This window comes from Rhinatrema bivittatum, chromosome 8 (assembly GCF_901001135.1).
Source record: "Rhinatrema bivittatum chromosome 8, aRhiBiv1.1, whole genome shotgun sequence".
Lineage (NCBI taxonomy): Eukaryota > Metazoa > Chordata > Amphibia > Gymnophiona > Rhinatrematidae > Rhinatrema > Rhinatrema bivittatum.
Window position 1 is genome coordinate 187,244,701 of NC_042622.1, and position 128,643 is coordinate 187,373,343.

The following is a 128,643-nucleotide window of genomic DNA, read 5'->3' on the forward strand; positions in this document are numbered from 1 at the left end:
TCCCTGCATGTACCTCATACATCCTTGAGCAAGCAGATAAATTATGATCAGAGAATACAGCACAGCCTGTTCATTTTCTTATGGTATCAGAACACACCAAAAGTATGTACTGCACAAGGAGCAGTAGCAGACTAGGATAGTTTATAATGTTTATGAAATAAAATTTTAGAAATTCCAACACAAAATCTCAATGGCATCCACCAGGAACTAGCAGCATAATACACTAACCTCCTAGGCAGCTGTGATCACTGACCTCATGCACCCATACTATAGCCTGTACCCGTTCAGACCACTTTGATCCCCAGTATACTGCCATGCCTGTGCCAATACAACTCACTACAAATGTACCAATCTATTGCCCCAGGGCTGGAAACATCCCAGATCACCAAGCACTTAGTATTTGGCACCTGGTGCCTGCGAAAAGAGCTGTTCCAGAGAGGAGTAAATGCAGTTCATAGGTTGGAGATTATATACTATGCTAATACATGTTGTAACTTTCCCCTATGTCCCCGCTCCCTGTACTATTGCATTTTAGAATATGTCCTACACTAATCCTTCTAATAACATGCTCCCCACAGCCCCATATTAATGCACCTGCTCCAGAAGCCTGGGCAAGGTTGCCAGTTCATTAATTTTTATTTTACTGTGACAGTGTGCCAACATTTTTTTTTAAACAACCTATTTTATGAACATACATTTCACATGTTGTGCCTTTTTGTGCACAACTGGATTTACTATAGTCACCCCTTTGTGACATAGTCCCTGGCTCCTGAATACCGCAGCCTTGCAAAGCCTGGAAACGGGCACCATCTCGCATGACATTTTTACTCACATTTTTTTTTTTACTGACAGTTGACAACCCTACCCCTGTATTAATGCACTTTGTAATTTACGCCATGCCTCTGCTCTAATGCACCGCATAATCTGCCCCATGTCTCTGCTCGAATGCACCTTATGATTACCCTACCCCCGGTATTACTGATCCCAGCCTTCCCCAAACTTACTGTCCCTTGCAGGTCTCCCTCGTCTGTTATTACTGCCCCCTTCCAGTTGCCCCTCTCTATTAATGCACCCTGCATGTGACTGCGCTCTAGCCCCAGTCCTCCGTGCTCCTCACCAGGGCAGCTCGTAGCTCCCCGTTGAGCCCTTACTCCCCGAGGTCGCAGCACCGCGCACCTCCCCGGTGTCCTCCGAGGTAGAAGCCCCACTAGAACCTTCTCCCGCCTCCATATCCGTTCCGGGCCCGGCCGCTTTCCTGCCTTTCCCGCCAGTAGAACCTCAACCGCCCCGCCCCCGGCGACGCGGGACGCACTCTCACGACGTCACCGCGACGCCTTCCTCTCCTAAGGGCGACCGGAAACGTGTCACAAGAAATTCTCTCACCTCTGCCGAACTGTCAAGAGCGGATCCACCTTAAAAGACCTTCCGCAACGCTATACTAGTTTGCTACTGAGTGTGAGAGCGGATGTGGAACTCCAGATGTTTTTGCTGGACACCCAGATGTTACTGCAGCAATAGCTGGGTAAAGGTGCTTGGAAAGCATGGGGAAAACAACTGAAAAATAAGATGCAAGAATAAAGAAAGAAATACATCCGATCAGTAACCAAGTTGAGTTCTATATTTCGATGATTTCGTCCATTTTTATTTAGGGTCTTTTTCTTTGCTTGGCAGTCTCTCTCCGTCATAATACAACGTACTTGAGACAATCCAATTTCTGGATATTTACGTGTTAATGTTATAATTTCCCTCCTCGTCGCTCCACGTGCAAATATTACTCATCCCAAAGTAAAACAATGGGTTACTTGTTTATCCTGTTTTAACTGCAGACGAGGAAGAGAGAACAAAGGAATCAATGTTACCTGGGAAATTATTATTATACCCTGAGGCCTTTCTGATTTTTAAATATTAATTGCACACTTGAGCTTCTACCCCCTCGAAAAATAAAGTAGAAATTCGCTGTCTGTGGGCTTTTGGTATTTTGAATTTCAAGAAAGGCAAGAATACGTTTTCAGTTTGGGATCCATGGAATTTCTTGGTTGCCAAAAATGAAACAGTTTCCAAAAAAAAAAAGAAAATCAGATCCTAATTAATGATATTGAAGAAAATATTAGTCTTGTGCCTTTTAAAACAGAATTCTCAGTCGACGGGTACAAAGCACTCTCTTTAAACGTACACTTTGGTGTGAGACAAGGATGATAAATAATGCACGTTATTCTTGAGCAATGTTGTACGTTTATTTTGTGTTTAATTAGCTGAACAGGGGTAATGATTCAGATGCCATAGTATCCAGCGGAGAAATCGATCGCTAAAGATGACAGTTTAATGAATGCCCTTCACTTTGATAGGTTCGTACCCCTGAAAGGACGTTCAAAGGTCATATGTCTATCGCTGGGAAAGGCAAATGGAGTAGAAGCCACTAGAGGGAGTTTGCGTTACATAGAAAACTGTGTGCGTAAATATTGGACATAGGCAAACAGACACAAAAGAGTTTGAACTAGCAGAGAAAGATAAAACCAAGCCTGCGTGTCTTGTCCTTCACCTGATGTATTATTCATGCAATTTATTGTACCTATTGCAGTATAAACGAAATGGCATTAATAATTTGATATCACTGCGCCCCCCCCCCCCCTTTAAGAACTTTTGTGATGTTTTAATGCTTTGTACAGCCGGAACAGCATTAGCAGGAAAATTGCACAGAAATCGATGTGTCCTGAGATGCAGATGTTTACTTCAAAACAATGGATTGAAGAGTCATTCCTGATTTCAAAGGCTGCCTGTGCCAGGGGTTCTCTGTTGGAATTTTTGTATTTCTAAACCCACCCACCTCTGCAAGGAACAATTAGCAAGCAGGAATAGATGGGTGCATCCGCTGTCTCTCATCTGGTCCTGTCCTAAACATGCCCCAAGGGGTGCAAGGAATTTGGAAGAGGGCAGGTTAAAGACATGCAGAAGTATATTGTACTGACTTCCGCCTTGTGCAGATTGCTCTTCTCCATGTGCTCTTTACAAATGGGGCACAATACAGAAGGGTGTGGTTTTCTTTCAAAGGTGACAAAAAGTTACATTATTTGCTTTGCTTCTCCCTTGCTTTTCAAGCTTCTAAGACAAAGGCAAAACTGAGAGGAGGGAAGTGCTGATAAGTGCATCAGTTGCTAATGGAACCAAGAATTCTGAACTGTGAAGGAAGTGCAGACGAAATACTGTCATTGGGATTTAGGAAGGATACCCCCCCCCCCCCTTTTCCACCCCCCACCCCCCAAGTCCTAATGTATTCCTTTGTCTCATCACATGCATTTATTATTTATTTCACAGCAGGATTGACGTGTCAGTAAATATATATGACAAGGGGCATTAGAAAAAGCTTTTAACAAGAAAAGTCCATAAACCATTATTAAGGTGGACTTGGGGAAATATTTTTTTGTATTTATTATTTAGGGGATTTATTTATTTTATTTATTTATTTAAAATATTTGTTACCTGCCATTTCAATGTTCAGGGCGGGGTACAACAGACATTCATAATAATCAGTCAAAAAAAGGAATTGCAAGAATTAAAATACATAAACATAACTAAGCACTGAAGGCCTGCAGGCATCAGATCAGGTCAGATAGTCCATATGTCTTTTGAAAAAGAAACGTCTTCAGCACCTTCCTGAACATTCTTGGGTCTCCCAATGTCCTAATTTCAGCTGGTAGGGAGTTCCAGAGGATTGGGCCTGCTGAAGAAAAAGTGTGCCCTCTGGTCTCATCTAGATGGGCAAATCTTGGTGACGGAACATCTAAGAATCCTTGGGTTGATGATCTCAAAGCTCAAGAAGGCATATAGAGCTTTCATGTGGATGTTATCCAGGGTGAAGAGCAGTTATTGAACAGATTGTGAATAGTGACGGCCAACTTGTGTTATGTTCAAAATGCCATGAAAAGACATTGCAGAGACTGTAACACTGGAGTGATTACAGTATGTTCATGAACAGAGTTTCTGGTTAGAAGCTGAGCCACAGAATTTTGTATAATTTGTAGTGGACGGGTAACATAAGCAGGTAAACCAATGAAAAGAGAATTGCAGTAGTCTAAGCTTGAGTAAAGAAGAGATAGGAAGAACAGTCTTGAAGTCCTTTGGTTCTAACAGGTTTCAAGTGATGCAACAGATGGAGTTTGCAAAATGAAGATTGGACTAAAGTTTTTATGTGATTATGCATTGACAGGAAAGAATCAACAAAACCCCCAAGATTACAGACTGTCATGCCGATACAGTACAGTGCGCTCCACCGGAGCGCACTGTTAACCCGCGTTTGGACACGCGTTTTCGACGCGCTAGCTTTATCCCTTATTCAGTAAGGGGTAATAGCGTGTCGAAAACGCGCGTCCAATCCCCCCGAAACTAATAGCGCCTGCAACATGCAAATGCAAGTTGATGGCCCTATTAGGTATTCCCGCGCGATTCAGAAAGGAAAATGTGCAGCCAAGCCGCACATTTTACTTTTAGAAATTAGCGCCTCCCCAAAGGTAGGCGTTAATTTCTGCCGGCACCGGGAAAGTGTACAGAAAAGCAGTAAAAACTGCTTTTCTGTACACCTTCCAACTTAATATGGCGATATTAAGTCGGAGGTCCCAGAGTAAAAAATAATTTAAAATAATAATAAAAAAAATTTAAAATCGGCCCGCAGCTCGCGGGTTGAAAACCGGATGTTCAATTTTGCCGGCGTCCGGTTTCTGAACCCGTGGCTGTCAGCGGGGTTGAGAACCGACGCCAGCAAAATTGTGCGTTGGCTATCAAATTCGCTGACAGCCGCTGCTCCTGTCAAAAAAGAGGCGCTAGGGATGCGCTAGTGTCCCTAGCGCCTCTTTTTACCGCGGGCCCTCATTTAAATACTGAATTGCGTGCACAGGAGAGTGGCCTGTGCGCGGGTCAGGAGAGTGGGCGCTCGCCTGCTCTCCCGCGACTTTTACTGAATCGGCCTGTGTTAGAAATAGGAATGGGCTGACCTTTAAAAGAAATTTGGTCAGGAAACTTTGTGGAATTACAATGAGAAAGAATCATGATTTTGGTTTTATTGACATTCAAGGCAAGTTTATTATGTTGTAACTAATCCTGAATAGTGAAAAGACAGAAATAAATAGCTTGGTGGGTGCACATGATGATTTCACAGGAAAGAAAAACTGTATGTCATAAGCATACAGTTTATAGTGTACTGCAAGGCTCGCCAGCAGACGTCGAAGAGGAGTGAGGTAGATGTTGAATAGGGCCACAGATTATCCTGAGCCTTGGGTACGCCTGAGGAAAAAGAGAACCAAAAATAAGCACTAGTACCGAATGTGATCTTTTGGGAATGATTGGTGAGATAATTTGTGATCCAAGAGAGGACAACAGACAGACTCAGAGAAGCAAGCCAAGAGAGTCTGTGAACCTTTTGGGATCCTGCCATGTGACCTGGATTAGCCGCTATTGGAAACAGGATACTGTGCTCGATGGACCTTTGGTCTGACCCAGTATGGCAAATCTTATGCTCTTATGTAAGCATTTTAGTAATTCTGTTTCTAGTTAAACATAGACTATGAGGGCAGATAAGGCCTGTCTGCCTCATTTCAAGGGTGGAACGTACTAAGGGTTTTCTTGTGTTTTTGTGTCCCTGGGGAAAACACTAGGTATATACATATATATATATATATATATATATATATATATATATATATATATATATATATATATATATATATATGCTCTGGAGTCTGCTCAAATTACTTCCTCTTGCAGTGCCGTGGACCCTAATTGAACTTAGGTTAAACCAAATAAAATCAGGAACCAGTCTGGTGACCTGGCGGCTGTGCTGCTCCACTGTATGGAATTCCCCAGACCCCGTTCCAGTATTGATTTCCTGCCAGGTCACGTCAGGTCGCCAGCCTGGGACCTTTTCCGCATAGGCAGCAGGAGTGGAAGGTGGAGGTTGCCGCTGCCCCGGCTCGGCACCATTTTATTTATTTATTTATTTTTTTAGAAAATCTCCAGTGCCCAGCTCCTGCTCCTAGATGGGATGGGGATGCTTGGAAAAAGCCCCAGGCAGCTGGAAAGGAAATGTCCCGGCACCTTAGCCCATGTGGGTGGGGGCTGCTACTGTGATTGAACTGGAACCCAAAAAGAGCCAAAGGAAGCTGGCAGACAAAAAGAACACAAGGATTGCAAACAAAATCCTCAAATCACAAAGATTCCCCCTTTTCCATTTTATTTCTGAAGAAGAAAACCCGCCTTCTCTTTAGCCACTACCATCTAGGGAGAGATTCACATGTCGGGCGACCCTCTCGGTGCAGGATCCTCAGTGCCTTCTCTCTCTCTCCCCTTGCCCTGCCTTGCTCTCCTCCTGCTGGCGCGGGCGGGCGGGAAGAGGATTGCGCTGAGGTGGGGAATGGATGAGGATCATGTCGTTGTGTTGCTGAAGTGCAGAGTCCCTTCAAATTTACCACAGATTCATTATCATAATTTATGTATATAAGGCTTTTCCAGACACAGCGTTCAAAGCGTGACACAGTGGAAAAAGATTTTATGTTGCATATAGGGTAGAGAGGTCAAAGGAGTTTAGAGGTATGGCTAGCAGTCTACAGGATTACACAACTAGATACGAGAATACAACAGTAATTGTTGACATGTGAATTAATAAAGGTATGATTGCCATAATATAGTAGCAAATAATAGAACAGATATAGAGGGTACAATGGTGGGGTTGCAGTAGTATAATGGTAGTGCTACACCAGATATAGGCTATGCAGTCAGTGTAGGTCAGGTCAGTTGGCCAGACAGTGAAGTTTGATCGGGTTAAGACAGGTTAGTTGGCAGGGGAGTGAGTCAGAGTTCCTATTTATTATCACCATTTTTTTAAATAACTTAAAAAAGTAAGCTTATCTACCCACTTTTAACTTGTGGCGTAGTCGTCCCTACCCACAAGCCTGCTGCTGAATTTGGTTCAACTCATTTTTTGTAGAAACAACCAAGTTATAGATGAGATCTTTTTATTGGTCTCACTTAATACATTTGTGACTGGCTTTTGGGAGCTACCTATCTGAGGGGGTCATTTATCAAAATGCGCTAAGGTGTTTTCGCATGCTAGCTTGATGTTACCCAGGTAGAGAGTCCATCAAGCTAGGTTGAGAGAACATTGTCCAAATCTCATCTTGGAGTGAGTTTCCTCTCTCCGTCGGTCCTCAGATCTTCACAAGAGACCACTGTTCTGTTCGTACGTCTCACATTGAATGTCAAAGTGGCCCTTAACCCCCTACACCAATACCTAACCCTCACCTCGAGTTACTAGGTGGGCCTACTATAGGCATACAAATACCTCTCTAGGGAGAGGCTACTATGGCTAGGTGCTCTCTCTCTCTCCTTCCGCCCCCCAGTGGTCCAGCACTTATTGCAAAGCCTGAAAAGGTTAGTGCAATGTGCACTAACTTAGCTAAATAGCACAAATTGTGATAAGTTAGCATAAACCATGCCCCTTTTGCTTTCACATGCAATACTTATCACATTTTGATAAATTCAGGCCTGAGTGCATTAAGAAAGCAACCACACTAAAGTTTTATGATGACACAATGTTCTTTCCTACTATAAGTCATTTCTGAAAACATCCCTCAGGAAAGTTTGAAGGTTGACCATCCAAGTTCTAAAAGATTGAGACTAAATGGAATTAGATGTTCCTTGTTTCCCCAGCAAGGGTTAGCAGTGTTTAGAAGGTGAACTTTTAAACAGTGAAAGCTGAAGAGGTTTCAGAATGGGATGTAGTGGGCCTTCAGGGCAGGTAAGCAGGGCAGTTGCCTGAGGCCTCAGTGCAACAAGGGACGTCTTTGGCAAATCCAAATGATGTAACTAAAGCAGAGCTTCAGAGTGCCTGGCACTGAATGGGTCCATCCCTTACTTTTTGTCATGGGCTCCCCAGGTGTGTATAATGATGCCAAGGATGGGATTGATGCAAAGCCCAGCTCTAAAATTAGAACTGACTTACAGCACACTGCTCTCTCTTTGAATCTGGTCTTTGCATCACTCTCCCCAGCACTGTGATGAGATTCTTAAGATCTCATTCCGAAACATCCTGAGTATTCTCACTCCAAGGGCCTTGACAGAGAGGGAGCCAATGCTCCAGGGGCATATTTACTTCCTGTATTTTGTTGGGTTGGAAGGTGGTGGGCGGCTCTCCTTTTCCTCTGGAGGCCTAGCTTTCATGAATAAAGCATGAGTTTTTCTATGGGAGCCCTGGAGTGATGAAAACCACTGCCAGCTGGCTGACCACTGCATTTTTACTGCTCTGGTTGCTGCTCCCGCCTCTGTCATATTTGAGAAAAGCTGCAGCAACCAGGAAAAGCGTTGTCCCAAGTGTAAACAAAACATATCTCCTCCGTACTGTGCTGAGGAGCGGAGGAAGTGATGGAAAGCGGACAGAGCAGCCTGAAAGCAAACCAAGACCTAAACCAGCATTTCTTCCACATGAAATCTTTTGCTTTACCACCCTGAATCATAAAGTGCTGGCAATCTTACTTGGGTCAGCCCCCTCGGGAAAATATGGAACGTTTTCATTACAGTTTTTGGAAAATACAGAGGATTTATTTATTTAGGCTTGTTTCTTGCAGAATGTTTCATGATTTGTATCATTTTGCTTTGCTTAAGGATTGGATTTGCACTGTCTGGCCACTGAAAGCTGGGGTCTTGGTCAGGGAGCCTGCAGCTCCATCCTGCACTGTAACACACGGGAACAAAGCACTTATGTTTTTTTGAAGCTTTATGTCTCTCAGAAACATTCTTAGTGCATCCAACCCATAGTGGGAACTTGCAAAAAAAAAAAAAAAAATGTAAATGAACAAGTAATTCTAGGTGTAGAATACGAAACGAAAATGCAGACAGGTCAGAAGAGTATGGGAGGTCCTTAAAAACTGCAGAATTTACTGCTTAATGATGTCCAAGAGATTTTTGTGGGAAATCCCATAATTTTTTATTCAGTATCATCACTCTGGGGATGTTTAAGTGTCATTACAATGCTCTGTTATTAAAGTTATGGATGAGAAGTGAGGCTGCCAAGAGAAGAAGAGGCCTTGTGGTTAGAGCAATAGCCTGAAAGCCAGGGTTCAAATCCCACTGATCTGCCTTTTGGGCAAGCCGGTTGCCTCAGTACTCAATCAGGTTGTAAACTCTTTGCGGAAGGAGATTATTGTGGCTCAGTTTCTAATCCTACTGGCAAACATTATTATTAGGTGCAGCACCCGGCCATGGAGGGACTGGCTGTAATGTGCACTTCACCCTGCTCCGATGCTGACTGAGCGGTACTGGAACTGGATGGAATCCGGGCACACTCTGGAGCCTTGTTTTGATCAGGGAATTTCTTCCTTCTCTTTTAACAAAATGAAGAGCTAGACATCATAAATTATTTGGGAAAGGAGTTCAAAATGGAGGACAGACTTAGAGAATAAGTCTGAGTTCCAGGAGGCAAGGCTGAAGCACAGGTTGCTCATTTAATTCATAAAGACAATTTAGTGCCAAGGCAAAATTAATTTAGTTGGTTTTTCTTCCTCTCAGCACAACCCAGCTTACTGGTATTAACTTTATCATTTGGTCTTATTCAAAAGTCTCTTTTTGTTTTGTTTCTCCCTTTTTTTTTTCTTGGACAGAAAGGTGTGTGTCTTTTTTATGGTCTCATCCCAGTGTTTTTAAGTTTAAAAAAACCCTCATCCCACAGGTTGTTGTATCAGAATGATAGGGGCCTCAGGTACTGCTGGACATTACCAGATCACCACTTCCATCACCAACTTACTTACATAAAGGTAGTAACAGTTCAGGTGAATTTAAATACTGATATCCCTACAAGGGTGAAATGAAACTGGAATTTCACAAAGTGAGATTTTTAAGAATCCCCCAGTAAGTCTTACTGTGTGTTTTGCATGCGATTTGGAGAATCCCATTAGCCCCTTGTTCCTATCCTCAGTAAAAAGTCAATTGCATCCCCTCAAGAAACGACTATGGCCTCTGGACATACAGATAAGGGAGGCTTATTTTCACCAAGGCTTTAAACCTCAGGAAGATAAAGACAGGCTCTCTTCTACAAAAGAGACCCCAGGGGTTTCAGTGACCGGCGAGAGCTCCATTTGAACTTGATTCCAATTCTGTATTTACAGGACCTCCCTCCTCCCCATTGACCTCTGCCACATTCTCACGGAATAGATCATCATCAAGCCCCTATCACTGGCAGGCGCCGCCCTTCCCCCCCTTCTCCAGGGACCCTCATCCTGGCTGCTGATCATGACACACAGCAGTCAACACTGCTGCACATAAGCTTCCCACCCGATTTCCTGCCAAGACCAAAGCCCACTCCCTATCAGCTGAACTAACCCACGCCAAACTGGGCCTGATTTAAGATTATGGCTCCCATAGGCAGAGGTTTGGGCTGGGGCAGGGGGGTTCGCCCCTGGAAATCAGAGAGCCGCGTAGGGAGTTCTGGTTTATGGGCGCCCTCAGAATGTAGGCACAGGGCCTATGCTGCCTATTTCCTAAATCCAGCCCTGGTGTCAAATATTGTTTCCCCAAAACACAAAATGGCAGAAGTCCTTCCATATATGGACTCCCACATTTTTTATTTAGAAGCTCCCTCCCTCCTTAGAAGATTTAATAAAATGACAAGATCTACTATGAAATAAAATGAATTGAATGAACTGTGGTGATTTCCACAGCTTTTGTGGGATGGTCCAACTCAGTGGTCCCAAACCTGTTTTTTTGACAGGATATTCACAGTGAAAATGCCTGAGACATATTTGCATACGGTGAAGGCAGTGCATACAAATATATCTGCTACCACTACTGCTATTTATCATTTATAAAGGCTACTAAACATGGGCAGCTCTGTACAGATTCATATAAGAGACGGTTCCTGCTTCATAGAGCTTGCAGTATAGTCAAGACAGATATACATAGAGAAAATAAACAAGAGTCAATTGGAACTGTGTTTATCTCATGCTTACTCACTGTGGGTTTCTGAAGACTGGGGTAACGGGGGTCCTAAGAATAGGTTGCCAGGCTCTTCTTTGCTTTCCAATTTACATTGGAGTTTTATTCTTTCACCCACCTGCCTGTCATCCAGGACCCAGTGGGGAGGTCAAAACCTCTGCTATACAATATCTGGCAGTAGTGTCTGCAGAAAACTTTGCAAAAGGGTGCGAGATGGGAGTGGGAGGTGAAACACAACAAAAATAGGGATGTACAGAAACATGATCCTATAAATAATTCCAAAAACAATTAGTCATTAAAATCCGGTGGGGTAGGGAATGACCCACTTTGGTCCCCACCCCCATGTTTAAATATCCCACACTATATTAACATCATAAGCTAAACCTCATTGCGATAATAATTAAAAGAGTATTGGAGGAAAGGTTTTATCCTATTCCCTTCTTTCCCTAGCAGCTTTCCCTCGATTCCTGCCCTGCCGCTTGCCATAGCACTGAATTCCGCGTATTGCAACCACAGGGTTTATTTTTGAGTGAGGCCTCCTGACACAAACAGCTGGAACGCCCCTCCTTCTCCTCCGCCCCCCCACCAGCCCTTGGCTGTGCTGCTCAGCTTCCTCTTTTGTCTCATCTACTCAGTGAATCAGAGCCGGGCAGGGTTATTGGTGGAGCTCAGTCCCACTGGCGCAGGGCCAGGGAGCTCGTCAGTGGCTGGCAAAAGAAGCCCCCGAGCCCCGTAGCCACCCCATCGGGAGAGGCTTCGCAGGATTTCGGGCTTTTCTTTTTTTTTTTGCTGTTTTTCCTCCCCTCCTCGGTGGGCTCATCCCTGTAACCTGTCGGTCCTGCAGTGAAATCCCCCCCCCCCCCTCCCTCCTCTCTTCCCCTCCCCTTTCATCAGCATCTCAGCATCCTCGGACTCGCTGCACACCTTGGCTGTGGCCAGCAGCTTTCTGCCATTGCACTAGATCCCCCCTCCCCTCCACCCCTCCACCACCACCACCACCACTTTCGCTGTCTGCCTGAAGGGAGTGGCTGTTTGGAAAGAGGAAGACTGCAGCTCAACCAAGGCTTGGGATTTTTGGTGGCTCGAGGGGAAGGTGGGGGACATCGGATTCTCTTTTTAATTTCGGCCTCTGCCATCTGGATGCTGAAGAGCAGAAAGGTAAGGGGGGCCTTGGGGGCCGGCATCTACTGAATAACGGGGAGGGGGCGGGGGAGGAAGGGGCTTTACAGCCATGGAGCCGCAACAAAGGAGGAGGCGGAGGATGGAGCGGGCCGGAGCCTTTCCTCCCGCAGCTGCCGGGCGTTTCCCAGTGCTGCTGAGACCTGGCTGCTCCCTCAGGCCGGCTCGGCGGGGATGCGCAGGTGCTCAGCAAGCCGAGGCGCAAAGGCTCTGCTGAATCCGTGCAGGCAGGCTTTCTATACAAAAAAGAAAAAAAAAAAGAAGCAGGCGTGAGTCTCGATTTCTGGGGTTTGAAAATGAGATCGGATCTGGTCAACGCTGGTACAGGAAGACCATGTTTTTTTGCCAGGATTAGCCACAGTCATCCTGATTCTAGAAACCGATTAGCAGTGCCGGGATAAAGCAGGCATAGTATTGACTAAGGTCTGACTGCGTGCGGTGCATGCATGGATGGCTCATTCTGACAGCATCCTGGGGATCAGAAAACAGAAAGGACCAGTCACATCTGCAAAGACTCATACTGAGAACTGTCTCTTATGGGGATGATACAGATGTGCTCAATGTCAACTCGGCAGCTGCTCAGATTTTGCTGCCGGTAAGGTGCATGTTTATATATATATATATATATATTTATTTTTTTTTTTCCAGCATGCCTATTCATTTAATGAAGGCAAGAACTGGGATCATTTAGAATTTTGGTATGATTAGAACTGCACAAGACATAGGATGATTTATTTCTGTTCGAATTTTGCTGTTGTTGTCCTGTGTGAGATTGGTTTAAGCAGCAAGGGATGCTCCTTCTGAGAGCGAAGGGGGCAGCTAGTGGGGGTTAGAAATAATAATGCTTGTTGGGATAAAATATCCATTGTTCCCCCAACCTTTGAAGAAGATGGAAGGAGGGCTACAGTAGCCAGAGTGAGGAGAATGAGTTTGGGTTTTATTTATTTGGGTTTTTCCTGTTCTTTCCAAGAAACCATGCACTGTGCAAACAGGGTTATTTTCTCACACTTGCCCTTGTCTGCTTCCTGGTGTCTGCGCTGTATCCAGCTAAACTGATCGGTTCTCTCCACCTCTCTCTTGTCATGGATTAGTGACAGTAGCTTGGAAAGCAGAGCAGTGACAGTGCCTGGGCCCCATACGATTGGAGCTGGCAAGATGCCATGTCTAAGAAATAACCTGCATTCCGTGAAATAATCTGAATTTATGTGCTTTTTTTTTTTTATTGGCCATGCCAAAAAGAAATAAAAGCTAAGTATGCAGCCAAGCAGCTGTGCCTTCACCAGCAGATGTCACAGGACCAGCTGGAAGTGGAAAATTCTCTTGCTGAAAGAGTTACAGACACAGAAATCAGACAACTGCATATTAAAATGTTGATATGTACCAATTAGGCAATTACAACATGGCTGAACGCTCTTAAGTGCCTTGCTTTCAGTGGTGAAAACAATGGTGAATTAAAATAAGAATTCTTTTTTTCTGACAAAAATATGGATAGCCAGGAACAAGAGAATCTAAAAACTCTCCATCAGATTGGGAAGCAAGATCATGACGGCACCTATAATTGTTCTAAATTTTACTTACCACATTTACAAATTCCCTTACTGAAAATCGTAAATATGAGGGGAGGGGCGCTAAATATTGTGTAGAAAAAGAATGTGAAACTCGGAACAGCAGGACTTTCTCCCAGCTTCCTGTGAAGTGCACACATCTTTTCAGGAGGCTGAGTCAGACTGGCGGGTTTATTGATGATGTCATTAGTACTGAATGCACTGCCTCAGAAGAAAAACAGCAGGACCCATTCAAGTTCCTGGCAACACCGTACGGCAGCAGTCACGCATGCACGTGTCTCGGAGACACTCCCAGGAAAAGAGCTCCAGCAGAGTCCCGACCCCTATGGAAAGTCAAGCTTTTCACGTGCATCCGCACCACAATCTTAACCAGCGTGGCTCTGATTCATGAAGGCTTTTTTTTTTCTCTTTCTGGGTGGGGGGAGAAGGGCGGGACAGACCTTGTGCTAGCATCTGCAGTGACCTGCTATGAATCAGGCAGGGGATTCTGTGAACCCTGATTGGCTACAATGGCAGAAGTCATGTTATTATTGCATGTTAAATGGATTCAGCAAGTTTAAAACAGAGCTACAGAGTGACTCAGTCTTTGGAGAAAGACTTCAAAGCGGTGCTGATATCCTCTCCTGAAGCACTGCAGTATCTGCAAGTTGTCATGTCTAAGAAATAACCCGCATTCTGTGAAATAATCTGCAGTGCTGATTGCAAATGCAGGCCACAGGACCACAGATACCCCAATGAATTGGAGTGCAGATTAAAATCCAGGACTGGTAGCAGGTCTTCCTCCAGAACCTGGGTCACATGGTGTTTCTGTATAATTGTTATTGGGAATGTAATCAGCGATGAAGAGAATTCAATAAAGCACTGACTACTGGTCCTCCCCACACTAGCTTCTCTAGTTACTGTATTTCAATTCTTTTATTAATAGCAGTAAGGCCCAGTCCATGGCCACACTGTGTTGTGGATACACCCACACTTCCAATCTGTTCAGGGCTGTGTAAGCAGGACATATTGAGAATATGCCTTTCATGCATGACGGCTTCACTGAAATAGCTAAAATAATGTTTATGTCAGGAGAGATTTATCTTGAATGTTCATTTTACAGATCCCAATTAAAAAAAGGCAGATGGCTGACCTCATCCCCCCCCCCCCCCCCCCCAGTGCAAAACCAGATCAGAAAACATGCAGGAAGCAATATGAAAATATGGCAAAATCAGCAATTAAATGAACTGAAAGCTAATCAACAGGAGCGCCATTCTAGCTGGCCTCGCTTTAACTCCTATGCATTCCCTATGGCAATTTGCCCTCTTCCTGTGCCCTTGCAAATCACTCAGCAACTTTCAAAACTGCAAAAGTCTGATGCCTTCTCTCCCTACCTCCCACCCCAACCCAGGCACCTAAGGCCACACACAATTTGGTGAAGCTGGGTCAAGCCATTCCGAAGTCACAAGGAGGGGAACGCGCACTCACACACGTTCAGTGCCATCTCATAAGCCGCTTTGTGCTGTGTGTTGAACAAAGAGAAAAGCCGAGGCAAAGATCAGGAAGATAACTGAACAACGAAGCCGCTGAATGGATTTTCCCCATAGCTGCAGATTGGGTATCCTGCGGTGAGACCACAGAGACCATGTGCCAAACCGGTTTCAGAATGGTAGATTTTCAGGAAGCCTTCAGTAAGTGCATTTCCATCATGAGAATGTGAACTAATCAAAGTTCATGAAGGACCCCCCCCCCCCCCCCCCCCCCCAGCTCCGGGACCTGATCTGCTGGAGACCATGTGCAGCAGAAAGCCCATCCTCCAAAACTTAAGAAACCTTTATTTTTCCTACAATGGATGCAAATTTAAGCCCATTACTGGTGGGGCTTCAGTCAAACCTGAAGTGCTGGAAGTCGAGACACATTTGTAAGTCAAAATAATAGCATCGTTATATTTTAAGAGTAAGAAGAACAGTTTTAGAAGCCAAATACTTTCAGAGTTTTGTGGGGTTTTTTTTTTTTTACATAAATTATTTATTTATTTTTTTTGGAAGGGAAAGAATTCTCAGGGAAGGTTAAGTTCACACTAATGCAAGTAAGCCAAAACAGGTCCAAGGACATCTTTCCATGTATCGCCCTTGTGTCAGACCCAGAAGATGAGTCAGATGATGAGTTTACTCCAAGGCTTAGCCACACTCCCCAAACTGACACTGCAGTATTTAAACACGGAAATGGAGAATATGGAAAGCGATTGGGATGGTGACTATCTCCACTGGGGACAAGACAATAAGTAACAGACTTAAATTGCAGCTGGTGAGATCTGAGTTAGACATTAGGGTGACATTTCTAACTGTAAAGGTTACTACTAACTGCTCAGGACTAACCAGGAAGGTGGTGGAATCTCCATTACTGGCAGGGCCGGTGCAACACGCTGTTCAAGCAGCGCACTTGCATAGGGTGGCAGCTCAGAGGGGGCAGTGGGGTGGGATCCACTGGCAGACCCCATCCCATTGGCAGCCAAGGTCAGGAAGAAGCCTTGGGGCCTGCAGGTGGTCCCGTGGTCTTTGGCCGCCAGCAGGTTGGGGTACGCTGTGGGGCTGCCAGTGCATCCCATTCCACAAGAGGCCAAAAACTAAAGGAGGCCCTAGGGCCACTGGTGTACCCCAACCTGCTGGCGGCCAAAGACTATCCTACTGGGTTTTAATTGTTGGCTATTATTTAATGTGTCTGATATATTGAAATATTTTATTGGTGTTGGGAAATTTAAAAATAATTGATGAGTTTTTAATTATTGGATGTTCTATATTTCTGCTCTTTTGAAATATTCTTTTTAATAGTATGGTTTTACTATTATTGATATTTTAAATTTCTTGATTTTATTGTTTGATGTTTTATGAGGAATGGTAATGTTTCTGTTTATCCCTTGTTGCACTGCATAGAGTTTGGCTTGTTGTGATTTCCAGTTCAGTTTTTGACTGCATGTTTCTATTTATACTTTTTGGTCTCTTTATTTTGTATTTATTTATTTAAAAATATTTATGAAGCACTGTCCAGAATATACATAAATCACCCATAGCAATGTACAAATTTAGAACCATAAAATACAATACATAAAATATATATAAATAAAACAATTACAATAAAATCACAAATTAAAGCAGAACATCACGTGTATTTGAAGGTCTGTCCGTGTTCTGCATGAGTTACTGAGGTGAGGTATTGGGCTAGCGTGGAGTTTCTGTGTCAGAATCTATAGCAGCCTGGCTTGTTCTGTTTTCCTAATAGGAAGTGGATTGATGTTTTAGGGCCTGGTGTAATATTTGCAATGCTGCCTTTTCATAGGTAGGGTTGTTACTGTTTGAGTGCTGGCAATTAATGCTGTTTTGGCATGGGAGGTTTGCTATATTGTAAAGGTAATTCATTTTATTGATGGCTTTCTGCTGGCCAAGCCTGTTCCCAACACGCAGTACATTAAACAGAATACAATATGGATTCCAAGTGTCTTTTTTGCTTTATTGCAGGGTTTTCCAATTGGCATCAAACAGTGCATATAGATTTATACGTTGTTTTAACTGATATTTTTACCTCATAAGACTGTACTTTGAAGGTCCTTTATCATGCAAAATCTGCTATTATAAATGTATACATTGTAATTGTGTGGAGGGAGGGCAGAGGTGCAAGGCTATAAGTTTCACCTAGGACAGTGCATTGGCCCTGGTGTGTAATATCCTGGGGCCCAGTTCAGTCTCTGAACAGGACTTGGCTGTCACACAGAACTGATATTATTTGTTTGTTGGTCACTTGTTCTTTGTTGATTTGCTTTAGAATTTACATGTTGATAACGGCTGGATTTTGTTGGCTGATTTGAATTTTTCTGGTGTATCATTAATTTCCTTCGTAGGACATATCTGTCAACCTATTGAGGTTGAAATGCTTGTTGGTTTCAAAATTCAAAGATTTTGCTTCTTAGGTATGGTCTGAGAGTAGAAACATAGAAACATAGAAATGACGGCAGAAGAAGACCAAACGGCCCATCCAGTCTGCCCAGCAAACTACGCACTTTATCCATTTTTTTTCCCCTTTTTTTCTCTCCCACCTGTTACTATTGGCTTCCAGTACCCTCCAGCCCTAATTCCCCTCCACCCCACCACCAATTTAGAGAGCAGCGCCGTATCTGCATCCAAGTGAACGTCCAGCTCAATTAGGGGTAGCAACCGCTGTAACAAGCAGGCACTCTTACCCACCCCTGTTTTTATTTATTTATTTATTTATTTATTTATTTATTTTTAGATAGCAGCCCTCCATCCTTCCGCTCCGTGAAGGTGGAACACCAACTACTGGCCACTGGCATCCCGCTCCGTGAATGCCTCTGTGGCTAGATTACTATGATTTTCCATGGGGACAGCCCACTAAGTAACCACTCCTCCCTGCAAATGAACTATTTGCCCACTATTGGCATTACCGAGAAGGAGAGTCTTGCATTTGCACACCTGAAATCTGGTAGCTTTCCTCTAACCTCACCACATCTGTAAACAATGTTCAGACATAAAGTTATTGTTAGAAAAAAAAGAGAGAAGTCCATGAATGGTTCCATTAGAATTCATGGTGGGGGGTGGGGAGGGACTGGAGGTGGTTGGGTGGGAGGGGCAGCAAAACAGGTAGTACCAACTCTGAGATTGTTAAGAGCAGACTGTATGCATTTTTAGCTAGGATAATTTAAGTACAGCACTTCTGCAAGAAGAGGAGCTAGTATGAGGGAACCTCTCAAGGTCTGTTGTTCTGTCCTTTCTTTAACACTAACAGGCTGATGCAATATCGTGCGCACAGGTTAACCCGCGGTTGGACGCGCATTTTGGACGTGCGCCCATAACCCCTGATGCAATAAGGGGATCAGCGCATGCAAAATGCACGTCCAAATCAGCGCATAGCTAACAGCGCTCCTCACATGTAACTGCCATGTTGATGAGCCCTGATGTAAAAAAAGAAAAAAATGTGCGCTTGACACGTACATTTTAACCTTCAAAAATTAACACCAGCCCCAGGGCAGGCGGGCTTGAGGATCCCCCAAAAGTTGAACAGAAAAGCAGGAAATACTGCTTTTCTGTGGTTCCTCAGACTTAATATCATGGCAATATTAAGTCGGAGGAACCACAGAAAGCAGCAATGTGAAAAAAAAAAATCTTGACGGCAATGAGGTTAGGATATCGGACGCTCAATTTACGAGCATCCACTTTTCTTACCTGTGGCTGTGCACGGTTTTCCTAACCCGTGCCCAGCCACCTCTCCCAGGCACCTGATACCGAGGAAGTGCTAGGGATGCACAATTTCCTCTAGCGCCTCCTTTTTAACGCAGCGGCTCAGCCTACTGCATTGCATGCCTGGGAGAGGTGGATGGGCGCACATTAGGAAAGCGGGCGCTCAATCATGAGCGCCTGTTTTTCCCGCACGGATAATGCGTCAGCCTGTAAAATAGCACTATTTGATGACTTTTAGTTGAAGACAGCGGCAGCCATTCATGGGGATGGAGTGGCTTCTGTGCAGTAACTGAATGTATAATGTGAAAGAAGTTGAATTGTAACCATCAGGCTCAGGCGATAAATCTTTATACATGAAAGACCAGGGACGCAGGCACCACAAATCCCATTTTCTCAAACTGACTTTTATCATGCAAAACTTCCATTCCAAACATGTGTAAATTATACAACGAGAATTTGTCAGGCGATTAACATTGAAAGGGGGGGGGGGGGGAAATAACTTGACCCACACAGCACAGTCTTCATGTCACTTTCCGCACATTGCATTCTAAATCCCACTGCGAAACGGTTTGAGATGCAGCCTGTACTGGGCAGACACAGTTAGTTTGTAGCTTTGGACCAGGCCACAACCGTTTTCAGGGTGCATTGAATAAGAAGAAAGTTAAAATAAAGATGATATTGTGCACCGAGCAGAACTGCCTTTTTCTCGCTAAACTACTTATTTTCCTCCAATTATGCTGAAGGCAAATGCCTGTGGCTCAGACGTTCAAACTGAAGGGGACTGTATTGCGTGCGTTTCCTGCCTTGCTGCCTCCTTGCAGTGATTAGGGACATGTGTGGCTACATGCTGAGGAAATTCGTCTGGGGGGAGCTGTCCTGAGGCTGGAATTGGGAGGCTCCCTAACCCGGGCTGCCTTTTCCACAGTGGACAGTGAATGAATGGGGTGGGCCAGAGCCAGCCCGGAAGAGTGGCGCTGGGTGACTGCCGCAGACGATGCAGGAGCAGGGATAGTGGTGCATTGTATGGGCACAATCGTCCCCGGGCTCCATGTAATTTAAGAGGTCTAAGGCAGTTAAAAAAAAAAAAAAAAAAAAAAAAAGCAAAACATAATAATAGATCCGGTGTTTCATGCACTACATCAGAGACTCATTTAAAAAGGCAGATTGTTTTCCTGAAATCCAAACAAAGCAATAACATTAAGTAATCAGAGAAGCTTTTATTTAAGGGTGCACATGTGCAAAGAGCAGCCTGTGTGTTTAAAAGCAGGATGCTCCTGGCAAACGCTAGGTTTTGACGTGCCGGGTCTCTCGTTTAGTTCCTGGAAATGAACATCATCGATAAGGAATCTAGCAATTTCCCCTGTGACTCCTCCTAGGGAGGCAGGTTCAGCTCATTGACCCCCCCCCCACCCATTCATGTCTTTCTTTTTCAGTTTAAACCTGTTCCACCCCCCTAAATGTCCCAGGTTTTATTCCTGTTTAATCTCTATTTTGCCCTAATGTTGCAGAATGTTGTTTTGGTACAGCAGAATTCATGACTGGCCTGGGCTTCCTATCGTTCTGCACATCCTAGAACGATCCCAGCACCTCATTCCCTGCCCTTTCACCAGCACCCCACACCCCACGCACGCTGACACAGCCAGCACAGAAGGAACGGCCGAGTGGCAAACCAAGTCCAGATCTTTACCCAGAAAAAAAATGAGTCATGCTCTGCACTGCTTCCCCCTCATTTGTGTTGCCGTTGTAATAAACACAAATAAATTCCCAGGGGAAAACAAACAAACAATGAAGAGCCTCCCTATATATATAGGAATTCCCTGACTTGGAAAAAGCTTAACCCCCTACATCTGAGGAAGGATGAAAGCACATCTTGTTCCAAACCACTGCAAACTCTGCGGTGCAGCAGCAAAATGCTGGCACAAGCGAGACTGCACAAGCAGAGCCAGGCCGGGGAGGGGGGAGGGGGCGGGCGTCAATCTGCGCAACGTGGCAGGGCTGGGACATTTCCATCCAATTCCCGCGCGCATGTGGCCTGCCCTGGATCCTGTCCCCGTGCTTCCAGGGCCAGCTTTCCTTCTGGCCCTGCGCTAAATCCCACTGGAGCCTGAACCCCTTCTCGGCCTCGTGAGGCCTCGGCTGGAGGGGCCGGATGAGGACCTCTGCAAAAAAATCTCGGGCCTTACTTCCCCCAGCTTGCCAACCAAAGCCAGCAAACTTCACCCCCAAAAGCTCTGGCGAGTCTGCAGACAAAAAAAAAAGAATTCATTTCAAATCGAATTTGGAAAATAGCGTAGGCCTATGGCATAAGATAAGAACATAAGAACATAAGAAAATGCCATACTGGGTCAGACCAAGGGTCCATCAAGCCCAGCATCCTGTTTCCAAAAGTGGCCAATCCAGGCCATAAGAACCTGGCAAGTACCCAAAAACTAAGTCTATTCCATGTAACCATTGCTAATGGCAGTGGCTATTCTCTAAGTGAACTTAATAGCAGGTAATGGACTTCTCCTCCAAGAACTTATCCAATCCTTTTTTAAACACAGCTATACTAACTGCACGAACCACATTCTCTGGCAACAAATTCCAGAGTTTAATTGTGCGTTGAGTAAAAAAGAACTTTCTCCGATTAGTTTTAAATGTGCCCCATGCTAACTTCATGGAGTGTCCCCTAGTCTTTCTACTATCCGAAAGAGTAAATAACCGATTCACATCTACCCGTTCTAGACCTCTCATGATTTTAAACACCTCTATCATATCCCCCCTCAGCCGTCTCTTTTCCAAGCTGAAAAGTCCTAACCTCTTTAGTCTTTCCTCATAGGGGAGTTGTTCCATTCCCCTTATCATTTTGGTAGCCCTTCTCTGTACCTTCTCCATCGCAATTATATCTTTTTTGAGATGCGGCGACCAGAATTGTACACAGTATTCAAGGTGCGGTCTCACCATGGAGCGATACAGAGGCATTATGACATTTTCCGTTTTATTCATCATTCCTTTTCTAATAATTCCCAACATTCTGTTTGCTTTTTTGACTGCCGCAGCACACTGAACCGACGATTTCAATGTGTTATCCACTATGACACCTAGATCTCTTTCTTGGGTTGTAGCACCTAATATGGATACAAGGAAATTCAAAGGAAACCGTTAGCTTTGTAGAAAAAGTACACCCCTAACTCTCTTAAGTCATCGCAAAGTATCAGCAAAGCTTTCTCTAGGATAGAATTATCAGAAAATTATTGCTGTTCCCAGGGCTGGTGAACGAAAGGAACTGATGACAAAGCCCAAAGCCAGGAATTTCCATTAAAGAGCGCCTAGGAGATAAGACTCTCTCTTCAATAAACAGAATCCCTCATTAAACCTATTCCTCTTCTTTCGAAGGGCTGCTACTGTCTCTGACTGTCAGTCTCTCCCCAGCCGAGACAGATGGTCCTGTTCGGTCTGAATTCTGCAGCCCAATACTGCAGTTTAAGCTGATGGGAGGGATGCTGTTAAAAGAGGAAAGGCATGGGAAGAGGTCACATCAACGTTTCTTCTTGGATCTGTAAGAACGGCTGTAAAAATGAGAGCAGAGGCGAGATTTAAAAAAACAAAACAAAACAAAAAAAACCTAGTTCAATAATACTGTTGGGTTGTCTTTTTTTTTTTTTAACTCTGTGCCGAGCATGCTGGAACGCGATGATTGATTGCTAGTCCGTGGCCCGGGGATTTTGGACTGCTTCCATTTCCCATGGATTGTGTTCTGCTAATAACATCTCATGAATGTGCTTCCTAGCGTCACTCATGTCAGGTCAACGCATAGCATCACATTTAAGAATAATATTAGGCTTTAGGTCATACAGTACCTTTTGATCCAAGCAGAAATGCAGAGTGCTTTACAGCCATAGTACCAGTAGCAATATTGGTACCCAGTTCTGCTTGGATGAGCAGTTACATTGAGTTGTCCTTGTCTTGATCGCTAGAAGCAGCATCAACAGGCCCCTCCCAAACCTTGCAAGGCACTTTGAGTTAGTCAATCAGTCATTAATATTAAAGCATTGTTGCCTAATTAATCTCTGTGCATCTATATTTAGTTTCTGGAGGACAGGTCCATTAGCAACCATTAGTTAGGTCGGTTGGGGGAACCCGAGCTCTTACTGCTGGGAGTGAAGGCATCTCCCCATTAGGTTCTGCTGGGTAACTTCTTTCAATCGACCCAGATTAGCCATTGTCGCAGCAGGAGGCTGGGCTCGACGGACCTTTAGTCTGCCCGAGGGTGGCATTTCTCATGGGATTAATAACAGAAGCAACTGAAAGGACCCCCTACAGCTTTAGTTTTAACTGTACCTCATCTGAGCGCCTCGCGTCTTCAGAGACACACCTGGACCAGATGTCAGAGCAAGGACCCATTCTCGCTCCTGAAGTGAATTAAAGCGAGAAGCGCAGCCCTTACTGTAGAGAAGGAACCGGCAGTGCCTAGGGCTGGAGGCTGGAGCAGGTTCTGCCGGGAAGCCGAGCTGGCTAAGGACAATGGGGACCTTCTTCAGCCGGTAAGAAGTCTTCTTTGGGGTTGAAGCCGTCGTATTGTTTCCCATCATGTCTTCTTGATCTTATATATTCCCCTTTTCGTTCTAGTAGGAATTTTAGCTGCACCAGTGCTTTGCTATTTCCAGAGCAGCTGGGGGCACCTTGCTGTTGCATTGCTTCACAAGATCCTCTGGATAATGTCCATGAATAAAGTAGTCCAGTTACCGTGTTAATCCACTTTGGATGCGTAGAATTCATTAATTCTGGATAGTGTCCATGAAATCCTTACGGTGTGAAGAATTGTGTAAACTGTTCCATAGCTAAGTGAACAAACCTGGCACTTACACGCTTATTTGTGCCTTGGAGACAAGACAGCTCAGTCCAGAGTTTTGTTCTGCAAAATCGAAATGGACATTGGTGGTGTGCATGGAAAAAAAATCCTTTCATGTCCTTTTTTTCGTTTCGTTTTGCGAGTGTGTTTTATTTTCATGTTTTGTCCTTTGGACGTGTAGCGCACATTAAATCATTTTTGTGAATGCTAAATTTTAAACGCGCATTGAGTGTTGTTTTTTTAGCGGGTGCTAACATAAAAAAAACCAAAACACAAAGCTAACATTTTCTGATTTATTTGTTTGAAAACAGCACGAAACAACACAACATATGTTGTTGGTGTTTTCATGTGGCTTTCAAACGACTGCACATCTATTAGACACAGGTTCTCTGGCTGCAGTATTACTTCAGGTAGTAACATAGTAATGATGGCAGATAACGTCCAAATGGTTCATCCAGTCTGCCTAGCACGATTCTTAGGGTAGTATCTGCCAATTCTTGCAGTTATCCCCATGCCTACTGTTAAGTGATAGTACCTGGTGCTCCCTGCAGGTTACTCCCATGCTTTCTGTTAAGGGTAGTAACTGGTGCTCCGTGCAGGTTACCCCCATGCTTTCTGTTAAGGGTAGTAACTGGTGCTCCGTGCAGGTTACCCCCATGCTTTCTGTTAAGGGTAGTAACTGGTGCTCCGTGCAGGTTACCCCCATGCTTTCTGTTAAGGGTAGTAACTGGTACTCCGTGCAGGTTACCAGTGGTGTAGCTAGACAGTTTGGCGCCCGGGGCAAGAGACTTCTTCGGCGCCCCCTCCCTCCATCAAGATTCCAGTCTTAGTCATTTAAAAATATACATTTTCTAAAGGCTTAAAAAAAATAGCAAAACCATTTCAGATTGGAACTATTCTAGTCTTCATGCTTAAATTATGCTAAAAAAAACCCAAAACCTGGCATCAGTATCTTAAATTTGTGATTTTGCTGAGATGAACATTTTAAATAGTTTAATTTTTTTTGCTTTAGTATTTGTCTCTACCCACTTTGCTAAATTTTATTTTCTAGAAGAGGGATGCTTAACATTCAGTAATTTAATCTTTCATCCAACTTTTCAAAAGTTGCACTACCAGCACAAATTTTTTTTTTTAAACTGGCAGATTCCTCTCTCACATACATACCGTATATACACATACAGAAGCACCATTCCTTTCTCATACACACACACCGCTCCTTTCTCACATACACACAGAAGCACCCTTCCGATCCAAGCTTGAACAGCTGGTCTCCGGCGGCGGTTAGCAGACCGGTGTTCACTTCTTCGGCCCCTGCCGGCCTCGATTTTAATGTCTTCGGTCCTCTTGGTCTCCGGCGGGGGCCGAAGACATTAAAATCGAGGCCGGCGGGGGCCGAAGAAAAGAAGATGGGCGCCGCCCAGTCGGCCCCCGCTTGAGGCTGGCTGGGAGGCGCCCATCTTCTTTGCTTCGGCCTCCGCCGCCGGCCTCGATTTTAATTTATTCGGCCCCCGCCAGCCTTCGGGGGCCGGCTGTCTCCGGTGGAGGCCGAAGAAATTAAAATCAAAGCCGGCGGAGGCCGAAGAAAAGAAGATGGGCGCCTCCCAGCCAGCCCCCGCTTGAGGCTGGCTGGGAGGCGCCCATCTTCTTTTCTTCGGCCGCCACCAGCCTCGATTTTAATTTCTCCAGCGGGGGCTGGCTGGGAGGTTCCCATCTTCATTTCTTCGGCCCGCGCGCCGCTGGCTCACCTGGCTGATCTTCTTTTCTTTGGCCCCCGCCGGCCTCGATTTGTATTTCTTCAGCCCCTGCCGGCTTGGCGAAGGCGTTGAGGCTGGGCTGAAGAAGAGCCAGGCGGTCGAGACCACGTGACCAGGTAGACCGGCCCACCGGGGGATGCCCGATCCCCCGATAGGTCAATCCGCCCCTGATCATTACTATAAATCTCTCATAACAAAACAAAAAAAAAAAGACGATCGGCCAGTATTCAACAACACTTACATCTGGGCTTAAAATACTAATTTCTTTTTTTACTTAAATAGCTTTTTGGCGCCCCCTTAGACCCGGTGCCCGGGGCGGCCGCCCACCCCTCGCTACGCCACTGCAGGTTACCCCCATGCTTTCTGTTAAGGATAGTAACTGGTACTCTGTGCAGGTTACTCCCATGCCATCTGTTAAGGGTAGTAACTGATGCTCCAAACAGGTTACCCCCATGCTTTCTGTTAAGGGTAGTAACTGGTACTCTGTGCAGGTTACCCCCATGCTTTCTGTTAAGGGTAGTAACTGGTGCTCCGTGCAGGTTACCCCCATGCTTTCTGTTAAGGGTAGTAACTGGTGCTCCGTGCAGGTTACCCCCATGCTTTCTGTTAAGGATAGTAACTGGTACTCTGTGCAGGTTACTCCCATGCCATCTGTTAAGGGTAGTAACTGGTGCTCCGTGCAGGTTACCCCCATGCTTTCTGTTAAGGGTAGTAACTGGTGCTCCGTGCAGGTTACCCCCATGCTTTCTGTTAAGGGTAGTAACTGGTGCTCCGTGCAGGTTACCCCCATGCTTTCTGTTAAGGATAGTAACTGGTACTCTGTGCAGGTTACTCCCATGCCATCTGTTAAGGGTAGTAACTGGTGCTCCGTGCAGGTTACCCCCATGCTTTCTGTTAAGGGTAGTAACTGGTGCTCCGTGCAGGTTACCCCCATGCTTTCTGTTAAGGGTAGTAACTGGTGCTCCGTGCAGGTTACCCCCATGCTTTCTGTTAAGGGTAGTAACTGGTGCTCCGTGCAGGTTACCCCCATGCTTTCTGTTAAGGATAGTAACTGGTACTCCGTGCAGGTTACCCCCATGCTTTCTGTTAAGGGTAGTAACTGGTACTCTGTGCAGGTTACCCCCATGCTTTCTGTTAAGGGTAGTAACTGGTGCTCCGTGCAGGTTACCCCCATGCTTTCTGTTAAGGGTAGTAACTGGTGCTCCGTGCAGGTTACCCCCATGCTTTCTGTTAAGGGTAGTAACTGGTGCTCCCTGAAGGTTACCCCCATGCTTTCTGTTAAGGGTAGTAACTGGTGCTCCCTGCAGGTTACCCCCATGCTTTCTGTTAAGGATAGTAACTGGTACTCTGTGCAGGTTACCCCCATGCTTTCTGTTAAGGGTAGTAACTGGTGCTCCATGGAGGTTACCCCCATGCTTTCTGTTAAGGGTAGTAACTGGTACTCCATGGAGGTTACCCCCATGCTTTCTGTTAAGGGTAGTAACTAGTACTCCTTGCAGGTTACCCCCATGCTTTCTGTTAAGGGTAGTAACTGGTGCTCCATGCAGGTTACCCCCATGCTTTCTGTTAAGGGTAGTAACTGGTACTCCATGGAGGTTACCCCCATGCTTTCTGTTAAGGGTAGTAACTGGTGCTCCGTGCAGGTTACCCCCATGCTTTCTGTTAAGGGTAGTAACTGGTACTCCATGGAGGTTACCCCCATGCTTTCTGTTAAGGGTAGTAACTGGTGCTCCGTGCAGGTTACCCCCAGGCCTTCTGTTAAGGGTAGTAACTGGTGCTCCGTGCAGGTTACCCCCATGCTTTCTGTTAAGGGTAGTAACTGGTACTCCATGGAGGTTACCCCCATGCTTTCTGTTAAGGATAGTAACTGGTACTCCATGGAGGTTACCCCCATGCTTTCTGTTAAGGGTAGTAACTGGTGCTCCATGGAGGTTACCCCCATGCCTTCTGTTAAGGGTAGTAACTGGTGCTCAGTGCAGGTTACCCCCATGCTTTCTGTTAAGGATAGTAACTGGTGCTCCATGGAGGTTACCCCCATGCTTTCTGTTAAGGGTAGTAACTGGTGCTCCATGGAGGTTACCCCCATGCCTTCTGTTAAGGGTAGTAACTGGTGCTCAGTGCAGGTTACCCCCATGCTTTCTGTTAAGGATAGTAACTGGTGCTCAGTGCAGGTTACCCCCATGCTTTCTGTTAAGGGTAGTAACTGGTACTCCATGGAGGTTACCCCCATGCTTTCTGTTAAGGGTAGTAACTGGTGCTCCATGGAGGTTACCCCCATGCCTTCTGTTAAGGGTAGTAACTGGTGCTCAGTGCAGGTTACCCCCATGCTTTCTGTTAAGGATAGTAACTGGTGCTCCCTGCAGGTTACCCCCATGCTTTCTGTTAAGGGTAGTAACTGGTGCTCCCTGCAGGTTACCCCCATGCTTTCTGTTAAGGATAGTAACTGGTACTCTCTGCAGGTTACCCCCATGCTTTCTGTTAAGGGTAGTAACTGGTGCTCCATGGAGGTTACCCCCATGCTTTCTGTTAAGGGTAGTAACTGGTACTCCATGGAGGTTACCCCCATGCTTTCTGTTAAGGGTAGTAACTGGTACTCCATGGAGGTTACCCCCATGCTTTCTGTTAAGGGTAGTAACTAGTACTCCTTGCAGGTTACCCCCATGCTTTCTGTTAAGGGTAGTAACTGGTGCTCCGTGCAGGTTACCCCCATGCTTTCTGTTAAGGGTAGTAACTGGTACTCCATGGAGGTTACCCCCATGCTTTCTGTTAAGGGTAGTAACTGGTGCTCCGTGCAGGTTACCCCCATGCTTTCTGTTAAGGGTAGTAACTGGTACTCCATGGAGGTTACCCCCATGCTTTCTGTTAAGGGTAGTAACTGGTGCTCCGTGCAGGTTACCCCCAGGCCTTCTGTTAAGGGTAGTAACTGGTGCTCCGTGCAGGTTACCCCCATGCTTTCTGTTAAGGGTAGTAACTGGTACTCCATGGAGGTTACCCCCATGCTTTCTGTTAAGGGTAGTAACTGGTACTCCATGGAGGTTACCCCCATGCTTTCTGTTAAGGGTAGTAACTGGTGCTCCATGGAGGTTACCCCCATGCCTTCTGTTAAGGGTAGTAACTGGTGCTCAGTGCAGGTTACCCCCATGCTTTCTGTTAAGGATAGTAACTGGTGCTCCATGGAGGTTACCCCATGCTTTCTGTTAAGGGTAGTAACTGGTGCTCCATGGAGGTTACCCCCATGCATTCTGTTAAGGGTAGTAACTGGTGCTCAGTGCAGGTTACCCCCATGCTTTCTGTTAAGGATAGTAACTGGTGCTCAGTGCAGGTTACCCCCATGCTTTCTGTTAAGGGTAGTAACTGGTACTCCATGGAGGTTACCCCCATGCTTTCTGTTAAGGGTAGTAACTGGTGCTCCATGGAGGTTACCCCCATGCCTTCTGTTAAGGGTAGTAACTGGTGCTCAGTGCAGGTTACCCCCATGCTTTCTGTTAAGGATAGTAACTGGTGCTCCATGGAGGTTACCCCCATGCTTTCTGTTAAGGGTAGTAACTGGTGCTCCATGGAGGTTACCCCCATGCCTTCTGTTAAGGGTAGTAACTGTGTTTCATGCAGGTTACTTCCATGCTTTCTGTTAAGGGTAGTAACTGGTGCTCAGTGCAGGTTACCCCCATGCTTTCTGTTAAGGGTAGTAACTGTGTTTCATGCAGGTTACTTCCATGCTTTCTGTTAAGGGTAGTAACTGGTGCTCAGTGCAGGTTATCCCCATGCTTTCTGTTAAGGGTAGTAACTGGTGCTCCGTGCAGGTTACCCCCATGCTTTCTGTTAAGGGTAGTAACTGGTACTCCATGGAGGTTACCCCCATGCTTTCTGTTAAGGGTAGTAACTGGTGCTCCGTGCTGGTTACTTCCATGCTTTCTGTTAAGGGTAGTAACTGGTGCTCCGTGCAGGTTACTTCCATGCTTTCTGTTAAGGGTAGTAACTGGTGCTCCGTGCTGGTTACCCCCAGGCCTTCTGTTAAGGGTAGTAACTGTGTTTCATGCAGGTTACTCCCATGCCTTCTGTTAAGAGTAGTAGGTGGCACTTTGTGCAGGTTACCCTCATGTAGAAGTGTTACTCCTAAAGTTAACATAGCTCACCCCTTTTTTTCATGTTAATTTATCATGGGGATCTGGTGATTCACAAATGAAGCCCACTTGGTGCCTTCTTTTTTTCTAGAGAGGAGGATGACATTTCCAGTCCTGGTAAGAATCTCCTTGGATTTGATGTATGATGCATTTGTCCGGTAGACACAATTGGGACAGATTTTCTAAAGCTTTTCTCCCATTCTGTGTTATAGGAAGAAAGCTTGTGTAAATTGGAGAAGGCAGAGCTCTGTGGTACATCTGGTCCCTTGTTTACCAATCAAATGTGCTCAGTTTATAGGTTAAAAATATCACCCTTGTTCCATTTTCTCTGCTTCATGGTGATTCTTTCTGACGTGAATGCCGCTGCACAAAACCTTCCCCTCTGCAAGAAATCAGTCAGAGCTGCTTTAGAGAAGCTGAAATCTTGCCCTTCTGAATTCATCTTAACACAGTGTTTGTTCTCACCTAGAAATCAAATTCTGCTGTAAGCTTAAGAAAGATTCTGCCAGTTCTCAGCCCATGGGTTCTAATGAGGCAGCACAGAGCTGTAATTGAGAGTGGCTTTCCTCTAACTGCACACTATGCTGTATGTTACTCTAAGGTCATAGCGCAATATAGTGCAACAGCAGCATTTCCTTAGAGTAACTCCCTATCCTGATGCTCTTCCACAGCCCATGCAGCAAGGGGGGAGCTGTCATATCAACCTCACTTCCAAAAAACAAGCTGGATTTAACGTCCGGTTTTAACGTTTGAAGCTTGACTGAGGTAGCACGTAACTGGTGAGCAAACTCAAGCTATTTGTGCCATGTCCCACTGTTTGCAGCCACTAACGTGACTTCTAGGAAGCACATGTTGGGATATGGACACAGAAGAGATTAACCAGTGGTACTGTAATGTCTATTACATCCACCGCCATCTGAGATCCTATAAAAGAATGTGCTTGACCTTCCATTCATAAGAGCAGGCAGCAAAGCCTTTTGCATGCAGCGTCCTATGCTGTTTGCATCGCTCAGCTCCAAGGAAGGAAAAGAGAGAGCAGACAATCATTCTCAGATGGCCTAAGGAGTGTTGCATGGACACTAAAAGGGCTGTCACATCCTTGGCTATGTTCCGAGCATTGCTGCGGTATGGCAGCTCTTTCCATAGCGCTGCAATCCTTGCTTATCCGGAAGTTGGCGGCCTTTGCTGGTATGCCTCAGTGGGAGAAAGCACCATGAGTTGCCCATCCCTTGTCCCCGCTGGTCAGAAATGTCTTTCCTTACCCACTTTCCCGTATCGTTGTGGCAGCTGCTCCAGGAAAGGAGAGAAGGGGAAAGCTCTCAGTTAACTTTGCAGAACCTTTTTGACGTTTCTGCAAACGGCAATATCATAAGATGCTGCTGCCCGTAGGCCTGGCCTGTCTAGGATGGATGCTAGGTTGCTTTATGTGGGATTTTTTTTTCCAAGTGATCGCTATTCTTTTTCACATCAGACTCCACTGGGCAAAAAAGTGCAACCGGTCCAGTCCTAGCCTGTCACTTAAGCTGCAGGTTGCTACCCCACCTCAGGTCAACCGAAACAGGTTGATCCGGTCCTGGGTTTTGCTCCCTAGCATGCAGAGACTTGTAGATCTGATTTGAAAAGCATAGGCTGGAATGAGGAGAAAAAAATCAGAACTACAAATCCCTGCGTGCATTGAGACAAAAACAGGACTGGATCAGCCTTCTCAGCTGAGCTGGCGGCTTTATCTGTGGATAGAGCTGGGGCTGGTGGCACGCTGCTCTGGACTTGTTCTAGCAACCGCCAGGTCTGCACTGCTTTTCCTATTCCAGCCTACGTAGGAGTCTGGCTGCGACCCAGAGAGGTCATCCAGAAATGCAGTGTTAAATTCTCCTCTGTAACTGGAGAACTAAGCTTCCCAACCTCCGTCTCCGTGGCTAGTCTTAAGCCACAGTATTTTTAGATTGTGGTTGTTCAGCCTTCTCAGTGGGCTCTTAACCTTCTCATGCCTATTTATTCTCTGCCTTTTCCAGAAATGTTTGCATTTGTACATGCAGGGGAGGACGGGAAGGCTGTTTTCCTGCATTATCCCTTTCAGACTAAAAAGGAGTTCTTCTTTTTTTGGGGGGGGGGAGGGTAATTTTCGAACAGCTCGCAGACTTCAGCCTTAAATTTTCAAAGCAAACCTCTGCACATAAGTTAGCTGAAAATTCACGGGTTGTCCCGGTATGTACATTACAGCATGCCGGCAGCTGTAACTTCCCGCGTGTTCATTAACGCGCGTACATTCGAAAATCAGAAGTATGCGTATAAAATGCTTGCCCCGCTCTGGCTCCACCTCCTGGAATGCCTAGTGTGAGAGCGGGGAGAAGCAGGCGGGTATTCGAGTTACATGTAAACATTCCCCTGGGTTACCTCTAAAGCCGACTTGCACGCATAAATCCTGTTGAAGAAAAACCCCTCAATGTAAACCTGGGGCTGCTGGCTCTTGTCTGGTTTCCAGGGTAACCAGTCACCCGGTTTCTAGACTAGAGAGTCCCAAATCTGTCCTGGAGGCAGTGCATGCATATTTATCTCATGCATATTCATTGTGGATATCTTGGAAACCCGACGGGCTGGGAGTCCTCCGGGACAGATTTGGGAAGCCCTGCTCTAGACCAGTGTAAATAGGGTTGTCACATCACTCAAGTCAACCCAAAGGTGTTGATGGAGGCCTCACGGCCTATTGGGATAGGCATTCTTAGGGAAATCAGAATTACAAGCCCATGCATGCCATGAGACAAAACCACGAGGAGAGCAGCATCTTTGGGATGACCTGGGTTAGGCGACAGCTCAGAGTGCAAGTGTTATCTCCTATGTTACCACTGTAGTTATCCTGAAACCCAGACCATTTTGGGAACCTCAAGGGTTGTATTCAGAACCACTGGCGCAGGAATTTCTTGAGGAAGACTCACGTTCTACAGTAACATAGGAAGAGCCTCCTGTCACCTCATGGGGCCGATGCAATACAGTGCGCTCAGCCGAGCGTACTGTGTAACCCGCAGTCGGACGCGGGATAAATAGGCACTAATCCACCCCCTAATGCAATAGGGGGATTAGCGCCAATTTAATGCGCGTCCGACGCGGAGTGAATGAGATAGCGCTCATCACATACAAATGCTTGTGAATGAGCCTATTACTCATTCACTCTGAATGCAAAAAGATAAATGTGCGTCTCAGACGCACATTTAGGTCTCAGGTATTAACGCCTGCCTGGAGCAGGCGTTAATAGCTGAGTGCATTGAAAAGAAGTACAGAAAAGCATAAAAAAACTGCTTTTCTGCACTTCTTTTTTAAAGTAAAAAAATAAAATAACTCTGAAGACCGCCGAGATATGAAGACCAACGCCGGAAAACTCGGCATCGGTTTCCTACCTTTCTTCCTGCTTCCTGATGCATGGATTACTGGCAGACAGGCGGGTTATGAGAAAAACCAAGGCCGAGTTTACCGGCGTCGGTCTTCATAACCGGCAGCCGCGGCGGGTCGCGTTAGCAAGCGGGTGTTACGGTTGTGCAAGCGACTCTAGCGCCTCCTTCCTAGCGTGACCCTCTAATTTACATATTGCATGGCACCCCCCCCCTTGCGGGCGCCATGCATGCATTAAGAAAGCGGACGCTGAAAAGCCAGCGCCCGCTTTCCACGAAGATTATTGCATCGGCCCCCATGTGATGTAAACTATTAGTCAACAAGAAGACTCTCTTAAAGGGACCCATTCCTTATAACCAGTCCCCTTTCTCTGGAAGTGAAGCCGGTATAACCAGTGGCACTGTCCAGTGAGCCCTTCTTCCTTATCATGATAGAGAACTATCAACAAGGAAGGGATCTGGGAAGACTTCTAGCTGCAGACGTTCACCAGCCTTACCATGGGATCATCTCTACCCAGGCAACCTTGCCAGCCTTTCTTTCAGTGGTTTTGGTGAGAGCCCTGCCCACTGGAGATCTGTCAATCCTTGCTACCCATGGCAGGCCAGCTGGCGCCCTCTAATGGAATTAACAATCTGATTTGAGTCCTCAGGCTAGCAGTCACAGTGAGAAACCAGGCTCCTGCCTTTCTTCCTGCCTCCTGATGCACGGATTTCCATGCGCTTTCCAAGACCGAACCCTGGTAAATGGAGGGAATGTGCTCCCAGCAGTGAGACAGGTGGCACGGAGCAGCAGTAACCTCCTCCGTGTAATATGAATGATCGACGCGGGAGTGGAACTGACTTCTAAGTAGATGGCAGTACAGTTTGTATATTTGTTCTGCTGTATTGGACAGTCTACAGTAAGAGGATACACTAGAGGCATTTCCACTGGTAAAAAAAATGGTCTTTTACGTGCAGAAACGGGGGTTTTGATTATTGCTGTAGAATAATGTGAGTAATCTTGCCCGCATTGTTCTGAGGCATTCCTAGGGCCACAACAATGAGGGAAGGTTTGTATCATCAGAACTACCCACGTTTTCTGACAGAAAAATTACCCACGGAGAGAGCAGGTGAAAATCTCTGTGGGTAATTTTTCCGGCAAGCAATAATCAAAGCAAAAATATCCTTGTAGATTTATTATTATTGGTGCAAACCCCACAGTTAAAAAGTATCCATGATTGTTGTCCCCAATGTGGGCAGTTTTGATTATTGCCTCCTCTACGACGAGGCTGGCAGGTTCCTACAGGAACAGGCTGGATGGAGTGTGTAATTCGGAATAACCCAGAGGCATCGGTTTGTTTCTTCTGGTCAGGGACAGCCTGGCTGGGAGCCACACACCAGAGCTCCCTCAGGAAACCCGCAATCCTGGGCACTTAAGTCCTGCCACGAGGTGTCGCTGGGATGCGATGACCGGAAGCCCCATCCCTTCTCCTCTCCCAGGGGCGGTGAATGCAGGCCTCTGCCTGCAGCATCCTCAGCCCCGTCCAGTCTGGGGAAGAGAAGACCCAACCCATAAATCTGAACCTAAGTCCTCCATGTGGCATTGCTACTGGGCCAGACGTCATTCCGCAGTTTGTTTTTTTGGGTAATCATAAATACAGCTCCGGGCATGCAAGGTGCCAAAACCAGGACTGGATCTGCCTTTTCACAGTGACCTGGACAAGTTGGCAACCCTAGATACGCTCATCAAGATCTCTGGTGTTCCAAGAGCTTCTCAACCTGCTCTTGGCAATAGGTTCGGGCGCAAGTAGGAAATTTAGAATTAGCCCCGAAACATTAAACAGAAACCAAAAACGTTCCCCACAGGGCCCAGGGTGTTCGATCTTCCCGTGTCTAAAGTAGCTTGATGCATTTATTCTAATTTCCCCACCTCTGTCTGCTTAGAGGAGCCAGGAGAGGGATCATACTGATGTGACATTGACAGTTTTGGTACGCCGGTGATTCAAAGCCACAGAACTGATTTCTGGGCCTGTGCAAACATTACCAGCGCTTGATCGGCCTTCCCGTAATGTGTGGCCTGCAGGAAATGAGAACGGAGGTAGGCATTAGTGGATGTGACAGGCAGAGAAATGTGCAAGCCTCCGCCTAAACAGCTGTCCAGCGTGACTGGGACTGAGGGGCTCCCGAGCAAGGAACAGAAGTGGAATGGGAACTGGAGAATCTGGCAGCTGGACTTCAGTCTCTTGATGACATGGACTTGACAATAGCCTTTCACCAGCTCCAACCCCGAAAGAAACATGAGGGACCCCAAAGAGGTATTCAGCCTGGTTTTCAGGATATCCACAGTGAATGTACAAGAGATAGATTTGCATGTCCTGCCTCCATTGTATGCAGATTTATCTCTTATGTATCCACTGTGGATATTCTGAGGAATGGGTTGAGTTGCAGTGGGAAATAAATAATTCTATCGCCGCTTGACTGAATCCCCCCCAAGTTTGTTGTCCTGTAGGCTTGGAGCCCACCTCTCCTGACTCCTCCTATTCTCCTTCTTTACAGGTCTGTGAGAATGGAAGAAAGGGGCCCCCGCCCAGAGGCCTGACAGGCTGACCCTCCCAAGACCAGGGCAGAAAGTAACCTGCGGGGCAAAGAGAGGCGAGCATGCTGAAACCAAGTGGGCTAAAGATCCCCGGACGGGGGGCTAAGCACTCCAGCCCTGTGGGCCGAACCTCTGCAGGAGCAGCGGCATCAGGCAGCGGTGGCTCCAAGGAAGGTAAGAAGGGGCGCTGGGTTACTAAGCACCGAGACCCCTTTTCTTTGCCAAATAATGCCACCATTTGTCCGCTGTCTAACCCCCCTTGGCTTGCCACCTCCCCCAGGTCATCCTGAAAACGCTGATCCAGCGCTGGTTTTCTTCCCCCACTGCCTGCAGGGAACTGACATTCCGACTTCCCTAAGCAGTGCAAACGGATAAAACCAGGCCTGGATCAGCCTGTGCAGGCCGACCTGGGTGAGTGAAGTGGCAGTTTCATGTATTGATGTTAATATCCCACTTGTTAAGCCTGTTATCCAAGTGGTGGTACAATTCAAAAATACATGCATGAAATCCAATGTAAAATGAATTGTAATAAGAACATAAGGAATTGCCATGCTGAGTCAGACCAAGGGTCCATCAAGCCCAGCATCCTGTTTCCAACAGAGGCCAAAACCAGGCCACAAGAACCTGGCAATTACCCAAACACTAATAATAAAACAAGTAAAAATTAAGTTCAAATAATATTGGGCGGCCTAATCAGACCTAAAATTCTAAAACAATTGAAACATATAAGAAATAGTGACCATGGATTATACAAAATTAACAGTACCTCACAAAATTATAATAATCTAATAAATTGTTTTTAACTAACTGAATAACAGTGCTGCACCAACTGCTTAAGTATTCTCAAGTGCTTTGCCTAAAAAAAAACATAGGTCTTCACTGCCTTTCTAAAGTTTAGATAATTTGAAAGAAAACAGATGTCAAATGGAAGAGAATTCCAAAGTGAGGGTGCCCGATATGTAAATGTGGACTCTCTGGTAGAGTGCAGCCGGATTACTGATGAGGGTGGAACCTGAAATGAGGCAGCGTGGGGAACAAGAAGGAATGTAAGGTACTGACGGTTTAAATAGATAAAAGAGGAAAAGAGTAGGGAAAACCAATAGTTAGGATTTTGAACCTGATTCTGTAACTGCTTCAGAACTGGAGAAAAATGATCCTATTCTTGAGGGCCGAATATCCGGCTCGCAGCTGCGTTTTGCAGTAGCTGCAAACGCTTCAGCTGAGTATTTGGCATACCTGGTAATCCACTTTTGAAATGACAAAGGCGTGCGCTAAACCTTTTAAGGTCTTTTTTTCTCTAATAGTGAACACATTTTCCTTATATACCTCGGTGAGCAGAATGATTTCTGGATTGCAGCTGAGATAAAGCGAGACGTGGCCAGGGCAGAATCTGATGGGACACCTGATGAGGTCACGGCTGGCTTTAAAGAAATGGGAGCTCCCTATATCTATCTTTGAACAATCCCCAATCCCAATGAATTCCAGTGGAAGAGAAAAGTCTCCTTTAAAGCAGCAGCATAAGCAAGATTCTTTCAAAATAGCAGCATACTTATCTCGTGGATCGATTACGTCTCTTTTGATCTTATTTCTTATTCTGCTTTCTTCTTTGTCATAAAATGTTATTTCTGACATCTTTTAGATTTTTTTTTTTTAAGGTATGAGTGTGTTATAATGGTCATAGCCTCTATATTATAAAAAAAAAAAACATTGTCTCCACATCTGCACTGTCAGACTAAAGCATAAACAGCTGTAAATTGCATGCACCCAAAAGGGTAACTACATGGCTTTCTTCTTATAGATAGGCAAGCCATAAACTTTGATCGGTGAGCTGAGTCAGAGTCAAGCCTGAATCAAAGACAAGCCAACCTGTATTAATTAGCACAGCTAAAATGTAGCAGAGAATTTCAAATCAGTTGTTTGACAGGTGTGGTGTATCTGCTTCCTCTGCTTGTTCCTTCTTTTTGGGGTCCTTTCTGCCTCTGTTCCATGTCGGTCTCTTCATGTCTCTGTTTTCCGACTTTAATTGTTTTCTTTTCTCATCCGCAGATTCATTTTTGTCTCGTTCTATCTTTGCCCCACCTCTGTGGGCCTCTCCCTGCCTCCGCCTTTTCTCAGCTGGCACTAAATTTCCCCTCTGCCCCGCCCACCTGGTCTCTCCCCCCTCTAGCTTCGGTCTCCCTAGGAGGCCCAGTCTGACCCTCCACTCTGTACCTCGGCTGTTCTCTCCCCCTCCCCGATCCTTGTCTCACTGTTAGGGTGGCAGGTCAGGGGGTCTAATGGGGAATCAGATTTGCATGCCTTCTGCCTGGAGAAAGAGCAAAGTGCGCGCCAGAGGGAAGGGTAACCTAACAAGTGAGCCTCTGTAAAAGAGCAGGATTTTCATCCGAGCATTCCACGTCCGTGCTCCATACACAATGAATGTGGTCCATGTTTTACCGAGCACAGAAGATCCTTCATGAAAAGCCCGTCAGCCACGAGCCAGCTCTGCAACTGACAGGGCAAATGTGCATTCTTGAAAAGGTTGCCCAGAGCAGGCACTGACAAAGGAAGACAGAAACCTATTGGTAGAGCTTTTAGAACCAGGCTCCAGTACGTACAAGGCCCGCTTTGTCATAAGAAGCATGGCTTTCAGGCAGGTCTTTTTGGCTTCATTGTTTGGCAAGGCTGGAGAGTAACAAGACTGATGCTGTAAAACTCATCCGCCTTTATGGAAGCGGAGGACAAAGCAGACATGTGGTCGAGTCACCCTGTGTGCCCACGGAGGACGTGCCCCGTCACCTGTCCTCGGAAGTCCTTCCGGTATATGCATGCCATGTCACCCTCCTGCAGAGCCTTAAGGGGCTTCTACTGCAGCCTCACCCTGGCATGCCAGGGCATTCCAGCACCGTTTTTCTATTATTAATACCCTTTCAATGATTTGGAAATCAACATCTCTTTAGAATATCTGTCAGGAGATTGGCATAAATATATTTGGCCCGGACTTGAAATTAACTGAGCATTGCTTCACCTGTCCAGTAGAAATTCATCTCTTTGCCTTCTACTGTAAAACACTCTTTTCTTCTTCTAAGATGGCAGTTAATGCCACCATTGAGTATTATTTTCAGGTCCTTGTGGACAGGGAGTCTTCTGTTGCATGGATCTGTCTTTAGGCCTATGCACTCTCCAATAGTAATGCCTTTTACTGACAGGCGGCCTTAATTACAAGTTTACCTTCCATAAAAGGCTGTGACACCTTCTATAGAACCAACCAAAAGATGATGTAGTGCAAACGTTGTGTAGGCCTGGAAGAAGGGTCGCAACCAAAGATTCCTTCTTTCTCCAGGACCACTATCGTTACTGGAAGGAGAGCTGGTACAGTCTTACCTTTTGCTCCTGCCTAAAGATAGCCTTGAATATAAATGACCGATTTATCTTTTTTTTGTAGAGTTGCAGGGCCAGGGTTCTCTCCTGTTCTGTATAGTTTGAGGTTAATGCTAAACTTCACTCCCATATAACAGGATAGGTTATAATAATTTTAATAGTAGTTTTACTTGAGGATTGAAACTGTCCAAAAATCTTTACTTACCTCTTTTTTTTTTTTTTTAGTAGCATCTTTATAACCAGTTTAAAACTCTCAGATGCACTTAGGTCAAGTTTATTTCTCCTTCTCGCACTCTTGCTCTCGCTCTCCTTGCCATGATCTTTCTGTTGGGACTTTCTAGCTCTAGAGCAGAGTCTGTACAGAGAATGTCGGTGATTAAATATATAAACTTTTGGTTGTGACGATGTTGGTGCAAACTTTGTCATAGGAATCATGGATAGCATTCATGAAAACTGCGAGCTGTCTGTGCTGCTGCTGAGAAGAAATGATTTTTACAGTGCCAGGCGTAATTTATCTTTAATATGTGACAGAGGCCTTAGCCATAAACCACTATCCTCCTGATGCCAGAGATTAGCCTCACTGCACCCGAAGAGCTCCCTCAGCTTGTCGCAGTGTTACTGTGCAACTGGGACCCAAGCTGTAAATCTTACTGTCATCTTGGTTGCCTCGCTCCGTGGCCTGGAACAAAAGAGACCGCCCAGTAACAGCCCTGGCCTGCTTTAGCTGCCATTCGCTAACAGCTTTGCAAGCATCAAGCTTAGAACAGAATTAGGTCTACTCTTGTTTAGTGCCCTGGAAACCGCTTTGATGTACAGAAATGAAGGTAAACAAAATGCAAGCGACAATTATAAATAAGGTGAGACCTTTTTGGTTGAACTAACTTGATACATTTCTGGACTAGCTTTCGGGGGAGCTGATGCTCCCTTCCTCAGGTCCAGACAGAATGAGTAAAAAAAGATGTTTGCCAGAAAGTTTGAGTGGGGGAGGGTTGCTGGGTGATCACTGCGGGGCTTTGCTGACTGTTGAGTCCTTTTTTGGCAGTTGCAAAGCGTCTGATCATTTTAACTTCAAAATTTAATTATCCTAATCGTAAGGTCAGTGAAGCAGTGGTCAGGTTCTGAAGTGTTCCCCCATCGGGGGTGTTGCCTTGGACACACACACTCACATACACGCTCACCTACACTCTTACTTCTATCATTCTTACACACACACACACACTCACATACACACTCACTCTCACAATGCTCACCTACACTCTTACTTCTATCATTCTTACACACACACACACACACACACACACATACACACTCACTCTCACAATGCTCATCTACACTCTTACGTCTATCATTCTTACACACACACACACACACACACACACACACACACACTTCTCTCACTTTTCTACAAACACAATCATTTTTCCCAAATCCATGGATAGCAGCCTCCTCCTTCCTTTCATCTTTCCACAACTCACCAATGACAGCAGCCTCCTCCTTCCCATTCCCCTCTGTTCTGGGTTCAGACTGGCACACTAGCAATCTGCCCAGGGGCTCTGACCTGGGGGGTGGCCTAATCTCACTGAGGTCTACATTGGGTCTAGCTGAGGGGCTTATCACCTGCGTGCACACAGGATTACCTTGGGGGCTTACCCAATATAAACAACAATTACTGGGATTATACCTGGGGGCTTGAACCCAGGAGCTTATTCCCCACACAAAGGGTCTCACACAAACTTTTTGATTCAGTACATCTCGGTTCCAGGTTCTTAGGAAAGTAAGTTTATTTGAGCAATAGGAGGACAGAACAAATAAAATCAGATCATACAGAAGTAATGGTAGATAATTGCTACATATATATATAATCCATAATATATCTGGCTTGGTAGTGTGCCCGTCAGTGCTTGTGCCTGTTCCCCAGCCCGCTGATAGATGGCGCTATAATATATCGGGCTTGGTAGTGTGTCCATCAGTGCTCGCGCAAGTCACCCAGCCCACCAATAGATGGCGCAGGCAGCTCCCTGGCCACCTTGGAGGCTCAAACACGCCGTACAGCAGCCATGTCACAACAGCAGCTACAAGAGGTACTCCTGGGGGAATTCAGCACTACTGTGGAATGCAGAATTTGTGCAGAATTCATCCTTCTCGCAGATTTCCTCCTGCACCGCGTTGATTTCCTCCTTCGTCGGAAGACTACTCAAAACCAGAAGGACAGCGGCCATCGCGGGACAGGCAGAAAATAGCAGAGGAGACCCTGGCATGCCGTGAACGGAGCACGTCATGCGTCACATGCTCTGTTCACAGCGAAGATGAAGGCCCAGTGTGCTGTTCGCGGTAAAAAGGGAAGGCCCCCGTGTGCCGCGATCGGCACGCCCGGGCCTTCATCTTTGCCGCGAATGGAGCGTGTGCCGCGGGACGCGCTCTGTTCGCGGCATGCCGGGGTCTCTGCTGCTATTTTCTGCTCAAGGCGAAAATGGAAGGCCCCCATGTGCAGCGAACGGCGCACCGGCCCTTCATCTTTGCCGCGAATGGCATGGGTCCCGCGGCATGCCGGTGAGAGAGAATGTGTGTCGGGGAGGGTGAGAGAGAGCAGGAAGGTGTGAGAGAGAGCATGGGGGGAGGGTATGAGAGAGAGCATGGGGTGGATGCTGTGAGAGAGAATGTGTGTGTGAGAGAGGGGGGGGGGTGACAGAGAGCATGGTTGGTAAGAGAGGGGGTGGGGAGGGTGTGAAAGAGAGCATGGGAGGTAAGAAAGGGTGGGTGGGGGGATGCTTGAGTGTGGGTTTCAGAGAGAGGGAGCCTATATGAGGGGAGGTGGATGCCGGTGAGAGAGAATGTGTGTGTGAGAGAGGAGAGGGGGTGTGGGGGGGTGCGAGAGACAGCTTGGTAAATAAACTTTGCCAGCCCTGGCTTTAGCAAATGTGCCTCCACGTCCCTTGCCCTGGGTGAAAACAATTTAGTTTTTCCTTTTCAGCTAACGCTTCCGTGCAAGAGCATATGTGTCAATAAAAAGGCTCGCCGCCCGGGCGTAGAACGGGTACGGTTGCTAGTATATATGTAAAGTTTACATGTTTCCAAAGGATCAGCCGTGCTATCATGTCCAGAAGCGCACTCTCCCTCCCTCTCTCTCTCGCTGTTATTACTCCTTATACACTAAAATGCTTGGGAAAAGCAGCGATGTTCCCACCCTCTAAGTTCTTAGCAATCTCAGGCGCAGCTCTTGGCCTGTTCATAAGCATTTCACAGTGCAAAACAGTAAATATGAGTGCACTCAGAGGTTGGCCTGTGTCTGGGTGAGAGCTCTGAATCCGTACAGCCTAACCTCTAAATGCATCCTCAGCAAAAGTAAGAAAAATGACTCCAACACCCTCCCAAACTTCCCAATAGCAGCTTCCTCCTTCCGTTCCTCCCCCCAATGACAGCAGCCTCCCCTACCACCACCATCCCTCAGGGGGCACTAGCCTTCTCCATAGGACCCACTGATTTTCTCCTATTTCCTCTTCTGCCTGGCAGGGCTAGCGACCTTGCTGATTTCTCATTCTGGGGCCTGCTGCTGGTTTCGGCAGCAGGGTGCGGAGTTTTTGTGGTGTTGGCCCAGAGACCTAACAATTTAGAATTCTAGGGTCTCCGGGCCAGATCCGGAGAGTTTGTCATGTTTTCTGCCTACTACATTGGAGGTGGAGCAGGAGTAGGCTCCTCATATGCTGAATGCCTTTCCCAGCCTGGAGTTTCGGAAGGGGAGAAGTCTCTGGAGAACCCAGGCTGGCACAGACAATTGATTTATCTACTGTACTTCTTGTGAAAACAGATGGTCTAGCTCCTCGCTGCCAGACTGGTAATAATCTCAATCATTTTCGTTAAATTTCAAAAACATCTTGTCCCCACTTCCTAGGGAAACTTTGCATCCTATTTTATCAATTAACGCTCGCTGTCTGTTGCTATAGTAACAGGGCAACGTCTGGATTTCTCTTTTCCGTGGCAGCTCCCCTTCCAGACGTGTCCTTCTACTAACAATGGGTTCCATTCACCACCACCAAACCCCCCCCCCCCCCCCAAATCCATTTTGACCTCAGCAGCGCATACTGAGGAACAATATTTGGGCTTTGCTGAGTAGCCGCTGCCATAACAGTATTCAGCATAAAAAAAAAGCACGAAATTCATCGTGGCCTGGAAAAAAAGGCACTTGGGAGCAGGAAGGAGAAGACGTCGCCATAGATACCTCACTTAACGCCTGCCACACGATTAGGATTGCAACCTGGGCTCCGTGTCACAAGCAGCAGGCAGATCCAGACCTGGGTTTGCCCCATTGAATCCGTACATTTGTAGCTCTGATTGTCCCCATTGAGTTCTCCTAAGACAATCCAAACCTCCAATCCCTGCACGCCCGGTGGCAATCCTTCTTGACTGCACCCACAAAGTCTAATTTGCCAAAACAAATCTGAGTTTGTTATTCTTTTATTTATTTTATTTACAATTATGTATATACCACCATTACACTATTTTACGGGCCGATACAGAAAACCTCGCCGGAGAGCGGGCAAGCGCCCGCTCTCCTGGGTGCGTGATCCAGTAAATAAATTTATGTAAATGAGGGCCCGCTGTAAAAGTGTCCCTAGCGCTTCCTTTTTGACAGAAGCGGCGGCTGTCAGCAAGTTTGACAGCTGACCCTCAATTTTTCTGGCGTCAGTTCTCAAGCCCGCTGACAGCCACGGGTTCGGAAAATGGACGCCAGCAAAACTGGGCAGATTTTAAATTTTTTTTTTTTTTTTTTACTTTTGGGGCCTCCGACTTAATATTGCTATGATAGTAAGTCGGAGGGTGTACAGAAAAGCATTTTTTTCTGTTTTTCTGTGCACTTCCCCGGTGCTGGCCGAAATTAAAATGTGCGGCTTGGCTGCACATTTTGCTTTCTGTATCGCTCGGGAATGACTAATAGGGCCATCAACATGCATTTGCATGTTGTGGGTGCTTTTAGTTTCAGGGGGGGTTGGTCGTGCGTTTTCCACGCTCTATTACCCCTTACTGTATAAGAGGTAAAGCTAGCGCCTCGAAAACACGCGTCCAAACCCGGGCTAACAGTGCGCTCCACCGGAGCACACTTTACTGTATCGGCCCATTAGTGATCAAAGTGGTTTACAAGGTTTATAAACATACATAATTAAAATAAAACAGGGTAATAACAATCAGTTAAATACATTCGTTTAGCTCTTGACACACAAAATATTCACTTCTGACCGCCCTCCTTATGGAAATAAGAAACTTAAAACAAACTTTCTTCATTTACTTTATCACATAAAATGGCAACACCCTTTCTCTGTTATTAAGCCTTTCCATAAAACAAGTACTCTTAAAGGGACAGTGCTGCTCCTCCCTGTTGGGGATCTCACTGCTCATCTTGTAGCGCACCCCAGTAGCTGGAATCTCATCTGCAATGCGCACGCCATCTCTCTTCTTCTGATCTCAACTGGCTTTCCCATACATCTCTGTTCTTGGGCTCTCTTGCACCCCCTCATTCAAGTTAATAGGCCAGTATTACACAGCGCAGTTCTCTAGCGAGTTGGAACTTCAGAAATCTACTGCAATGCTAAGGCTTGTTTCTCATGAGAAGGGATTTGGTTGATACTGGTGTCAATCTGCAACCAGACTTCACTCGCGGCAGGAAGGTTTTCGAGCGCAGAAAACCAGAGTCAGTGAAAGAACAAATGCACACCAACATGAGACAAATGGCGCTAGCTTTGGCATTTTTATCCATATCCCATTTGGCAACACAAATGCTAGCAAGGCATCAATCTGATTACTCTACCAGGTATACCTAGGATTAAGTTTCCCTTTGAAACTTTGAAACTTAGAAAGGGAATGGTGAATAAAACGGAAAACGTCATATTGCCTCTGTATCGCTCCATGGTGAGACCACACCTTGAATACTGTGTACAATTCTGGTCGCCGCATCTAAAAAAAAATATAATTGCGATGGAGAAGGTACAGAGAAGGACTACCAAAATGATAAGGGGAATGGAACAACTCCCCTATGAGGAAAGACTAAAGAGGTTAGGACTTTTCAGCTTGGAGAAGAGATGGCTGAGGGGGGATATGATAGAGGTGTTTAAAATCATGAGAGGTCTAGAACGGGGTTAATGTGAATCAGTTAATTACTCTTTCGGATAATAGAAAGACTAGGGGGCACTCCATGAAGTTAGCATGTGGCACATTTAAAACTAATCGGAGAAAGTTCTTTTTCACTCAACGCACAATTAAACTCTGGAATTTGTTGCCAGAGGATGTAGTTAGTGCAGTTAGTATAGCTGTGTTTAAAAAGTTCTTGGAGGAGAAGTCCATTACCTGCTATTAATTAAGTTGACTTAGAAAATAGCCACTGCTATTACTAGCAACAGTAACATGGGATAGACTTAGTTTTTGGGTAATTGTCAGGTTCTTATGGCCTGGATTGGCCACTGTTGGAAACAGGATGCTGGGCTTGATGGACCCTTGGTCTGACCCAGTATGGCAGGTTCTTATGTTCCCTATGGGCAGTATCAAATTGCCTTCTGGGAGGCCAATCTGCAGACTCCCCACAGTCCTTTTCAGATTTTTGCCCCTGTCTGTTGGGTCAGAGCACGTGGCCTGGCTGTGTATAATGGACCTCTTTGCATGTGAAGCCTTGGAAGCAGAACCCACGAAAGTAGCTGCATCCGTCAGTTGGTTTTCTGCATACAGATGCTTGCGCATGGCCATTGTTGATTGAGTCCGTGGTATCCAGAAAGTTAACTCTTTCGGCGGAATAGTCCCCCTAAAAGTTTAAAACAGACCTGAGCGGAGTCAAGTGTTTGCCAAGTTTCTCTTCTGCCAAGAATCTTGCAGCTCATCGTGTTTTTGACTTTGACTGGACAGAAAATTCTTGTGAGTTGTCACCATGCCACGTATCTTCCTCAAAAACAGAAGAAGTACAAATGATAATTAGCATTTCCAGAATTCTTCCATCTGCCCGTAAACCCCCACCATCTTCTCTGAGAGGCATGCAAAAGACTCCGGCCAGGAAGAGAGATCCAGAGTTCAATAGGCTCCCCCAACCTGAACTAAGAATCGTTTTTGCAACAGGAGGAAAAATGCCATGAGCAGAGTATCCCGAGATGTCAGGTCCTTTATGGAAATGGAACTGAGGGATGTTTGCCACCCAGAGGCCAAAGTGCTTTATGCACTGCAGCATTCCTTCACCATTTATGTGGAGTCAGTGCTTGGATCCAATGCGATGGGGCAGCAACAAACCGGTCCTAGCTGATAGCAGGGGAAGGACGGGAGTGACACATGCAGTCGGGATATCAAAGTCAGCCCTTCCAATCCTTTCAGCGTGACTTAAGTGTTAGGGGCGTGCAGACATTTGAAAATGACATGAAAGCACCAACCACACATGTTGTTGTGTCCTCCCTGTATCATTTTCAAACGAATAAAACAAAAAAAAATATTTGATGCAGTTTTGGGGTTTTAGCATGTGTTTAAAACCCAAAAACGGCATGAATGAAAACAAAACAAAAAAAAAAACTAAAAACAAATCCTGAAACAAAATGGAAAAAAACAAATTGTGCTGTGCAAAAGTACACAATGCCTTTCTTTAACCTTTCATCCGAGAGACGTCTTTTGTATCAGTTGGTCTATATTCCCGTTTCTGCCACCTAAAGTCACTGTGAACTGATGGATAGATGTAGCTGTATGTTTGTGGTCCAGTCAGTTGCTTGTAATGTCTACTTTTCTTCCTCTATGCATCATTGGGATCAAGCCTTCTACGAATGTACATGTGTTCATGCACTAAAGGCCCAGAGTTTGAAACTTGAGCAAGATGGTACTTCATTAATTTTCCCTTCTTTAAATCAATTCTGTTCAACCCACAAAAACAGCTGTTTAGGAATCCTTTTTTAGCATTTTGACCCTGGTTTTGAGGACAAGCCTTGGTTGACAAAGGCTCATTGCAAGCCTGAATGGTAGTAAAGCCACAGATTACCCACTCAGGGAGGGGGTGGGCAGCTGCGGTTGGCTGGGCCCTGAGCTGTCAGTTTTTAATTCTTTTTGATGTAGCTGCAAGATATATTTCATGCACTGGTCGAGCGCACACCATCTTCTCCCCCGACTCCCTCTCTCTCTGGCACTCATGCTCCCATGTGATGGTGCTGGTGGGTTAACTGCTGTGCACTTTGCACTTATAGCTGTGTCTACTGCCGTCTCAGCACATAGTCTGAGAGACTCAAGTGTCAAGCTGAGGGATCTTGGCAGCCCCAGACACTGCCGGTTTTCCACTCGTTCCCAATGATAAAATATAGAAAGAGCACTCCCACTCTAAAGCAGATGTGTAGGAGTGGCGTTCCCGCACAGTGTGCATAACCACCAGCGAGTGCGCGCGTTAAGGCAACCTGAAAACCAAACTTCAACACAATGTAAGGCAATCACGTTTCCAACCCTTTTTTGAGTCATTCTATTCCAAGTCTTCTCCCAAGGGGTCAGCTGGGAAACCTCAGCTCATTCTGTTTCTGAACAGCCCTGGGATTGCTCCAGCCCCCTAAAGAAAAAGAAGCACATGGTAAGAAAGTTCCCAGGAAGGATAGGACGATCAGAGGGGAGGCCCAGGGGGAGGTTAAGAAACAAAGGAAATTGTATTTGTGCTTCTTTTGTTTTGTTTTAAAAATGAATTGAAATGAAACAGGAAATTTTGTTACAATTTCCTGTTTCGTTTCAAAAGAATTCACGTCCCTGGCGTAACTGCTGGTCAGGTGCACGTTTTGAAACACTGCACTATAAACACAGGGTACAGCAGCTTTATTTAAGAGCCTGTGTAAAGCACTGTCATTGTGTGAATGCCTCACACATTATGGATGGCCACGATCCCTCCTTTAATCTGGTTTCTCTTTTTTTAGCTTTGCCATTCTAATTATTACATTGCTTTCCTTCTCTCTCTTTTTTTGGCTTCAGGATCACCTTTGCACAAGCAGAATGCCGCTCCCCCCGTCAGTGCGGAGAAATCGAGCTCAAAGGTCACGGAGGTGGGCGATGAGTTTCTGGGGGATTTTGTGGTTGGCGAGCGGGTCTGGGTGAATGGCGTGAAGCCCGGCGTAATCCAGTACCTGGGAGAGACGCAGTTTGCCCCAGGCCAGTGGGCAGGGGTGGTCCTTGATGACCTGGTTGGCAAGAATGATGGCTCGGTGGGCGGAGTGCGCTATTTCGAATGCCAGCCCATGCAAGGGATTTTCACGCGGCCCTCCAAACTTACACGCCAACCTGCGGCAGAGGGCTCGGGGAGCGATGCCCATTCTGTGGAGTCCCTGACGACCCAGAACCTGTCGCTGCACTCGGGGGCTGCCACCCCGCCGCTCACCACCCGGATTCTGCCCTTGAGGGAGAACGTCTTGAACAGCACCATGAAGACTGGAAACGAATCCGGATCAAACCTCTCGGACAGCGGGTCTGTGAAGAAAGCAGACAAAGACTTGCGCCTCGGGGATCGTGTCCTGGTGAGTCTGACGGCAACAGAAACAAAACAAGTTGTTCTGATGTAAATAAATCAGTGGTTCTCAACTGTGGACCCTGTGGCTGCCCCTCCCCTCAAAACAGGGCCGATTTTCTGATATCCACCCTGAATATTCATGAGATACCTATGCAGCAAGTCCTTTTCCAAACAACATTAATTTACACAATTTGGGGATCCTGAACTGATTAGGATGCTGAGAACCAAAGTTGAGAACCTTTGCCATAAATCAATATTTTGGCTCTTTCCATTCATGGGTCCTAAATATTGTGGAATCTGTGCTCCAAACAGGCCTGGATTTAGACATAAGCAACTGACTCTGGTGCCAAATTTTCATAGGCATCAGAGTGCAGCTCCTGCTGCCAAGTCTTCTTCTGGGCCTGCTGCCTCCACATTGCCACTTGCTCTATAGAGCAGCACTGAACCTACAGCATCCACCTCCATCGCAAACCATCAGCGCGGGGCCTGCGAGCCCTTACGCACCGACGGGCCCTGTGGTGCTCTGCCCCCTTGCACAGGTTTCCATGGTAACAGGAAGCCCTTGCGTGAGGAGAGGGTGGGATGCTGCAGGACCTGTTAGTGCATGGAGGCCTGGGCGTTGAAGTTGGTTGATGGAGTTGCTATTTCTGTGGGCTCAGAGCGGAGGCCCAGGACCAGTGGCAGAGGTGAGGGAGCTGAGCAAGGGCAATTGTGGGAGGAGTTCTCCTCGTACCTCCGGGGCTTCTGGGGAGGGGGCACTAACTGACTGAGGGAATCTGGGGACCCTCCCCCCATTGTCTATGGGTGCTCTGGTTTTAAATCCAGCCCAGGATCCAAAGATGCTTTAGGCTGAATTGCAGATACTGTATCGGAGAAGTCTGTGGTTGGTTTTGCTCCCATCTCTGCAAGGAACAAGTGCTAACTTGTTTCCTGGAGAGAAGCTGCCCAGGCACCAATGCTAGCAGCAAGGAATCTTTCTGTGATATATTGCCACATAACTTTTAATGCAGCTGTGACTGACAGAGAAAGGGAAATGAGCAAACATAACTGGGCAGACATTTGCTTTATCTGCTAGCTCCTGTACCTTCACAGGTTCAGGTCTATTTTTTGGGGCATTTTCTGGTTTTTTTGACACAGAAGTTTCTTCCTGCTCCTTTGGGCTTTCAACTCAGATAGAACCAGGGCTGGGATCCTGGTACCCAGATCCTTCATTCGCAGCTGCCCGAGGATTTTCCATTATGCACGTTCGCTCCCACCCTCCCAAATATAAATGTATCTAATCTGGTCATTGCAGTTATAGTCCTGGGTTTGGAGCCATGCACCAGGGATCCCTCCAACGCCCAACAATCATGAGCCCTGAATCTGGCCACTAGGTGTCACCCTTGAGCTATGACCATGACTTCCTCCACCCTAATGGCGCTCTTACCATTGACCTAATTGCACTCCTACTATGGATCTTCTGGCATCTTTGTTGGGATTTACTATCCCGGGAGAACATAAATTGCAGGCCTATAGTCCTGGCACCCCAACCAGTCTCAGAATGCCATGTGCTGAGCTTCATCTACAGTGACAATCTGGAAAACGGGGACTGCAATTAAAGTTTCTATTTTTGCTCAGTAACATTGAATATCTTACGTATCATCTGAAAAGCTTTTTTTTTTTTTTTCCCCCCAAGACATTTTGGAAACATTAATTAAGGGGAAGGATTCAAGCTGCCAGAAACTTCCTTTTTAAATGGACTTGAGCTTGTGAAAAGCAAATACAGACAAAATTAACAACAGACTAAGATGCAAAGATCTCCGTTTCCCACTTCTGGTAGCAAAATAGAAGTTTAAAAGGGGTTCAGCCATGCATAATTCACACCAAGTGATATATATGAGAACTGCTGGTCTTCAGTTATTGTGGCTTGCACTGGGGATGCAGCCTTGGTGACAGCTGTCAAGCTATGGAAGTCACCCAGTGCCTGCTATATTTCTGGTGAAAAAGAAATTACAAATGGCCCTTTTATATTGCCCAAAAGTATTTTTTGGGGGGTTAATTTTCAAAGCATATAGAGCATTTTGCAAAAAGCAGAAGTACACGTGTATTTTATTTTTATTTATTTAACATTTTTCTATACCGGCATTCGTAGGACACATCACGTCGGTTTACAAGTAACTGAGAAAGGAAATTACAAAAAACAGGGAAGGGGGCTAACTGGATAATATATAAAAGTACAGATGAAGAGAGTCAAAGAGCAGAGTTACAACTTTTGCATTCATGCTAGGGTTAGATATGCAAGTGAACTATAAACAATGCTAAGGAGGCATGTGCACTTAAGAACTTAGCATATAGAACTTATTTACAGTATGAAAGGAGGCAAGTGCACGTATATACAGATAAATGCTGGTGCGGGGGGGGGAGGAAAAAGAAGGAGGGAGCGGGAAGGGAGAGGGGAGAGGGAAAAAGGAGCAGGGGGGTGTGGAGGGAAACAGGGGTACAACTGAGCAAGGGTATTTTTAGGGAGAGCTTGCTAAAGGGTGAAGAGGGCGGGGTAGTGTCACACAAAAATGATAATGGGGGGGGGGGGGAAGGGATGGTTTACAGGGCATTCTGGGGTGCGCACAAGTTGGTATTTTATAAGTGGAATATGTGCTTACATTACCAACTTGTACCTGCTAATTGAGCTGTGAAACTGAAATCACACTTGTCTTTTGTCTGCAGTTTTTGGGTGTAAGGTCTGGGTTAAATGATCAGGGTTCAGGGTAAAGTGCTGGAGGGTCTAGGTGAACTGGTGGAAATATTGGCAAACTGGTGATTAAAAGTTTGCACACAAATAAGTATTTTCATAAGGGGAGCATGTGCATTCTTTATAGGGATGTGCATTCATCTGAAATAATGTGCAAAATGGGAAGAATGAGGCTATTTTCGGTTCATTTAGAATGCAACAAATCAAAAACAGCCTTGCATTAAATTCCTGAAAATTTGGGGGGATTTTTGTTTTTGTTTGAAAAACAAACCGGGCCTCCCTGAGGTCCTCCAAGACATCCACAGGGCTTGGCTGAGCCAAACCCAGCCAAGGCCTCCCTGGGCCCCTCTGACTGCTGGCTGCACCTGAGACAGGCCCTGAAGTGCCAATATCCAGGCTGCTGGTACCATTTCTAAATGTATGGAAGGCAGGTTATGAGTGAGTGGGCATTGCTCCTGCCCTTGTCACATCCTGGATCCCACAGAAAGGGGTAGGTGAGGGGCCAGGACAGTCTCTATCTCCAGCCAAAGTTGCTAGGAGAAGGGAGGGGCCTGGGGAGAGCACGGCTCAGCCCAGCTGGGTAAGCTTAGGCCCCGTGGATATCTTTGGTGGGTGGGAAGGGGATTGGAGGAGTATGGTTCGTTTTTTGGGTATTTTTGAGTTTTCTTTTTTTTTTTTTTTTTGATTAGGGAAATGAACTGAACAAAAAATAATTTAAACAAACCTTGCCTCCCCCCCCCCCCCCCAAAAAAAAAAACCCAAACTGAATGAAACATTTTTGGTCTGTACATCCCTAATACTTTATAAAATACCTGCCTCTGTGCATCAACTGTGGTAATTAAATGCACGTTACAATTTTTTTTGTGCTAAAATATAGGCATGTACTTTATTTTAAACAGATGTAGAATTGTATGTTTCCCTGCATTAAAAAAACCAAGCGCATATTTTTGGAGTGGACATAGGTAGTACTTTATAGACTATGCAGCTCTTGCACATTCACTTGTGTGCTTATGTGCCAACTTCTGCACTCAATTGGCAATGACCTTCTATTGGTAATCAGGGACAATGGAAAGCATTAAAAAAAAAAACTGAATTGAAATCTGTATGACAATAAACAAGGTTTGGAGGCGAGGGGTCCACAGAAAGTGTATGTCAGTCCAATGAATCACTGGAATTCCATCTCTCATGAGGAATTGCTAGCAGTCTCCTCGGGAGATCACTGAGGCAGCGTTCTCAGCCCAGTGGGGAGGTGTTTCTCAGTCACCACTCAATGGTGACACCTAGTGGCTAGATTTAGGGTCCACGTTAGAGCCTTGATTGTGGTTAAGGACTGTCGCTGAGGTGGAAGGGAGCGGGGGGGCAGATACAAAATTGTGAGGAAAAAAACCAGGGTAGATGCAAATGAAGGCTCTCACAAAACAAGCAATGATTTACCATCAGTGCAACCTTCATAAAACATATTATAGTCGTGACTTAGGGCTTTTGGTTCCACTGACCCTCATCCTGAGTATAAATTCCCTCTATACAGGTGAGGTATATTAGAGCAAAAATTTTTGACTTGAGCTCTAGGTCTCTTACTACTGATAGCCCAGGAAAATAAAATCTGATTCTCTGCTTGGACAACAGTGGTTGAGGTGATTCCTGCTGTATAATAGGACTTCAATCTGCCACATGCCATGTGTCCCAGAAATTTGGGGGTGTGGATTTAAGGGAGCGCTTTATCTCTCTTCTGGTTCTCCATTTCTTCAAAAGTGAGGCGTTGCCCATGCTTCATGCCAGTTTCACTGTGATGACATACATTTGTCTTAATGATGTACTGCAGACATTCAAGTGCTATAATCCTCGGCCTTGCAGCCCTGTAATTGCACTTAAATTATGCAACAAAAACATTCCCTTTGTCTTTTCTTAATGGAGAAGCCTGCAGGTTTCCTGAAGTAATTTATGGTTGAATCCGGCACTTGGCTTGGTGCGCGCGCACACACACACACACACACACACGTTTGGTTTACTTATTGAAGTTGTGAGAGTCAATCTATGTAGTTACTGATAATTTGACGCATGGTGGAAATTTCCAAAGCCATTTACCTGGGTTGTTTCCTCTTTGAAAATTAGCTACAATGCACGGGCAGCTTTGAAACTGCAAAGGCAAGTTGAATGTTGCTTCCTTTATGGCTCCTTCTGTCTCGCGAGTTCATGGATCTGCACCAGGCCCAGCACTTCCGGGTATGCAAACCGTGCAATTGCACAGGGCGGCAGACCCGGTGGGGCAGCGTCGAGAGCTGGGAGAGACCCCTGCTGCCATCCGTGAACTCGATCCCACTGGCAGTGGAAGACCAGGAGACCCGTGCTGTCACCAGTGGACCCAATCCCACTGGCAGTGGAAGAAGGAGGTCCTTGGGGCTGCTGGTGGACCCAATCCCACCGACAGCAAAAGCAGGAGGCCACAGCAGAGGAAACCCATCTTGCAGCTCCTCCTCCAGTGCTAGCCCCACAATATTCAACACTCATGGTGCTAGAACTTCCTGTATTCTCGCGAGATGAGAATACAGAAAGTGCTAGCACTGCAAGTGTTGAATTACCTTGGGCCAGCACATGAAGAGGAGCTGCAGAACAGCTTTTCTCCACAAAGCAACAGGCTGGCAGCAGCAGCAGAGGTGGAATGACCCATGGACCCTGACTGCCTGGTCTGCATGTGTGTGTGTGAATGAATGGGAGGCTGCCTGTGGTGTGTGTGTGTGTGTGTGTGTGTGTGAATGAATGGGAGTCTGCCTGGGATGGGTATGTGTGTGTGTGTGTGTGTGTGTGTGTGTGTATGTGAATGAATGGGAGTCTGCCTGGGATGGATGTGTGTGTGAATGGGAGGCTGCCTGGGGGGTGTGTGTGTGTGTGTGTGTACAGCATGCATGGGAGCCTTGCTGGGATGAACAGGGTATGTGTGTTTGAGACTGGGAGCCTGCCTAGGATTTGGGTGGATATGAATGGGATCCGGCCTGGGGTATGTGGGTGCAAATGGGAGCTTGTCTGGTGTGTGTGAGTGTGGTGTGTGAGAGAGAGAGACAGAGAGAGAGAATGGGAGCCTGCCTGGGTTGTGTATGTGTGAGAGAGAAGGAGAAAATGTGGGCTGCAGATGGATTCAACCTGCCAGCAACTGAAATGAAGATGAGGGCCTGGGGCTGCTGGCAGATCCCAACCAAAGAAGATCTGGAGAGCCTGCAGTTTTGTCTGAGAGGGAGCATAAGTGTGTATGAGCTTGTGTGTGTGTATATAAGAAAAAGAGGAGAAAGTTTGTGCATCTCTCTCCCTTTACTCCACAACAATTCCAGGGTGACTGGAAATCAAAAGTTCCCAGGTATGAAGAGTGTGAATTTTTAAAATCCTTTTTAGTTTTAGTTTTCAAGTGCTATTTGCTGTATCTGCTGTTTTGAAATATTTTATTGGTGTTTGGGACATTTTAAAAAACTTGTATATGAGTTTTTAATTATTTCATCTTTTATTCATCAGCTTCTTTTTTTAAATATTAGTATGTATTTAGTATTATGATTATGTATTTATTTTATTTCTTGATTTTATTGTTTGATGTTTGAGGAATGGTGATGGCTCTATTTTTTCATTGTTGCACTGCATAGAGTGTCTGGCTTCTTGCAGTTTCAGTTCAGTTTTTGTCTGTGCATTTGTATTTCTGCTTTATGGATGCTCTATTCTGTATTTGGTGAGGGTCTGTTTATGTTCTGCATGTGTGACTGAGGTGAGGCATTTTCCTAATAGGAAGAGTATTAGTGTTTTAAGGCTTTCAGAGGGTCAAGCCCCACCCAACACACATCACAATAGGCCTAATACTGTATGGGTTCCAAATGTCTTTTTTGCAGGGATTTCTAGTTGGCATCACAGCAGTGCATGCAAATATAATGGAAGTGATATTTTTACCTCAGAATAATGTACTTGGATATTTTTCATTTATAATATAAATGCATAACTCTAACTGTGTGTGTGGAATGGGGGTCGTTGTACAAGGCTATAAGGTTCACCTAGGGCACCTAATACCCTTGTACCAGCCATGGGTCCGGTGGGTGGGGGTGTGGGGGGTGTCAGTTTTTAAAGTTTGTATCACAGAAGTGAGCTGGGGTTTGTTTTTTTTTGGTGGGCCCGAGACACAGAATGAATGAATGAGGATGGGGGCAGCACAGTCATTGTTTGCACAGGGCAGCAAAAAAGCTAGCACCGGCCCTGATTTGCACCCTTTGTGGTCCTCTCATTCTTCAGGTAGGGTGCACATGAGTCGCATTCTCTGTTGCAAAGACTTCAGCTGAAAAGGCACACACAGCTTTGGCTGAGTGTTTGTTTTTTTCTTCATGGATCCATGTCAGTCTTTTCTCTCTTTCTTTCTTTCTTTCTTTCTTTCTTTCTTTCTTTCTTTATTTTACCTTGGAAATTCCTCTTTCTCCATCTGGGGCTTCAACTCAGAACTAGAGGTAGAATCTGGTGCCATGAGCTTTCATTCGCAATTACCCAGGGGTTTTCCCCCTGTTTTATATGCCTCTCCCCCCCCCCCCCCCAATGGTCCTAGCTTGATGATTGCAAGGGCATCCTTGGCTGAGATCCAGGCACCAGGGCGCCTTTCGGAAGCCTGCAATCATGGGCCCTAAATCCAGCCACTAGGTGTCACCCTTGAGCTCTGACCACAACTCCCTCCTCACCAAGAACTGAGAACGCTGCCTCCGCAGCCTTCTCAACTCCTGCCAAACCAGAGAGCGGCAGACCCAGCTGGGACCCTCCTCATGGCAGTGCACATGAGTGCCACCTAAGCCACCAGGCCAGCCACTTTTCTCATGTTTAAGGCCTTTGTGGTGTTCGTGTTTCCAGTGACTGCAGTACTGAGTATATGTTGTTTCCCACATGTTGATGTTAGTCAGGAGCCTTGGGGGTCACCTTTGTGCATTTGCTTGAACTGTAGGTGCAGATGGGTGATTGGCTTTTTGCCAGGGGTTAGCTCTCCGCATAGGATGTCTCTGATAATTCTGCTCGAGGCATCAGAGAGGTCTCTGTTCGATCAAGGTGAAGATAGTGAACATTTGAGCATGCTGCAGGGCAGAGGTTCCCAAACCTGTGCTGGAGGACCCCCAGCCAGTCAGGTTTTCAGGATATTCACAATGAATATGCATGAGGTAAAATTTGCATGCCATGGAGTTGGGGAACCACTGCTTCCAGGACTTTGGGATTTGGGAGGTGTCACAGATGTTGCATGTGGGAATTGTCCAGGCCCTCTTCTTGATGTGAGTATAATGTCCAATGTCTCGCTGCCATAGAGGAAAGAACAGAAAACACAAGCTTTATAGACACTGCTTTCAGGGTGATCCATACATTTTCTTTAAGTACAATTTAGAATAGTGAATGTCCTGTTTTGTATGAATGATGGAAAGCACAGAAAGCATGACCTAGCAACACATATTTAAGGGTTCACAGTGTCCTGATTAAACAGTGAGTGTTGGGGTTACCAGAATGGCTGACAAAATGGTCCATGTGAAACGTTAAAAGTCTTAGCAGAGACACAGGCACCCACAGCCGGGTCTGTGAGGCTGGGGTGCGATGGTAGGAATCGCTTAGCAGCTAGGTCTGTCTGGCAGGCTGCAAGTTCCCTAACTAGAAGTCCTAGTGGAAATGCAGGTGCTCACGTAGCCGAATCTGTCTAGCCAGCTAGGCAGGGGACCTGGGAGACCAGATGGTTTGGGCAGCGGCCGCACTGGTACTGCTGGCTATTTAGATTATTATGGGGCTTTGTGGTTCGGCAGGAGAAAGGTTCCCTTCAGCACGTTGCCACTTGCAGATCTGGTATGCTCCCCTGCCCAGGATGGTGCTGTACGACGAAGGAAGACTAGAAAAGACCGACCAAGATGAGGAGAAATCTTGCAGGTGATCACACTCTGTGGCTGACTGGGGGGATGCACAATACCCTCAGCAGTGAGGACATGAATAACTTGATGGGCCAGATGGTCTTTCTCTGCCGTCGCTTGCTATGTTGCTATGTTACAGGATGGACACACGCAGGAGAGAAATATAGCGCTATAACTGAAAAGTCTTCCTTCAGTCTTATTTTAAAGGTGGTTAGAGCAGGGACTTATTTGCAGGAAACTACTTGTCCCTAAGAATTAATTGCAGGAGGAGATGTAAAGGGGAAATAGACTCTGATCATGGTCTCTCCACAGGCCATGCCATTCCCACCGTTTCTTTCATTTCATTTCAAACTGAACTCATTACACGTAATGAAAAGCACTGGCTTTATTTTAATGCAAAGTATTTTAGCATTCAGCAAAGCCCTGTCTTGGCATTTTGACATTCAAATAGCAGACTTTAAGAGATTTTGGAATATAGTAATTAGTGCTGTTCTTTCGGGCACTTGTTGCTTGAACTATAAAAAGCTGTTTTTCTTTACAGATGGGTTATCCACAATGAAAGAGTCTGTAAGAGATTATTTAGCAACTGTTGGGCGAAGCATTACTGAACAGCCACTCATTAAGTCGATTTAGGATGGATGTTAAGTGTGCTCAGGTAGCAAGGATGCATCTGACAGTCCTAATCTGGGAGAAGGGAGGGTGGGCATGGCCATGATAAGGGGGTGAGCATGATGGGGATGCCTGCCTGGGGCATCGCCACTGCCGCCACTGGCTGCGTCAGTCTAGCAGCGAAGGTGAGCTTCCAGCACGCACCTCGAACCATTTGCATCATTAGAGAGGAGACCCTCTTCCCCCCCCCCCCCCCACACACACACACATGCTCTCTGAGCCAGCCACATCATCAGAGGGGATCTTCGGTTCCCAGTATGAGACACCAAATTGAATGGATGAAATGCCCGGCCCATTTGGTCTGGTTGGCTTGGCTGTACCGGCAATGACAGCAATTTTCACAGCCATGTACACGTGTAAAAAGTGTTTTACACGCACTAAGCGTCCATCTGAAAAAGACCCTCCTGTAATGTGGTAAAAATCCGGGCACTGTTCCGGAACAGGTGCACTTTGACTGCGGGCGTTTGGTCAGCTCTACGCACGATGAGGCTGATATTCAGCACTGTTCGTCCAGCTAAATTTGGACTTCACTGGACAGACAGTGGGATTTGAAAATTCCGCCACGCTGGCTGGCCCCAAGATAGCCGGATAACCGTTTATCCGGCTAGAAGGTTGTCCAGCTAGTTCAGAGTTTGGGCAGGGGCATTCTGGGATGAAGTCGTCCATCCAACTAAGGGGCTTATTTTCTAAAGGGTTGTCGCACGCGATGCGGCCGTATCGCGTGCGATAAGCCTCTATCGCACGCGAAAAGGTCCTTTTCGCGTGCGATAGCATGCAAATTCAATTCGGGACGGAGTCAGCGGTGTCTTCGCTGCCGGCGATAATGTTACTAACATCGTCGTCGGCAGTAGCGCATCGATTAACTACACTTTTTATGGTGTGGCTATTCGATGCGAAAGCCGGCAGCTGGCGGACCGCAGTGGTGCGAAGGCTGCGGGCTTTCGCAGGCCCGCCCCCCCGTTAACCAGATAAATGCCAATATTCAGCATCATCCTGCTAGCAGAGCCTGGTAGCTTTGGGACAGCAGTCCTACAGTTAGCCGGAGAAGCTTATCTGACTAACGTTGACATGGCAGGGTGTATTCAGCGACACGCTCGCACCTCTGAATATCCCTGAAAAGTTAGCCGGATGTATTTATTTGGCTAATTTTGATAGCTGGCCAGAAACCATTCACAGAAAAAAATCTGGTAAAAATGCCCTCAGGTGCTCTATAGCTGTGACAGGTTTCAAAGTAAAAAAAATAAGCCAACGTGTTCACGTTGAAAGCTAGTGCAAAGTCCTCAGGTTTAAAATACCTGCAGACTTTGTCACAGTTCAGACACTTTGAAGACTGCCCCCCTCCCTCGTCCCATCCCACCCCCCTCCATTTATTTGAACTTTGTATTGGTAACAGAATCTCGGATCGGATACGAAGTAGGTGCCAGACAGTAAAATGAAAACGTGGCCACGCAAACCATGTGCCATGGTGCCGTCCTTACGATGTTTTTTTTAACTTGCTGCCCAGAAAACTATGCGTGGCTCCTTCCCTCCAGTTTTCCTTCTTGGGGAGGGGGTGGTGTTTCCCTCTGGATGCTGCGTTTTTGGGCTGCCATTCTCTGCCAGTCCCTTTTTCACCAGACAAATTTCCGCCGAGTTCATATTGTTCTGTGGTAGGCAGAGAGCGCGGGAGACTGACTGGTGCGAAGACCGATGAATAGGCACACTGGGGGCTTTCTGGAGTTTGAGGGATCTTGTGTGACAGAGTGGAGAAAACCCCTGAAGGATCAAGGCGCTTTCAGGACAAATGGCCGGGACAGTGGAGTGTAAAACTGAAGGCGGGGAAGAGGAACTGCTACCCCCTCCCACACCCCCTCCTCCACAAATTTCTGCAGTGCGCCACGGCACTCCGGCAGGGCAGCTATAATAAATCAGAGGCCTTTACGTGTAGTGCACTTTTCTTGATTTCTATTTGCCTCTTACGAGAAAGGCTCACATTGCATCCGTCAGCTGGAAGAGCCACTGAGTAGCTCTAGCAAAAACCTACTAAATATTTTAACAATTTGTTTGAAAGTGACTCTCGGAGAGAAAAACCGGCTCTACTCTTTAGCAGTGGGGAAGCAAAGTGTAGCTGGTCACCCCCCTCCCCCGCCTCTCCTCCCACGTAAGAAGTTAGCCTCAGCGAGAGATGCCAGGGGTCCGGGTCCGGGTCCAAGCCCGGATAGGGAGAAGGAATGATCTTTCGGGGTTTCTGTGTGATCGCGTTCTCGATCTCACACTCCAGCTCAAAAATCTCCAAACGGAGCCAAACTGTCCAGAACAGGAGCAAGGAAGCCAAAAGTAACACAATGGGTGGAAACCACAAACTCAACCCAGTGTCCATCCATTCAACCCAGGAATTGGGTATCCAAGGTAAAAACCAAACAAAGTGATACTCAGAATATAATCTTTAGTGCAACTTAAAGAAAAGGATCCAAGCCAACATCACAAAAATCAAATCAGCATACAACAGATCACCAATGCAAAACATATAGAAACATAGAAATGATGGCAGAAGAAGACCAAATGGTCCGTCCAGTCTGCCCAGCAAGCTTTCACACTTTTTTATTTTTTTTTTCATACTTTTCTGTTACTCTTGTCCCTTTAAATAATTTTTTTGGTTCTATTTCCCTTCCAGCCCCGCAATTGTAGATAGCAGTGCTGGAGCTGCATCTAAGTGAAGTATCCAGCTAATTGGTTTGGGGTAGTAACTGCCGTAATAAGCAAGCTACTCCCACGCTTGCTTACCCAGTCTGTGCAATTCAGTTCTTGTTGGTTGTTTGAATATAAATCCTCTTTTCTTCATTCTCCCTGCTATTGAAGCAGTGAGCTGTGCTGGATATGTATTCTAAGTGAAATATCAGACTTCACTTAGAATATATATGCCTTCCTTGTCCATTTTAGAGCTTCTCACTTCTCTCCTATCTCTTGCACCTTCATCCATGGAAAATATAGCCTCACCAGTGAAGGTGGGATAACTAGAGTGCAGTTCCACCGTGAGCTGGCCAAGATGGAAAAATATCCCTAAGTCCAAAAAGTTTAGAAAAAAATCCCAACTGGATCAAAACTTTTTAAACTTGTAATCCAACTTCAAAAGTACCCCAAAAGGTCTCAGCTATCTGAAGTACAAAAGTCCAACCCTTCTCCTCAGATGTCTCTTGCAGCATAGTCAAAAATATACTACTTCTCACCCTTGCTTCTTTTTGTGCTCCGGCAAAAAGATCTCTCTGAATTCAGTCCTTCAGCATGCCAGGGGAGGGGGCTTCCGTCCAGGCCGAACCAGTCTACATAAAAAATCCAAAAGCCCCAACTGTGGATCCAAACCTCCAGGGATGAGGAAAAAGGAACCTACAGCCAAGCTCCAAACTCCTCCTTCCATGAACTCCACGATGACTATCCCCTAACGCTTTTATATCTCCAAGCCGACAGTGCACTAGTAGGGTAGGGGAAAAGGCCCACTGAACAAGTCTGATAGATGTTAATATTCAAAAGTTTTACCTGGCTATGACTGGGTTTTAGCTGGATAAATCTTAGCCATTCAAAGTACCCACTCCCACACACTTAACCGGCTAAATTTGGGCAAGTTAAATCTCTGGGTGGGAAAGAAGCTGGATCCCAGCTTTTACAATATAACTAAGTAAAGAACTACTTAGTGCTACCTGGATAAATTTGTGTGGACAACTCTGCAGAAATAACTCCCTTAAATCTACCTGAGCAAAACTTGCATGGGTAGACTTAGCCTGATACTTTTAGAAGGACAAATGCCTCTGAATATTTGGATAAATTTACCCAGTCCACGGGTTTGGTTTTTTAATATCAACCCATAATTTTTCTCTCTTAGCACAATCTGTGGGGTTTTTGCTACTGTCTACCTCCAGTTCTTCCTCTTAAGAGCTTGTAAGCATTGACCCAATAGGGCAATCATATCCCCATTACTCTGCATAATTAACACTATAGAACAGACATTTCCCAGATCATTACCTTCCTTCATGGACTTTAGCTGAGCCAGAATCCTTTACGGACAGACGCCGGACACGACCAGATAGAACGGATTCTGCCTGCTGGCTTTCGTTTCCTTGTCGTCTCTGCCTTGTGAGCTCCAGATACTCTCCTGTAAGGTATTCTTCTCTGATGCTGCGTTGTCCATGTTAGCCTTGACCCTAACTCACATCATCCATCCTAGTTTGGGAGGGAGGCGACAGCTTATGGGAGCTTTGAGACCACCTTGGGTTCAAACTTTGGAAAAGTTCAAATGACTGCGATGGGAGAAGCAGCCGGGTGGAAAGCCCCATGTTTGCCTGTTTCACAAAGGCCTCTGAGCCTGTGCCTAAAACCCGGGCACTCTGGTTCAGCCCCCGGAAATGCACGAGACACAGGGAGGGGGCCGGGGTGGGCTGGATAAGAGCTGCCACGCTCTGCAGACAGAACCTTCTCGTCAAGGGGAGTGTGCACCAGAGAGTCTGTGCTGTGGCCAACAGTGCGGCCTAGAGGTTAGAGTACAGGGCAGGGAAAACTGGAGCCCCCAACTGCCAGAGTTTAGGATTATAAAGCTGAATGGGTGATGTGGGGCAGACGAGATAGGCCCTAGGCTCTTTCTCTGCCATCATGTTTCTAGGAGCTTTGTATCGTATTTTGCAGTGGCCGTATTTTGCAGTAACTAAGAGTGCATTTACAAAAAGGCATTCTAGCCAGTAATTAAAGCCAGTATCAATTACATAGTTACATAGAAGATGACTGCAGAAAAAAAAAAACTGGCACATCCAATCTGTCCATTTACTGCTGTTCACACTGCCAAGGATACATTTATTTATTTATTTATTTATTTATAATTTTTTATATACCGCCGCTCATCAAAGATATCACGTCGGTGTACAGTGAACAGGAACTTACGCCAGAGCGTTATACATTTAACAGGGTTATATAAGCGTTATACATTTAACAAAGGTAAGTATATAAATATTTGAACATAAAACAAGTAGAATCTTTTAAAAACAGAACTATCATTTAGTTGTAACTTAACTGAGCTGAATTAAACAGAACTGGAAAGTAAAGGGATTCTAGGAAATTAGGTATGAGGTTAGGGACAGGGTTAGGACATAGAGTTTGATCGCCTGTGGATACTGACTTCTTATCCAAAACAGTGTTTGCATCTTCTTCCGTTGTACCACATCCTTCTGGGTAGCTGAGCATGAAAGATCCTCTGTTTATTTCATGCCCAGCATCCCTCCACGCCCATGTCCAACCACAAGGCCCCTCAAACACCAGAGAGCCACCAACCCCAGTGTGGCTGTGGCCTTTCCAGATGCTGACCACTGCTAACCTGACCTATTGATCTGGTCAGCACAAGGAGTACATGACCTACCAGACAGACCTGGCTACATAATTGCCTGTATTTCTGCTAGGATTTAGTGTCTAAGATAATGCTTCCCAACCTTTTCCTGCAGTCAGGGGTTCAGGATTGCCATAATGAATACACTGGGTGGCCCATGCAGGCAGGGGTGGCCAACTTCAGTCCCTGAGAGCCACAAACGGGCCAGGCTTTTCAGGATATCCGTAATAAATATGCATGAGATAGATTTGCAAGCACTGACTCCCCTACCACCCATGCTCCAGCGAAAGCAAATCTAGTTCATGCATATTTATTACGGATATCCTGAAAACCTGACTGGTCAGGTGTGCCTCCAGGAGAGGGCTGGGAAGCACTGGTCTAGGGGTCCTAGAGAAACCACAACTAGTAGGCAGCCCATAAATTGTATTTATTTCCATATTTTTTTTAATTGGTTAATTTGCAAAGCGCTTTTAAATCGAGAGACAGTTTCTAGTACATTTTCCTCTTCCCTCCATGTTAAACTCTATAACCAATGATTTTCCTGCAGATCTTCTCCTCAGGGAAAATGTGAAGTGAGGAGCGCGCGTCGTTGAGCAGCGCAAGCTGCTGCTGTTCTGCTTTTCTCTTTCTGAGCTCTCTAGCACCCTCCCTCTGCCTTTCTAATCTCCAGTATTTGATGCCGCACAGGTCGGCGGGACGAAAACAGGAGTGGTGCGCTACGTGGGAGAGACCGACTTTGCGAAGGGGGAGTGGTGCGGCGTGGAGCTGGACGAGCCGCTGGGAAAGAACGACGGCGCCGTGGCGGGCACAAGGTATCGTGATTTCCCTGAAAGGAAGCCGGGGGGGGGGGCAGGTATTGGCGCGCAGGATCCTGAAAGGATTCGCTCTGCGGGGTTCTCGTAAGGTCACTGAGCCAAGCTCAGGCAATTCCTCATTCTCGAGCACACAGTCAGCTCATGTCGAATGCACCTCAGGCAGGCAGCTGTACATTCCCGTTTAATGTCCGCTTTATTTCAACAGGTCCTACTGCTATACAGAACCTTAAAGTTTCGAAAAGGATCTGTGAGCTCAAGGAAGTCACTCAGCCTCCCCTTGTTTCCGCTTACTTTGATAGCTCCATGGATTTTAGACTTTTGAGGTTTTGCTATTAGCTTGGACAGTGCTGGGTGAGGTGTCAGCAGAGAGTGGCTGAGCCAGTCCTTGGCTTGTCCCAGTGAATGCCTGCACTTTTGGAGACACCTTGAACTGTCCTGTTCTGAGCTGTGGTGCGCTGCCGCCTCCCAGCAGAGAGTTACATTGCAGTGTCTATTGCTGCAGCGGATGCATTCACTGACCAGCAGGCCGTTAAATGATGTGATCTACTCTCCCTCCTGACCCTCTGGATTATGCTTCTTTTTGTTTACATATTTCAATTTTCCCTTTACACTCTATATCATTTTATGATTGCTGCAGTCATGCTGTCGCTGGTTTTTAGTCTAATTTTAGTTTCCACAGATCCTTCCTTAGTTCCCTGTTTCAAGGGGAACTAAGCTTGTTGTCATAACTGATCCCACCACTAGATGACATCAGTTGATATTTGTCTAACATAGACCTGTTCCTAGGAAGACTGGAAATGCAAGTCCATAGATGCAAAGGGTTAAACATCGGTCTGACTCAGCCTTTTATTTACGTCATGGAGCTATCTTGTCAATTTATATATATATGTATGTAGGCAGTACTTTGTTAATGTGCATATTAAAATATTCAGACTTTTTTCAGTCTGGGCACTATTATTATTTGAGCTGCCTGGATATGCTGGCTCCCTATGCAAAATCTGCTAACCTTCAGCGTGTGATATTTCAAGTGACAGCAATTATCTATAAAATAGATTTCTGCTGCAATATTCACACAGTATGAGCTCAGAGGTTATCTGCCCTTTGTTTACTGCACAAGAAAGACACCAACTCTGCTGTGCTCAGAAGGGCTCTGCAAAGTAATGCTCAGATTAATGCCTTACAAAACACTGCACTTTGCGAAGTCTAGAAAGGCGTCCATTAGACAGGCTACCGAGGACTGCCAAAGAGCTGCTGGGGAAAAGATGGCAGTTTGGAGCATCTGCTGCAGCTGGATCATCTTTTTTCCAGAGGTTTTGAACATTTTTGAGGGTTACCAGAGGGCTCCAGGTCATCACAGAAAGGCTGAGTCCGTCCTGCTTTTGCCCTCTTGGCATGGATGGACCTCTAGTTCTAATTCTCCCAGGAATTTCCCTAAGAAAACGTAATTTAATGTATTTTAAACATTCATATGCCTCCTTGCCAGAAAACCTCGAGGTGGAATTACAGTCTATTAAGAAAGCCGAACTAAAAGACTAGGATGACCCGGAGCCTTTTTGGTAGCCCCTAATATTTTCATCATCTGATGTGAAAACCGCATCGTTTTCCCTCTGTCTTGCTCGTCGCCGTGGAAGGATGTCTGTTCTTAAAGACTCCTACCAGCTGACGTGTCAGAGAACAGTTCAAAAATAACAAAAGTAATTTAAAAAAAAACAAAAAACACTTGGCTTAAAAATATTCCATCTGAACAGTGGCTGGAAAATGAATCATTCTCTCATCTGGATCTGCGACACAGGGTCTCTAGGGGCCCTCCCAGGCTCCAGCAGCTCTGTCCTCTGACAGCCATATGCGGCTGCTGCCAGCAGCGAAAAGCCTTGTGCAAGCATCCAGCGCAGCTGTTCACATCTGCATGTATGGGGTGAGGAGGGGACGAGTTTCCAAAGGGCTTAAATGGCTGGTTAAACCTCTGGTTTAAAACATTCCCCATCCCCCACCCCCAACTGAGTGGCTAAAATTAGCTCTCCCAAATTCAAGTAGCAACTAAATTTAGCCATTCAAAAAAAAAAAAACAAAAAACCCAGGCAGATCCAGAAGTGTTCCTGGGGAGGGCTTAGGGCGAAGCTGTTTAAGCTCTGATATTCAGTGCTATCCAGCTGAGCCGCACAAAAGCAATCCCTAAATCTAAGCAGCCTAGATTTAGGGGAATTTTCAGCCGCAGTCTGTTGTGGGTAAGGACGTGCTGAAGACTGCTGGCTTGGCCATCGTAGGCACTCCCAGCCAGGCCGACAAGCGAGTCCCTGCACTGCCTGTGATCAGAGCGGGAAAGGGCTGCGTATCGTTTATCCGAGCAGAGTTAGGCACGGGGAGGACAATTATGGAAAGGAATTCCCTGGGCAAACTCTGCAGACTGAGTGATTAGGAGCAAGCGTTCCTTTTTGCCGCTGGGGCTGAAAGGGGTGGGCTCGGTGATGGGGTTAGAGCAAGGAGAGAAACTGGGGGGGAGATGTTTATTTTTTGAAACCCCCCCCCCGTGCCCGTGCTATGAAGCAGGTTCAGGATCCATAGGTACCATCCCAGCTGGCACTGAAAAGGGAGTTTCCCTTTCAGAATGAGCTTGTGGATCTACGGGTAAGACCTGTAAGCTACCTATGTGGGTTCACAATTTCCCCTGGCCCCCTCTCCCTATGAGTGGGTCACTGGAACTTAGCTTTCTCCTGTGAACCTTATTAAACATAGGAGGTGACACAAAATCGTCTTGAGCATGGGCTTGGAAGAGCAGGTCATTAAAACCCCAAATCCAAACCAAATCCAAATTTGTCACAAGCATCCTGCTGCTTCCGCCCAATGATGACCCGCAGTCTTAATCTTCTTACTTTCCATGCTGCCCTTCGGTTTTTTTTTTTGGGTGAGCTCCCCTGAACCTCTTCTCCCTGTCCCCGGGTTTCTCTGACCTCTCCTTTTCTCTTTCCTCTGCTGCAGGTACTTCCAATGTCCACCCAAGTTTGGCCTCTTTGCTCCCATTCACAAGGTGATCCGAATCGGGTTCCCATCCACCAGCCCTGCCAAAGCCAAGAAGAGCAAGAGGATGGCCATGGGAGTATCTGCTTTGACCCATAGTCCCAGCAGCTCTTCCATAAGCTCGGTCAGCTCAGTGGCCTCGTCTGTGGGAGGCAGACCAAGCCGGAGTGGACTGGTGAGTATTCCCTTCACAAGGGCCTCCTACCCTCTGCCTGATTCTGTGCCCGAGCATTTTTGTGGGGAGGGAGTCTTGTTAAGTGCCTCCAGCTGCTTCGGACTTCCGGCTCAATTGAAACCAGGCCCTACTGAGGCAGTGACACCAGGAGACTTCACGGTCTGCTACGTACAGCTCCCTCCCCATCCCCTCCTCCCATGTTAAACTCTTTCCCATCTAGTCCAGCCACTGCAGGGTCGATCTTGTGGCTGAGGGGCATGAACCTGGCACAAGTGTGCCCTTGAACCAGCCAGTAGGGGTCACTGTTGCTTGGTGGCTGGATTCCTGGGCACTAGGGATGATTGATTTCATTGTGATTTTTTTTTTGTAACAGAGCTCACTGGTTCACTCCCTCTCTTGCAGCTTCACGTAGAACTGTGAGTGGGATAAGGGAAAAGCAATTTGAGCTTTGGGGGGGGGCACAAGTATAAGGAAGCAGGCCTGGATTCTGCAGTGTATTTTCAGTTGTGTTCCTTCCCATGACCTAAGGACAGAAGGGTTAGAGGATGGGAAGCGAAAGAATGAGGCATCCAGTCTCGCTCTGGGATACATTCCAGCAGCCTGATCTTTTTCTCATTTTGAATGAAGCAGCCCTGGGTGAATTGCTTTCATCTGGGACCTTCTCAGCACAAACGTCAGGCCTGTGGTTGCCACAAGCAGACTGCTTTGAGAAAAAGGATGGTCTTGAAAGCAAAGCTTGAACGTTTTCCTTTCCTCTCTGGGTGCAGTGTCTCCAGATGGGTTTATTTTGTGCATACTTTGACAGGAATGAACCTCATTCATAAGCCAGGGTGTGTTCGGCATGCGTTCAATCTCTTGTATCTACTGCTAATGCTCTTAGTGCTTGCTCTGTGCTAAAGAGACCCTCCTTCTGGGGTTCATAGGGTATAATCCTTATAGGCAACATATCAAGGTGCGCTTGGAAATTCTTCTTAAATCAGGCCAGTGGCACCCAATACGATTGGGACTAGTTCTCTATCTTCTACCACATTTTCTTGGTCTCTGATTGCATCTCTTGGTACTTTAGGATCCTCGCTTTCTCCATACAATCTGCAGAATAGTCGCTGGGTACTGACACCTCTGTCAGCAGTGCCGTTCTTGTGTTTTTCTTCCTCACCACAATATCCGGTTTTCTAGCATCGAGCTTCCTGTCTGTTGTAAAAGAAAGTGATCACAACTTCTTGGTTCTCTTCTCTTCTGTTGGGGTTGTGCTCCCAGTGGTTTTTTGGGTGCATCTCTACATTATAATGTTTACACGGTGTCCAATGAATAAGCTGTGCCACCTTGTGCCTTTCTGCATGCAGGGCTCCTGACATCCACACGTCACGTCCAGCAACGAGACGTGTAACCGTTTCCAGTTCTGTTCCACAGAATCTGCATTTGTCCAGTTTACCAGTCGTACTCAGTCTGGCTGTGAACCATCTTGTCCATAGCCCATTGTCATTTGTTGCAATTACCAATCTGTCATCTATAGGTTTGAGCCACTGCTGTGCCAAATCTTGATCCACATGGGGTTTCTGAAGTAGTTCTCTGTTCTTCCTACTATTCGTGCTTCTGCCAATTGTCTTTCCTTCTCTGCTGATGTGATTCATTTCTCTTTAGCATCTTTTCCTTCATGTGCTGGGGAATTTTTTGGTCATTCCCTCTATTGTCCAGAACGATTGTCCAGGCTTATGGACTGAGATTGATGATGCTTGCTCGCTTTCATACTTCAGCACTGTTTGAGCATTTGGGTCCGTTGATGCCATTAAGTATGCTTGAAGGCCTATTATGGTAGTTCTATATGTATAATCATTTTCAACAAGATCCATACCACCTTCAGCTCTAGGGATGTACAGCCTCGGCATACCCTGTTTCTTATAGATTACCTGATAGGTGTGGAGGAGCTTTCTTGTTTTTACATCCAGTTTTTCAAGATATTTATAGGGCCAGTCTGCTATTCCAAAGCTGCATGAGAGTTCAGGAATTGCAAGCTGATTAATAGCTTGTATCTTATTCTGTGCTGTTAAGGCACTTTTCAATATCAGCTTCAGTCTCCTTTTGTACTCTTTACTGATCTTTACTGTGGGAAGCGCTCCCTTATCTTGCAGTAATGGAGCCCACAGGATGTGACTGGAAAAGGACATGCCAGCATCTTTATGAAATGGATCATAACTGGGATATAAACTGGAGTGATGGTAAAATGTGGAATGAACTATAGGGTTGCCACCCGGCTCCATGTCATAAGGAACAGGTTAATCCAGTCCTCGTTTTCCCTATTGCATGTAGGGACTTGTAAATCTGTTAGTCCCATTGATTCACCTAAAAAAATCAGAACTACAAACCCCTGCTTGCAATAGGGTAAAACCAGAATTGGATTGGTCTCCTTATGACATGGAGCCAGGTAGTAACCCTAATGACCCAGCATGCGACAGGCCTAAGCCATACTTTTAAGGAAATTTCATATACCTTCTTCCCCACCCCCACCCCCACCCCCACGTACCACCACCATCCTCCTACTCACACACACACACACACACACACACACTTTCAATATTTTGCTCAATAGGCTACAACTGGGTGAGTTCAGTGACTACAGTACATTAGGCTAGATCTCTGGATTCAATTTCAACTATCAGAGTGAGTGCATGAGGTTATTATGTGACCTTATCTCCATTTAGAAAAGTGATGCTGACTCTGCAAAGACCTGGTAGCAGTGCAGATCTGAATTCTCAGCACTTGACCTACCCTCTGCCAGAAACAGTGCCGACTGTGGATAAACTTTCAAGATAAACGTTCTATAAAGACAGAAAACAAGTGGCATGGATGGGTAAAATCACCTCAGAACAACAACTTAGCAATTTTTAGAAGTGTGCAAGCACGGTCCTGGTAGGCAATTTTTAAAGGGAAACGTCCCACATAGCTTCCCTTTAAAAAGCCGCTGGCCAGCTGAGTCATGGGGATGGGGGGTCAACGTTTCAAACTGAAATTCCTGCCGGGTGCTTTGGCTGACCCACTCTGGCCCCCACTTCCGGCTCCACTCCTTTACTCTGTAGAGAAAAACTGCCTGAACCATCACCCTCCCCCCACGGTGGGGGTCATTTCCAAAGGGATTCCTGCAGGTAATGTACTGCTTTCCCCACAGAAATGGCGCGCCCGAGGCAAGCGCAGAATTATGACCATTCACACCGAGTGCATGGAGTTTAATTTACATAGGGGAGGGGAGTTCCAGGGGGAGGAATCTACCTTTTGATTTTAAAAAGTATGCACTTAAATTCTCTTGGAAAAACCACATGTAGCAAATAGCAGGTATAATGGGGGTGGGGAGTGTGGTGCAGTTTTGCTGGGGTAGTTTTCAAGGTGGACTTCCGTAAGTCTGCTTTGAATAGTGGTGTAGCTTAGGTGCATATTTGCTGGCTCGCTCGTGCATGGTGTTAGAAAACTATGCCCTATAATGCATACAGGCGTCACCGAGTGCTAATATGAGTCCGGGTTTATAACCCGGGAATATTGGCGTGGTGGACTGTCTGTCCATAAAAGTTTCTCAGCATTTGCGTCCGAGACTGAGGTTGTCCAGGTGCCCTCTTCATGGGAATACCGAGGTGACCGACAGCCCACTGAGAAATGCAACAGGTGAAGTAAAAAGAGCTTTCAGGATATTCGATGTGTATCAGACCCATCATCCTATCCCTTAAGAACGCAGAGGTTACACGCTCTGGTGGCTGAATGGCCGGAGGCAATAGGAAGTGCCTTACGACGAGTTGTTGTAAGCGGGTTTTGGGAGGAGTGAGGGGAGGAAGATGGCCTGATCCTTGTTGCGTTTTCAATCCTTTGCTCAGCTGACAGAGACCTCATCCCGCTACGCACGGAAGATCTCGGGCACCACGGCCCTGCAGGAAGCTCTGAAGGAGAAACAGCAGCACATAGAACAGCTGCTGGCAGAGCGAGACCTGGAGCGCGCCGAGGTTGCCAAGGCGACCAGCCACATCTGCGAGGTGGAGAAGGAGCTTGCCATCCTGAAGAGCCAACATGAGCAGGTGAGACTACCCGGGGATTTTGGGAACCTCCGGCGCTGGCTCAGCAGCAGCGTTGGGCGCTGCCGTGCCGAGGCATCTGGGCTCAGGTTCCCGGGCGGGTCTTCTGCTCCCAGGGTTGGCCTGGGCTGCGGAGGCCCCCAGGGGGGAGGGAGCAACAGCTATATCTAGTGGCCGAAGTTAGGGCCCATGATGGCAGAGTTCCAGCAGCGACCCTGGTGTGTGGCCCCTGGCTGCAGTCATCGGGTTGAGTCTGCTGGGAAGGAATCTAAAGTAAGGATAAAAAGATCCCTGGGCAGTTGCAAATGAAGGCTCCTGTCGCCGGCTCTCAGCCTTAGGGCCACTTGAGCTAAAATCCAAAAGGTTCTGGAGGAAACTCTCGGACCAATAAAAATAAAACCAATTCCATTTCTTGCAGCGCACCCAAAGCTGTGGGTGAGGCATTCTGTACCAGCGCAGCGGGCTAGCCTTGAATTTCGCAACGTGAATTTAAAGTAATGGCTTTCAGCGGCGTCCCTCCCATCCAGACAGTTTCATCAGTGCTCCCGTCACAGATGGGGCGTTTCAGGGCTTCCTCTTTGTTTAAAGGGTCCAGTGGTCCTCGCGTGACAGGAGCAAAGTCAGAAACAAATCTGGCCCTGCATGTTTGCCTGTGTTAATTTAGTATTTGCTTCTTCACTGCCTGCTTAGCTGCAAAGCCCATGGGGAGTTATTACCTGCAGACTCTACACAAGCTTTCCAAGTGAAAGGGCACGCGTGCCTTCACTTTGAAAACTGCCGAAGGAAAAAAAAAAAAACTGAGCCTGCAGACACCAGCACCTCCTTTTTCCCCTAGGTACTTTTTCTCCTTTCAAACACTGCACGTGCTTTTGAAAATACAAAAAAAAAAATGTCCACGCGCTCACAATTCCCCCTCAGCCCCGGGGAATGCATCCGCTACAGCACGGGTAAACCTATGCGCATTGTCGCGATCCCCACCCTGGGAATTCCTCTGATACGGTGCAGGTAAAAACTTTGTAGAGCTATGAATATTCATTTACCCTCACACAGGGAGGGCGTCTTGCAACGAGCCCATTTCTGCCTGTAAAACGCTGGCTTTGAAATTTGTCTTCCTCAGGTTTTTTGGGGTTTTTTTTTTGCTTGTTTGTTTTTTAGACAAACCAAACAACAAACAATGGTACCAGTTCAATAAGCAGAGGATCATGCTAAATGCTATACAGCGTAGACCTTGCTATACAATTTGACAGCTAACCCTTTCGGCATTCATGAGAGCAGGAAATAAAAACAGATCCATACATAGCAAGCATCCTCAACCCACCTAGCCCATCTCCCTCATTAATCATGTATTCAAATCTTCCCCCTCCAAATTCAATGCTTTCTTAAGTACTTGAAAAACTCCTCTGAAAATTCACATTATGCAGAATTTTCTAGTATTTGTCCTGGAAAGCACTGGATTCCAAGCAAGGCGTGATGCCTTTTACTGAATGAAGGTAAGAATTATCCAAAGATGACGCTGACCTTCAGCATCTGACACCAGGAAGGTTGCACCTGAAGAAGAGTCCTTTATGGTCTGGGAAGCTCATGTTCATCGCCATTTTTAATTGGGTCTAATTAAAGGTAGTGCAGCCTGCAGAGAATTCATTTTTTTCCAGGACCAATGAGGATAATTGTCAGTAGGGCATGTAACTGGCATTCTAGGTGCTTATGTTTTAGCACAGGCAAATCCATTCAATTTTCAAACACAAAGGACTTGCATGCACTATTTGAATATCAGCATGTTACACAGATAAAAAGTGTGCACATGTTGACATGCACAATCCAACATGAGCAAGGGTTCAGCTCAAAACAGCAGCAAAATGACTGTATTGTGTTTCCAGGAAGCACTGAGAGAACCTGCACAGAGTGGCATTAGTTACAATCCCAAAACAAGATGAGATGGTAACCTGCACAGAGCAGCAGTTACACAACCCTAAATTCTGAATAGCATTTTGGTCTTTATATGTCATCATTTACTATTTTAATATGATGGGGCAAAGTATACGGGCTAACTGCACACACAGATTTATGAAATGTGAATTATGTGCAGATTCATCAACAACAACTCTGAAATGCCTCCCTTTCCCCTCAGAGATATGGAATTCTAATCCTTAATTAGAATTCCTAGGTCCCTTTTCCAGTACCTTGCTTGGGGTAAAAAAAACTACAACCACATCCAAGATAGCTTCGGTAATAACTCCTTTTTATTCCAATGTGCATGCATGTATGGAGACTGCAAAAACATATGCTAATCTGAGGAAATCAGGAAATACAGACCACTATATAGTTTCAATTAGCTTATTACTTAGTATACAGTTATTAATCGGAGCTTCACATTTTTGGGTGGTCTTAATCACAAAATGATAATCAGCTTTTGACTAATAACTCCATTAATTATCTGTGTTTCTAGCAATTTCTGTCCTTTATGAATAATAATTTTACCTATGTAACCAACTGGCAAAAAACAATTTTTCTAAATGAGAAACAGTATTCAGTCTGAACTGGCTGAGACTATCTAAAACTTATCTCCATTTCTAAGAATTACTATTGGTCAGAGCAAATATTTATTTATTTATTTATTTAAACATTTTTATATACAGATAGCCATTTACACATCGTACCGGTTTACATGGAACAAAATGGAAAGGCCACAAAAGGGCGTATCCTTTACATAAAACATAATATAATATAATAAATATAAAGCAGTATAATATATTCTAGCTAATTCTATAAAACCAGAGCAGAGGTTAGTTAGCTAGGCCATGAAAAATACAAACACAGATCAGCTGGGCTTACTAATATTTGACAGGGCTGTCTATTCCTAATGCGGCTAGAAGCATGGATACTGTAAAAGTCCATATGTACTTCTACCAGCATAGCCTTTGATTTTATCCACGTAGCTCCTGACTCAGTCTTGAAGAATCCCCCCCTCTGCCCCCCCCCAAGTGTGATACTGTAAACTCTGCAGATTCAGAGTGTGACTAAGCATGCCATGTCAATGTTGCCTTTCTTACAGTACATTGCCGAGGCGGAGACGAACCTTCAGCGAGCACGGACACTGGTTGACGGCACTCAAAAGGAGAAGACAGAGCTATTGAATCAGCTAGAAGAGGAAAAGAGGTAAAACCAGAAAGGGAAGAAAAAAAGAAAAGGGAAAGAGGTTATTCACGTCAATGGGAAACGTATGGTTTAGGCCGAAGGTAGGAAGTACGTCCCCTTGGGCTGTCCTTTTTGGTTCATGTCTTGGGTTTAAAGGAGTAGCATGTATCAAGGAGTTTTGTTATCGGCAGTTTTCTCAGAGGCAGGAGGTCATCTGGAATTCTGAGAAGTCGCTAGAGACTGGCCTCAGTATCTGCCCTAATTTTATTATCTCTGTGCTGGTGCTGGGGTCATTACTTCACCCACTTCAGGCTGCTCACCATTTCACAGACAGAAAGAGCAGCGCTTCTAGTAAATGCATATTGCCCCTCTGCAGACTAATTTCTTCACAGTATTACTATTTGCTCTGCCTTATCTTTAAGATGTCACTGTTTGGCTTTTTTGAGAAATCAATCACTTATTCTGAGTCCAGCTATTTGCTAAAGCACTATATTCCCAGCACATGTAGCCAGGACCCCGGTGCAAGGGGATTAGGCACCCTAGGTGAACCTTCTGCCTTGCGCCTCCACACCCCCCCTCCTGGTCACACCACCCCCCCCGGTCTTGGCCCCGACTCCTACCTCATTCTCGATTGTGCCCGCTGAGTGTGTGGTTTTCTGGGCCACGAGCAGGTTGGGCACTGCTCGTAGCCCGCCAAATCGTAACTCCTCTTTGCTGCTGCTTGCGGTCCCATATGGCTCGCGCCCAGTGGCCCACCAAGGGTCTCTGGCGCCCGGGGGCCAATGCATTTATGTGCCTCTCCAGCACCCCCCAATCCTTCTTGTACTATTGCTTAAGGCCATAGAAAATCAGTGGCATCTCTAGACAGAAGAATTTGGGGGCGGGGGAGCCAAAATGACATTTCCTCATCACACCCACCTCCATAACATGGCCTCCTGCTTTAAAATTGGTTACAAAACAAAAGTGTTAATAAAAAAGTCCAAAGGGTCTTCTGCGTAATTTTAAAAAGCTGGCCAGTTTCACACCTCTAATAAAACTACTATTAAAATTATTTGATAGCTTTATTCAACTAATTCTTTATGACTATGAGAGTGAAGTCTGGAAAGTATACAGGAAGAAAAGAATGTCAATACAAATCCTTCACCTCCAGTTCCGTAACACACACTGCATCCACAGAAATTCCTCAACAATGGAGCTTGGATGTTTCCCTTACATCTCATCAAACAAAAAAATATTTTCAAATTCTGGTGTCACCTCACAGTAATAGCAGCACAAACACCTTCCACTGCCAGGCACATTGTGAACTAACAGAAAACCCTGCAAAAAAGACACTCAAAATCTATACAGCAATCCCATCGTAACATAACAGTAATAACACCAAGGACTCAAAACAACAATAACCCTACCTGTGAATAAGCAAGGGTAAATATTACACTGGGTCCTAGAATACCAATACACCACCTACTGAGGAAACAAAACAAACCCGATTGCTATAGATCCCTATACAGACACTACATGTTAGCAGAATCTCTCATCATGGTCATATGCATAGAGCAGAGACAGACTCTCACCAAATACAGAATAAAGGATCACAAATTAGACAAAATGAAATGGAAACCCCAAGAAGCCAGATTCTGAGTGTAACAATGGAAAAACAGAATCACCATTGCTCATAAAACAAATAAAATCAAGAAACAAAAAGCATCAATTATAATAGTAAAACCATTCTAATAAAAGAATATTTTAAAACTACTGATAAATAGAATAATTTCTATTAATTAAAATCAAATACATTTTTTAAAAATTTCCCATGCACCAATAATATATTTCAAAAGAGCATACATAACAAATAACACCCAGTAATTAAAACTAATAAGGATTTTAAAAAGCCCCTGCTGTCCATACCTGGGAACTCTTGATTTCCAGTCTCTCTGAAATTGGCGAGGATTAGGTTAGAGGATCGCACAAACTTTATCCTCTCACACATACTCACATGTTCATTCTCTCTCACACATACACTGTCACTTACACAAACATACATGCCCACCATAACCTCCCTCTCTCTCACAGACATTGACACACTTTCAGGCTCTAAGACCCTCTCCCACCCCCCCCCACCCCCGACCCCACCACCCACACACAAGCTCTCACTCCCCTGCATTCTCTCATACACACACATGCTCTCACTCGCTTCCTCACATACACACACACCCAGGCAAGCTCCCAGTCATTCTCACACATATATACCCACACTGACACCCAGGCAGCTCCCATTCATTCTCACAACACTCCCTCCCCATCCCCCAGGCATGCACACATTCATTCTCACACACACACACTCAGAGACCCCAAGGCAGGCACCAATTTATTCTCACACAGACAGACCCCAGGAAGACACAGATTCATTCCCTGTACGTACCAGGATCAGTCCAGATTGCTGGGTTATGCCTCCCTTCCAGCAGATGGAGTCAGAGAGAAACTGAAAAGCACCTCCCACATAACCCGGGGTGCCACCTGCGATCCCTCAGTATCTTCTCTGACTCCAGCAGATTGAAAGGCATAACCTGCGGTCCTGACCTTAAGATTCTTGGGGCTTTGCCCCACCAGGTTTGGTTAAAAAAAAAAATAGGAAGAATTAAATTGGTGTAGAACTTTTGACTAGATCATTTAAAAAAAAAGGTGAAACAGGGTTACTAATTTTTTCACTGTTTTCAGAGCAACCAGACAGTGGCAGGCAAGGCAGGGCATTGCCCTATAGCCAATACCCAGAGACTTTCGCTACCCTAGCCCGGTGAGCAGAGGGGGAGGATTTACCGGTAGGCACACATACACCCCCAGGCAGAATCCCATTCATACACATGCACACACTAAAGGCAGACCCCCCTCTCTTTTGCCAGCAACCTCAGAGCCTCTCTCATTCCTCCACTGCCACTGTCACTGTCACTGCTGCTGCGTGGCTATTGGGGAGGCACTGATTGCTGCTACTGACACTGAAGCCCATTCCACTGCATCCTCTCTGCAGGCCCCGTGGGCTTCCACTTCCTCCATGCTGATCTCGTACATTGCGAGATCGGCATAGAGAAAGTGCTACTCGTGCACATTCCCATAGATAACATGTGCAAATCACTAAATAATAATTTATTTTTTTTACCTTTGCTGTCTGATCTTAGTTTTCTAATCGGTTGGTCTCAGGCTTTTTTTTCCACCTTCCCTTTCTTGTTTTTTTGCCAATTCCTTTTACAGGGTCTTTTTTTTCTATTTCATTTCTCTCCATCTGTCTTCTTCCCTCAAACACACAATCAAGTTATCATTCTTACACGCTATCTCACACATACACACACATATACACAGACACACACACACAGGATCTCACACTCACATGCAGTCTCATGCATCCACAGCTCTCACTCTCACATGCTCTCTCTCATACATACATACACACAGTCTCTCACTGGCACATGCTGTCTCACTCTCACACACAGGTTTTCTCACTCCCACATGCTGTCTTGCTCAAGCACAGGCTCTCACTGTCACATGCTGTCTCTCTCACATAGAGACTCTTAAATGCTGTCTCTCCAAATATTCAGGTCCTCACTCCCACACACAGTCTCTCAACTCATTCTCTCACACACACACACACACACACACACACACACACACACACAAAATCTCTCAACTCATCTCATACACACATACATTCTACAGGCCCTCAGCCTCTCTCTCACCTCTGGGCCTCCTCTGTGCAGGTTGCCAAAGGATGGGCTCTGCGGTGGCCCTGATCTTCTCTGGCCGCCCGCGACGTGGGATCTGCAGTGGCCCTGCTACCGGGTTTCCTCCTCTTCTCGGGACGTCGCAACGTGGGATATGCAGCGGCCCATTAACACCACTCTTCTTCTGTACATGGCAGATGCTTCTCCTCCTTCCTGCCCAAACGGCTCCGGCAACGTTTTTCTTCCGGGGCAGCGCAGGCAGGAAGGAGGAGGAGTGAATGTGACCCTTTTCTTTGAGTCGTGGTGAGGTAAGCCTCACCACGGCCCCGCCAATCTTCCTGCTGTAGTACCCTGCTCACCCACCAGTGAGATGAGGTCCACCGGTGGCAGCATGGACCTCCCATGTCGGCTATCAACGCCCCCCTATGGCCCTGCACCTGGGGGCATTGGCTCCCCCTGACCTCCCCTCGGTATACCATGCCCCCTAATGCTCAGTGCCCTAGGCCCGTGCCTAGTTTGCCTAATGCTTCTGCCGGCCCTGCATGTAGCCAAAGTGCCACTGTGTGTGTGTGTGTGTGTGTGAGGGGGTCATTAATATTTCACTCATTTCAGGCTACTCATCATTTCACAGGCAGAAATCCTTTGAGATACAATATAAGAGAAAGGCGGGAAATCAGATTTGAATAAATAAATATGGACTTGCCTGCTGGTGCAAAAGTAGTGAACCTCATGAGATACAGGGATAGTCTCCGAGGAAGTGGCACAGATCAAGGACCATCAGGCCACCAGTGACATGCCCTTCACATACACACCACACATCCACATCCCACAATCCCCCATACGCACACACACACATACACTGCACATGGCCAAAGATACATCTTCACACCCACACAACCTTGCACATACCCCTCAAACATACTCTCACATGTACCCAAACACAACTAGCACACACCCCAACCAACCTAGACATTCCTACATGCCCTGTACACTCAAGCACCCCCCCCCCCCCACAGACACCCATCCACATCTATACAGTTCAATACAAAAGCCTTTCCCTTATACACAAATCCCTACTCAACGAAAGCACATCCCCTGTTAATCCCGCTCCCCTAACATCCTTTAAACTTGTTTCCTTTATTACCTATGACCCTCCATTGTCTCCAACCGTTCCATGTTTCTGTTATGCCCCTGTTATGCTATTGTTTCCATTCGTTCCATGTAATTGTTATGCCATTTCAGGCGCAATATTTCTTGTGAACCGATATGATGTGCAAACCACTATCGGTATATAAAAGCCATTAAATAAAAATAAATAAATAAACAGTTCACAGAAACAAGGAAAATAAATGCAGCTTCTAAATTTACTGTCCCCCAACATGCACCCTCACACACACACGCACACGCACACACACACACACACACACATATACATACCCTAATCACCCCCCCGCATACCTGAAGCCACACGCTCTGCACACACAGCCATACCTCCTAGAAGCCCCACTCCTCACAAGTCCTCTTACATACACAACCCTGCCATACGTTACCTCCCAAAGAATCCTCCCCCCTAACACACACACACACACACACACACACACACACACATATCCAGGAGGCAGCCATCTTATCTGTGGCTTGTTTCCCCTTCCATTATCACTTTTCAATTAAGCAATTGAGATATACTGTAAAACTTAAAACTGAAGACCCTGACTTTGGCTTTTTTTTTTTTATTTTGAAGGCTATAAACAGTAGTGAAAGCATAGCAATACTGCACAACCTTAGCAACCCTGCTAGTTCAGAAAATACAGATCTTGTATGTATTGGGAATGGGGAATAGAGCTCAAAATGCAGCTCAGTCAAAGTCCAACCTTAAAATCAGAGCACCATCAGTATGTCTGCACTGGAAATTACATCCTGTGTGGTATGATAATACTTACAAAAGCCATCACCAAGTATGCCCGAGGCCAGCATGCGATATGCCTCTGCACGTGCCTGTTAATTCAAATAGTGAATACTAATTATGCGCATTATTTGAATTCGGGTGCACTAAAAGCAAACGAAAAATTAAATGAAAAAAAAAAAAAGGAGCTCGACACAGAAGAAATGAAAAATGTTTTAAAATGAAATAAATTTAAAACAAAACAGAAATGATCCCCATGCATGTCCCTAGTATTTGTAGTGACCTTAGCCCAGTGCTGACTCTTGAAAGTAACAGGGGTGTGGTGTGTTGTTTGTTTTTTTTTGTTCCAGTCCTTTTCTCAATTGAAAGCTCTGTGGTATTAATTTTTAAAGCTGCATCCTTCGGGCTCCCCTTACAATATAATAGACTTGTGACCTTGCGGCCTTCAAACCAAAAACTGAATGCCGGGAAGATCTGAGTCAGCAGTGAGGACTGCTGCTTCTGCCCTGCTCACCAGTGAGGAAGACACAGGCACTTCATGCACGTGGCCGCTCACAGGAAGAGGGTGATTCATAAATCAGCTTGTCAGGCAGTACCAACAAATCTAAAACGGGGGCAGGAGGCGTGAGTAGTATGGCCCCCCTCGTCCTTGCTATTTCAGTAATTCTGCCCATTGCTCTCTATGCCTGTCCCCTTTTGTTTTTATGGTGTGTGCATAGCATCGCAAAGGAGTCGCACCAAGGGGGGGCAACTTTCAGAACTGGGCGTATTGATGCCAAGCCCCCCCAGGTATTTATTGATTGATTTATTTTAGCTCATTTACATGCTGCTCTGTCTTACACTATAAGCGGCTAACAATATAATAATCCTCCTACAAATCAACAAAAATAATACTTCAAACTAACTAGGGTCGTGTTTAGGCTTCCTAGATCCTGTGGGTTAGCACCATGTTATACTTCGAGGGTTTGTCTAGTGGTAATCAACAACGATGGCCGGCTCTGGGTGTGAATGAGGTGTGAATGTGGTGAGTGTGTAGCGATGTTTCTGTAAGGATAATGGAAACTACGAGTCATGTTCATGCTGACCTGGGGTTGATGCATCTGTGAAATGTTACTCTGTTGTTATATGTCCTAATGTAGGAAGGCATGTATTTTTGTTCACTCAAAGAGAATTACAAAATAAAAAATATAAATAAATAAAACAATAACATCTGTTAACCAAACAGACCATATAATCAAACATTTAATAAGATATATATGCAGATGGCATTCAACGATCAAGCAAATCATAAAAACAATAAAACAAAAAAAAAAAATAATAAGATATAGACGAACAGCATTCAATAACCAAAACAAATCATAAAAAACAATAGAAGAAAAAACATAAACCTGACTTTCATCCACAGGATTTGCATCACTTTCGAAAGGGAAAGTAGGAGTACGAGCATGCTTTCTCTTTCAAAATTATTCCGGGAGAAAGTTCCCACCACAGAGATTTGCCCCAGCCTTTTCTGAGAATACATTTTCCCCTTGAAAATCAAGCAGCTAGATTTGAAAAAAGTCATCCAGGCACATTCTCCTGTCCTAAATATGCCTCCGGGACCTCTCACTTTTTTCCTGGCGCATTGTTGCTTCCCTTGCTTTTTCCTGAGTAAATGCTTCAGAAAATTGCCCTTCAAAAAGCATTTGACATCAGATTTGGTAAATTCCTTAATTTGTGTCTGAAGTAAGAAAATGTTCAGGTGAAACTGACACCAATGAAGAATCCTTCTCAGGATTAGGGTTGCCAATTGTCCAGTTTTGGGCCGGACAGCCAGGTTTTCAGGCATTCTGTACAGTGTCCAGTCAGAAGTACCAACCGGATGCTAAATGTCCGGTTTTGCAGGTGGATCCTCTTTTTTTTCCCACAGCCTCTTAGTTAGGCTCCGACCTGCCTTTTTCTTCTTCTATCAGAGGAGAGCTGTGCTGTATCCCTGCCTCCTTTCCCATGCTGTGATTGGACAGCATAGAAGGAGGAAGTGGTGCCCAGCACAGCCCTCAGCTCCCAGTGGTTCTGCAGATACATAGATACTCTGTTTAGGCAGTTCACTGGCAGGATCTAAAATTTATGCAAATGAAGGGGTACCATTCCCCCCCCCTCCCCCCCCGGTCCTCAAGTGTCCAGTCCTACTGCATGGAAATGTTGGCAACCCTAATCACGATGGCTACTTGTTTGCGTGTGTTATGTGCTCAGATATTTAGATGAATTAAGTATGAATTCAAAAGTGTGAGTGTGGAAATGTAAAGTGGATATACAGTTTAAGATATTATACTACTTCATATGTATTTGATTGGAAAACAGTTCTATTCTGGTATGTCATTTGAGCTTTAAATAGGATCTTTGGATGTATCACTTAATTTAATTTCTCTAATAATTTCCTCTAGCATGACAGGGAGATGAGGCGGGATAGGGTGTCTTGGTTTATCAGATCATTACGTGTAACGCGAGCCAGCAGAAAAACAGCAGGGAGGACATCAGCTGTGTCAGATTTAATGTCTCACTTACATGATGCTCAATTGCAAGCCAACGTGTTCGATGCTCGACCGCGTGAAATGCAAACAGTTTATTGCAGCCGGATTTCCAGGCTCCTTGCTTGGCCGTGTCGTCTGATTTCTGTTTTGCCATTCGGGGCTGAATGCCGTTCAGTAGTGTGCGCCAGTCACGCGAGTTCTCATTGCTCTCTCCGCAGGAAGGTGGAAGATCTCCAGTTCCGAGTGGAAGAGGAATCCATCACTAAAGGCGACCTGGAGGTAACGCCAAGCAAGCCATACTGTTTCTGGCTCAGGAAATGTACGCTAGTGCTGTGCCCCTTTGAGTCCTGCTTTACTTTTGCTCTGTGATTCCAGCTTTGAGATGAACATCAGTAAACACTACGGATAAAGCAATATAGTCATCTGAAAAGAGCTATGTCAGCCCGAATGGTTTAAAGCAGCACCGTGAGCAAAAAATGCTTTCAGTTATTCACTTTGCATTATAAAACAAATATAATTAGTTCGATAGCCCTTTTTCAGTATTTTTTCTTACTAGGGACTTTCTGAGGGTGCTTGAAATCTTGCTGCCTTCTACGGATATGCATTTTTTTGTTTTTTGTTTTAGTGTGCACTAACTTGTGCACACTAAAACAAAAACAAACCAAAAACAAATCCAAACCGAATTGTAAAAATAAAACAAAACAACAATAAAAGCAAATATTTTCTGGCTGCACATCCCTTCTAACCCTCTCTTATTGAACCTGCCAAATATCTGCAGTGACTGTGAGGCTTAGTGGGATATCAGAGGGCTACTAAGAAGGCAATGAACAAACCAAGTTCAATATTACTGGGAAATTAAGTATTTATTAAAAAGATATTTCTTCTTTAGGGATGCATAACCCTGTACTATGTACCCCATGCAGTGCTGTAGGGGAAGGATGCTATTCAAATTAGCCAGATCCTGAGTTGGATAAATTGAGGTGGCCCTTTCATGTCAAGCTTTCAGTCAAGAATCACAGCAAAATTAGATCTAGATTTCACTAATCACTGAAAAGAAGCATATCTTTTTTATGTAGCATTATACTACATGACCGCCATTAAATCTCCAGTGCAGATCAGTGGCTCGCAGCTGTACCATAAGGCCAGCCAGCTTGGCTACCAGTTGCATTGGTGTCATGTCATTATAGCAATACATCACTGCAGGAGGTGGTTAATATGATTGAGTCAAACCTTATCATTATTGCCTCTGCATGGTAATCTAGATCGGGGGAGGGGGGGGTTTCTCTGCCCCATTCTTGGGACACACCCAGCCAGTCAGGTTTTCAGGAGATCCACAATGAATATGCACGAGATGGATTTGCATGCACTGCCTCCGCTGCACATAAATCTATCTCATGCATATTCCTTGTGGGTCTCCTAAAAACCTGGATGGCCGATTGTGTCCTGAGGATTGCATTGAGAAACACTCAACTTTGGAGGAATGCAAAGAAAATATTTTTTTCTCCTGTGAATATAAATCTTCCCCTTATCCAGAGAAAAGTGAAGCAGCAAGCAGAAAATGCCAGTGTACTCCAAGGAGGCCCAGATCAGTCAGGAATGGGACCTTTGTTCAGTACTTGCCAAACTGGCCAGATTCTCTTTTGTTCGGGTATTTTTATTGTATAACTTGCTGTTCCTTGCTCAGAAAGGGTCTTTTTAATCATTACTTGCCCTAAAGGGCATGCATCTGCATTTCACATGGGCGTTAGATGGTCAAAGCAGAGTTAGGACCACAGGTGTTTTCCTGTGAGCTCTGTGGTTTGGTGGCAATGATACAAGAACCCAGGGTGTAGCAGATGTTTGTAAATTGGGAATATTAATAGTGAAGCAATGCAATGTATCAGGCAAAATATCGGCTCAGGAAAGAAACTGGAAAAAATGTAATAGATCTGAATTCAAATCTTTCTACCCTGGTATAGAGAAGATTGGCATTTCAAAAAGGATTGATGTGTAGATTCCTGGCTGCTGTAAACATACAAAACCTTTTATCTGGGATCTCCAAAAAAGGTGAAAGATATCATTGTTGAGAACCATGGGGTTGTGATTCACAATGGCAGAATAACAGGATTCAAGGGAGCAAGGGATTAATAGGTGTCACCTGGTAAGTGCTAGCTTTGTAGGGGTGGATATTTAAACACTAGCTCAGCAGCAGGCAAAAGACCTGCAAGGTTTTAACCGCACAACCAGGATCAGATTGAGATGAATGGGCACCCCGGGCAGGCGAACAATTTGGCACCCCAAGTTGATGCCCCTGATAGGTTGCTGCTTCAGGGAGTTGCCCGGCTGGCTGAACCTTTAATCCATCCCTGCATATGATTTCAGTTGAATTTCCAGTAACAATCCAGTTACACCATCTTTTGGTTCGACTTTACTCACTCGCATAACATGCATGGGTATTCTTGAAAATGAAACAGGACCTGCGTTATGTGACAACTCTGACCTAGACACGCCTCCTGGAATGCCTACTCTTTGTGTAGGGGTAAATGTTTAAATGACTGGATATACCTGCACAGAGAGTGACTAAGCTTTTGAAAACCTTCCCCCACCAAGTTTGTTTCTGGTCCAGTTAGCTGGGCAGAATTCCAGCAAACCATTTGGCGTAAAGAACTCTTTGGAAGGTCTGAGTGCAAGCAGAGAGACTCTTTGTGAGCAGCATCAGATTAACAGCATGCTCACACCGTGTATATGTCCATGTAAAGTTGCTCATCTGTGCATAGTGTTTGATTATTGCATACATTCAACATGGGCACTGCTCTCTGGGGCCATTTTTTTTTAAACTGTAATGCTTAAATTGGTTGAGTAGTCTAAGGGTAGTGTCTTCCATCCCCTAACAGGGTTGCCAGCTCACCCCAGGCTGATCCAATACTGCTTTTGCCCCGCTGCATGCATGCAATTGTAGATCTAATTACCTAAGGCAAATCAATGGGGCAATCAGAACTATTCAATGGAGCAAAACCAGGACTGGATCAGCCTCTTCAGTTGACCTGAGTGAGTTGACAACCCTCTTCTCTTACTACAGAACATTTTATAGTGTTACTAGGTGAACTTAATGCTGTGCAGACACACAAAATAGACACAACCCTGCTCCATAGAGCTTACAATTGAATACATACATACAAATCATTTTTAGCCATCACTTAGGTATTTCAGGGACAAGATCAAGAAGAGTCGTGGATTTGGAATTTATAAAACAATATCATTAACTCCTAATAATATTGTCTCACCCAAGCTATGGATACCCGGAAACACCAATATGATCTGAGCACAAAGGAAACTGTGTGTATCCTTGCTATTTCATAAGAGGTGTGCCTGAATTTGAAAAGTAAATGTATTTGTGAAACATTTTTGTCTGTGCTCTGTAATTTATGGCTGTGCTAAGTCTGAGACACCTTAGCTTAAAGAAATGGATTGGCTTTGAGAGAAGAGGAATGATTCACTGTCTTTCCTCTGTAAGTGAAAAAGAGACGGGAAGAGGATGCCAAGAGAGTAATCTGATTGGCTGAATGCCTCCTGGTACATTATGATGTAAGCAGAATAGAACTTCTTGATTGCACTGCCAAAACCTGATGGTATTAACAGAACTTCCATTTTCGCCTATTTGGCTCCTAATGGTGATAATTTCAATGTTTTGTGGACACCGAGTTCAGTTTCAAATAACTTAAACCGATAAGAACAATTACATCTTCAAAGTATGAAAATGTTAAACTTGACTTTTCATCTTATTAGCTAATTACTTTGGTGCCTTATGTATCAAGTCTTCCAGAAGTGGCACACGAGCGCAGGAGATATCTGAATTATTAAATAGTTGTACAGAACAGTGAAATGTGCACAGGTCATGCAATATCTACCCTATGTATTATCATTGCACATTTTTAATGGAGTAAAATCACTGATTTCTAGCAATAAATATTTACATTTCAGTTTATTGTATGCCAATATCCTTGTTTTATTGCATGTAATGACGGTTTCCCTTTCTTTTTTCACTGCACTTGCTACTTAAGGGATAGTTCGTTGACTGGCAAGCAAGTGCATTCGCTTTAGACTCTCAGGGCCTCATTCAGAAATTTATTTATTTATTTATTTAGAAACTTTTATATACCGGTATTAGTGGGGACATCATACCGGTTCACATATTAACAGAAGGCTTGGAAAAAACATTTCAACAGGGAAGGCGAACTGGGCAGGGGGTTAACCTAAGGCAGTATGGAAGATAGATTAAACAACAAGAAATCAACAAGAGGTCGTAACAAGAAAATAACAATATACAATGTAATTAATTCCTTAATATAAGGAAAAGGGCGGTCACCTAGGTTCTTGCCTATCTTACTCAAAGTAGCCAGCGTCAGTATCTTGGTGTCACGCTAAATTCCAAGGGGCTGATTCTGTTGGATGAAGCTGTTTTTTCTCTTTAGCGCTGTTCTTTTCCCATTGTAACTGTCTTTCCTGTCTTGTGCTCTTTGTACACTGTGGTAGCCTTTTTTCTCTGTTTCTGTTCTCTCTCTCTCTCTTTCTCTTCCCCACGTCCCTCTCCCCACCTGTGACAGACTCAGACGCAGTTGGAGCATGCCCGAATTCGGGAGCTCGAGCAGAACCTACTGAGTGAGAAAGCAAAAGCGGAAAAGCTTCTTAAAGAATTTGAGGACAACAGGGTAAATTGATGCCACATACCCTGCCTGCAGAACAGTTTGCTTGTGAGCTGCATTGGGGCAAACACTCATTTTCACGTATTGCTTCTGCTTTGGGGATTTTATGGCCTGTTTTGTTTGCTACCAGCTTGGGCTTTCATGGTTTATGTTTACATTTCTTGCTAGAGATGGAGGTATAATTGAATTTGTCTTGCCTCCAGTGCTAGCTTTATTTTTCAGAGTTCAGTTTGCTTCTCAGCACATTGATCTGAAAGTGCTCATCCCATGGCCTCACCATCTCTTGAGAATCCAATAGCTCCCACACTAAGGGACCTGCGCAGTAAATCTTAGTATGTTTGTTAAGGCCATTCAGCACATGCTAAAAATAGCATGCAATACTGTTACAGCTTACTGTGCACAATAAACCAGTCTGAAAAGACGTTGGTGTGTGCAGGCTAAAATTAATGTGTATGTGTAAATGAAGGGACATCATATTCAAATGAGGCTTTAGCATGTAGCCCAAAATAATATGGTATGCTCTCCTACACCCCACCATTTAGCATGTATTTGCTAAAGCCAGAAATGTAACACCTGCCTCAGTCATGCTATTGAAAGGGCTCATCTACCACCATGCATTGTGCACACCACAGTGGTGAAGGCAGAGATATTTACTGTCTCTAATCTAGGGCCATTCCACAAGTTACTATACGAACATAAGAAATTGCCATATTGGGTTAGGCAAAGGGTCCATCAAGCCCAGCATCCTGTTTCCAACAGTGGCCAATCCAGGCTACAAGTACCTAGCAAGTACCCGAACACTTTTTACACCCAGCTATACTAACTGCACTAACCACATCCTCTGGCAACAAATTCCAGAGCTTAATTGTGCATTGAGTGAAAAAGAATTTTCTCCGATTAGTTTAAATGTGCTACTTGCTAAATTCATGGAGTGCCCCCTAGTCCTTCTATTTTCCGAAAAAGTAAATAACTGATTCACATCTATCCGTTCTAGACCTCTCATGATTTTAAACACCTCTATCATATCCTCCCTCAGCCGTTTCTTCTCTAAGCTGAACAGCCCTAACCTCTTTAGCCTTTCCTCATAGGGGAGCTGTTCCATTCCCTTTATCATTTTGGTTGCCCTTCTCTGTACCTTCTCCATCACAACTATATCTTTTTTGAGATGCAGTGACCAGAACTGTACACAGTACTCAAGGTATGGTCTCACCATGGAGCGATACAGAGGCATTATGACATTTTCCGTTTTATTCACCATTCCTTTCCTAATAATTCCTAACATTCTGTTTTCTTTTTTGACTGCCACAGCACACTGAGCCAACTATTATATGGCATGATGATTATTGCTGTCCTTGATGGCTTTTTGGCCAAGGGCAGAGCAAGATCAAGTACTGAGTTTGAGCTATTTGCTAAGGGCAGTCCTTTCTTGGCCTTTTGGCTGAGATTGAAAACTATTGAATATGGATGGTTAATACCCCATTGGGAACATGATGATGTAATGAGCTTTACTAAAGCAGAAGGATTAAACCTTCTACTAAAAAAAATTAAAAAGATGTGCTTGATATGGTTTGTCCATCTAAAAACTGTTGCAGGCTTTCTGAGATTTGACTCAGAACAGCGATTTGGCAGAAAAGGTCTTCTCTGAGTTCAACAGTTCTTTGTGTTTGATTGCAAAGTTCTTTTCAGGGAGCTTTGAGGCCCTCTGGCACTATGTCCATCCTGTGGTTGCAGCCTCAGCCAGGCCTGCAATAACCCCATATCTTCCCCAACCCCCACCAATACATTTTGAATGCCAGCACAGTATACCCGTGTGGCAAAACTGACCCTGGCTCTCAACAATATGAGATGCTCATAGGGGGAGGGGAGATGGTAAAATACTAGTGCCCCCCCAGTTAGGGCTGGCAGATTTCCCTCCCTGAAATCAATGGGATGGATGTGCCAGGCCTGGCTGAGGCACTATCTGATGTCAACCTTTCTCCTCCTTGTAGATTTCCTAGTTAAAAGTTATATGAGGGTAGACGCTGGCATTCTGGGTATGTGTGGCACAACATGCAGGATGATGCTATCACTTCCCTGCTTCAATTTATATTAACTTGGTAACATAGTAGATGTAATGGCAGAAAAAGATCAATTGGCCCACTCAGTCTGCCCAATTATTTCTATCTACACTGCCAAGGATATATACCAGCGGCTAGCCATAACCACCTGCAGAATATCTTTCCTTATCCAGGAAAGTGTGTGTTGTCTACCTTATTTGTGTTGTGCCCTTCTGGGTAGATAAGCTTGCAAGATCTTCTATTCTGTTCACACCCAGCACATCTCCCCTCCCATGTCTAACCAGAAATCTAATGAGCTACCAACACCAATATGGCTTTTGTCCCAACATCCAGTCTCCTAGGTTTCTGTGGCCTTTCCGGAGGGTGCACATCGCCTACCAGACTGATCCAGCTATGTGAGCATCAGTGCCTCCACTAGGATTTCTGTTTTACTGTACTTCAAGAGGGCACAGGGATAAGTACAGAGAATCTTTACTTGCATAAAATGAAAATATAACAGAAGAATTAGCAGATGGGTTTGTCTGGCAGGCTGCACGTTACTCCTTCTCATCCTCTATGTCTTCTGCCTCCTTGGTAGACATCTGAAGTACATGCATTTGGTTTGGATTTTCCTCTCCTAGCAGTCTCTTATCTTCCTTTGTTTCCTCTGCTGGGGGGGGGGGGGGGGGTGTCCAGAAGTTCTCCCCATGTACCAAGTTAACTATTGTACAGTTTGCAGCAAGTGGGCAGAGACTTGAGGGAAGGAGAGCAGCATGCACAATGTTGTGTGTAGCTTTCCAAATGCTAAGTAACATGCTTGCTCACATTATTCAGCCATCACATTTTCAGGTTAATGTGCACGATAGCAGCGTAGACTCAATATCAAGGAAATGTTTTACTACGTATACACTAAACTTATTGCAGAGTCCGCCAAGTGGCATTTTTACATGCACGTTACATTTTTACTGACATGCAAGCTAATCATTTTTGGGTGCAAGTTTTATTGCAGAGGCCCCCTAAATGAAACCAAGGAAGTCTGAGTGCGTACAGTCTCCATGGAGAGACGCTTTTGTCTTAAGCCTGTAGAGCCTTCCATTTCCATGGAAACATCAGTCTTGATACAAGAATTCGCCAAACATGGCACAAACTGTATAGGAAATAGCAGAGGTTGCCACAAAGAGGTTGATATTCAGAAATTGTTTCTTCAGGTAACTTTTCGAGTTACTCGTACAAAATCCAAGATGTCAGTCTTTCCCCCTGCTCCCCAGCTAAATTTTAACCAGGTAACTCGTTACCCGCACTAAATGTAGTCAGATAAAAAGAGGCAGCAATGGAAGCATTATTGCGTTTGAGCCAGTGAGTGCTGACATTCACCGCTACCCTGCTAACGTTAGCCGAGTAAGTCTGATCAGAAAAATACCTCTCCTAAAGTTATCCAGATAATTTTACCTGGGTACAGTCAACAGAATTCGTATCCAGCTATGTTCTGCTGAATGTCCAGGTAAAGTTAATCGGGTAACTTTCCAACTCAACAGCCTGCTGAAAACTGACCTCAAAGTATTCAAGAGCTATTTCATCCCGCTGTGGATGTACATTTTTACCATATGCAGTGATACCTGTATATGCAGTGAGGTCTCAAGGAAGGAACTCCATCATCATTTCCATAGTGATTTGTTGACATTCCGTAACTACAGGAAAACAACTTTATTGTGCTAGTGCTAATGAATTTTTTTAAAAAGGAACACGTGGGCTCTTCCTACCCAAAAAATGAATTGTGGGTCAACCACTTCGACCCACCAAATCCAGGATCTCGATCCAGTGGCTCCATGCTCAGCCAGAAGAGAACCAGGCGGGCAGGCATAAAGCCCCTCAGCCACGGCTCCATCTCCCGCAGCCGCCCCGGGATCAGGCCACAAATATGCAGGGGGAGAGGGGACCAAAGGGAGGGGGAGATGAGGTGCCCCTGCTGTTCCTCTGAGTGCCGGCAAACTGCTGCTGCCGCTAGTACACCCATTTCTCTTCCCCTGATTGATCCCCAGTCAGCAGAAGAAAAGCAACACATGCCTGCATCTGCCTCCTCCATCAGCTGTTTTGAACGGCGGCTGTTTTTGAACTGTGTGGTGCCTCATCGTTTAGTGGTACCCACCTGCAGCGCTGCTCAGACCGCCAGACTGAAGCCAGCTGGTGGAGGAGGCAGATGCAAGTAAGTGCTGCTCTCCTGCCAGCTGGGGAGGGGGAAGCTGGCCTAGAGACCAATTGGGTGATCCTACGATGGGGGTTGTGTGTGTGTGTGTGGGGGGGGAGTGATGGAAGAGAGGCTGAACTTCAGGGCGGCATCAAAGACAAAATATGAAAAAGTGCTCCTGTGCCCCAACGAAAGCACAGACAAAGGATCTGCGATAAAATGGGGTCCCTGCAGGTGCATTACTTTATCATGAGTATTATAATCATTTACATAGTCTTATACCATGACACCAATGCTTAAAATGACCTGCCATTAAAAAACATGTGGCTGATCATGCTGCCAATTAAATATATGGAGTTCTTCCCCAGCACACACACTGTACAGTCAGAGCTCGTGGGTCAAACACTTTATTCACGAGATGATTATTGGCCTCAGCAGTATCTTTTGCCTGCACCATTGCCCCCTGTTAAGAACGCTTTTATATTATCACAGTATGGGGTCTTATTACTGTTCCCAATATTCAGATTCCATCATACACCTAATATCTGTCTTATACAACCACCCTACCCAGAGAGACAAAAAATGAACAGCCCAGCGGTGGTCTTTACCAACAGGTTTCACTCTATTTAGGTTTGGGGTTTTTTTTTTGTTGAGTAGTTCTCTTGACATTTTTTGTTGTTTGACCTCTCTTAGCTTTCTTTTATTCATCTGCTAAGGATCCACAATTAACACGCATCCATTCTTGAAAACCTCTTTTCTTTTACACCAGGGTAAAGTATACAAGTACCTAAAGAATTCGTTTCCCACCTAAAGAAAAGGCAAATGGGAATAGATCCTTCCATATTTCTGACTATAATGGAGTCTGTATCAGAAGACCTTAATCATAACCCCATGCAATCATAGTTGAACATATATTTTCAATAAAAATCCTTCATTTAGAGACAGTTAGTGGATATTCATATCAAGATAGTGGAAATCTGAGAAAAAAGTCATAGCTATCATTAAAATGTTCGGTTGTGAGACATAATTAGCCAATACCCTGGTGCAAAACCAAATCAAATATAGGGATGTGAATCGTGTCCTCGATCGTCTTAACAATCGATTTCGGCTGGGAGGGGGAGGGAATCGTATTGTTGCCGTTTGGGGGGGTAAAATATCGTGAAAAATCGTGAAAAATCGTGAAAAATCGAAAAAATCGAAAAAACCGGCACATTAAAACCCCCTAAAACCCACCCCCGACCCTTTAAATTAAATCCCCCACCCTCCCGAACCCCCCCCCAAATAACTTAAATAACCTGCGGGTCCAGCGGCGGTCCGGAACGGCAGCGGTCCGGAACGGGCTCCTGCTCTGAATCTTGTCGTCTTCAGCCGGCGCCATTTTCCAAAATGGCACCGAAAAATGGCGGCGGCCATAGACGAAAAAGATTGGACGGCAGGAGGTCCTTCCGGACCCCCGCTGGACTTTTGGCAAGTCTCGTGGGGTCAGGAGGCCCCCCACAAGCTGGCCAAAAGTTCCTGGAGGTCCAGCGGGGGTCAGGGAGCGATTTCCCGCCGCGAATCGTTTTCGTACGGAAAATGGCGCCGGCAGGAGATCGACTGCAGGAGGTCGTTCAGCGAGGCGCCGGAACCCTCGCTGAACGACCTCCTGCAGTCGATCTCCTGCCGGCGCCATTTTCCGTACGAAAACGATTCGCGGCGGGAAATCGCTCCCTGACCCCCGCTGGACCTCCAGGAACTTTTGGCCAGCTTGTGGGGGGCCTCCTGACCCCCACGAGACTTGCCAAAAGTCCAGCGGGGGTCCGGAAGGACCTCCTGCCGTCCAATCTTTTTCGTCTATGGCCGCCGCCATTTTTCGGCGCCATTTTGGAAAATGGCGCCGGCTGAAGACGACAAGATTCAGAGCAGGAGCCCGTTCCGGACCGCTGCCGTTCCGGACCGCCGCTGGACCCGCAGGTTATTTAAGTTATTTGGGGGGGGTTCGGGAGGGTGGGGGATTTAATTTAAAGGGTCGGGGGTGGGTTTTAGGGGGTTTTAGTGTGCCGGCTCACGATTCTAACGATTTATAACGATAAATCGTTAGAATCTGTATTGTATTGTGTTCCATAACGGTTTAAGACGATATTAAAATTATCGTCCGATAATTTTAATCGTCCTAAAACGATTCACATCCCTATATAGCATTCATGCTTTACAACTTTGCATAGCCTCCTTGGAATTTGACTTTTGCTAGATGTATAAGTGCATCTTATTTATAAAAAGGATAGAAGCAAAGCAAAAATCTAATGTTTTTCTGTTGTGTTTTATTCATAGTTAACGACAGTGGCAGAAAAATCTCGAGTTCTTCAGCTGGAGGAAGAACTCAGCCTTCGGCGCAGTGAGATTGAAGATTTGCAACATTGTCTTAGAAATTCCAACCAGTCGGATGTCCCAGAACATAATCTTGGCCTACAAACTGAAGCGCTACGTCTGAGAGACCAGCTGCTGTCAGCCAGCAAGGAACACCAGAAAGAGAGCAGTCAACAGAGGGACAAGTATGAGAAAGCTTTGAAGAAATACCAGCAGGAAGTAGAAAGGTTGAAAACAACCAATGAGAAATACAGCCAGGATATTATTGACTTGAAAAAGAAAGTTGAGCAGGCCACAAAGGAAAACATGGGAATGATGGACAGTTGGAAGACAAAGCTAGACAGTTTGGTTTCTGATCATCAGAGATCTTTGGAGGACCTCAAGGGCTCCTTGACTACAGGTCCTGACACCCAAAACAAAGAGGTTGTAGAACTTAAGGCTGCCTTAGAAAGTATAAAAATGGAACACCAGCTAGAGATGGAGAACCTGAAAGCCAAGCATGAGATTGAGACAGTTGTTCATATAAAGGAAAAGGAGAGCTTGAAAATTAAGCTCCAGGAACTGACTAGTGAAATGGAAGAAAGCAATCAAAACTGGAAATCACAAATAGAAAGTAAAACCAACCAACACTTGCTGGAGCTTCAGGACATCAAGGACAAATCCCGGGATGCAGAATTAAGGGTGCATGAATTGGAAAAGCTCCACAGTGAATGTAAAGATCAATCGCAAGCAATAGCTTTCTTAAAAGAGGAGATTTCCTTAGCCGAGAAGAAGATGTCAGACTATGAGGCCCTACAAAAAGCAGAAGCCCAGAGCAAACAGGAGATCCAAAAGCTGCAGGAAAAAGTGCTCATCTTAGAAAACAAACTGCATTCAATAGAGGCTCTTCATTCTTCTCAAAATGCCAATGTATGAGCTCTGACTACTCTGCCCTACAACATAGATTATTTTTTCCTAGCATGTGTTATTTTTATAATCATCTTCTGCACTGTGGTATAAAACGCTCTGGCTTCTAGAGTTCAGTGTTTTAGCTGATATTTTAGTGAATATGTTTCCACTGATAATCCATTTGTAGCCAAATTGCAATTTTTTTTCGTGATGAAATTCCTCAGACATATCGTTGAACTTGGATAATGAAGGTTTAACCAAGGTATCTGGATGTACACACAACTTGACGGGTATCCAAGTTTTCTATGTTAAATTTACAGGTTAATCTGAAAAGTTTTTAAGACAGATTTTACAAAATTGATTTTATAGATTGCTCATGAATGTTATAATCGCAAGGAAGAGTTAAATAGTACAATTAGGAACAGGTTTAAGACAAATATTTCTTCTGCTGACTATCACAAGTTTCCTAGCGTGTAGCTAGATGGACTCAGGACCAATGGGTTATGTGCTCTCCTGCCAGCAGATGGAGATGGAGTCAGATTTCAAAGCTGATGTCACCCTAGATACACCCCTGCAGAGACCTCAGCCCTTCAGTATTTCTCTGTCTCCAGCAAATGTTAGACGTACCTCTCCCTATGGGGATTGCTGTACTTTTTGGAAGGAGAAATTCTACATTTAAATTGGAGAAAAAATTGAGCCCTGCTCTCCTGCGGTGATACCTAAAGGTTCCTCCTTCAGTTGAGAATTCCTTAGGCAATTTCTGAGATCCCTCAGAGGTGTGCCTTGGTCCGGTAGCTGGTGTCTAGCGTGGACTTTGCTGCTTAAGCAGCTGAAAGGCAGCAAGTGCAGGAAGCCAAGCACAGCAGTGACAGCCAAAGCACTCTCCTCCCGCAGCCGGAGACCGTCTCTGTACTCAGCCAGTAAGCACTGAGCCCAGGTAAGTAAAAAAAAAAAAAGATAGAAGAAGATTTACCTCCCGATTCAGAGATATTTGGAGGAGTTTCAGTAAGACTTCCTCTGGTCTCCTAGCTCAGCGTGCCGTACAGACGACATTCTCTATCCCATTGAGGTAAGGGGAAGTGGGCTTCTGAGAGGTTTGAGAAGCCCCCCATTGGGCTAGGCCCTATTTTAGGCTTGGTTGGCATACTGTGTGGTAGGCTGCGGCAGTGCCATCTTGCGCATGTCTTAGTGCATGCCGTATTGCCCTCCATAGAACGTCGGTAAGCGCAGTGCACATAACATCGCATGTGTACATATGCACACAACCTACTAAGCACAGAATACAGTTAAAGCCGGGCACATGGGCTGTGCATGCTCCTTGCTGCATCCCACCTAGGCGTCTGAAATCTGTGTGCATAAAACTTTAAGCACGAGCTGACAGAACACAAAGTTACAGCCGCCAATGGCTCCAGCAATCTAGAAACATAAGAGCCTTTCTCTCTGCGCTGCTTGTCATATTAGGTTTTCACAGTCTGACCTGGATTCCAACTTATGACAGCACTGTGAGGGCAGCCACAGCCTTAACTGGAAGTACCCTGGATCTGAGTACCCCCGGAACTGGGTCATCCATGGGAGCGGGAAATTCAGCGGCAGCTACCCCAGTACCTCCTGGGCTAGGCGTGGACCTGGCTGCCGTTTCTTGGGTGGAATTTTTCCAGGGCCTTCAAGCCTTCGTACAGGCACAGTCTTCTACCTAACTTGCCCCGTCCGGATGGAACCTCAGCCTGTAAACCCTCTCTCTCCCAGTCCTATTGGCAGACCTTGAGGCATGCCTCACCTCACCAAAGGTATCTCTGGCAGTGACCCAGAAGGAACAGATGAAGAGGAGGATACAGATTCCTTGAAAGATGGGGAAATTCCCCCTGGTTTAGAACTGTATCGGACCATGTTACAGTTTTTCCATAGAGACAAATTGCCGGCCCTGATTTCCCAGACCCTGAAGATGCTGAGAGTTCCTGGGGCGGACTCTATGACAGAACCAAAGAAGAACCCCATTCTGATTTCTCTACAGAAAGCCTCTTGCTACTTTCCAGTACTGGAAGCCATCCAGGAGTTGACTGACCTGGAATGGGATTCCCCAGAAGCAAGTTTTAAAGGGGGACGAGCATTAGAAGCTCTATACCCATTGGATCCAGCAGTGAGATAGCGTTTGCATTTCCCTAATGTGGACTCACTGGTCTATGCTGTCTCTAAGTGAACAACTATCCCAGTGGAGGGAGGAGCGGCCTTAAAGGATGCACATAATAGATGGATGTAGTCCATTCTTAAACAAGCCTTTGATGCAATAGCAATGACCTTACAGATTGCTTCTTGTTGTGCCCTGGCAGCTCATTCGTGCCTACTCCTCTCTCAGGAAGTGGATGACTTGGGGGTGAATTCCAGAGCAGTTATGGAACCTGCTGCTACCTTTTTAGCTGACACAGGCTCAGATCTAGTCCGTACTTTAGCCAGAGGAGTGGCCTCAGTGGTGACGGCCAGAAGACAGCTATGGCTCCAGAATTGGTCAGCAGATGCAACCTCCAAGGCAAATCTTACAAAGATTCCCTTTAAATGATCACTCAATTTCAGAAGCGAATTGGAAAAGCTGGCCAGTAAATGGGGCAAATCTCCAGTTCCCCAGCTACCAGAAGATAAATGAAAGCAGTTACGGTGCTCCTAGCCCATGAGGGGTCAAATCGGGGGCTCCCAACATTTTTGCCCCCTACAGAAACTCGACATTTCAGAGGTCTCGGCCCTTTGGGAGTTCTCAGTCCTTTCATGGTTGACAGCCCAAGAGCGAGGCAGGCTTGGCTTCAGGTTCGTCCTGAATCCCACAATGAAATTTTGCTGACCCACCCTCGGACCGAGGAGATAGGGGGTCGACTGTCCTTCTTCTACCAGAGGTGGATCGAGATCACTTCGGACAAATGGATACTGGAGGTCATACGAGAAGGATATGCGTTGGAATTTCACAGCACTCCTCGGGATATATTCATGATGTCTCCTTGCCACTCCCAGCACAAGAAGCAGGCAGTGGAGACTACTCTTTTAAGGCTTCTCAGGATGAGGGCTATAATCCCAGTACCAGCGCCCCAGGAAAATACAGGGCGTTATTCCATTTATTTCATCGTACCCAAGACAAATAGAAACATAGAAAATGATGGCAGAAAAAGACCAAACAGGCCATCCAGTCTGCCAGCAAGCTTATGGTATCATCTGCCGCGCCATACCAGTCACCCCCTCACTTAGTTTCCTAAACCGTCAAAGTTAGGGTCCTTGTTGGTTGCTGTTTGAGTCTAATTCTCTGTTACCTCTTGCCGTTGAAGCAGAGAGCAATGTTGGAGTTGCATCCAAAGTATTAGGCATGTTGGTTAAGGTTAGTAACCGCCACCCAGCAAGTTACCCCCATGCTTATTTCTTTTCCCAGACTGTAAAATCCAATGTCCTTGTTGATTGTTGTCTAAATCTAATTCCCCTTTTCCTCTTTTCCCCTTGCCGTAAAAGCAGAGAGCAATAATGGAGTTGCATTAACAGTATGAAGGCTTATTCATTAAGGGTAGTAATAACTGCCACACCTACAAATTACCCCCATGTACTCTTTTCTTCATTTCCATCCTGTAGAAGAAGAAAGGTTCCTTCCACCCCATCCTGGACCTCAAGTGACATCTATGAGTGAATAATTTCCGCATGGAAACCCTACGTTCTGTGATAATAGCCGTACAATCGGGAGAGTTCTTAACTTCCCTGGACCTATAAGAGGCCTACCTACATATTCCAATCTATCAAGAACACCAATGTTTCCTATGCTTTGCGGTACTGGGTCACCATTATCAGTTTCGAGCACTGCCCTTTGGCCTAGCCACCACTCTCAGAACATTTTCCAAGATTATGGGGTCATAGCGGCAGCATTGAGAAAAGAAGGAATCCTGGTGCACCCGTACTTGGATGACTGGTTGATCCAGGCCAGGTCCGTGGAAGAGAGTCTATGGGTGACCTCCTTGCTTCAGGAACTCGGTTGGGTCATAAATTTGGACAAGCCCTCCCAGCCCTTGGAATATCTGGGAGTCCAGTTCAACACCAAGAAGGGCAAGGTCTTCCTTCTGACCACGCGGATAAGAAAGTTGACGTCTCAAGTGCATCAGTTGATGAGCACGATACACCCGATGGTGTGGAGCTATCTCCAAGTTCTCGGTTTGATGGCAACAACTCTAGTGTTAGTGCTGTGGGCGAGGGCACACATGCGACCACTTCAGCGCTCACTACTGTCACGTTGGAACCCGCAGTCTCAAGACTATTCGATTTGCCCCCACTTACCAATAGGAGTATGCTCTCGACTCCAGTGGTGGCTACAGGAAACTCATTTGAGCAGGGGTGTACCCCTGTCCTCTCTGAACTGGCTGGTCCTCACAACAGATGTGAGCCTCCGGGGCTGGGGAGCTCACAGTCAGAAACTGATGGCCCAGTGACGTTGGACCGAGGAAGAGGCCCTCTAGAACATCAACCACCTGGAAGCCCAGGCAATCAGATTGGGGTGTCTACAATTCAGCCACAGACTCCAGGGTCAAGCAGTCTTTAATGATGGACAACGCAATGACAGTAGCCTACATCAACCACCAGGGTGGAACCAAGAGCCAGCAAGTGTCACAGGAGATAGATTGCCTTATGGAAAGAGCGGACATACATCTACAGATGATCTCAGCCTTCCACATCACAGGAAAAGACAACATCAGAGCAGACTTTCTAAGCAAGGAGAGTCTGGACCCAGAAGAATGGACATTGTCAGTCAAAGCCTTTCAGCTGGTAGTAGATTGCTGGGGTCTCCTGTCCATCCACCTGCTGGCCGCATCTCACAATGCAAAGGTTCCCCGATTATTCAGTCGCAGAAGAGATCCATGGTCCCTGGGGATTGACACTCTCATTCAGATCTGGCCGGAAGAAGAGTTGCTATACACCTTCCCTCCATGGCCTGCTGGGCAGGGTCATTCACAGAATCAAGCACCACAATGGATTAGTCCTACTAGTAGCTCCAAATTGGCCCAGGTGTCCATGGTATGCAGACATGTGGAGACTCCTGGTGGAGACCCCATGTGCCTCCCACCACACAGGGACCTGCTATAGCAGAGACCAGTCCTTCATGACGATCCGACTCGATTCTGTCATAAGGTCTCACCCTTGAGAGGGCTCACCTGATGAAGCAAGGTTATTCTGTGGCTTTAATTGCCACCTTATTCCACACTCAGAAGTTTTCTAAATCTCTAGTGTATGTGCGGATCTGGAGAGTATTTGAGGTCTGGTGCAAGGAACGTGGTGTCCCCCCTCATGCGGTCAAAATCCCACTAATTCTGGAATTTTTGCAGGTCGACTTGAATAAAGGTTTGACCCTTAACTCCTTGAAGGTCCAGGTAGTGGCTCTCTCCTGTTTCAGGGGCGAGGTGAACGGAACCCGCTTGTTGGCTCATCCAGACATGGCCTGTTTTCTGAAAGTGGTGAAGCACCTCCAGCCACCCCTACGGTGGCAAGTTCCCTTGTGGAATCTTAATCTAGTATTAGAATTTTTGGCAGGGCCCTCCTTTCAGCCACTGCACAGCCTTCCTTGCGTTTATTAACCTTGAAAATGGTATGCCTGGTGGCTATATGCACTGCACATCACATCTCTGAACTACAGGCATTGTCGTGTCAGGAACCGTTCCTCTGGATGACTCCAGGAGCGTTATAACTTCATACCGTTCCATCCTTCTTGCCCAAGGTAGTCTTGGAGTTTCATTTGACTCAGTCCATATCGTTGCCATCACTAGATAAGCTCAAGGATGTGGAAGAATACCACCTCTTCCGTTATTTGAATGTCAGTAGACTTTTGATGTGGTATCTGGAAGTTTCAGAACCGGTCTGAAAGACGGATCGCCTGTTTATTCTTCCCAGTGGAAGGAAGCGGGGCAAACCAGCTTCGCGGCCTACCATAGCTCACTGGATTAAGGAGGTGGTTACGGGAGTGTATGTGGAGGCAGGAAAGCCATTACCTTCTCAGGTTAAAGCTCATTCCACTAGGGCTCAGGCGGTCTCATGGGTGGAAGCTAGTCTGCTGTCTCCCGTCGATATCTGCCGAGTGTGACATGTTTCTCCTTGCACACCTTCTCCAGATTCTATCACCTGGACGTACAGGCCCAAGAGGATTCAGCCTTTGCAAGAGCACTGTTAACTAGAGCGTGGGCAGCCTCCCGCCCCGATCGGGAGCAGCTTTTGTACATCCCATTGGTCCTGAGTCCATCTGGCTACATGCTAGGAAATGGAGAAATTACATACCACGGCTGCCCAAATACAGTGCCAAGGATTTGCCGTGGAGTGGATATCGATTCCAAGAGATTATGGGTAAATCATCATCCAATCCCTAGATCAGGGCATCTATATTCTTATTGGGGTTCAGTGTTTATGATTGATTGAGTACAATTACGGTTATCCATTTTTAATCATATTTTAAGTCAAATTTTTTCAATAGTATGTCCACAGTAGCTTTTGAAGTGAATACTGAAGGGCTGAGGTCACTGCAGGGGTGTATCTAGGGTGACTTCAGCTTTGAAATCTGACTCCGTCTCCATCTGCTAGCAGGGGAGCATAACTCCATTGGTCCTGAGTCCATCTATCTACACTAAGGAAAACAAAATTATCAGGTAAGTAATTTCTCCATTATTTGGTTTTGTTTTGTTTTTGGAGGGAGGGGAACGATCAGCATTGTCATATGTCATTAAGACAAAAACAAAAATGTGGGAATTTATTTCTTTGTAGTAATCTCTGTTGTCTGGTATTTTGAGTAAGGGTCCTGACCAACCTTCTGGCTACAATCTTCAATTTATCCAAGTACTGTTTTAATATGGTGTCCCTTTTTTTTTTATATATCCAACATCATTTTGTTAGTTTTTTTCAGATAATCAAGTGAAATTCTTCTTTTTAAACTAGGAGTCTCCATATCTGTTACTCTCTCTGTGTTATAAGCACATGTCTCAGGAACTTGTTACAGCATTATACATGTTTAAATTGTGTGACTTGTCTTATATGCGGCCTGATATGTCATCCTGCTTGGTGCCCTTTGCCCAACACTGACAGTGTTTCGATGATACTCTTCTGTGTGCTTGATCACTCTTTATTACTCAACCGAGGGTTGTAGCCAGAAGGTTGATCAGGACCCCTACTCAAGATACTGGACAACAGAGAGTATTATGAGGTAATAACTCCCCACATTTTTTATTTAGAGTTTGATATATATCTAGGAGGAGGTTTGTCGAGGCTCTCTGTATTTGACATATGTCATTAAGACAAAAACTCTCTATGTGATCACCTAGATTCCTGCTCTTCATCATAGTGGGAATCCAGCAGCAGTAGGGTAAAACCCACCACAAATATGAACTAGAGAGCATTATGTCATCTAGAAAGCATAGGGAACATCTTTGAGATCAATTTCAGAATGTATAAGAAAGCATAGTTATTGACCACATTTATACCATACATAATGCAACAATTGGTTGTGAACTCAATAAAGTGGGGTAAACATGGGTCAGCAGAAGATCCCTAGTTTGATTCCCAAGATGATCAATGTTTAATGGTGACAGCTAGTAGCCAATTTCAAGGCCCATGGAGTGTTCTAGAAGGACTAGTACTTGGCCCCTGGCCCAGGACTGTCACTGCAATAACCAGACGAGATATGCTGGTGGGGAATATAAAACAAAAGAAAAATCCTAGGGGGGGGGGGATGGATGGGAGATAGTTGCAAATGAAGGCTCCTGATACCAGATTTCAGTCCCAGTTCTGATTGATCTGGAAGTACAAATAAGCAGGAGAAAACTGCTGGCCCAAAAGATAAAAAGCAGGTTTAAAACATTAGTATAACACAGTTTATAATCAACCCTGAACTGATGAATTTTTTGGAGAAGGACACAGCTTTGCAGTGCTTCTTCCAAGAAGAGGTTTCATAGTTTTTTCTCTTGATTGCGGGGCCCCAGCGTCATAATCATCTCCCTTCTCTCTCTTCCTAAGTGCCTCATTCAGGCTGTTTCCTGCCCCCTTTTCCTATTTTACTCTCCATACTTTGCCATTTCCCCGACCTCTCTTCACTCAAACTCACCTCTCACGCACTCTCATTCCCAATGTTGGCTCTTGGACATTCCTTCTTTCCCCAGCATCTGTCTTGTTTGCCCCTTCTAGTCACTTCATACAGCAAACCCCTCTTCAGTATCACCAGACTCACCATCCTTGAGCTTTCCTTCTACCACGCAACAACCCACAACTCCTGTATATCCCTTTAACTTATGCTCCAAAGAAGTACATTTACATTTTTACACGCACAAACATACATTCGTATCCTTATAGTCCCATCCATCTCCAAATTCTGTCACCCCCACTATGCCATCATCCATAGACCTCCCACATAAAGCAGTCTTTCCTTCTGAGATAGTAACTGGTGTCCCCTCCCTGAAATCTATCCTTCAGCATAAGATTAGCACAGTTGTGCATAAAGATAAAGGGATACTGGACTAGACCACATGCTAGCAATGAAATGGAGACAAATTGTAAATTAAGTGCATCAGGCCGTCTTTTGGTTGACTTGGCATGTCTAGTCTTTTTAGACAACCAAAGCACTCACCAGGGAATCAGGAGACATGTAAAATCAAATGGATTTAATTGCACATGTAATCGCATGGTAAAGCCAGTAATGAGGTAGGCTGTGGGTTCTCGATACACATCCTGCTCGTAGATGATCTCTCGAAAGTATTATGCACATTTTATACAAGATTGAAAAAAAGCTGACTTAGTACCTGATTCACTAAGGGTTTTTCCCATAGACACAAAATGAGAGAAAAGCCTCAATGAATCTTGCCCTTAGATTGATAAAAAAAAAAAAAAGATGACGCCACCAGCTGTATCCCATCCTTTCATGATGCCGCTTTCAGAGTTTAAAGGGGGGGGGGCCCTCTGGGAAAGATCCTTTGGTAAATGGCGTTTGCTTATTTCTTTCAGACAATTGAAACGAATGACATTTCAGAAGAAAAGATAAAAATGAAGCAGACCATGGAAGGTAGCCAGTTTCTCAATACTTCTGAACTTTCCTGCTTGGTGGGAATTGATCAAGCTTTCACCCCCCTGCTCCTGTCCCCTATGTCCTGAATTACTGTTAATTTCAGTATTGCTTGTAGAGCCGTTTGATTCTTATGCAGTTTGAAGGTTGCTCAGCTTGTCTCATTGCCTTTATGATAAGCCATCGACATTTTGGCTGGTAAGCCAGGCTTCTACTATTGACACCAATGACATCAGCATGAGATGACACAAGCCAGCACTCCCTTCTTTCCTAGCTCTGAAACCAACATGAAAAAAATCACATACAAGTGGCCTTTTTCAAATCAATAAGCTGCTGTAGTCAATGGGCCTTAATCAAAAAGGACATTTTCCTCATTCTGTGCCCACAGAAAAAAAATTGATATAGAATGAGGACCAATGAGTGATTTCCTTACCCAAAGCTCCGCACCTGAAGTCTGCTCTTGATAGTAAGCAGCCCGTACTAAATTTTTCAAGGAGCACCTTGGTATTTTTTCTAAATATGTGGACATCTATACTCAGAAGAGTGCCATAAATGATCTCACCCAACTTGGTTCTCATCGGTCCATGTTGACTGTTGTGCAGTGGCATGCAATGAGATTCATTGTATGCGATTCAGCTCCCGCCTCTCTGACTCTCATATTTCTACTCATCATCCCCTCTCATATTCTCCACCCCATCACCCTGTATCACACACTGACCCCAAACAGCTGGGTCTCATGGGAGGGGAGGAGGGGATTCATTTCATCACTCGAGTAGTCCGATTCAATCTGGTTCCGCTCTGGGTGAAATGATCTGTGACACTTTTCCAAAGCTGGCTGCTCCCAAAAGTTCAGGGGAACAGAGGTAGAGCAGTGTAAAGAATTTCATCTCTTTCTTATATCTTACAAATGATACATTGAGACAGGTTGGATGTTTCATTGATACAGGGCTGATGTTGCTTGTTGCCATTAGGGTTTAAGAGGAGACAATTTTCAGCCGCTGGCCAGCTTGCAAAGTTAGCCAGATAAACTTATTCAGCTAACTTTGGTGGGATTTATTTATTTATTTAATAAATGTTTTGCCTGCTTTATTGCCGCTTCTAGCCAGGTTACATTAGACATATAACAACCACACCATTGAATATACCTGACTATCTTAACAACAGCCAGATAATTATATCTGGCTAACTTGCAGACTACTCTATGGCACTACTGGAGCTATTTATTTATTTATTTATTTACAGTACTTATAAGTTATTATCTATCTAAAATGAATCATGCTGAGCAGAGTACAAACATTAAAAAAAAACAAAGCAGTACAGTAAATCAGTATCATCATAAAACATCACTTAAAATATCATAAAATATAAAATAGTTATAAAATTAAAATTCTTCTTCAAACAGAACAGCTTTTAGTTTTTTCTGAAGACCCCAAGGTCAGAAATGACCCTGAGTTCTTCCGGTAAGGCATTCCATAACTTATGTTAAATTGTACTTATATGTTAACTTATAAGTTAAATTGTACCACCCATCCCTATCTATCAGACTCTGTAACTTGATCCTGTAATTAATACTTTTAATTTTGTTTTATACCTTGTTTGATTACTAGGTATGTTCCTTTTTAATTGTAAACCGCCTGGTTCCACCTTGTGTGCGTATATGCGGTAAAATAAATATATATACGGCTAACTTAACCATGCCCAGGAATGCTCCTGGAATGCCCTTTCTTTATCAAGCTAAAATTTAGCTGGTTAAGTGCCCAAAATATTTACAAGTCAGTATTTAGGTGGATAAATCACAAGTTATCCCGCTAAATCGAGACTCCATGAGTCTTTACGCAGTGTAAGACAGATGGAGTTTTCTTTCCTTTTTATTTTTATGCCGTTTCAAAAATAAAAATACAAGAATACCTTGTGCAGAAATGTGAGGTATTCAAAATAAAACAAGGTATATTTAAACATATTTCTTAATCAAGAAAAGAAAACGAATACCTCACATATTATAATAGGAAAAAGGAGGGAGACAAGAACAAAATGAGGGAATATAAGACCATGAAATAAAGAAAATGCATGCTGGGAGAGAGCACCAGTTACATTTTATAAACCGGACTATGTAGATGACTAATGCGGTGCTGAATCTAGAAACGCCCGCAGTTGGGATGGCTCAGAAGTAATATAATCAACATTAGAATATCTAATAGACCATTTACAGGGGTAACGCAGAACAAATCGATCTCCCTTGGCAGGTAAAGAGGGAACGTAAAGAGGGAAATTTCTCACGACGAAGCTGGATATCCCTGGTAAGATCAGGGTATATCCATACCTCTTGACCATAGAACAACAATGATCGATTACGAAAGAAAAAAACGCAGAATATTATTACGATCAGAGGGAAAAAAAAAAAAAAAAGCAAATGTCACTAGCAAAGTCCCACGACATGAGATGGAGTTTTCTTTTTGAAGTCAAATTTGATTTTCTCATTGCATTGCTCAGGGGTGAGATAAGATGACTACTGGCTGTTAACCAGCTTTTAAGAACATAAGAAAATGCCATACTGGGTCAGACCAAGGGTCCATCAAGCCCAGCATCCTGTTTCCAACAGTGGCCAATCCAGGCCATAAGAACCTGGCAAGTACCCAAAAACTAAGTCTATTCCATGTAACCATTGCTAATAGCAGTGGCTATTCTCTAAGTGAACTTAATACAACGCTATGCCACGTGGCGTGACTAGTGTTCCTTAAAAAATAAAGATTGCTTCTTCAACAAGCATTATTCCTGTATATAGATTCCAGCCGTTGCTCTGACCCTCTCATTGCTCCCTTTCTCTCCTCCTTCCTTAGGTCCACCACACGCACACTGAATCTTAAGATTGATATTGATTGCAAAACTCACTTGGCTAAAGGTCAAAAGCCCTGTACATCATGTCCTTTTGTAGCATTTCACAAATTCGAACGCGGTGGCCAGCATGCGGGATGACCGCATGCTGTCTTCATTTTGTATTCCTCCTTAACCTTGATTAAAGGGGCAAACACATTTATGCCACCTACAGCCTTGCCAGTTAATGGAACCTTAGATTCATTTTTGCCCAAGATTTCCATACTGCCTCTCTCCATTCCGTTTTCCATCACTTTCCTTTACAGACGCCACTGGACCCATTACCGGCAGCCCGCCTAACAATCTCTAGGATACCTTGGGCAACTGGTGATGGAAGGGAGTTCTTAAAGGAGACAGCTCCTACTTCTGGCTTAACTCTCATATGGCTAGAAACACACAATTTTTCTTAGTGTCCAGACAGATGAATTCAGAACCAGTGGGTTATGCGCCTCTACCAGCAGATGGCGTCAAAGCAAACTGACGTCACAATATATATATACTCCTGCAGTGACATCAGCCTGCCAATATTCTCCGTCTCCAGCAGATGGTGGACATGCATCACTACTGAGGATTGCTTCAGCTTTTAGAAGGAGAATTTGAAAAGGAAAATTAATTGCCCTGCTCTCCTGCAGTGATACCAAACGGTCCCTCCCCCCGTTGAGAATTCCTGAGATGATTGCTGTGGTCCCTCAGATGTATGCCTTGGTCCGGTAGCTGGTTTTTCAGCCAGCATGGACTTAGCAGATTGTACAGCTTAAAGACAGCGGGTGCAGAAGGCCAAGCACAGAGGTTGACGGAATATGACCTCTCTCTCTGCAGCCAGAGACTGCCTCTGTGCTCAGCTGGGTAGGGCTGAGCTCATGTATGTGTTAAAAATAAAATAAATGCAGAAACAGTCAGAGACAGAGTGGAGGGGTTAGTTTAGGGCTTCCTCTCATCTCTGTGCTTGGCACACTGTCCTGACATGCATTCCCACTCCTGTGGGGGTTAGGGAAACTGGGCAGCCTGGTGGACTGAGCGGCCCCTTTGGACTAGGCCCCGCTGTTAGGCTTCTTTTTTGTGCACCGTGTGGTAGGCCACAGCAGCATTTTTGTGTGCCTTTTTCTGCGAGGTCGGCAATCCTACCATTTCAGTATTGGCTTTCCTTGTGTGGCAGATAAAAGACACTTCCAGAAAATGGTTTTACAAGCAAAGATAACTGATTTATCTGCAGATCTACAAGTCATCGTTGCGCGCAAGTGCATCATGCTGTGCGTGTGATTTGTGCGCACGGCCTGTGCACGTACATTTATTTATTTATTTATTGATTGATTGATTGATTTTATATACCGACATTCATCAATGATATCACATCGGTTCACAGCGTAACATAAACTAGTGCCTGGAGTGGCGCTTTACATAGAACAAGTTTATAAAGAACAAGTTTAACATAATACAAATATAACATGTTAACAAGAGGGGAAATTGAAAGAGGGGGGAGATATAAAGTTAAACATGGAATAAAATAACATATTAACATGCGATAAAATGAAAAGGAGGGGGAGGTAAGAGGTGAGAAATAAGTTAAATTATTGTTATTATAGTAATAAGAAGTGGAAGAATATACAATATGTACAATAAATGGAATAACTTAAGATATAGCAATTGTGCCAAAAACGGGTGACGGGGAAGAGAGGGGAGGGGGGAAATGGAATAGGCAGAGGGGTAGGTAACACGTTAGAGAGAGAGGGGAGATTAGGAGCATGCTTTAGAGAAAATCCGGGATCTTGAGGGGGAAATAAATAGGAACATAGGTGTGGGCGAGGCTAATTTATGTGTATGCTTTAGTGAAAAGCCAGGTCTTAAGCTTACGCTTGAAGGTTTTTAGGCATTCTTCTTGCCGTAGTTCTACTGGCATTGTGTTCCAGAGGGTTGGCCCGGCGATCGATATCGCACGGGCTCTCGTGGAAGTGAGTTTGTAGAGTTTGGGCGAAGTGGTGGGCATGGTGGCGAGATGAATATGTCTTGTGGGTTTATTAGATTGGTGAAATCGGAAGGAGTCATTAAACCAGTTCATTTCAGGGTTGTGTAAGGCCTTATGAACGTACTTTCTCGCATATCGATTGTGCACCAAGGTTTGGAGTGGTAACGGTGCGCTTAGCTTTTTGGCGCACAAACTCGGGGCGCATAAAATTTGTGCGCATAAATTTTGTTTCAACGAGGCTTCGGCTGGACACACATCTTCAGTTGCCTGTTAAGTGTACTGACAGATTAATGACACCAGTGGCTAAGAAACCTAAGCATCTTTCTCTCCGTGCAGCCTGAAGGGCCCTCTAACCTATGCCAGCACTTCTTAGAGGCTCAGGCAGAATTATCTTCCTCTGATTTTACTAAGCCTGGGTCTTCCCAGCCTGATGATGGCCTGAGTAAGGATATGTCAGGAGGGACGCCTGACCTTGGAACTCCCTTGACTGGTTCTTCAGCAGTGATTGGCAGCTCAGTGGGCGCCGCACAAGTGCCTCCTAGTCCTGGCATGGATCCTGCTGCCTTTTCTTGGGTAGAGTTCTTTCAAGGATTGCAATCCTTCCTTCAGGCGCAGTCTGGTTAGGGCTCGTTCTACTAGGGCTCAGGCAGTGTCATGGGCGGAGGTTGGATTGTTGTCTCCCGTCGACATTTGCCGAGCTGTGACGTGGTGCTCCTTACACACCTTTTCCAGGTGTTACCATCTGGATTTGCAGGTCCAGGAGGACGCAGTCTTTGCACGTATGGTTTTGACTGGACCATGGGCAGCCTCCCGCCCTGTTCGGGAGTAGCTTGGGCACATCTCACTGATTCTGGATTCATCTGTCTGGACGCTAAGAAATGAGAAATTACTACTTACCTGATAATTTCCTTTTCTTTAGGATAGACAGATGAACCCAGTTCTTACACTTGGCTGCCGAATGATTGTGATATTGTCCTTCTGCATGGCTAAGAGTTTCCAGGGATTACTAGTGAGTGTTAATCCAGTCTCTAAACTAGTGTTAATACATTCTGTGTCTGAGCTCAGTGTTTCCTGTTGTTGGAGTACAGTCTTGGTTGTCTGTTTTTAATCAAGTTTTTGGCTAGTCTGCCCACAGTTGCTTTTGAAGAGAATACTGGCAGGCTGATGGCACTGCAGGGGTACCGTCTCCATCTGCTGGTAGAGGTGCATAACCCACTGGTTCTGGATTCATCTGTCTGTCTTAAAGAATGGAAATTATCAGGTAAGTAGTAATTTCTCATTACTTTTTGAAAGTACACCACGTCACCCAATGCCCAGTTCCATCTAAAGGGAACTAACAGTTGTATGACTAATGATTGTCTTCCGGCATGAAACCCAGTGTGGAAGAACTATGATGACCATCAACATAGGACAGCTTGTTTTTTTTGGCTGGGACTGGGGTTTTGGCGGGGTTTTGGCCATTCATTTTTGGGATTAAAATGATTTTTTGGCCATGTGAAAAAATGGATAGTGTGATAGTTCACCTTTCCACAAGAAGCAGCCAGTATCACGCTCTCTGTCATGGAGCATACAGAGCTGAACACCTCTGCAGTGAAGTGCACTCAGTTTATGTCTGTCTTCAGTTTGGAATGCAATCCTACCATTGCAGTATTAGCTTTCCTTGTGTGGCAGATAAAAGGCACTTCCAGAAAATGGTTTTACAAGCAAAGATATCTGATTTATCTGCAGATCTACAAGTCAAGCTGAGTAAAAGAGAAAAAGAGGCTTCATCCTTATCTGCCCACAATGACACGCTGAGGGCCCAGATAGCTGGTAAGTTTCCTTAACATTGCACCAACTATGTGGCTTCATGTTTCACTTCCTGGAGCAATTTGATTGTTGGCATGATATGGGCATTTCACTAGCTTTCTACTGGCATAACATGAACTGTCACAGACTCTTTTCCTTAAAGGAGGGCAATGCTACAAACACATGTCAAAATGTTGTCTCTTTGCACTGTATTTTATTAAGTGACTAAAACAAAAGACGGGTCAACAATCAGACCGGCACAGGGTAAACATATTTGGTCTGTAGTTGACAAAACTGACACAGAGGCTGGTGGCATCTTGCAGCCTAACAGATTTATTCAGGTAAAAGGTCTGGAAGATTCCGTTATGTCAGGCTATCAATAATAACAGTTCCTTTGAACAAGTATTCCAAAAGGGGATTATCATCAGCGAACAGATTTTGGACTGGTGTAAAGAAGGAAAAATATATACCACGTGAAATGAATGTTGGGGGGTACCAAGGTTGCTGTTTCCAGCACAAAAATCTGTAACTGGAGCCTTGGTGAAAAAGCAAGAGGAATTAATCAGAACGTGCATTATCGAGCAGGGAAACAGGGCTGCTAAATATATATTTTGCTGATCTGCAGGATGCAGCAAGGAATAAGAAATGATGTCCCCAGTATAATGGTTTGCAGCAACATGAGAATGGCTAAGAGGGTCCGTTGGGAAATCTGCTATGGATTTTTGTCTGGTAGCCTCTAAACCTCTGTAATATTCTTCCACCAAGCCCATGACTCGGATAAAATAGCACAGCCCCCTTCTTCTTTAAGCTGTGACTTTACTTGATGGAACACGATATAGCTGTTAAAAAGGACAGCTTTGGGTTGACCTCGCGGTATATGGCATATAACTGTGGTAATTGCCTTTCCTAGGGCATCACCAGACATTAACTGCATCCCTTCATCCATTCTTTTCATTGTGGAATTCTAGTGATCCTGGAGAGTGGGGGAACAGCTGGAGTCTTTGTAGATTCTTGACACTTTTCAAAGGACCAATCAATGAGCTGGAAGTACCTGACCTTTTGAGACCCTTCTTCAGTATTCTCTTTTTTATTTCTCCAGGACTTTCCTTTACTGAGAAAAAAAAAAATTAAATCACAAAAGTTGCAAAAAGAATCAAAATAAAATTGCTCCATTTTCTGTCTAAACCATATCAACGAGCAGCTTTTTAAATAAGATGTCTGTTCTTGCAAAGTGGGAATTGAATAGGAAATGCCCTCAGTCTAGAGACAGGTTGACTAAACTTGGCAAGTCTCCATTTAATTCAAGTCACCACCATAAAATGAAGCGACATTGTTATAGTGCACTAACTGCTGTTCCTTTCTCTTCCTCTTTTGTGGACGTTCTCAGCGCTGGAAAACAAGTGTAAGGCTGGTGACAAGCGAGCGGATTCTTTAGCCAAGGACAAGAAAAGACTTGAAGCTGAGCTTGAGGCCCTGGCAAGGAAATCTCATGATGCTTCAGGCCAGTTGGTCTTAATTAGCCAAGAGTTACTCAAAAAGGAAAGGTGAGTCTCCTCAAAGCATCTGAGCAAGCAGCGTAGCTTTATATTTTGTGAAGGAGAGAATAAACTGAGGCTGCTGCTTTTCTTTACTTCTTGGGATTTCTTCTTGCTCGAAATGAGGCAGACAGAATCTATGAATGGTGTCCCAGGATATTCCACCTTAAGGCAGCGGGAGTGGCTAGCATATCTCTACGGTGCTGGGGCAAGGATATTATTCTGTGTTCTTATGCTGCAGTGCAGTGGTTCTCAAGCCGGTCCCCAGGTACCCCCTAGCCAGTTGGGTTTTCAGGGTCTCCATGATGAATATGTCTGAAAAATATTGTCATTCAGTAGAGGCAGTGCATGCAGATAAATCTTGCTCAGGCATAGTCCCTGTGGAGATAGTGAAAACCCAACTGGCCAGGGGGGGTTACCCCAGGATTGCATTTTGAGACTGTGCTGCAGAGTAAGCAATTTAAGCAGCAATAAGGAATTCCAGGTCTGTAATATCTTATTATGTTAAGGTGGTTGTGAAAAAGGTTTGGATGGTACATGCATCCTCTCTATTAACAATGAATGCTGGGCTTGGACTTCCCGGTTTACTGTGATCTTCAAGGTGAAACTCACTGTAATGTCATCCTCTTCCCTACATCATTTCTCTCTATTGATTTTAGGAATAATATCTCATTAATATTGCCATTGGTTTAGCATAAGTACAAAATATTAATCTTGCTGTTTAAAGGGTCACATTCTTTGTAGTAAATCAGATTGATAGTGTTGCCACCAGGGTGCTATATAGGACACAATGATAATTTGTTGAGTACACATACACAGGGAGAGAAATTTGCAGAACAATTTCCCTGGGGAAATAGGGATTTGCTCAGGTAGATTACCCTGGAGCAAAATGGCGTCCCTCGGAGCAGCTGAAAGCGCATTCAGGCTCTTACAATGCATGTACTGTTAGCTTGGTTAAAAGGAGGCTTTCTTGGGCAAGTTTAGGGCGAGGAAGGAAATGGCTTGTGTGCCTTTGCATTTTCAAATGTATGCATACTGTTTAACCCCCTTCACACCACCCCTCCCCTCCCCACCCCGATCAGCTGCCCACATGTATAGTGGGTGCAAATGTATGAGCGCGCTTTGTGCATGCAGGTAATTTTCAAAGGAAAGCTAGACAAGTGTGCACGTGCCTTGCAGCACCATGGTGTCCAGTCTTTGCAGGACACGGCAGCAAAATGTCCAGAAGCATTTAGATCATCAAATCTTTGGTGAGAAACGAGTAAAAGTACTAACTGGAGCAGAGTTTCGGCCTAACCCTGGCCTTTTCTTCCCTTTCTTCCTCCTTTGCTTCCTCCCCCACCCCGTCCTGCCTTCCCTTACCGTCCCTGCTCCTGCTGTCTCTTCAGGAGTTTGAATGAGCTCCGAGCTCTGTTGCTGGAAGCCAATCGCCACTCACCAGGGCCGGAGCGGGACCTGAGTCGAGAGGTGCATAAGGCAGAGTGGAGGCTGAAAGAGCAGAAGCTGAAAGAGGAGATCAAAACACTGCGAGAGAAGCTGATGGTGCTGGTAAGTAAAACAGGAGCCCACGGTCCTCGGCTGGAGGGTTCCAAAACTCCACAGTGAGCTCTTTGCATGGAAATACTCCGTTTAAGAAAATATATATATATATATATATATGTCAGAGAGAGAATTTGTATAGAAATGTGGCCCTTGGATGGCATTAATGTAAATATGGCAATTTTAAATCATAAGATTATGGACCTGAAAGTACTCTATTTGCAATTATTTCACCAAGATTTGATATTTTATAAAATCTCATTTTAGGAATGTGTTTTGTACTGTCACTTTACATAGACTCTCCTTGTAGACTCTGTTATCCATGTCTGTGTATGCGCTCGCCAGCTCTCCCTTAAGGGTCGCCTGTTCCTATGTGAAACAGCTTTCAAAAATATCGATGGAGCTGAAGGTGAAAGGAGCACATGAACTGAGCCAGAGGGAAGACAGAAAGCTCAGAGCTCTGATTTCTAGCCCTCACCCCAACGCTCGTGCTCCTTGCAGATTGCTTGAAAAGAGACGCAGTCAGTAAAATGTCAATTGAAAAGCGTGCCCTTGCTATAGCGTTCATGCCAAGTGATTCCCCGGTCAGCAGGGATGCTCTGTTTGAAAACTTATCGTGCTAAAAATATGTAGCATGTGCTGAAACAAACAAACAACGCCCCCCCCCCCCCATAAAAAAACACCTGAATTTTGGTGGGTGCTTCTTTTTTTCATGGAAAAATAACACATGTAGATTTAAAAATTCTGTCCAAACGAGGGCTTTTCCTGATGTGAACATGTCCTCCAGGCGTGCCTCTAAGTGTGGCTAAAAGGGTGCACATTGTAGAACAATCTGTGTGCTTTTTGCCGCACTGGGGGAGGGCAACTCTCAGACCGCCAGTTCACGCAGTTCAGTCTTTTTTTTTTTTGCGCACATAGATGGCTTTGAAAATTGCTCTCTTAATATTCATGGCTACATTCCATGGCTGAGAGGAATATCTTTTGGTGAAATCAGGCCCTTGGCCACCTCCTCCCCCATGAAAAGTTGTTCTAACCAATTTTACTGCATTCCCATCTCCCCAGGATAAAGAGAGATCTGGATCAGACCAGCGGCGCTACTCGCTGATTGACCCCTCATCTGAGACAGAAGTGCTGCGACTGCAGCATCGGCTGGTCACCACGGAAGATGTCCTCCGTAATGCCCTGGAGCAGAGTCAGCAGACAGAAAAACTCATGGAAGCTATGAGAAGCGCTCCTGAAAAATTGCAGGTAGGAGACCCAGGCAAAGGCCATGAAAGCACACCAGACAATGTCAAAGCACCGCAAAATAATACTCTTCTCATAAGTACTTCAACCCACAAATTATCCCTTCTGACAAGCATATGCTTTTGTCAGTACCTATAGGGTTAAATACATGAAATCAAACAAATCAGCATTAATGAATGAAATAGAAGGGAAGCATCTGAACCCAACAAGCAGCCCATCTCCACAGTGTGCCCTCTCCCTCCAAATCCTTTCACAAAATCTATAGATGATGTCTTAAACAAAGAGTGAAGTTGCTTCTCCAACCAGCAAGGTCCTTGCAGGTTCACCCAGAATCATCCTTAGTTTGTTTTGTACTGACCTGGCTAGCTCTAACAAGCAAGTCACAAACACCCTTGGGTTGGTCAAAGATAAGACTCTCTCTGCTGACTTTTGTACATTTTATGGAACAAACTCTATCATGTCTTGTCCATCTAGTGGCCAGAGTCCTTCCGGAAGTGTCCTCCCTCCTTTTTATGTGGTCTATGGCAATGGTCCCCAACCCTGTCCTGGGGGCCCACCAGTTAGTCGGGTTTTCAGGATATCCACAATGAATATGCATGAGAGAAAATTTGCATGCACTCCATAACATGCAAATTTTCTCTCGTGCATATTCATTGTGGATATCCTGAAAACCTGACTGGCTAGTGGGCCTCCAGGACAGGGTTGGGGATCACTGGTCTATGGCATGTATTACAGGGCTCTGATGTTAGGAAGCGCTAGGAGAGCGGTTCCGCTTTCCAGGAGATTGTGTGTTCTTGGACCACGGCTCGACCCCAGAGGAACTCCGAAGAGGTGCTGAGGCAGGGGCTGGACCGGAGCAGGGCTGGACTGAAGACAGACGATGGAATCCAGAGCAAGGACAAGGCTGGACTGAAGACAAGGATGACTGAAGGTACTGACCTTCCACCGGACCTGCACACTCAGGGAAGACCAACAACGCAATGGTGGTCTTTGAACAGTCCTCCGACCATTCAAAGCCCTTTCAGACCTGCCGCTGGGTAATGGCAAGAAGCGACAGGCCGGACGGAGGCCAGGGGCAAACGAAGGCCTTGGAACATGGAAGGCTTGGACGAAGACTCAGGCGAAGACACTTGGACGAAGACTCAGGCGAAGACACTTGGATGAGGATTCAAGAGAAGGCACTTGGATGAGGATTCAGGCAAAGGCACTTGGATGAGGATTCAGGAGCAAGGTACTGAAGACGAAGATTCAGGATCAAAGTGCTGGGTTGAGACTGCGATGCAGTGAGCCCTACACAGCCCACCCGCGGGGCTGGTCGCGGACCACGCTGGACTCAAGGCAGACCCTAGACTAGATAGAGGAGCGAGTGAGAAAAACATGTCCCAGAGACTGTAGAGGCCTGCACCGGAGCGCGCCCTACACAGCTGCCAGTAGCTGGTCGCGTATCACGCTGGAGCAGCACAGATTCAAGCAGAGACTGTAACATGGACGGAGCAGATGCAAGGAACTCCGTAGACCAGGAACAAGGCTTCAGGCAGAAGTCTCCCGGAGGCTTGCGCTGCAGCTGTGAGGAAGGCCTTATACCACGAGGCGCCCTACTCAGCCCGCCCGTGGGGCTGATCGTGAACCACGACATGGCATGCCAGGAAAGGTGGCGATGAGGAACCAGGGGTTCAGGACATCTGGACTGGATCATGGACATCAGGACAAGACAAGGAGCTCCAATGAAGAACACAGGTCCTTGAAGAAGCGATGGAACAGCGAGGTCTCCTGGAGCGAAGGACAAGAGCATCCAGGAGCATCTACCTCCTTGCGAAGGCAAAGCTGGACTGAAACAGGGCCCCTTTTATAGGGCTGAAGCAAATCAGGTGGAAGTCATCAGTGATGAGGGCCAGGGGACCTTTTTCCCGCCGCTGGCCCTTTAAAAGATAAGGAGAGGCGCGCGCCTGTGCCTAGGAAGAAGCAGGAGAAGAGGCAGAGTTGTTGGTGGCGTCCCCAGCCACGTGGAGGGCCCAGGACAAGCAAGGTAGGCAGCAGAAGCGGCTCCAGCCACGAAGAACGAAGAGGAAAGGCAGGCAGGCTGCAGGCACCAGCAGGGACAGCCTCCCTGCCGGGTGAGGACCCCAGGAGCAGCAGTGGCCACCGCCGCGCTGAGAGGCTCCTGGCGCTCAGCCCTGCCGCGCAGGGCAAGAGAAGAACGCGGCCTTCATTGGCAGAAGACAGCCCTCTCTGACTTCCCTGCCTGCGCCCAGGGGAGGAGGCTATATTTAGAATGACCAGCCTGACATACGCCTTGCCAAAAGGCATCAAGTTTCACCTGCTCCTTTCAGGACATAATTTGGGCATGTTAATTTACGCCCATGTCTCTTAAAATCAGAAGGATGCGCTTAAATCCCAACTCTGCCTCGACTCCAAACCACAACCACCCAAATGCCTAAATGTTTTTGGTGCAAGTGAAAATACTGTGTATGCAAAATCGGATGATGCGCGTAGGCTTATGTGCACCAACCTCCCCACGCACAATTTTATAAGAAGCCCTTGACATCATAAACCCATATTTTATGCACAGAAATGGCTTTCAGAAAAGACCCCCTAAAAGCCGAAGCTCTCTCAGGATGAACCTGGCTAAGAAGCTGCAGGCGCTCAAGGAACGCTCTCTCTCTCTCTCTCTCTCTCTCTCTCTCATTTGTAATGCGATAGTCACCCAGCAATGAAAAACACAATGTGGTTGTCGTTTGCTGAAGCACCGATCTCCCTGTCCTTCAGGGTCAGGGAGCCGCTTTGATCGCATCGGCATTCTCCTCATTGCTCTTGGGGTTGTCCTTTGGTATAAGCGCAGTAGAGCGGCTATTTTATGTGGGTTGCCTCCCCGCTGGGTAATGACATCCAAATCTCAGCATCCCCACTGCCAGGGTCAAGATGATTTGCAGTGTCTAGAACTGAAGACTGTTTTTCAAACCCTAGGCTACAGGAAGACCCATATATCCAAGTGTAGGGAGGGGACATCATCCAAAGCAATTAATGAAATGTAATTTCTAATAATAACCACAGTGAGTTGGTGGAAGAGTAAAGTGTTGATTAGAGAAAGGGACTGAGAACTGGTGTTTTTTTTTGGGGGGGGGGGGGGGCTATAATCCCTGCTTGCCTCTGATACTGGGTGTGACATTGGTTAAGTAATTTAATCTCCACAGACTTCCGTGTCCCCTACTGAGGTTAATATTAACAATGGTTCTTAGTTTTATAGCGCTGCTTGAGGCACGCAGCACTTATAATGGTGATAGGTATTCAGGTGTGATCAGTCCCTTACCCAAAGAGCTTACAATCGAAGTAGGTTCCTGAGAGAATGAGAGATAAAAGGAGCAGTTTTGTAAGGGCATGCACAAGTTAGCCAGCAAACGCATGCATTGGCAGGATTTACGTGCAGAAGACTGCTTTGAAAGCTATCTCTGCAGATTTACCCACAGGCACTTCTACTTGCTCAAATAGGTGAAGGAACGTTTTCTTGAGGATTTATGTGCACACCTTTGGGAATCCAAAAGCGTGTGCGTAAGTCCCAAACCCCTCCCCCAACCCCCCGTCTGCTCAGCCCAGGTAAATTTAGGCTCTACATGGCCCATGCTGATACGTTTTTACCTGTGGGGGCAATTTTGCAAATGGGCATTTCTGTTTGTAGAGCACTGCTCGCTCTGCAGAGGTCCCTTTGACCTGCCCAATGTCAGCAGAAGAAGTGGGATCTGAACCCTGCCTTCCCTGATTCTCAGCCCATTGCTCTAACCGCTGCTTTCCCCTTTTTGGAAGAGGCTGTACAAGCATAATGTCCAAGCACATGAGAAACTCCTGATTCCCTACTCCAATGTTCTAATTACGTCTGTCACCGTGCGTGTGTTAAGTCTGCGTGCAAGCATGTTTACATGCACCTATGGCAGCTCTGTGTATGGGCACAGGAGAACCAACAGAGAGCATTGTAAGGTTTGAGAGAAACGAGTGCATTAATAATAAGCAGCTATGCCCTGTTATCAATGTTAGTTTTCAAAGGTGCTTGACATACCCACATCCTGTTTTACAGCCCTCAGCAAACTCCGGTTCTACCAATGGGATCCATCAACAGGATAAACCCCACAAACAAGAGGTGAGATGCGCGAGTTCTGATAAACTGCGCCCCGTAGCCTTTGCCGTTCCCTTACCCCATCCATTAGGGGCCTCGTGGAGATTGGTCACAGCCTTTTAAGTTCACATCAAACCACGGGCATGTAACTCATTCCCTCTATCCAGACAAATAAATAAATCCCTCTGCTCTTCCCGTCTTCCCACCGTTTGCAGCGCCTGACTGTGCCCGCGTCCACAAAGGGTCCTTTCCTAACCTGCTGCCTCTTCTTTCCTTCTAGGAGAAGCACTGATCAAGGAGAAAGAGAGGAGGGCGTGGGGGGGGCAGCCTTTGACGCCAGTGCTGCCTTTCACGCGCGTCCGCCACCCTCCCCGTCTCCCTCCAAGCCTGCCCCAGAAAAACTTTTTTTTTACCAGTATTGAAATGCAGGACCGCGTTTAATAGCGCACTAACGGGCTCGCCCAGGACAAGCCCCGCAGCCTGTGTCCGGATCCCTTCCGCGCTGCTCTCCTCCTCCTCCTGCCTGTGCTGCACTATCAGTATTTTCCCCGGACAGCTGCGGTGTGTCCTCGCGCGACCTGAGCATCCCAGGGCACAAGGCCCTTCGCAGGGGCGGCAGAAAGTGCGTCCCTTTGCAGCGAGAAGTTCGGCGGACGACTCCGGGGTGCCACCCTGCTTACAGCGTGAAGGCACCCGAGGGCACCAAACAGCACATGGTCTCGTTGCCCCTCCCCCCCCCCCCCAATCGACAGCAGTGAAAATATTACAGACTGCTAAAAACCAACAAAAAAAATGGATCTTGGCAGAAACAGTAAAACATCAGATACTAAAGAAGCAAGAAGAGAGAGAGAAAAAGCAGTAGGATGAAAGCTAACGTGTTTGTTACCCCTGCTCTGCAGGGTGAGGACAGGTGCAGGCTCTCAGCTCAGCTCCTTCATGTTTACGGGTTCTTCTGTCATAATATAGCAGCCTCCTTCCTTGAAATGAAAGCTGGGGCTTGCTTTACCAGTAGCACTATTGCCAGATACACAGAGGAAACTATAGACATAGACAATCCCTCCCCTTTTCCTTTCGAGAACTTGAGGACAGAGGTCACTTAGACAGCCAGGCAGACTGAATGGGCCAATTGGTATTTACCAAGTTATAATTCCTTTATTAGATTATTTATTTTGTTAAAAGAAAGCTCAGTGCAGTACAGCAGGAAACAGGCGAATAGGATAAGGACTGAAAGTCTGTCCATTTAAACTAATCTTTTTGCCCCAAGGTTTCTCCTCTCCCTCCGCACTCCCTCACAAGCCCCAGTTGCTGCAGACTCCTTCGGGAGCCTGGTCGGGCGGCGTCACCGGTCACTGTCTTGCGGCGACCCGAGACTCCCGCCGGACCGTGACCGAGGCCCTCCTGACCCGGAACGAAGGAACTTGCTGTCTCAGGGCTGGGAGTTTCCTGTCCCTCTTGATGTGCATGGCCAGCGACGAGTGAAGGGGTTACGCAGGGTCGCAGCACCCAGACTGGCCAGGACACCTCTTTTATTAAGGCTGCAGCTCCTGACTGCAGCAGCCTGACTGTTACTCTTGTATAGTTACCCCTGTGTTAAAGAACAGACCTTGGAAACCTAGATCAATATTTGTACATTACGAAATGACTTTTAATTTACAACAGTAGCACAGGGGAATGGTAACCTGTGCCTGAATTAATGTCCATAACAAGGCGGTGGGCAGATTGCATCTTTGTGTCACATAAAGGGCTCAGATATTCCTGTGTAACTGAACCGCTGCCTTCTTGCTCAGGCCTCTCTATCGGACACACCTTTCGTCTGAGGACAGCGCCTCAGATGTCCACAGCACTATAGCTTCCCCCTGATAATGTGCGACGAAAGATTTCACAAAGCCCTCCCCTATTTTGCGAAATATTACTTCTTGGTGATACCCTAAATATATAACCATTGGTTCAGGAAGCCTTAACCTCGTCTTGTAAGTCACCAAAAACAATATAGTCATATGGCATCACATGAGCCGGACTGTGAAACACAAACCGAGCTGTGCAGAGGAAACCTGTTGGCACCCCCCGGCTGATGTTTCAGTGCATTCCTAATTTATAGAAACATAGCTTATTATTTTTTCTTATTTATTTTCTCTTATCCCCTTTGTTTCTTCCTTCCTGTATCTCCCCAACCCCAGGCGGCAGGCCCCAGCAAGGAGATGAGTCTAATCCTTGACATCCTTCTTGAGCCTCCTCTCTCAGTCAGGGGGGGGCCCCATCAGCTTAATGCATTTTAAATTATATTCCTTGTTGTTTACAATTTTCATATTTATTAAAGAAAGTGTAAGGATGCTTAATAGTCTTCCACGGCAAACATGGTGAACAGTTGCCATAAATTGTGCATCGGATCATCAGAAATGTATTACCATCTTATGTTAGAAGTCCGACACCCCCCTCATACTAAAGGAACACGGAATACTTCTAGAAGTCACTTTTATTTTATGGTCAATGCTGACACCCAAGCATTCTGCCTTCCTAAGAATTATCAAAAGAAGGCTTTGTGCATGAAGCATCTATCGGAGGAAGCTCACACGCATAAGAAGCTGAATCTCAACTGGGCAGACTGGATGGGCCTTTATCTGCCTCATTTACCAATGAGCCAATAAAAAATATCCCAGCCTACAAAAATCCCTTTTCCCTTTAGAAATAGGAAAAAAAAAATCGACCATAAATTTACCATATTGTACAACAAATGGGATAATTTGACATTCTGGTCTTCCCAGTTCTGATAATGTCACAGAAAAGGGGTCAAAGCGAGCTGCCTAAAATGTTGTCTCCCGTGGAGAAGCTGAACATGATATAATATTTATTTTATAGATTTAGAGAAGGCGATGATTTTTTTTTCCCAATTTTATTTTGAGGAACTGCTAGTTTGAAGTAGTGACATTCTAGGGTTGAGTGCTCTTTGACATGATGTCATGAAGATTAAGAGCCTCGATTTGGGACTCCGGAACAACATTTGAAGAGGAAAATGGAGATTATGGTTAAGCATCTGATTTTATCATGATGGAAGAAATAGTATACACATTCAAATGCTCAGAAGACAAAGGAGAGCTCTAAGGTTAAACAAAATGATTTATATATAGAAATGGAAGGTCAGCTACTTGGAGAATAAGTCCAACTACCCCTTTACTTCTGGCTGCTTTAACAGTTCAGGAATATCCTGCAAGAAATTCTGAATTCACTAAACTCTTCAACTCGTGCAAGCCACAGTTTGTCCTAAATTTTCAAAGGCTTGTGCATTAGTTGGGCATGCAAAATAGGAACTACGCAGAGTGAGCAGTTAGTTGTCTAATGAATTGTGAAAATAAAACCCTCACCATTTGAGCATCTTGACCAGCATTAGACAGCTCAGGCTAGAAGTCCCAAAAAAAAACAAAACAAGAAGGGTGGTCCCAGATCAGAAAGACTGCTCATTTCCAATGCGTTAGATATCTGGAGCGTAATCTGCAAAGGCATTTCCATGGTAAACCGCTAGGCGCACAGGTCAAGTTCACGTGCGAGTTCATCCAGATTAAGGGGCGGTGATCCCAGAGGGGCCCAGGTGGGGAAGGGATTTGCATTTCTGCCCCAACTTTTGCATTTTCGAAAGTACGCAAATGAAATTTCCTGGAAAGTTTCTGCACACAATGTAGCAGGCTTAATTATTGTGGGGGCAGCTTTGGTGGGGTAATTCTCAAAGGGGATAGTTATGAGGTCCATATTCAGACCCAGTCCAGATAGCAAAGTTAGCTGGATAAACTTATTCAGCTAACTTTGGAGTTATATTCAATAGTGCAGCCGCACTGTTGAATATAGCTGGTTACCTTAAAGTTAGCTGGCTAACTATAGCCGGCTAAATTTAGGACTGGTCTTTGGCCCAACCAGACTTAGCTGGCTAACTCAATTCCTCCCAACTATGCACCCGGAATGCCCCTAACATAGCCTTATTAGCCAGCTAGAATTTATTCAGATAAGTGCCCAAATATAAATTTAGCCCACAACTTCTGAGTTAGCCAGCTAAATGCTTTTGAATATGGACCTCTATATGCATACGTATGCAGATCCCCTTTGAAAACTGGAATAATTTATATGCCTATCTGCCATTTAAGTTATGCAAGCTGGTTCAAAATTACCTTTCTAAGGGTCTGATTCACTAAGGGGTCGATAATAAAATGATCTAGGGGGCCTAACTTTTAGAGAGGTGCCTAGATATCCTTAAATGAACACTTCTCCCTGCTGAGCACTTCAATTTAGGATCTTAAAAAGTGGAAGAGCTTAGGGATGGTGTCAGGGGAAGTAAATTGGGGATTTAGCACTGATTTTCAGGACTAGACACCTAATTTAAGGGCCTATATGTAGGAAAAATAAATAGCAGTCCTAAATTTAGGCATCTAAGTTCAGCTGATAATTCTAAATTTAGGATTCTAAAACAGAGCCATCCAGGCCAGGTGCTCACCTTTCTTTGAATATCAGTTCCTAAGGCTTTATCTCCCAGTCTGTACATCTAGGAAAAGACCTTTGAAGAATCGAGAATTTAAATCTGCGATAAGATTATGGTACCAAGCATTTAAGTGTCTAGCTAGGGACCCCATATAGGTATCCAGTCTGATATTCAGATGGGGTTTCAGATATCTAATATTGACTCAGTATCTGTCTTTCTTCTGTGCCTATGATCTAATTTATGTGCATAAAATTCCATTTCGGTACATAATGTCTTATTTTTTAATAACTTACCCAATTAAGACAAAAGAAAATATTAGGGGGTCCATATTCAAATGCTATTTTGTCGGATAAGTCAGACATCCACCTAAGTGGCAGCCGCTGAATATCTGGCTATATACAACTTAGCCAGATAAGTTATTTATCCAGCTAAGTATACAACTTAGCCAGATAAGTTACAACTTATCCAGATAAGTTATACAACTTAGCCAGATAAGTTATTTATCCAGCTTAGCCAGAACTTAGCCAGATAAGTTATTTATCCAGCTAAGTAGTTAGCTGGCTAGTCAGTGGACAAGCAGTAGGTGTAACTGGGCAGTGCTACTTATCCAGCTAACTTAGCTGAAAAAGGAGCAATATTCAGACTTATCCAGTTAAGTTAACCAGAGAAGTTAGACGTGGCCCATAGCAGGTGTAAAGTTGGCTGGATAAGCTTATCCAGCTAACTTTAATGCTTATGCATGTTCAGCAGTATTGCCATGCTGCTGCATATCCCATGTAAGTTAGCCAGATAAGTCTTATCTGGCTAACTTACATACAGGCCGATACAGTAAAGTTCGCAGGAGAGCGAGCAAGTGCACAGGCCAGTGTCCTATGCGCGCGATTCAGTAAACCAAAATATTTAAATTAGGGCCCGCGGTAAAAAGAGGCACTAGGGACACTAGCGCGTCCCTAGCGCCTCTTTTTGGACAGGAGCGGCGGCTGTCAGCGGGTTTGACAGCCGACGCTCAATTTTGCTGGCATCGGTTCTCAAGCCCGCTGACAGCCACGGGTTCAGAAACCGGACGCCGGCAAAATTGAGCGTCCTGTTTTCAACCCGCGAGCTGCGGGCTGATTTTAAATGTATGGGTTTTTTTGTTTTTTACTTTGTTTAACTTTTGGGACCTCCGAATTAATATCGCCATGATATTAAGTCGGAGGGTGCACAGAAAAGCAGTTTTTACTACTTTTCTGTGCACTTCCCCAGCGCCAGAAGAAATTAACGCCTACCTTTGGGAAGGTGCTAATTTCTTAAAGTAAAATGTGCGGCTTCGCTGCACATTTTACTTACTGTATCGCGCGGGAATGACTAATAGGGCCATCAACATGCATTTGCATGTTGCGGGCACTATTAGTCTCGGGGTGGATGCGCGTTTGACGCGCTATTACCCCTTACTGAATAATTTCTGCCGGCGCCGGGGAAGTGCACCCTCCGACTTAATATCATGGCAATATTACCCCTTACTGAATAATATTACTGAATAAGGAGTAAAGCTAGCGCATCGAAAACACGTGTCCAAATGCCGGTTAACAGTGCACTCCACCGGCCTGATAGCCAGCTAGATTTAAATATTGGCCTCTAGGTATATAAATGGATAACATTTTTACCTGTACAATATATATTTATAGTTTTGCAGTTTTAGCTGATTTATTTTGCTGTCTGATTTTGTTAGTTTTATAATTTTTATTATATTTATATATAGCTCATGCCTTTTTATTAGTTCAAGCGTGAGCTACATTCAGGTACATTAAGTATCATTAGTATGATAAATTGTTTCACTGCTAATCTTTTTTTATTTTTTTTGTTACTCTGGTTTTTTTTGTCTTCCTCTGTACAGTTCTCTATAAACTGAATCTATTACATGTAACTGATATAAACACGTTTTCCTGTAGCAAAGACCAAAATGCTGAACTGCGGGAGAGTGATAAACTCATACTAAATAAAACGTGTGTCTGAAAGCAGTCTCATTTGTGTCCTCGTTGGTGTCAGCGATGGGGGGTTGGGGGACTTGGACTTACTGAGGGGAAAACAGAAGAAAAAAGATTAACCTTCTCTGAAAAGCAGCATCTTCCTGTAACCATCCCGCCCTTGAAGAGCCACGTCTACTGACTATAAATTGGTTCGCTTCCATCACCACCACCCTGCCAGCTCTAAGGCCTCTCCAAATCCAATTGTTTTTGTAAATGACTTCTTCAGAATGTAATTAAAATGTCTGGATTGCATTTTTACACTTGAACTTCACATGATACTGCAGTTGTGTTGACAACTGAACCTACATGCTGCTTTCTCCAGGTTCTGCATTTCCTTCCTGTGTGTTTGAATTTCCAAACCAATTCAGAACTAACTTCTGCTAGGGCTCCAGTGCCATAAGTTTTCATTTGAGCTCCTCTGGGCTTGTCCTAATGCTTAATCCTTTCCCCTCATCTTATTTTCTAGATGTATTTATTTAGATTTTGCTAATGCCTATTCATTGGTAGCGCAAGGTAATTTGCAATCAGGTACAGGAGCTATTTCCCGGGCCCCAGAGAGTTTATAATCACATGGGTGAATTTTGAAAGCCCTATGGGCACCAAAGGCGGGAGATAGGCAGAGAAGTTGGGCTGGCGCCGGCCTGAAGATTTTAAAAAGTACACACGCATGTCTCCCAGCATGCGCACACATTTTTGTTTCCCAAAAAAGGGGCGGGGTGTGAGCATGTTCTGGGTGGGGCATGGGCGTTTCCAGGATTTCAATGAATCCAGCGCATATAAATACTTATGCGCACAAGTGCACGCCAGGATCCCCTACCGCGTAACTTTACTTCTGCTAAGGATGGCGTGTAAGTCAGAAAACAAAAAAAGAACTAAAGAGGTGAGTGGTGTTTTAAGGGTCGAAGCTAAAAGAGTAAAAAAGAGGCTAATTAATGGGGTGGTTAGGAAGCCTGGCATGCACTGGTTTAATTGGTAATTGCACTGGTGCATGTCTACTGAAATCCCCTCACTTATGTGGTAGAGGCGGTATTTGCGCACACATGCGGGTGTCCATATAAAACTGTGTGTGCATATTGTAAAATGGCCCCGCCCCCTTGGCCCGAGCGTGTACGTGCATGCCCGCATCAACGTTACCATCCCTGCTTGTACCTGAAGCAACGGAGGGTGAAACAAACTTGTCCCAAGTGACCAGGAGTGTCAGCAAGATTTGAACCCTGGTTTTCTCCAGTTCTCAGTCTGCTTTTCTTTTTTTTTTAATTTTATTTTTATTCAGGTTCAAGTTACATTTAAGTAATCATTCTTACTTCCAGAAAAACTGAGATTCACATAGTATATATCTTTAACAAGTGGTAAAGAAAACAGGAAAATAATATCACATATAACTTTTAACATTGATTCTTGTGGCAATTTATATCTATGTGCCCCCACAATAAAAGTAATAAGGAAATAAGGGGTGAGACTGGGGAAATTCAATGGGAGTACATAAAGATTAACATATAATAATATAGGCTGCGTGTCCAAACCTTTACTTGCAATGTACTTTCAAGACTAGATTGTAATTACAGAAGGGGAAGTTATGTTCCTAGCATTTATAAAGGATTTTAATTGCTCTGGAATGAAAAAAATGAATGATTCATCCTGCATTATTAGGCTTAAATCAGCCTCATTAAAAATGGTTACTAGCAGGGTTCCACGTTCGAGAACTTCTTCTGTTGAATCTTCTATAAATTGCGTTAGATTTTCTAAGGCCTCTGGCTGGATTTGATTATTCCTTGAATTAATCAATATAGGTAAAAAGTTCAACTTATTTACCACAGGAATATTTCGTTCTTCAAATTTTAAGATTTCCAACATATATTTTTTCAAGGTCATAAGGAAGTCCTGTCCTAAAACTTTGGGGAAATTTAACATTCGTAAGTTCAGTCTCCTATTATAGTTCTCCAGTTGTTCTATCCTCCTGTTCATATAATTATAATCCTTTATAATTTTCAAAGCGCAGTCAGAGTTTTTAACCAAGGAAGATTCCACTTTTTCAAGCTGTTCTTTCAATTCCATAGGTTGTTCCTCCACTTTTTTCTCCAGTAATTCAACTTTTTCCTTTAGATGTTTCAACTCTACCCCTTGCTTCTTATGGCATTGGCCTAAGCCAACCATTAAGTCCCACAACGCTTCAAGCGTTACCGCCTCAGGTTTTGCCGGGATATGAAAAGACTCACCCATTTCCATGTGGGCATAGTCCTCTCTCTCTCCGTTGCTGTCCCAGAAGTTCTCGCAGTCCCAGCCAGCATATCGGATTCGCCGTCCGGTGTCGAGGTCAGGAAACAATCCCTTGCTCCCACGCCGTTCAGCTCCTCCAAACTCGGCGGTACACCGCTTGAATCAGGTGAGTCCTCTCTCTGGCCCCCACCATCCGGGGTCGCTCGACCGACGTCATCTTTCGGCGCCCCGGGCAAGGGAGAGGAGCCAGACAATCCCGGGGCCTGAGGTGGTTGAAGGTACGGAGGGCTTAAGGTTACCTCCCCAGGTGATTCCCTCACTCCCTCGAGGGTATTCACAGCAGGGTTTTTACCCTCCTCTTCTTGGTTCGGAAGAGATCGGTAAGCCGTTATCAATCTCTGGTTAGAGGGCAGAGTGGCTTCGGAGGGGTATAAGCGCCCTTTACCCTTTCTTTTTGCAGGCATCTTCGGGGAAATTTTTCCAGAGCGAGAGCGTGCCTCCGAACTACCTCACGCAGCCGCCATCTTGCTCCCTCAGTCTGCTTTTCTAACCACTAAGCTAATCCTCCAATACACTCAGGTCTCGATAGCACAGCAACAGTCCTTGGCGAGGGACCGTATACGGGCTTACCTCGAGCCTGGCCTCTAGGGCTCATCATTGCTCAATGACCAGGACTGCACATGGCTTCATCCTCCCCACAGGGATGCTGACCCCTCTCTCCAAAGCATTCCCAGCCTTAGCTGGCCTTAGAGGCAGAAAATAAATCCAGATCTCCTGCATTGGCGGCATTCAACATGCTTTTTTTTCAACGCCCTACACAACAGACTCGAGCCTGTCATGCCGTCAGCACTTAGTGCTCTGACCTGACCTCTGCTCAGTCGCAGAAGCTGGAACACAGTGGCGTCAGATTTACAGGTGGGCAGCAGTTTGAACAGAACTGCACCCTGTCATTTATGGTCAGCGCCACAAAGTGGCTGGGTATCCATCCATATCGCTCATGTAAATGCAGGAAAACTGTGCAGTTCAAGAACTTGCCTAAGATGGATCAGTCTAGGAGCAACGCATTCCTCGCCTGTGCCAATACGCAGGCTTCGGAGGAACTCACGCAAACGTTTCTTCGTGGAAAGGGCAGGGGGTGTATGGGAACAGCCTCACACCGGAGGAGGTGGAAGCAAACATAACAGCAGAATGCATACTGCCTGGGGTGAGCTGAAGGAAGACACAAAAATCAAGTCAAGTCTGCAATTCTGCATCAGAAAAGGAAAACTGGAACACAGAGAGGCCCAAGGGAAAAACATTTTGTTTCATTTTGATTTTTCTTTTCAGGGACAGGG

At 45.4% G+C, this 128,643-nt stretch overlaps 2 protein-coding genes across 8 annotated transcripts in view; one reads left to right on the forward strand and one right to left on the reverse strand.

Moving 5' to 3' along the window:
- The window catches only part of RFC2 (replication factor C subunit 2), an 11,080-nt gene extending 9,711 nt beyond the window's left edge, over positions 1-1,369 (reverse strand). For 2 of the 6 annotated variants that reach the window (XM_029613349.1, XM_029613345.1), the window contains exon 1: positions 1,118-1,300. In XM_029613349.1, coding sequence (XP_029469209.1) covers positions 1,118-1,230 — 113 coding nt within the window. In that variant the 5' untranslated portion in view covers positions 1,231-1,300. The other 4 variants (XM_029613352.1, XM_029613350.1, XM_029613351.1 and 1 more) reach the window with 4 other exon arrangements.
- Positions 1,370-11,619: 10,250 nt separating this feature from the next.
- Positions 11,620-121,344, forward strand: CLIP2 (CAP-Gly domain containing linker protein 2). Of its 2 annotated transcripts, XM_029612177.1 has the most exons (17): positions 11,620-12,129; positions 35,568-35,781; positions 47,920-48,458; positions 63,768-63,892; positions 66,872-67,085; positions 70,943-71,140; positions 74,190-74,293; positions 82,614-82,674; positions 86,979-87,083; positions 93,609-94,553; positions 103,518-103,575; positions 110,138-110,221; positions 111,585-111,741; positions 113,121-113,280; positions 114,334-114,519; positions 118,583-118,645; positions 118,902-121,344. In XM_029612177.1, exons 2-17 carry the CDS (start codon positions 35,670-35,672, stop codon positions 118,911-118,913), a joined length of 3,123 nt encoding a protein of 1,040 aa, XP_029468037.1. In that variant the 5' UTR covers positions 11,620-12,129; positions 35,568-35,669; the 3' UTR covers positions 118,914-121,344. The 2 variants fall into 2 exon arrangements, with proteins under 2 accessions (XP_029468037.1, XP_029468038.1); XM_029612178.1 differs by lacking the exon at positions 86,979-87,083.
- The last annotated feature ends 7,299 nt before the right edge of the window (positions 121,345-128,643 follow it).

What these genes read in the sequence shown, in the direction of transcription:
- CLIP2 (XM_029612177.1), top strand. Translation starts at nt 35,670, where the DNA reads ATGCTGAAACCAAGTGGGCTAAAGATCCCCGGACGGGGGGCTAAGCAC. An exon ending in AAGAATTTGAGGACAACAGG is followed by an intron (nt 87,084 to 93,608) that starts GTAAATTGATGC and finishes TTTTATTCATAG; the next exon opens with TTAACGACAGTGGCAGAAAA. An exon ending in GAGAGAAGCTGATGGTGCTG is followed by an intron (nt 113,281 to 114,333) that starts GTAAGTAAAACA and finishes CCATCTCCCCAG; the next exon opens with GATAAAGAGAGATCTGGATC.